The 144,179-nt window shown below is 44.9% G+C and overlaps 1 protein-coding gene across 4 annotated transcripts; it reads right to left on the bottom strand.

Moving 5' to 3' along the window:
• Positions 1 to 27,013: 27,013 nt before the first annotated feature.
• TSC22D2 (TSC22 domain family member 2) lies at positions 27,014 to 133,480 on the bottom strand. 4 transcript variants are annotated; one of them, XR_014225038.1, is made up of 5 exons: positions 131,248 to 133,480; positions 111,140 to 111,208; positions 109,081 to 109,236; positions 40,407 to 40,458; positions 28,284 to 28,353 (listed from the first exon to the last, which is right to left on the bottom strand). XR_014225038.1 is itself a non-coding variant. In XM_082251161.1 (4 exons), exons 1-4 carry the CDS (start codon positions 132,825 to 132,827, stop codon positions 28,093 to 28,095), a joined length of 1,962 nt encoding a protein of 653 aa, XP_082107287.1. In that variant the 5' UTR covers positions 132,828 to 133,476; the 3' UTR covers positions 27,014 to 28,092. The 4 variants fall into 4 exon arrangements, 2 of the variants coding, with proteins under 2 accessions (XP_082107287.1, XP_082107288.1); XM_082251161.1 differs by lacking the exon at positions 109,081 to 109,236 and having other exon boundaries at positions 27,014 to 28,353; positions 131,248 to 133,476; XR_014225039.1 differs by lacking the exon at positions 111,140 to 111,208 and having other exon boundaries at positions 131,248 to 133,479.
• Positions 133,481 to 144,179: the final 10,699 nt, after the last annotated feature.

The raw sequence follows: 144,179 nt of genomic DNA, 5'->3' as shown, positions 1-144,179 counted from the left end.
AAAGTGAAATATATAATGACTTACTGCTTTCATAAAATTCTAGGTTTTCTGTTCCAGCAATGTCATCCTGGGAGGATTTTCATTCTTGGTACACGGTACTTCCCTAGGGGTAAAGAGCACTACATATCCCAAAGTGCAAAGGTAAATGCAGCCAGGTAAATGCAGCTCTATCTTGAATATATGAAGTGAAGGGAGTGTGTGCAGGTGGAGCTCAACTAAGGGCCTCTATGTGGATGCCCACAATGTCCCATTGAACAATGTGGTGGCGGTTTCAGACCGGGCATCTGAGACGCCCAGGCATACCCACTGCTGCGAGCAGCGATTAAATTAAATCAGCGCTCGCTGAAAGAGAACTACAAGCAGGAATGTTACAAGACCAGTGGTCGAAGCAATAGATGGCATAACTGTCAACGGTCGCTCAAAATGGAAATTGAGGGGGAAATTAAAGCCTGTAATTTAAATAATGCACCTTCATAATCTTACAAAACAGACAGAGGAGAGAAATGAACTACATAGCTGCTTGAGGTATGAAAGCACCAGCAATAAAATAGAAAAGATGTTTCTGCTTTAAGGCTGCAGCTCTTGAACAGGACAAAGATAAGAGAAAAGGGTGGCAGGACAGGCAAGTATATACACCCTCCTGTTCTGCAGTTTTCTTCCATTTTTTTTTTAAGCACTTGACCTACGGAAGATTCAACTCTCCCCTTCATGACCAGGCTATTTTTGTGATTTGACACTGTTACTTTAACGGACAATTGAGCAGTTCTGTGGCCTAAATAAAATGTGTCCTTTTTTCCTCACAAATAGAGCTTTCTTTTGATCACCTCTGCGATTTTTATTTTTTGCGCTATAAACAAAAACAGACCGACAATTCGGGGAAAAAAAATAAAATAAATAATATATATTTTAAATTACTTTCTGCCATAAAACATCCAATAAGATGTTTTAAAAGAAAAAATGTTTTTTTCTAAATTTAGGCCAAAATGTATTCTGCTACATATTTTTGGTTAAAAAAAAAATTGCTAATAAGTGTATATTGAGGGGTTCTCGCAAAAGTTAGTGTCTACAATTTATGGGATATTTTTTATTAATTTTTGTTTTTACTAGTAATGGTGGCAATCAGCGACGATATTGCGGCAGACAATTTGGACACTGACACTTTTTTTTGGAGACCAATGACATTATTATATTGATCAGTGCTAAAATTATTTGTAAAAATAATTTGTAAAAAAAAAAAATTGCAGTCACTGTACTAATGACACTGGTTGGGAAGGGGTTATCAGGGAAAAACAAAGGGTTAAATGTGTGCCTGGCCTTTGTTTCTCTAAACTGTGGGAGGTATTCACACTCCGGGGAAGGCATGAATCCATGCCTGTCCTACTGACAGAACAGCGATCTGCCATGTTTACATAGGCAAACCGCCGTTCTGCTTCTCTGCTGAATCATCAGCTGGTGGCGGCACACAGAGTCTGTGGTACGGCAGTGTGCATGCGCGCACCCTACCCGGAAAAGCCGAATCACACATTATTTATTTATATATATATATATATATATATATATATATATATATATATATACACACATACACACGTGCCGCCCTGTAGCAGTAAAACTGCTATGGGGTCGACTTGAAGCGTTTTTTTATTAGTTTTCAATATACAGAACAATTAACCCAACAAATCATTTAAAAACGTACAATACATTATTCCCTCCCATTTCCTCTACCCCATCTAGACCCCCACCCCTTCCCTCCATTATTCTTCAGTTTCCTTTTAAGTTCCCTTTAATTCACTATATTTATTTGTGGTCTTAAACTCTAGCCAACATTTCCATAAATTTTAAAATGTTCCCATTTCATCTTTATCATACTGATATAGTTCTTCATTATAATACGTCTTTTCTACCTTTAATACCCAGTCTCTTACTGCTGGGCTTTTCGTAGTTAACCAGTGTTTAGGTATCACATATTTAACTGCATTTATGTTTATGTGTGGTATGGCCATCTTTTTGTATTGTTTAATAGTTAGATTGGTCTTATGAAACAAAAAAGCTTTGGGGGTTTTAGGTATCTCCACTCCAGTAATTCCCTGAATCTGTGGTCTAATCTCTTGCCAAAATCTTTGGATTTTTGGGCATTCCCACCATATGCATGCCATTGTTCCCATCAAGCCACATCCTCTCCAACAGAGCGGTGATTTATCTGATTTACATTTATGTGCCTTGATGGGAGTTATATACCACCTAGATAAGCATTTGTAATTCAACTCTATTGTATTTACATCTATTGCTGTCCCATCTGTCAAATTCAATATATCTTTATTCTTTCTTGCTCACTCCAGGTAGCACCCAGCTCCATCTCCCATTTCCCTAAATAGGGTGGAATCCCAGGCTCCGCCATCCGAGTGGGGATCCTGTACATCTGGGATATACAGTGTCTGGGCACCACCTGTAAAGTTTTTCAAATGGTAGCAAATTTTCTTTTGACCTTATCGGGTAAAGTAGTGTATTTATAAAGTGCTTTAATTGGTGATTGCTAATTTCATTAACAGGGTTTCTTTTTTGTCTCAACTCGTGTAATGTGCAAATCTCCCCCTCTTTCATTAGGTCTTTCAATTGTGCATCCCTATCTTTAATCCATCCCTCTAACAGTGCATTATTCCCAAGTAAGATGGGAAGAGGTATTAGTGGGGAATTTATTTCCCAACTCTTCTGTTTGTGGATTAAATCCTATAATTAAAAAATCTGTCATGTTAGTGATCTAATGTTTTTTGAAAAGTGACGGTATTGTTGTGGTACCCAAATCACCTTGTGTGAGTCTAAAGGCCCGTACACCTGATACGAAAATCGGAAGGGAAATTTCGTCCGACGAACGATCTGCCAATTTTCGGATTGTTAGTATAGTGCTTTCGACAGCCGATTACGGATTTTCGGACGACAAAAACTGGATGTGCAAGCTATGAAATTTTTATCGTACGTTAACACAATGTCCGATTTTTGTTTAATTAGTACAGTTTTCGTCCGAAAAAAATCGTAAGAGCAAGACTAGGCATGCTCAGAAACAAAAGAACACATACAAAACAATTCAACACATGACATCACTTCTGAAGTTGAATTCTGTCGTACAGAAAATTTCGTATGAAAATAACCTCTTCACTTTCAACATGAGACTAGCATGCAACAAAAAACAGATGACAGATCGTTCGATAATCTGATCGTGTGTAAGGGGCTTTAGACTATTTTCTATATTACCCCAACTTTTTTCATTCAAATTATATGTCCACTGTGACCCGTGCTAATAAAACTGCTCTGAACCATCTTTTAAAATCTGGCATTGCCAGTACCCCCTGTGTTTTCAAACAAAGATTCCTGCGAGCAACCTACCTATATCAGATTTTAAATGCCGCAAACACCTCACTTCCCATACAAGTGTAAAGAACAAAAATAATATAATAGTATAATAGATTAAAGCGGCCATTCCTCCTGTGAACCTGTTGCTTCCCAGGAACCATCCATCAGAGGCAGTCACACAGGCTGTTGGGTTGAGATGTGCTGACTTGATCTGTGATATTGGGATGGAACCACCCGGAAGTGTCATCCATAAGACCCCCTGCATTTGAGCCTAACTGAATCAGTTTTAAGGTGAGCACCCACTCACAAGGGGGTGCACGGATAAGATTGAGCTGTGACACGTTGGTCACTCACTTTGTCTGGGAAACACCAGCCACATCCAGCTGGCTTGAGCACCTATAGAAGATTTTTTACCACTTTGCACTGATCATCACGAAAGACTTTTTTGGATAATTTATCATCATTTTATTTTACAAATTGCATGGATTGATATATAATTTAATCACTGGGACTTGTTGCAATATTTATTAAGTTTTGCACTTTTTTTGTCTTTTAGCACTGTATTTTATTAATGTTATATTGTCATATATTTTTACACATCAATTTTATACTCGGTTGATATTTATATACACCTTTTTCCATATTTTACTTTATTTTTAATACATATTTTCACAGATTTTTATTTGCGCAACCCCCTGTGTTTTCGCTCTACTTATTACAACCAATTGAATTCTAGGTTTTTTATATTTCCATATAAATCTCGATGTTAATCTTCTTCAGTATATTAAAATAACTTTGTGGTATTTGAATTGGGAGCATCTGGAACTTATAGAGCACCTTTGGTAAAAACTGGATTTTTGTAAGAATTTACCTTAAAATCCTTTTCTCTGAAGTTCACCAGACGCAGCTCCTTATCTTCATGACTCAGAGTTATGCTCCTCCTTCTAGAAATAGGCACTAGGCAGAAAAAAAAAAAAAAAAAGCGGAATTTTTGTAAAATCTTACCGTGAAATTCCTTTCTCTGAGTCCTCCGACAGTCGCCGCCACCTCTAAGTCATCACTATTGGGGTATTGACTTCTGCTCTGCAGGAGAGGCTAGGCATAAGACTTAGTCAAAAGAACAAAGCATTTAGCATAGACACACCCAAGGGGGCTGTCCCACTGGTCAATACTCCCCTGCAGTGATCCCTCCCAACTCAGTTTGGTAGAATAGCAGTAGGTGTACAAGAAAAAACCCCAAAAGAGGGGCGGGGGCAGCGACTGTCGGAGGACTCAGAGAAAGGAATTTTACGGTAAGATTTTACAAAAATTCAGTTTTCTCTTACGTCCTCCGACAGTCGCCGCCACCTCTAAGTCATCACTATTGGGATGTCCCATAGCAGTGTAGACATGAGGGGTGGGAGACGCAATCGCAGAAAAGGCAACGCAGTACCCACATCTGAGAAAGGAATCTTACACGCACAGTAAGAGAACCTTCTGGACAATAGAAAAGGCTCAACAGGAGCAACAACCCAGGAAAAACAAATATCCAGGGAATAAACACCCCAACAGCCAGGGACCCACAAAACAACAAGGGTCCCCTATGGCACTGCTGCACTGAGAACTTTGCGGCCAGCTGATGCCAGAACATCCACCTTATAGAATTTGGAAAAGGTGTGCACCGACGACCAAGTCGCAGCCTTGCACACCTGGGCCACCGAGGCCTGATGCCGGTAGGCCCAGGACGTACTCCATGATCTGGTAGAGTGCGCCTTAACAGGGAAGGGTGGAACCCGTTCCTTCAAAGCATAGGCCTGTTCAATAGTCTGTCTGATCCATTTGGCAATGGTCGCCGCAGACGCGGCAATGCCCTTCCGAGGTCCCTCAGGAAGGACAAAGAGGGAATCCGATTTCCGAAAGGACTCAGTGGACAACAGGTATACCCTAATCGCCCTGACAACATCCAAGGAATCCATGTAAATGAAGAAGAAAGTGGCACTTCCAGACCCAGGAACTTGGAAACTTGAGTTTATTTCTTCAAATCATAGGTACAACATCAGACAAGACCACAAGACAAACTGGACAGCAGACGCGTTTCACACCTTGTGCTTATTCATTGCTGAATGAATATTCAGCAATGAATAAGCACAAGGTGTGAAACGCGTCTGCTGTCCAGTTTGTCTTGTGGTCTTGTCTGATGTTGTACCTATGATTTGAAGAAATAAACTCAAGTTTCCAAGTTCCTGGGTCTGGAAGTGCCACTTTCTTCTTCATTTACATGGATTCCTCAGGTCACGGACCTTGGTGAGCACCCATTCCTACAGGACTGCCACAGCTGCTCGGGATCTATCTGGCTCAGCTGATTGTTTTCAGAGCGGTGATTTGTTTCATTTTGGTTTCCTGAACATCCAAGGAATGCAATGCAACCTCCTTAGGATGCTTGGGCTTCGCACAGAGCGAAGGCAAAACAATGTCCTCATTAAGGTGAAAATCAGAGACCACCTTAGGAAGAAAAGACGAATGAGGTCGCAAGACCACCTTATCCTTGTGTACCACCAAATAAGGAGAGCGGCAAGACAACGCCGCCAATTCTGACACCCTGCGAGCCGAAGTGATCGCCACTAGAAAGGCAACCTTTTTAGACAGCAGAGGTAACGATATCTCCTGGATGTTTTCAAAGGGAGAACGCTGTAATACTACCAGAACCAAGTTCAAGTCCCATGGAGGCAAAGGCTCCCTCCGGGGAGGAGCCAAATGTCGCACACCTTGAATAAAGGTGCGAATTAAGGAATGAGACGCCACAGGGCTTTGAAAAAGAACAGCCAGTGCAGAAACCAGGCCCTTAATCGTGGCCAGCGCCAAGCGCTGGTCCACACCAGTCTGAAGGAAAGCCAACACTCTCGTCACTGAGTATGAGCGAGGGGAGAACCCCCTGGACTCACACCAGGCGAAATAAGCTTTCCAGGTACGGTAACAGATTCTACCAGATGAGGCTTTCCTAGCCTTGATAAGAGTAGGAATGACCTCTGAGGAGAGACCCCTGTCTCTCAGGACCTGGCTTTCAACAGCCAGGCCGTTAAAGCCAGCGACTAAAGCAGGATGGAAGATCGGTCCCTGAGACAGTAGATCTTCCTGCATTGGCAGCCGCCAAGGAGGCTCGACCGCCAGGTGAACAACGTCGGCATACCAGGACCGACGTGGCCAGTCAGGCGCCACTAGAATCACCAAGTTCGATTCCGAGGCTAACCTGCGAAGGAACCTGGACAACAACTGAATCGGAGGAAAGGCATTCATCAGACAATACTGATGCCAAGGGGCCACCAACGGATCCGAGGCGTCCGCCCACGGATCGCGCGTTCTTGCCATGAATCTTTTCACCTTGTGATTTAGCCGAGACGTGAAAAGATCCACGTCCGGGGATCCTCACTTCGCACGCAGCATTTGGAAGACCTACGGGTGTAGGGACCATTCCCCCTGGTCCAGGGTCTGGCGGCTCAGATAGTCGGCCTGCCAATTCTCCACACCTGGAATATGAACTGCTGAAATTGCCGGGACCTGAGTCTCGGCCCAAGACAGAATGTCAGTCACCTCCCGGGCCCTCCTGGTGCCCCCTTGGTGGTTGATGTAAGCCACAGCGGTAGCATTGTCCGTCTGTACCCGAACAGGACGGCCCCAAAGTCGATCCGACCACTGGAAGAGACAGAGTTTGATCGCTCTCAATTCCAATATATGTTGATCGGAAGGGAGGATTCCTCCCCCGACCAAGTGCCCTGGGCAAACAGGTTGCCCAGGACTCCACCCCAGCCCGACAGGCTGGCATCCGTGGTAATCACCGTCCACAGCAACGGACGGAAGGATTTTCCTTCTGACACAGCCGGGGACTGAAGCCACCACAGAAGATCCATTCTGGTCCGGCGACTCAATAAGACACTCAGATCCAAGGACTGAGGTAGTCTGTCCCACCTGGCCAGGATCTCCGCTTGAAGAGACCGCGTGTGAAACTGAGCAAAGGGTATCGCCTCGAAGGCCGATACCATCAACCCTAGGGACCGCATGCAGGTCCTGAGTGACGAGGATGGCTTGTCCCTGAGGGACCTGATCTCGTCCTGTAAGGTCCGGAACTTGTCCTCCCGCAAGAACACCTTTGCTTGAGCAGAGTCCAGAACTATTCCCAGATAGGGAAGACGAACAGAAGGAGACAAGGTTGACTAAAAATGGCGGACCATGCGGTTTTTACCCACTGCGGCCGCCGCACACGCAGTCTGCACCCCTAAAAACACCGAAGTGACACAGGAGAAGGGGACCCCCAAAAACACACAGCACTGCAGCGCATGTACAAGCGACCCCACAGGGATCGCATCAGGGAGCCCAACACAGGCACAGACATGGGGAACACACAGCAACACAGGACTGCCACCCCAGACAGAGGCCCCACACAGAAGTACTTACCCTGTACCAGATGGCGTGGGGTGCCTCTATGAATGGAAAGCCGCTGTCCTCATTGGACAGGGAATGCCGTTAGCCAAGAAAAGGACACTGCAGCACCGCAGATGTGTCCAGGGAGGTAGACACATCTGAGGTAGACACAGGCTGCATCCCTGCTGCGAGCAGGGATGGGTCCTTCATAATGCCAGGACAAACACATGGCCAAACGCTCGATGGCGGGCTGGGGATCCCTCTGACCCTCTGCCCTAGAGAGCCAGGGCGGCCAGTCCGATTCCCAGCTCCGCAGAATCCATCTTCATCCGAAGATCTGACTAAACTAAGCTGACAGAATAAACAGCTAGTAGAGCAAAGAAAAAACTGACATTTTAAAAATAAAAAGAAAAGATTAGAAGGCTGAGACTGAAAGCCCCAGCACAGGGAAGCCTGACTACTCCTGACGCTAGGCAGAGACAAACTGAGTTGGGAGGGATCACTGCAGGGGGACAGTCCCCATGGGTGTGTCTATGCTAAATGCTTTGTTCTTTTGACTAAGTCTTATGCCTAGCTACTCCTGATACCCCAAAAGTGATGACTTAGAGGTGGCGGCGACTGTCGGAGGACGTTAGAGAAAAACAACCACGCCTATGGGGGCTGTCCCTGCCGGCATAACCCCTCAGACTTTGCTATCAAACAGTTTAGTCGCAAGCAGTGTTTAGAAGACAAAAAACCCCATACCTCAGAAGTAGAGGGGCGGGTGCTGCGTCTGTCAAACTTCAAATAAAAGGATTTTACAGTAAGTTCTTCCAAAAAATCTAGTTTTCTATATCGTTCATTGACAGATGCAGCTTCTTATCTTCATGTCTCATAGGGATATCCCAAAGCGGTATAATCATGAGGGGTGCGAAACAACGCAGAAACCAACCACAAGTCCACAATGGCTAAACGTAGCCAACCAGGCAACATGGAGCTCAACCAGGAACTGGAGCTCATCCGGAAAAAATTGAATCCTCAAAGAGAAACTAAAGAGTTCTCTTTTAAACTGCAGCCTGCAAAACCTTGCGGCCAAAAGACGCATCCACGCAGGGCTGGTGCAAGGATTTTTGACACCCTAGGCAGAACCTCATTTGCCGCCCCCCTGGCTCCGCCCTTGACACCACCCCCTTTCTCCTGCCCATGTAACGCATATGTCCTACCTGACCATTACACTGACCTACCTAACCACTACACCGACCTATCTATCCCCCTACACTGACTTACCCGATTCCTACTTCCTGCCCTACTCACACTCCCTTCCTCCCCTCCCATCCTACTTCCTGCCCTACTCACACTCCCTTCCTCCCCTCCCATCCCCCACGCAGACAGCTTGATGTATATGGGATCCATCCTCCCCCTTACCTCTTCTTGGCTTTATCGTCCGTTTCATCAGGGCTCTCCTCTTCTCAGCAGTGGGCGGGCTGCGGGCAGTATTGTTTAGGAATCGGGAGTCCCTGCCAGCGCCATCCAGCCGCTTTTTGGTGTCCCCTGCTGGTCGGGAGGTCAGGTAACAGCCACTTTCCAAATGCTGCTGTGATCTCCACTGGCCCCATCTGCTGTACTCACAGACCGCACCAGAGGGACAGGCTGGAGCAAAGGAGTCCTGGGGTCAGCGCTGTCAGGTAGTACAGTGAGGAGAAGGGACAGCAGGGAGCTCAGCGGGATACATTGGATTGGCAGCGCCAGCACCTGCATCAGATGTGTTCCCGGGACAGCCGGCACTGAACGGGGCTCACAGTGTCCAGGAGAGGAGAGCCAAGCTCACCCTCGCCTGGGGGTTTCACCAGGACAGACTCCATAGCTGCGCCCTAGGCGGCTGCCTGTTTTGCCTATAGGTAGCGCCAGCCCTGCATCCACGGACACAAACACATCTACCTTGTAGAATTTTGTGAACGTATGCACAGACGACCAAGTTGCCGCCTTGCAAACTTGTAGCACTGATGACTGATGGCAAAAAGTCCAAGAGGCACTCAGCGCTCTCGTAGAATGAGCCTTCACTGGGAAAGGAGGAACCTGACCCCTCAGTAAATTGGCCTATACCACTATCTGCCTAATCCATGTGGTAATGGTCGCAGGAGACGCAGCCAATGCCTTACAAGGTCCATCAGCAAGGACAAAAAGAGCGTCTGATTTTCTAAAACTCAGTTGTCTCTTACATAGTAGTTGAGGTTGAATAAAGACATCAGTCCATCCAGTTCAACCTGTACAGGTGTGTGTGTGTGTGTGTGAGTGGCTTGATCATTTCCCATAACCCCGATTGTTGCGATCTGTGAGATGCACGTCCAAGAGTCTTTTAAAAGAAGCCATACTCCCCGCAGCTACCACCAATTGTGGAAGCGAGTTCCACATTCTCACCATCCTTACAGTGCAGAACCCCATAAGCAGCTTAAGGGTAAATCACCTCTCCTCTAATCTCATTGTGTGGCCACGTGTCCTCTTGCACTCCTTGAGACAAAATTGTTTTTTTACCTTTGCTGGGATCGCCATTGAGGTACAAACCCGATTCCAAAAAAGTTAGGACACTGTACAAATTTTGAGTAAAAAAGGAATGGACTTATTTACAAATCTCATAAGCTTATATTTTATTCACAATATAATATAGATAACATATCAAATGTTGAAAGTGAGACATTTTAAAATGTCATGCCAAATATTGGCTCATTTTGGATTTTGTGAGAGCTACACATTCCAAAAAAGTTGGGACAGGTAGCGATAGGAGGCTGGAAAAGTTAAATATACATATAAGGAACAGCTAGAGGACCAATTTGCAACTTATTAGGTCAATTAGCAACATGATTGGGTATAAAAAGAGCCTTTTAGAAGTCAAGATGGGCCGAGGATCACCAATTAATATAAATTGCAAAGAGTTTGAAGTTATCATCCCAAGATTCAGAGAATCTGGAACAATCTCTGTGCCTAAGGGTCAAGGCCGGAAAACCATACTGGAGGCCAGTGATCTTCAGGCCCTTGGACGGCACTGCATCACACACGGGAATGCTACTGTAATGGAAATCACAACATGGGCTGAGGAATACTTCCAGAAAACATTGTCGGTGAACACAATCCACCGTGCCATTCGCCATTGCCGGCTAAAATTCTATAGGCCAAAAAAGAAGCCATATCTAAACATGATCCAGAAGCGCAGGCGCTTTCTCTGCGCCAAGGCTCATTTAAAATGGACTGTGGCAAAGTGGAAAACTGTTCTGTGGTCATATGAATCAAAATTTAAAAGTTCTTTTTGGAAAACTGGGACACCATGCCATCCGGGCTAAAGAGGACAAGAACAACCCAAGTTGTTATCAGCGCTCAGTTTAGAAGCCTGCATCTCTGATGTTGCATGAGTGCGTATGGCATGGGCAGCTTACACATCTGGAAAAGCACCATCAATGCTGAAAGGTATATCCAAGTTCTAGAACAACATATGCTCCCATCCAGACGTAGTCTCTTTCAGGGAAGACCATGCATTTTCAAACATGGCAATGCCAGACCACATACTGCATCAATTACAACATCATGGCTGCATAGAAGAAGGATCCGGGTACTGAAAGCCTGCAGTCCAAATCTTTCACCCATAGAAAACATTTGGTGCATCATAAAGAGGAAGATGCGACAAAGAAGACCTAAGACAGTTGAGCAACTAGAAGCCTGTATTAGACAAGAATGGGACAACATTCCTATTCCTAAACTTGAGCAACTTGTCTCCTCAGTCCCCAGACATTTGCAGAATGTTATAAAAAGAAGAGGGGATGCCACACACAGTGGTAAACATGGCCTTGTCCCAACTTTTTTGAGATGTGCTGATGCCATGAAATTTAAATCAACTTATTTTTCCCTTAAAATTATACATTTTCTCAGTTTAAACATTTGATATGTCATCTGTGTTGTATTCTGAATAAAATATTGAACTTTGAAACTTCCACATCATTGCATTCTGTTTTTATTCACAATTTGTACAGTGTCCCAACTTTTTTGGAATCAGGTTTGTATTTTTAAATCGCTATCATGTCCCCTCAGGCGTATCCTCTCCAGGGAGATTAAATTAAGCGCTTGTAATCGCTTCTCGTAATTAAGGTCCTCCAATCCCCTAATTCGTTTAATTGCCCTTCTTTGGACTCTCTCCAGTTCCAGCACATCCCTTCTGAGGATTGGCGACCAGAACTGGACAGAATACTCCAGGTGTGGCCAGACCAAGGTTTTATAAAGTTGTGGGATTATAGCTTTGTCTCTGGAGTATATCCCCTTCCTTATGCATGCTAATATTCTGCCGGCTTTGACAGCTGCAGCTTGACATTGCATGCTATTACTTAGTCTATCTTCTACTAGAACCCCCAAATCCTTCTCCATCCTGGATTCCCCCAGAGGTTCCCCCCAGAGCATAATTTGCATTTATATTTTTTGCCCCCAAGTGCAATACAGTACCTTAACTTCTCTACATTAAATCTCATTTGCCACATAGTTGCCCACGGTTTTATTTTGTTCAGGTCATTCTGTAAGATTTCGATATCTTGATAAAAAGTTATTGCCCTGCATATCTTTGTGTCATACACAAAAACTGAGATTGAGCTACCGATTCTGTCCTCTAGGTTATTGATAAATAAATTGAACAAAATTGGTCCCAGGACTGAGCCCTGGGGGACCCCACTTACCACTCCTGACCAGTCAGAGTGGTTTTTATCACCACCCTTTGGACACGCCCATGTAACCAGTTTTCTATCCAAGAACAAAACTTGACGTCGATGCCTGCAGACCTTAGTTTGTAGATTAAGCACCTGTGGGGAACTGTGTCGAATGCCTTAGCAAAAGCAAGATACACCACATCCACAGGCCTCCCCCTAGCTAGCTCACCTCCTCATAAAAAAGTAAACAGATTGGTTTGGCAAGAACGTCCTTTTGTGAACCCATGCTGATTACTACTGATGATACTGTTGACCTTAACAAATTCTTGGATATAGTCCCTTATCAACCCTTCCAATAATTTACATACAATTGATGTCAGGCTAACCGGTCTAAAGTTTTCCAGAATATCCCTCCTCCCTTTTTTTGAATATTGGCATCACATTAGCTTTTCTCCAGTGGCCTGGTACAGTTCCTGTCTATATACTGTATGTGAAGATTAGGAACAACGGTCTAGAAATAACCCTACCGAGTTCCTTGAGTATTCTCAGGGTGCAAGCCATCCAGTCTCGGTGATTTATTAGTGTTAATGTTATCAAGTCTTTCCTTGATTTCTATTATGTGGCGATTTTTCCTTGATTTCGCCCTCTGATAGCCACTGCAGCAAGTCTTGTGATGTTGTGCTAACCAGACAGTCCTGGTCTGTATACCCTCTCCTTTTCGTGTGTAAATACTGAGGAGAAGAAAGTATTTAGCACAGTTGCCTTCTCGGTCTCCTCTATAACCATAATTGTCAATTATGTGTGCAACATGCTCTGACCTCGCTTTTTTGCCATTAATGCAACCACCTTAGGAAGGAACGACTGATTAGGTCGAAGTACCACCTTATCCCTGTGTACCACCAGATACGGTGAGCGGCAACACAACACCGCCAATTCAAACACCCTGTGGGCAGAAGTGATCACCACGAAGAAGGCAACCTTTTGAGACAAAGCAGCAAAATCTCCTGAATTTTTTCAAAAGGAGGCTTTGAAGAACAGATAACACCAGATTTATATCCCACAGAGATCGCCTCGCAGGAGTCATATGGCGCACTGCCTGGATAAAAGTCCAGATTAGGACATACGTGGCTAACGGACATTGAAAATACTGTATATAGTCAAAGCCGAAACTTGGCTCTTGATAGTACCCAAAGCCAACCGCTGTTCAACCCCTTTCTGCAAAAAGGCCAAAGCCCTAGCAATCAAAACAAGTTAGGGTGCACCTTCAGCGATTCACACCATGAAATGTACGATTTCCACGTATGATGGTAGATCTTCCTGGAAGTTGACTTCCTAGCTTTCAAGAGTGTAGGAATCACAGAGTCAGAAAGACCCTTCTCTCTCAACACCTGACTTTCAACAGCCATGCCGTTAAAGCCAGCGACTGTAAAGCAAGATAGAAGATCAGAAGTTGAGACAGCAGAGCTTCCTGAGGAAGTCTCCAAGGGGTATCGGCGACCAGCCTCATCAGGTCTGCGCACCAACACTGACGAGGCCAGTCTGGAGCCACCAGAATGGCTGGAATATTTTCCACCTCTATCCTGCACAGAAGCCTTGGCAGGAGTGTCAATGAAGGAAATGCATAAACCAGACAATACCAACCCCCAAGGAGCCACCAGTGCGTCTGTGGCTTCGGCCAAAGGATCTCGAGACCTGGCTACGAATCTCTGCACCTTCTTGCTCAGGCAAGAGGCAAACAGATAGACCTCGGGAGTCCCCCACCGAACACACAGGAGACAGAACACCTCCGGGTGTAGGGACCACTCTCCTTGATCCAAACCGCCTGCAAGTTTTCCACACCTGGAATGTGTACAGCAGAGAGGGACAGAACAAAGCTTCCCATCAAGGCCACCTCCTTGGCCTCCAAGACACTCTTTAGTACCCCCTGGTGATTGATATAAGCCACAGCCGTGGCGTTGTCTGATTGAATCCGAACCGGACAACCTTGCAGACGAGTCGTCCAATGACTCAAGACAAAGCTTTATCGCTCTGAGCTCCAAAACATTTATCAGAAGTTTTGACTCTTCCATCGTCCAGGTACCCTGGGCACAGAGCTGCGCCAGCACCCCACCCCAGCCCGACAGGCTGGCGTCTGTAGTTACCACCATCCAAAACAACGGAAGGAAGGACTTGCTCTGGCACAGTGCTGGAGACTGAATCAACCACAACAGAGCAGATTTTGTGTTCTGGCTCAACAGAATTCAAGGACTTTGGATCCTTGTTCCATTTTACAAGAATCTCCCTTTGCAAAAGCCTTGTATGGAACTGAGCAATTGGAACTGCTTCGAAGGTCGATACCATCAGACCCAAGGCTCGCATACAAACTCTTAGAGAGGGCAGATTGTTGTACAACAACTGAATCGCCCCCTGCGACTTTTAAAGCTTGTCCGGTGGGGGGGGGGGGGGGGGGGAAGAAAAACCCTCAAGGCTGAATCCAGAGTCAAGCCCAGATAATCCAGTCCGAGAACCGGAGTCAGTGCAGATTTCTTGAAATTGATGTTCCAACCAAACTCCTGCAGAGTTCTGAGCGTGATCGTCAGATCCCCCCAACAAGGCTGAATGAGAGTCCGCTCTCAACAGGAGATCGTCCAGGTACCCAAGTACTGCAATTCCCCACTGGCGCAGCAGTGCTAATACTGATGATAGTGCCTTGGTGAGCACTCTGGGTCTGGGAGTGGAGGCGAGACCAAAGGGTAACGCCACAAATTGATGATGCTCCTCTGCTACCACAAAGTGAAGAAACCGCTGGTGTCCATCGTAGATAGGGATGTGTAGATATGCGTTCTTGATATCTATGGAGGCTAAGAAATCTCCCTGATGAAGAGACGCTACTACTGTGCGGATGGACTCCATCCGAAAACCTCTGTACCCGCACAAAGCGGTTCAGAGCCTTGAGATCCAGGATGGGACACACCTTGCCTTCTTTTCTGGGCATGGTAAACAGGTTTGAAAAAACCCCACTGAAAACGTTTCTGAGCGGGAACCCGCGCAATCACTCGTCATGTACCATCCCTCAGAAGTCCCTTAACCGGAATGGGGATAATTGAAGATTGGACAGGAAGAACCTGTCTGACGGACGAGACTGGAATTCGATCTTGTATCCTAATCGCATCAGTTTGTGAACCTATTTGTCCTGAATTAAGGAGGTTCAGGGTTCCTGAAAGAATCAAAGATGCCCCCCCACCTCATACTCCGGTGAGGGTGCCCCTTCATGCAGCCGAGGACTTGTCTGCAGGTCCAGATTGGCTGGACTTGGATTTTTCCGACCATGGCTTCTTGGAACCCCCAGAAGGCCTTTCTTGCGACCCAGAGACACAAAAAAGACATTTGAGCAGTAAAGGAAGGCTCCGCCTAGTAAGCGGCACCTTGCCCTTGGAGGATTGGGGCAGATTAGTGCTCTTACCCCCTGTGATACCTTTGGATCCTCCCTGGATGAGTTGATCAAACAGACTCTCCCCTGTAAAAGGAAGATCAGTCACAGCCTTCTTAGAAGCCTGGTCAGCCGACCAGCATTTTAGCCATACCATGCGCCTAGTAGCAATCCCCACTGCTGACGTCCTGGCCACCAACAAAGCTGAGTCCAGGGATGTATCACAAACACCAGGGCTTGGGTCAACTGGTCTATTCGTTCCAGTACCGCAGGGAGAAGCTGTGCCGTTTCCAAGTTATTTTTCAGTAACTCCCACGCGGCGGGTCAGAATGCAAAAACACCGACCCCTCAAGGTGGTCTGCGTATTATGTCATATCTGTCTTAGAGTCTGAAGACCCTGCCAATGGCGGTGAGGGCGGAGGGCGTTTGCGGCTGGCAGCACCAGAAATTACAAAATCCACTTTTGACATCAGGCTTTGCAAAAAAACCCTGCAATTTCTGGCTGCGACTGTGAACTGGAGGGTCCCGCAGTCGCATTTCTATCCTAGGACTCTATTGTTCAAATAACTATTTTTTTGTGTAATGTCCCTTTAAGACCACGAAAACCGCGGCCCCACCGCTATTACTGCGGATTCACAATCCCTGATTATCTATATTAATAAAAGCCATGTGTCCCTGCGTCCATGGAAATGCGCTACTGCGCATGTGCCCCACGGAGCGCAGAAACTTCGGGCGGCCGGTGGCAAAGCATGATGGGAAGTGTAGTTTAGGGACTGCCGCCGAGAACTCCAACTCTTACTGTGGCCCCCAGTGTTTACACACCATGAGGGCGGTCAGGGGCTCGGAAGTGCGGAGCATGCCGGGAGTTGTAGTAGTGAGGAAGAGGAGGTGATGGTGTGAGCATGTCTTTCTAATGGAGTCCTGACTGAGGAGAGGTACCACGGCACTAAAACTGGGCCCCGGGGGAGCCAAAGAAACCCTGCCTGTCTCTTCCCATCACCTGAGGGACTACAACAGCTCGGAGTGTGTAGGCATGGGGGAGGGGAGTGGGGTTGTTACCTGTGGTAACCAATCCTCCTCAGCACCCCCCCTCTTCTCCTTATGTCTGTGTACAGTGCCAGGACATAGGCTGGTCCTAGAGGTGACCCCCACCCCCCCACAGCAGTGTGCCTCCTATCACAAGGCTCCTCCAATATGTATTATATCTCCATGTTATATGATGGGGGGGGGAGGGATCATGTATTATATCTCCATGTTATATGATGGGGGGGGGGGAATCATGTATTATATCTCCATGTTATATGATGGGGGGGGGGGGATCATGTATTTTAGCTCCATGTTATAATCCTCATATAACATGGAGATTTAATACATGATCCCCTCCTCATCATAGAACATGGAGATCACCATAGCCACGCTCTGTACAATCTAATTGTATGATCACCGTGGTCATTTTCTGTACAATCTGATTGTATGATCACCGTGGCCACGCTCTGTACATCGTGATCACCATGACCACACTCTGTACAATCTGATTGTATGATCACCATGGCCACACTATACAAATCTGATTGTATGATCACCGTGGCCACACTCTGTACAATCTGATTGTATGATCACCGTGGCCACACTCTGTACAAATCTGATTGTATGATCTGATTGTATGATCACCATGGCCACACTCTGTACAATCTGATTGTATGATCACCGTGGCCACACTCTGTACAGCGTGATCACCATGGCCACGCTCTGTACAATGGGATAACCGTGGCCACGCTCTGTAAAATCTCCTTCACATCTAATCTATAAAGTACAAGTGTCTCTGCATCCAGTCCCTGTGTCCGTGGGATTGCGCTACTGCGCATGTGCCCCACGGCCAGCCGTTGGGACTTGGAGCGCAGAGACTTTGGGCGGCCGAGCGAAACTTCAGCCCTGCCTACAAGCCAAACAGACTTCTCTATTCCGGCAGGGAGAAAATGTGTGCACCACAGATACCAAACAGCAGAATATGTGTGCATTGTATTGGATATCCTCTCCTCCACCTTATCATGTAGCATTGTTTGCGTAATCCGAGATATACTTTTGGTTATAGAGGGGGTGGGGGATTTCCATGCTTTGCTGATTGCTTGCTTAGCAGCTGTGAGAACATGAATCATTAACTTAAATTGCACCTTAACCCCTTAGAGCCGGCAACTGCATGCACTTTTAGGGGTTTAGGATGCTGGAAGGTGGGGCTTATGGTCATGTGACCGCCGTGAACAGAAAGTTCCTGATTGTAAGCAGCGATCGAGCGCTTTCTGACCACATATGTTCTAGCGCCCGTTAATTTAACGGGCTTAATGTCTAGTTATGTAATAATAGAGTAGAAGAGGAAAAAACCCAGAAACGTTACTAGACCACAGAGAAGCATCCAGTCTGATCAGTGTAAAAACAAAACCAACACTGTCTGCACAGGAAGAGGAAGAAGCTCTGCCTCTTATCATTACAAGCCATGCCGCATGCCTGTCCATCCCACAGACCTCAAGAAAATGGGCGCTCATACATTCTCAATGGGCAAGTATAGAAAATGGCTGCCCATGCAAACTAATGGGAACACAGAGATCATGAACCACAGCAAAATGGCGGCCGCTGTGGCACGCCATGTGGACTCCAGGACCCCCCAAAGGGGTCCCAGAACGATCGGCATTTAAAAGGTCCCTAGCCAGGGACCCACCCAGGACAGCCCACCCTCTTCAAGCGCCATAGCGGCTGCATTACCACCTCCCCCCCCCCCAAGGTAAAACCTGCTAGGGGTAGGGGAATGCCAAGGGATACACCAGATTAGTCCTCTGGGGTGCCAGGGAGCCCCTAAGGTCCGACCATTCCAGGGAGGGGCCCATGGGTGTTTGGGGGGACAATTTTACTCACCATACCACAGTACCAGGTGGGCGCCACTCCGAAACAGATCACCTCCCACCCAGGATGGAGGTGCCGTCAGCCAAGGGGAAGCTGCGACTCAGGGCATTCCAGGTCAATGCGTCCCAGCAAGACCTTCCACTCTCAGGCTCGTCCCCATCCATCTGGGCACTGTCTTGACAAGGCCTAGTTCTTGACTATAACCTGCTCACAGTCGCTGGCCAGGCTAGGAGACCTTAAAGATCTAGATTTTCCAGTGCAAAACTGCAGCTGGCTGTTGCTTGTAGTTCCTCTGGATCTTGGTCCTCAGGAACTAACTAGTTAGAAAAAAAAAAAAAAAAAAACTTTCCGTGTTACAGCTAAGATCGAAGTCCCAGCAGGGAGATAGGTCCTATTCCTAACACTAGGCAGAACAAACTGTTTGATGATAGAGTCTGAGGGGTTATGCCTGCAGGGACAGCACCCATAGGCGTGGTTAAGTTTTTTCCTGCCTTTTGCCTATTCCTAGGAGGAGGAGCATAAGCCTATGAGTCATGAAGATAAGGAGCTGCGTCTCGATGAATGATAGAGAAATACTCATTTTGATTAGATTGATACGCCTTATCCAAAAAAGGAGGTCCAATAACAAGTCTTCATTATTTCATTTAGCAATGGGATATAATTCAGATATAAATCTCCACAGGTAACCATCAAATTCACACCCAAATATTTCAAATTATCCTTCCATCTAAACAGAAATCTTTCTTGTAGAGATTGTTCCTCTTTTCTAACTAGATTTATATTCGAAAATGTCCGTTTGTCGGGTTTACTTTGAAATTTAACAGAACTCCGTAGGATTTCAGCACCTTCATTATATTTGGAAGGGATATTCTAGGCCTCGAAACATAAAATAGGTCATCTGCGTATGCAGCTACTTTGTGTTCTTGCTTCTCTATTTCCACTCCTCTTATATCAAAATTATTTCTAAATTGTTGCCAATATTGGTTCTAATGATAAAGCAAACAGTAGTGGCGACAAAGGACACCTGTCTCCTTCCATTTTCAAGTTCAAAAGTCCACGACAAGGTGCCATTTATTTTGATTGCTGCAGTCAGGTGGTTATATAGCATTCTAATCCACTGGATCATTCTTGTACCTATTCGCATTTCCTCCAGGGTCGCGAACATAAAACCCTAATCCACCCTCTCAAATGCTTTTTCATCATCCACTGACATGAGCAGAAATGGTGTTCCAACTTTCGTGACCTTTTGGAGGAGTAACAATGTTCTTAGTCCATTGTCCCTCCCAGGAATAAATCCTACCTGGTCTAGAGGTACCCATTTTGGTATTAGTTCTTTTAATCCATTTGCTAATATTTTTGTGTATAGTTTTATGTCTACATTTAGCAATGAGGTGGGTCTATAGCTAGCACATTGTGTTCTATCTTTATCTTCTTTTGGCATTACTGTGATATATGCTAACAGCGATTCTCCTCCTATTTCCCTTCCCTCCCCCAGGGAGTTCCAGTATAGACACATATTAGGTACCAACAAGTCCTTGAACTTTTAATAAAATTGCAGAGAATCCATCTGGCCCTGGGCTTTTTACCAATGCAGTCTCACTTTATGCCTTAAAGATTTCTTCCCGCATTATAGGTCTCTCCAATGCTAATACTTCGTTATCGATTTTCAGCAGGTTGGATTATTTTAAAATAGATTTTTATCCTCTCCTTCCTCTCTAGTTCTTTTAAAGGGCCTTCTAATGTTCTTACTGTATATAGAGATTTATAATAGAAGTTTGAAATACTTGCAATTTGTGTTGTTGCATTTACAAGTCCCCGTGTTAATTCTTTCAATAAAGCCTATTGATTTCTTCTTCCAAAGAATATTGACAAGATTTTTTTCCCGGCTTATTTTCCCACTGACATCTCCCTCTATTAAATATCCTCCTAGTTTCCGTTTCTCTTACTGTGTTTAATTCATCTTGTTTTAGTATCAATTGATGATGTATCTCTTTCTCTATCTCCCTATGTCTTTGTTCTAGATCATACAGTTTTTAAAATTTGATCCATCTTTTCCAGTCTCTTTCTTCTTCCGGGTGCCTATTGAGATCAATATACCCCTAATATATGCCTTATGAGCTTACCACACCATAATGTCCGCCACCTCCGGGGTCCTATTTAATAGGAAGTATTGTTCTCTCTCCTTATTTTCCCTTCCACTTCTTGAATTAATGTCTCGTTTAATCTCCAGTTATTGGTCCTATTTTGTACCTTTTGTCATCTTAAGCTCTATTGTGACTGGTACATGAACAGAAGTTATCGCTTCAATTGATGCTTTACCTACATTGTCTAATAGTCTATGTTCTACAAATATGTGATCCAGCCTTGAATAGGAGCCATGCACGGAGGAGAAAAACGTGTAATCTCTCAGCTTCGGATGTTGTATCCTTCAAATATCTACCAGTTGATATTGGTATAGCAATCTCTTCAATGCTTTGAGTTGATACACCCTACTCCTCCTAGCATGGCCCGATACATCCAGCACCTGATTCATCACAAAATTAAAAGCTCCCGCTATAATAAGCCGACCCTCTTTAAATTTCATAAGTTCCCTTAACAGCTGTTTTAAATACATTATTGGCTTCTTATTTGGACGGTACACATTTGCCAGCGTATATTCCTTTCCTTCTAGTTCACCCTTCAGAGACATGCTTTTACCATCTGGGTCTATCCTATCTTTTTCCTTAAACTTCACATTTTTGAGAATGCCATTGCTACTCCCTTTGCTTTCTTATTGTCTGAGTCTCTATAATACCACACTGGGTAGTTCTTTGAATACAATTTTATTCTTGATTCATGGGAAAAGAAGGTCTCCTGTAGAAAGACAATATCTGCTGAATAAAAATAGAATTTTGTGTCTTTTTACAGGAGTATTTAAGCCTCTAACATAGGTCAGTCAATAACTCCATTTAATTTCTAGTCATTTTAAAGTTTTATTTCTCTTCATATCCCCATGTCCACTGACACAGGCCAGCCCCCCCTCCCTCCCTCCCTCCCTTCCCCACCGATGGTCACAATATGACCCCAGAATAGGCAGGAAGTCCAAATCTTTCCTTCCGCCATATTTGGGGTATTACTTTGCCCACGCACGCCAGGCCCCCTCCCTATATGGGAGGGGTCCGGGGTTACTTCCAGAACGCCTGATAACCTGCCAGAATTTTATATTTCCATTTGGTTTAGGGTTAGCCTTCGGCAGTTTCCATCTTTCCCCCTCCCTCCTAACCAGAGACAATTGAGGGGAAAAAAAAAAAAAAAAAAGAAAAAAGACAAAATCCCAAGGGAGGAGAAAAAAAAAAAAAGAAAAAAGAATTCCAATAACTCCCTCAGATTCTACTCTTCATCCCCCCCCCCCCATATCGCCTTATCTATAATTCGATTTTTTTCTTATTTGAGGTTTTAGCCACTGCCCCTCCCCTCTGTCCCCAACCTTTACTGAAGTCCTGCAGTTCGTCTGGGAAAGGTAATCTCGCTGTTTTTCCATTTTTGTATCCTACTAAACATGCCGGAAATCCCCAACTGTATCTTCTAATTTTTCCCACATCTGTTCCAACAGTGGCTTCAGTGACCTTCCTCAACATTTTAGGTGCTAGGTCTGCAAAAATTTGTAGCTTCGATCCTTCATATTCCACTGTTGGCAGTCCCTACAATTTCTCTCCAATCAACATTTTACCTTCATAAAATTGGAATCTAATAGTTATATCTCTGGGTGAGTCCATCGATATGCTTTGCGGCTTCCGAATCCTGTGAATTCTTTCTATTGGTCTATTTAGAAGTTGATTAAACATTTTGTATATTTTTTTTCCTCAGATCCTTTCTTCTGGGAGGCCCCAGATCCTCGGGTTCTGTCTCTTTTTCCGGTTCTCTTGATCTTCAATCTTATTGTTCAGTCTTTTCTGTTCCAAGTGCGGGTTCTTTACTTGTTCTCTCAGGTTGATTACTTCTACAGAATGTCATTCTATCTGGTCTTCAGTCTCTTTTCTTTTAATCATATGGCCCATTTCTTCTCATAAAGTTATTTCCTCTTTAATAGTAATCTCCAGGTTTTTAAACCCCCTCTATTTTTGTTGGTAGTTGAGGGCTTCTGCTCTGTTCCTCCCACCTACTCTTTTCCACATCGCTCTCTGCTCCCATTTCTAGTGTTTGATTTAAAGACTCACCAGAGGCTTGACTATATACGGTTCCTTCATTAATACGTGATGTTCTTTTATGTTTAGTCCTGTTTCTCAATATTTGGGCTCTTTAAAATTTCCTTCTTGGGTCAGAAATTTATTTATTTCACCTGTATTCACATTTGTTTTACAGGTTTTAGCACGCATCTTGACTGAGGTTGGGGAGAGAAGGGGGGAAAAAAAAAAAAAAAAGTATAATTATAGAGTCTCCGCTCAATCAAGTATCAATCCACCAGTATATAGTACTGATAGGGTGGATGGAAGTGGACCCAGGGAGGCTAGATAAAAAAAATGTGTGTATTTGTCCTGTTTGCAGATTTGTAAAAGAGCATCCAAGCACAAGTCCAATACAACAAGTTCCCCCAAACTTCCTTCACAATAGATATTTAAGGCAGGCTAGAAAATTGGATTTTTGTAAGATCTTACCGTAAAATCCTTTTCTCTTAAGCTCATTGACAGACGTAGTCTTCTTGATTCTCAAGAGCTGGGTTATGTTGTCTCCGCAGGAGTAGGACTAGGCAGAAAGACAAAACGTTCTGGCTCCACCTTAGGGGCAGTCCCTGAGGGTATATCCTCCCTCTCTCTGCTACAGGGAATCAGTTCTGTTCTAAAGCAGTAACAGAGAATTTAACCCAACCCAACTCAATGATAGAGGGGCGGGTACTACGTCTGTCAATGAGCTTAAGAAAAAAGGATTTTACGGTAAGATCTTACAAAAATTTGATTTTCTCTATCGCTCATTGACAGACGTAGTCTTCTTGATTCTCAAGAGCTGGGACATCCAGAAGCAGTGCCACAAATGAGGGGTGGGATTGACAAAAATCAAAATCCAATCTAGAAGGCCCAACCGGTGCCAAACTAGAAGTTTTAAAGGCTCATTATAAACAAAGAATGAGACTCAAAAGAAAAATTTCCAACGGAAAAAAACCCTCGAGGCAGATCACTGGTCTCCTCAAATGGCGGCCTGCAAAACCTTGCGGCCAAACACGGCATCAGATGATGCCATTACATCAACTTTATAATGTTTTGTAAAGGTATGCACCGACGACCAGGTAGCCGCCTTGCACACCTGGACCACTGACGCCTGATGGCGAAAGGCCCATGACGCACTAAGCGCCATACCGAACCGACAGGCACCCTCTCTTCACAATACCCTCTCCACCGGGGTGGGGGGTTGTGGACCACTCCGGACGCCTTGACTCTCTGGTTCCTGGCGTCCAAGCGAGACTTTTAACTCGCAAGGTCAGTCCCTCCACTGGGACTCCGTCGCGGCCGACCCAGCGCGGAGCTCTGGTCTGCACGCGCTTTTAGGCAGAAACCGGGGTGACCACTGGATCTCAACACCCAGCACGTCGCCCGGCCCCGCATACTTACTTGAATGTGTCGCGGCCGACCAAGCGCAATGCAATGGTCTGCGCGCGCTCGTAGGCCGGCTGGGGTGACCACTAGTGTCGCCCAGTCCGGCGTATTTGCTTGAAGATCTCACAGGAAAAAAACACTGGAGAAAAACTGCCTAAAAAAAATTTTTTTTTTTTTTTTTAAAGAAAAAATCTTGCCAGGACCAAAAAGATCCCAGCAAGGAACTTAGGTCCTTACTCCTGACTAGACAGAAAAAAACTGATTCCCTGTAGCAGAGAGAGGGAGGATATACCCTCAGGGACTGCCCCTAAGGTGGAGCCAGATCGTTTTGTCTTTCTGCCTAGTCCTACTCCTGCGGAGACAACATAACCCAGCTCTTGAGAATCAAGAAGACTACGTCTGTCAATGAGCGATAGAGAAATCAGTCTTTATATCAGTCTTCTCATGAATCTCTTGCTTTTTTTTTTTTTTTTTACTCGCCCCACTTCTTTGGTTTGCTCCTTTCCGCCTTCTCGGGAAACACTCCATATGGTGGGGTGCTCTCCGCTCTTCACACACAGGGTACTTTCAGTGAGTCCTAAGGGTTCCCTGGAGCGAGACTGCCAGTACCTGGCCTCAGCATCACTCTCCGGTCCCCAGTCTCCTCTCTCCCAGTCATCCCCCGTCTCTGCTGCCCTGGTCACAATCTGTCGCTCCCTAGCGGCTCTGTGTGACAGCAACCCCGTCTCTCCTTCTCCACTCATCAGTTTGGAGGGAGTCAAAGCTCCTGCTTCCTGGCTTGTGCTGTGTCCCACTTCACTGCATCCTCCCGTTCACCCCACACCCGTTTCCTCTGCCCATCCACCGCAGTTAGCCTTCGATAGACATCACTGGGGGGCCTCCTTGCGGCATCTAGTCCTCTCTCTCTCCATTCAGATGCCATGAGCAAGCTCCCCCCCCCCCCGTTTAAATCCCATGACAGAGTAAATTTACATTTGGCTATATTGCATAGGCCATGCCAGTGCAGTTTTTATATATAAAATTTAAATGACTGAAGCAGAGGTTCTGCAATTACCAAGTGCCTGTGTGTTGATGCCAGAATGGCAAATAATACTGCACCTGACACATTACAAAATATTTTGTATGACCTTTAGCTGCTTTATTAATGCATCACAAAACTGGAGCTCTGCATTTTTTTTTGCAGATACCTTACGATGCATTAGCTTTAAATCCAGTTGCTTTCTAACTTGCTCCACTTTGCATAATGGTCTCCTCCTCCTAAATCTGAAGTGACTGCTGTATCCAGACTACAGGGATGCAGTAGACTAGAAGATATTCTTGAGTCACTTATTTCAGCAAAACTACAATTTAATCATTTCAGAAAAAATGTGAAAATATATATATTCTTTTTACAATAATTTGACAGACTTCTTGTTGCTACACACAAAAAAAAGCTCCCGCAAATGTATTTTTGAAATGTACAATTCAGTTTCAAATGTAAATACTCCTTTTACACTGCAAGTAATCTGCATGTTGAATTTATTCAATACATTAAAATCTGCAATGTAACAAAACTTGGTTTTCTGCATATGAAATTTATAACACCATTTTTAAAATGAACAAAAGATGGCTCACTTCATGTCACTGTTTCCATATGACAACTAGTGTGCATAACACTAGTTTATCTCAACTGACATTAGGGGTTTGCTCTGTTTATTGGACGCGCTTCACAGATTACATAGTACATAAAGAGTGCTGGACAAAACAAAAATAAACTTGAGGTACGAAAGTGGTTCAGAAATTACAGGTCATGCAGATCATGCTAAACAGCAAGGTGGGTGGGTGGTGGGGAGGGGAGGAGAAATAAAAATGTGATGAGAGAACACTGAATAAAAATACAGAAAATGTGCATAACAAAAAAAAAAAAAAAATACACCTTTGCTTCTTTGGTTACAAAGTAGGTTGAACAATTTCACAGTTTTTTTTAAATCCCACCCTAAAAAAATTATAATTCACAGAAATTGTCTAAAAAGCATAGGAATCATGGCAATTTTCCTCTGTCACAAACGATAGAAATGAACAAAAAAAAAAAAAATTTCTTCATCAAAATAGCTAATCTATCATTTATTTTTTGTATCACAACTGTTGCTCTCCTGTACAGGCGCATTATGGATCCATACTTACACTCTTTACAAAATGTACATTCAAATTGGATCTTTGCTCTACTGTAAAATAAATACCAGAAAAGTAGATTGCCGTTAGTGTTAGATATATATTTATATACGCCAGGATACGTATGCTCAGTTATTGCCAAAATGCTTCCCTACTAAATGCAATCCCTCCCCTTCTACAATTTATGATAGATTTACATTTATTCTCTAGATAAGGAAATAAAATAAAATAGAGTGTCTGTGACATTGTTCATACACATTATGAAAATAGCAGCCCTGTAATAAATAAAAACAAACTTAAATGAACTAATAAAAAGGCAAAACAAAATATTACTATATATTTAAAGAATGGTGGCTCTTACTAGGAACGCAATGATTAGATTTGCTTACAAAGAACTGACAAAACATGGCTCAGAGTATGATCTAAAGGAAACGCTCCCTGGGAGAGCCACTAAAGCTCCATAAGACCCCTTGCTGAATATCAGAGATTAACTGTTGTTTGTAGCAGCATTTTATGTTATAGAAAACCCATTTTAAAACCCTTACTCTGCATCATTAGCTATTCGCTAGATCAAATATAGCTGCTGTTGCTTGTTTTATTTTTCCTTTTTTTCCACATATGTCTGTTTATAAGGTGCAAACAACAGTCTCAATACAAACAAGCATTTCAGCATAGTAAATAGGCACCTTTAACACATGCAGATGTACACAGTAATTGTGTTTAACAATCTAATATACACTTAATAATGTACTTTTCTAAACAAACCACAAAGCGTTGTAAAAAGCCTACATGAAGTAGATCCTTTGTAAAATGTCATGCTCACTGTATGGGTATACATTTACTGTAGACAGACTAGCAAGCATAGACACTGTATCTGCATGCAGTGAAATTAGCTGCATTGTTCTATCTACATTTACATTCTGTTCAAGGAATACCATTAAGGAAAGTTCTTCCTCAGTGTGCACCAGTGATGACTAAAATGAGCACAAAGGGCATAAAAATGCATCTAGAGATCAGCCTTCTAAAAGTACTTATTTTTCAGTACATTATGAGCAAAGAGGCAATGTTGTACATGAAGAACTAGATTACTTTATCTGACACTCAAAATGCTACCTTGCATGCATTTTCAGGTGACTTTCGGGACACTATATGGTCTGGTCTCTTTACAAGTTAAATTCTACATGCAAGTTTGTTCCCTTGTTCTCTAGAGGGTTTTCTTTGACATAAAATGCTGCGTTTGTCCCTTCCACTTAAAGAAGGGTTACACATGTTAACATTTATTGCCAGCATTCATGGATTTACTGTCCTTAAAGCAAGGATTCATGCGTTTGAGATAATGCATCTGTGCATATAATGTGTGTATGGCTATAAAAGCATATACATACACTAGGAGCACAATCAACTGTGTGTGCACGTATATACATACGCACACCTTTCTAGCACTGTTAATACCCGATACACAATGCAAAAGGTATCACACCTCTCTCACAATGAGAGATCAGGGAGTACGATTGTCTAATACTGAAAAGGCCAAACACACAAAATGAAGCATGGCTACTTGCTCTTTTTTCATTTTTCTCATTTTTGAAGTGGAAAGATCAGCAGTGGCACACAAGGACAGATTGCTTTCAGTTAGCTGAACAAGGCGAGAAAGCAGTTTTTGTACAGTTTATGCAGAAGAGACATTCGGTTGTTGTGGAGGGTGTGTGGTCTGCGGAGCAGTCAGAGGAGCTGTAGTCACTGGAGGCTGTTGTTGGCTGAGGCCAGCCTGGGCCGACAGTTGTGACAGCTGATCGCTGTTTGAAAGGGATTTTAACAGTGCATTCTCACGTTCAAGTGTCGAGTTTTTCTCTATTAATTCCTTTATTTGTTCCTTCAGGACTTCCACCTCTTCTCTTACAGCGTACATCAGATGGCTTTTGACCAGGTCCTAGCAAATAGAATAAAAACAAGGTTATAAATATATACTAAGGTTTCAAATTTGGTCTTTTTAAAAGGGAATCCTGTAACTAATAGCCTTATGAATGAAAACATACTGGACCAGATGCAATTCGGTTTAGTTGTAACCTTCTGCTAAACTGAGCTCTCCCTAACATAAGTACATTTAAAAAGGGTCTTTTGTGGTGAAGTCCTAGGCTGCCATAGGGCAAGCTACTATCTTAGACTTGTATGGAATGGTTGGTGCCAATGGTGCTGGTCTTTAATTCCAGGCGATATTCAAAGTTCTACCAATCTACTAGAAAGTTGTCAAGGCAGCTACAAGGAAGGCTCTGCTCTGTCATTTAATTCATATAAGGCTACGTTAGAAGTTGGTCAACTTTTGTTGTTGGAACAGCAATTCATACACTCGTGGCTGTGGTTAACTGTCAGAATAAAATCTGCTGTTTTTGCGTAATAGAGGACAACTTGCAGTTTGTGGAAAGGTTAATTGTAAAAAATATTAAAAGCAAATATGGACATTTGTTCTTTTGCCTAAAGTAGAACTAGAGACATTTTTTTTCTCCCCATTTTGCCTAGCCCGAGGGAGAAAGTTATAACCCCTCTCATATTTTATAACCCCTGTCCCAGGGCCACAGACAGCAGTAAAAACTTACTATACTTTAAAGTTACAGTAGACACTTATTTGGAGTGGGGAGGGATTAGAACCTCTGTCAGGTTTCTTTTGCTGCCTGTGCCTCCATTAAGAGAAATTAACTCTTTATTTGCCCTGCTAACCTTCATCAGCAAGAGTGAAAGTGAAATAAAATCCCTCACTTTGGAAGCATTGCATCACTTCCTGTTCTGGAAGCATTGCCTCTCACTTCCTGTTCTGAAAGCATTGCCTCTCACTTCCTGTTCTGGCTATGGGACAGCAAACAAAGGAATTCATCCCAAAACTGACAGGGGATAAAATCCCTCTTGCTCTGTCCAAAATGAAACCTTCTAATATGTCAACATTTGTACACTTCAAATCAATAGTTAGCAATTCAGACTGCTGCAGGTGTGAGTGTGCCACAATTTAGGTAGGTACATTTTAGGTAGGGTGCTTACTTTGGTAGATATGGGAATATCTTAATGACTATCTGTCCTCAGAGAAAAGAAAAAAGAATGAAGTGGTTACAAAAGGAGAGTTCTCACTGGAGGGATTTGTCCTATGATTCTGTAGACGCAGATAAATAAAAAAGCTGACAGTTACTAACTAGTATTATATTTAAATTAGGACACCCATAAGGCTACAATATCCATCATCTGCCACTGCCTTTATCTACAGTAAAAAATAAGGAATCTCTACCGCTCTCATTATTTATATATATATATATATATATATATATATATATATATATATATATATATATATATATATGTATTTTATTTTTTTTCTGTCTGACTCGTAATAGACCAGCGGGAGGACATTACTAAGTTAATTCTAAACAATGGGCATGTGAACTAATGTGGGAATGCTTTGACAAAGGGCATGACTATGACATAATCAAGTGATGCTTGGAGATTACATACTATAATCAGCGATACGCAAGCTTTAAATTCAGACAGCTGCACGTCTAGTTCATACTTTGACACTTCCCTTTCTCAGTCAGCTCTTGTGGTGAGAACAACATCCTGTCCTTTTGACATGATAGAACAAGCAATTAATTTTTAACAATAGATAACCATGATGTGCTACAATATACCTGAAATAAAACTGCTCTGAACGCACAAAAAAGCAGAAGTAATCTGACAAATTACCCTAAAAAAAAAAAAAAAAGTTATGCATATCTATGGCCCAACAGAAAATTATACTTTTATAGATAAGTATTCCGTGATGGTTTTATCTTGTTAGATGTGACCAGTGTCACACAATTGTCATTGACAGGATTTACATTACTGCACCTTAAAGTGGTTGTAAAGGCTGAACGTTTACCTTCATGCATTCTATGCATGAAGGTAAAAACCTGTGTGCAGCAGTCCCTCCAAATACTTATCTGAGCCCCATCTTGAACCAGCACATGCATGAGAGACACGGCTGTCCCGGGGCATCCTCTGCTCATTGACCGAGAGCATTGGGAGCCATTGGCCAGTAAGCCAATGAGGAGAAAGCGGGGACAAGGCTGTACTACGGCTCTGTGTGTCTTATGGGCGCATAGAGCAGGGCTCGGGAGCAAGCACGCAAGCGGCTTGCTATTGGCGGCACTGGTCAAGGTGGAGGAGCCAGGAGCATCAGCTGGGGAACCCGAAAGAGGATTGGGGCTTTTTTTTTTTTTTTAAAGCTGAACCTTTAACACCACTTTAAAGCAGAGCTTCACCCAAAAGGAAGCAAAGAATGGTGGCAGAACCTGAGAGCCGATTGGAAAATGTGCCGTCATCGCGGAATCTCTGGACAGGTATGTGTCCTAATATTAAAAGTCAGTATTCTACAGTATTTGTAGCTGCTGACTTACCTATTTGCTAGAGGGGCGGAAAGCCTCTTAAAGGCTGCTTTTATACTGCTCCTTTGCAAAAACACGGTAAAAAAGCATATGCCATGTTTGATTTCCAAAGCGTTTTCCAAGGTGGCAATGGAGACCACACCGGAGGAGCCAAGGGTCGAACCCCCTGGATAAAAGTATGCACTGAGGAAAGTGTGGCCAATAGTCATTGAAAGACGACCGCCAAGGCAGAGACCTGGCCCTTGATGGTACTCAAGGCCAGGCGCCGCTTAACCCCACCGTTGGAGAAAGGTCAAGATCCGAGTCACCGAAAAGGAGTGAGGATGAACCCCAAGAGACTCACACCATGCAATGTACGACTTCGATGTACAATGGTAGAGCTTCCTAGCGGTAGATTTTCCAGCTTTTAACAGCATAGAAATTACTGAATCAGATCTATCTTTCAGCACCTGGCTTTCAACAGCCAAGCCATTAAAAGCCAGCGACTGTAAAGCAGGATGGAAGATTGGCCCTTGGGACAGCAGATCTTCCCTGAAAAGAAGACTCCAAGGAACATCGATGACCAGCCGTACCAGAGACCAGCGAGGCCAATCTGGAGTCACTAGAATGACTGGAATCCGTTCTGTCTGGATTCTGCGCAGAAGTCTTGGCAGAAGCTTGAGGGGGGGGGGCGGGGAGGGATAAAATCAGCCGATACTGTCCCCACGGGGCCACCAGCGCATCTGTAGTGTCCGCCAGAGAGTCCCGAGACCGTGCCACAAAACTCTGCACCTTCCTGTTGAGACAAGAGGCCAACAGGTCCACCTCAGGAGTACTCCACCGGAGGCACAACTAATTAAACAACTCCGGTTAAAGGGACTATTCCCCCCGGTCCAACACCTGTCGACTGAGGTAATCCGCATGCCAATTTTCCACCCCCGGAATGTGTACAGCAGAGAGAGCTGGAACTTCACTTTCTGCCCACCTTAGAAAGTCGGCCACTTCCCGAACCGCCAGGACACTTCTTGTGCCCCCTTGGTGATTGACATAGGCCACAGCCGTGGCATTGTCTGATTAAATTCGCACAGGACACCCCTGAAGACGATCCATCCAATGATCCAGACAAGGTCTGATCACTCTTCCAGTGTCCAAACCCCCTGAGCACAATCTTTTCAGAGGACGCCTCCCCACCGGATAGGCTGGCATCCATGGTGATCACCGTCCAGTACAGGGGTAGAAAAGATTTGCCCTGGCGAAGTGCCAGGAACTAATCCACCAGATCAGGGACCCTCTCGTACCTTGGCTCAGCCAGATCAGATTGTCTATAGACTGGATTCTTGTCCCATTTGACTAGAATCTCCTTGCAGAGATCTCGTGTGGAACTGTGCAAATGGAACCGCCTCCAAGGCAGACACCTTCAGGCCCAGCACCCACATGCAAGTCTGAAGGGATGACAGAATTTGAATTGGTATTGGTTTCTGGAGTTTTTCCAGAGGAAGGAACACTCTGGCTAAGGCAGAGTCCAGAGTCAGACCTATATATTCCAGATTTGTGAACGGAACCAGAGCAGACTTCTGAAGATTCAAAATCCAACCGAAATCTTACAGAGTTCGCAGAGTAATCTCCAAGTTGTCCACCAGAGCAGTCGGCGACTCCGCTCGCAGCAGAAGATCGTCCAGGTACCCCAGTACCGTCATCCCTCGCTGACGCATAAATGCCAGCACTGTGGCCAACACTTTGTAAAGACCTGAGGAGCGGAGGCGAGACCAAAGGGTAACGCCACAAACTGAGAACGCTCCTCTCCCACGGCAAAGCGAAGGAAGCACTGGCGACCAACACATATTGGAATGTGAAGGTAAGCGTCCTTGATGTCAATAGAAGCAAGAAGATCCCCCTGTTGCAGGGATGCCACTACCGTGCAAATGGACTTCACTCTGAACTTTTGCTCTCGCACAAAGCAGTTAAGCGCCCTGGAGGTCCAGAATTTGACGCACATTGCCCTCCTTCCTGGGGACTGTAAACAAGTTTGAATAAAACCCCTGAACATGTTCGGAAGTCGGAACCAGGACAATCACCCCTTGGCTAAGCAAGTCTTGCACTACCCCAAAGGGACCTCCTAAGCGACCTGGGGAAAGGCACAAGTTGGGAGGGAAAAAACCTTTATGGAGGGTAAGAACGAAACTCGATCTTGTAGCCGGACTATATGACTTTGTGGACTCACTTGTCCTTTACCAGGGAGGTCCAGGGGCCCAGAAACCTACAAAGACGTTCCCCCCCCCCCCCACATACAAGTGAGGGCGCCCCTTCATGCTGAGGGAGCCTTGTCCGCAGGTCTGGGGAAGCCCGCTCTCAGCTTGCCAGACCAGGTTAGTTTGGATCCTCTGGAGGAGGCCCTGAAGGGTTTTGATCCCTTGTCTTAAAACCCTGAGGGACGAAAAAAACACAAAAAAAAAAAAAAAAAAAAAAAAAAAAAAAAAAAAAAAAAAAAACTTATGAGCCAAGAAGGATGGACCACATCTGTGAGACCCTTAATGAGGTCATCTAGGGAAGCTCCAAACAGGCGATCCCCTAGCAAGGGGAGATCATATAAGGCCTTCTTAGAAGTCTGGTCCGCAGACCAGCATTTAAGCCAAATAAGCCTAGGGACCACTGCTGAGACAGAGCCTCCAAATCAGAGGAGCAGCATCCAAAGAGGCATCACAGACAAATTGAAGCCCCTGGACCAACTGGTCCGCCAGCTCAGCTAAGGCAAGGGGGAAGCTGCTCCCCCTCCAGGTCCCAGCGTAAAAGCTTGGTCCACTCGGTCAAAGCTTGCGACACCAAGGCAATAGTAAAAACCGGCCTAAGTGCCGAACCAGGCACAGTGTACTTATGGCAGGTCACAGCCTCTGCTTTTCGGTCAGCCGGGTCCTTAAAAGCTGGGACGCCTCAACCCGAATCATGGTTGCTTTGTTTAACCTAGAAACCAGAAAGTCCACCACAGGTGGGACAGTCCACTTTTTAAACAGGGAGTCCTCATAAGGGGGGCGTTTTGGACAACCCCACTGCGACAATTTTTTTCAAAAGAGGGAAAGGGTAACACCCTTGCCGCTCTGGAGGGCTTGTGGGTGCCAAAAGGAACCGACGCCTCCGATGCGGCATTAGCCACAGCTTCAATTTTAAAAAAGTCTCACGTTCAGATGCAATCAGTGCATCCACCAGTGCCTTTTCATGTGCGGCTATAGGAGCAGAAGAATCATCCTCACTATCTAAAGATAAAAATCAGGATGTGGTGACTCACAGACGAATCAGATTCAGAATCTGAGGAGACAGATGAGGCAGGTGAAGGCTTTTTGCTAGCCCGTTTCCCCAGGACCAAATCCACCTTGGACACCAAAGACTCCAGGACCGCCATTCAGTGCAGTAAGGAATTGTTGGGACCCGGAGGGCCCAGCAGCCTCAGAGGTGATCAGGTGGGGAAATGTGCTCCAGGGACTCCATGAGTGAAAAAGGGGGAAACTTAAAAAAAAAAAAAAACACTACTAGGGACACCCACACCGCGCTGGCAAACCACAGGTTGCCAGGCACAGAGCACCAGCCGATCCTATAGCAGAGAGGAAGAGGACCCCACCAGACTCACCACCCACCGATCAGGCACCGCAGCACCAGGCTATCTGCACACACACGTGGCGATCAGGAAGAGAAAGATCCAGGAGTCAGCACCAGGGAATAAAGAGGGGCTCCCGCCGCAGAAATCACTGCCCCAGTCATGCCTGCCGCTATTAGCAATGAGAAACCACTAGAAAATGGCCGCCACAGCTACACAAACATGGTTGCCAAATCTACAGCACAGGCTACAAAAAAATGGCGGCACCACGCAGCTCCCGGGGGCCCAGGAGGGGTCCCAAGAGGCCTGAAAAGGACAATCGGCAGGAGCCCCCTCCCCTAAAAGCTGATCGTCCGGTTGGTGGCGGACCTCCCCCCCCCCCCCCACAATAGCCAGCTCAGCACCCCACACCAACCTAAAAAGGTGGTATGGCCACCCCATGGGGAAGGGGGGTAAGCTGATGAGGGGCGCAGTGTCTGCAGTAACCGAGGGCAGGGGAGGGTGGGAATGCTGCATGGGAAGGAGGAGAACCCAAGACCATGTCCACCCAAAAACTCTCTAGGGGGAGCGGATGGACAGCTACTTACCAAACCAGAAACAGGATGGGCACCAATCCAGACAGAACTTCCTCTCCATCAAATGGGGGGGCTGTCGAGGAACACTGCAACTCAGGCTGAGGCCAGGACGTATGCGACCTCGTAAGACGTTTAACTTGCAGGCCAGCCCATGTCTAGTGGGGCTATGTCGCTGCCGACCTATCACAGAGCTGAGGCTTGCACGTGCTCGCTGGCCAGACTGGGGTGACCACTGGATTTTAAAAAAATATCCAGCCCGTCACCCAGTCCAGCAGTTGATTGTAGATTAGCACAGGAAAAATAGAAAAATCTATTAAAAAAGGAAAAAATTGCAAGGACCAAATTTCCCAGCAAGGAACAAGGTCCTTACTCCTGACTAAGCAGAAAAAGTGCCTATAGCTGAGAGAGGGAGTATACCCCCTGGGACTGCCCATATGCATAGTCAAGCTTTTTTTTCTGCCTAGTGTCCTACTCCTGTAGGGTGCAGTATAACTCAATGGTTAAGAAGATCAGGAGCGGTGTCCGTCAATGAACGATAAATACTTTTTTTTGACTGGCTGTTAAACTGAGTTATAAAGGAGATACGCAGGATAGGAAAGACTCCTGATCTACCTTCCTGTTTCAATGATCCTGACATAAGATTAACTTAAACCTGAACTCTAGATATGGTTTTATTGCATAGTTACCCTGGTCCAGGTTGTATCAATGCAAGTATACATATTCTCTACTTGTGGGACCCATTGTGAAAGTAGAAAATCACTCTAGTACTTGCTGCTATCAAAGCAATCGCTACCATTTTCTGGGTCTAGTGCTGAGTGGCTGCCCTTCTGCATAGTGAACACAGAAGTAATTTGCTTGGCATAGCAGCCATTCACAGAACACATTGAATTTTATTCTCAATGAAAAAAGTAAATGAAAAGACACTCAAATTGGAAAACGTTGAGGGGCAGCAATTTAAAATCTTTACCTCACCCTGTTAGAAAACACCTTGTATATATATAAAAAAAAAAAATATACAAAGCGTTTTGTCAAAAGCAGCTGTGTCAAGTGAGCAATGGGGTTTATGCAAAAGGACAGCTTCTCAGCAAAGGAAGCACTATAATAGCCACAACTACTATGGTAATCCTCCGCTTCCAAAGCAGTGGCGGAGCCAGAGGGTTAGCTGGGGTGGCAATTGCCACCCCAGAAGAAGTCCTTGCCACCCCTGTTGCCACCCCGATCCTGGGGGGTGCATGGCAGCGGAGGAACCACAGGGGATCGTCGTACGGGGGCTGCGGAGGGAGAGCTGGTAGGCAGAGGGAGGGAGGAGGAGCGGAGTAATCACAGGGGAGCGGCGAGCGCCGATCCATCCCACACTAAGACAGGAAGACCGGACAATCGTCCTGTCATGAGCAGTGCGCGCCACCCACTGATGATGTCATGCTGCACGGGTGCCGGCCTAAAAAATTTAAAATGCCAGGAGGCGCCAAGCCGCGGCGGGCGGATGGGAAGAGACTTGACTTGTGGTGTGAACAGTGCAGGGGGGAGCCGAAGGACTGTGGCAGCACCAGCAAGAAAGACAGACAGCGCAGACCCGACCACCCCGAATGGATTGGACATACAAAGCCCTGACCAGTGCCACTAGCCGACACTGAGCACACACTGCCCTGGCTGCAGCCCCCTGGTAAGTGAGTGAGTGGCGTCAGGACTCTGAGTGTAAGCGTGCATGCCAGTTTTAACCTAGAATGAGTCCCACCACCTGGCCTGCAACATGCATCCATTGCTTGGCTGGCTGCTATTGATGTGATGTCCACTGGCAGCCACAGGCAGCAGTTATCATACAAGAATGGCAGTGGTGAGATTGTACAGAATCACAGATGTTCACAATCTTTGTCTTGCTATCTCCTGTAACCTGTCCGCATCCTCTGATCACCACCTGTATCCTGTCTGTATCCTCTGACCACCACCACCTGTATCCTGTCCGCATGCTCAGTCTGCCACCTGTATCCTGTCCGCATGCTCTGTCCACCACCTGTATCCTGTCCGCATGCTCTGACCGCCACCTGTACCCTGTCTGCATGCTCTGACCGCCACCTGTACCCTGTCTGCATGCTCTGTCCACCACCTGTATCCTGCATGCTCTGACCGCCACCTGTATCCTGTCCGCATGCTCGACCGCCACCTGTATCCTGTCCGCATGCTCTGACCGCCACCTGTACCCTGTCTGCATGCTCTGTCCGCCACCTGTACCCTGTCCGCATGCTCTGACCGCCACCTGTACCCTGTCCGCATGCTCTGACCGCCACCTGTACCCTGTCCGCATGCTCTGTCCGCCACCTGTATCCTGTCCGCATGCTCTGACCGCCACCTGTATCCTGTCTGCATGCTCTGACCGCCACCTGTACCCTGTCCGCATGCTCTGTCCGCCACCTGTATCCTGTCCGCATGCTCTGACCGCCACCTGTATCCTGTCCGCATGCTCTGACCGCCACCTGTACTCTGTCCGCATGCTCTGACCGCCACCTGTATTCTGTCCTCATGCTCTGACCGCCACCTGTAAGGCTAATATGTATTCTGCCACATATTTTTTGTAAAAAATCCTAAGTGTATTTTGATTGGTTTGCAAAAAAGTTATTACATCTACAAACTATGGAACTTATTTTTTAATTGTTTTTACTAGTAATGGCAGCAATCAGCGATTATTAGAGGGATTGCGACATTGCAGTGGACACATCTGACACTAAATGACACTTTGTATATTGACCCCCCAAAATAATACCTTGCCACCCGTTTTAAAAGTCTAGATCCGCCACTGTTCCAAAGTGGGCCCACAGGTATAGAATATGGGGACTTCTGTGGAAGCATGTTCACAATGCTGGAGGACAGGCAGTCAGCACAGGACCCAGATGACTGAGGCGATCAATATAGTAGCGGTGACTAATACAGTGATATCACAAGAGTTATCTACTTCCACAGTGGTCCCAAGCTGGACCCATTTAACTCTTCAAAAACTATACCTGGAATTTAGCTTTAAAAAGGGATTGTAGATTTTTTTTTTTTTTTTTAAACAAACATGTTATACTTCCCTACCCTGTGCAGTTGCTATTGCACAGAGCAGCCCTGATCCTCCTCTTCTCTGGTCCCTCGTTGCTGCTCCTGGCCCCTCCCTCCTGTAGAGTGCCCCCACAGCAAGCAGCTTTCAATGGGGGCACCCGAGCCGAGCTGCAGCTCTGTGTCCATTCAGACACGGAACCACGATTTGGCCCCAACCCCTCTCTCCTGATTGGCTGACTTCAATTGACAGCCGCGGGAGACAATAGCGCTGCGGCTGTGTCTCAGCCAATCAGGAGGGAGAGTCCTGGACGGCCGAGGGACTCCTGGACATCACTGGAACGAGGGGGGCTCAGGTAAGGTATAAGGGGGGCTGAGGGAGGCTGCTACACACAGAAGGCTTTTTTTCTTAATGCATAAAATGCATTAAATTAAAAAAAAAACCTTCTGACTTTACAACTACTTTAAGTCTGCAATTATAGCAGCTTTTAAAATAATGTTAAAAAATGTAATACTGCCCCATTTTCTAAACTACAGACAAGTCATTAAAACCTCAGTTGTGGAATGCTAAGCAGGGATGCTATACAAAGCATTGGACATGCACACAGAGCAAATTTCTAATCTTGTATGTATCCCATCAGTGTCTCAGTCATCTTAAAGAGAACTTCACTCACCTAATGCCAGTATTCATGATTAAAAGAAAACCTTAAAATGAACAAGTGTGTAAGCTACAGACATTCAAGCGGTAAATGGCGTAGAAAATTCCTCATTGACCTCTGTTTACAGCAGAAACAATTCAGAGAATCTGCCAGCTTTTTAATCAATAGCGTGAATTTAAATTAATATGAATTTATTGTTGGCCATTATCGGCACCTTTTGAAGCAGTAAAAAATCATGCTTGCTGCATTTTTGGTGCATATTTGGCAAACCGCACCCCCTGATTGAAATGCATCAAAAATGCACCTGTATTGTGTTTTTTAAAATATATGTTTTAGTCACATGACCTTTAAAAAAAAAAAAAAAAAACACACCATGAGCAAGGCAAAATCGCAGACATTTTCGTCAGCCATTATCTGCTCTTTTTCGGCCGATAATTTTCAGCATCTGAAATTTCGATACATCACTAATAAGGGGCAAAGAGCGGACAGCTGCTAGCTCAATACCTCTCCCAGCAGCTGTCTGTTCCCAACTGCAGTACGGGGCTGTGCGGTGTGCGATTCAGTACATCAGTGAGCTCCCTTTTTTTGGGTTTTTCTACAAACCTTATTTGAAGTATACAAAAGTACACTTCATTCATGGCGCTGTACAGCAGCGCTATTCGCTGTGCTGCTGTACAGTGCCATGCAGTTGGCACACTGTGTGAAAGACACACAATGCACTAAAACGCCTGACACAGCGCTATGTGTGAATTTGCCCTTAAGTTTTGATTGACCCAATGCAGATCAAACCGGTAAGAGGCCACTAAATACTGGTAGTACGTGTGGAAATGGCACATTTAGCTGGATGTTTCAATTGTCACTTGAGAATATGCTTTTGATGTCCAATAACCATTTATGGCTCCAAATGTTTCATATGTCTTTTTGAAAGCGGTTATTAAAAAGACCGCTCTTAGAGGTCCATGAAAGGGAATAAACAGCTTTATGTCTATTCGCACCATTGTGCTATGGAAAAGCATGATCATTCATCTAGAACAGCATACCATGGCGCCTTTACATTGCACCTGTGGTGTAGCACACACAGGGTGCACTACATTGTGCTTGCAAAAATGCTGTAGTTAACATTTTTGGTCCGTTGTGATGCTTCAAGTGGCCAATTCAATTATTGGTGTCAATGTAACATGCATTTAAGCTCACTGCAATAGATTGCAATAGATTGCCCTAATGTCAATGGGCCCTTAAGGATTTGTTCCACACATTCCCCTCCCTTAACTCTACTATTGCAAATGCTGGTTTAGAAAGCTCATAAAACCTCATGTTAAAATCTGAGCACAGATAAATGAAATAGAGGAGTGAATAACACCTAATAAGACGTCTGGAGTTTTAAATCGGTTAAAGTCATCTCAAGGCAGGCAGGAAAATGGTGAGGGGAGGTGTCAGTAAATCTGCACTCATCCAAAATGATGAACTAAAGACACCCTGCTCACTGAAAACAAGGAAAAACAGCCCATGCAATTACTCTAAACACTTCCAACAGTTTTTCAGGATTAGGAGGCCTTGATGACCTAAAATATCATCTGAAATGTGTATTGAATAATCCAACAACCCTAGACTCAGAAGAAAACTGATTAAAGGCAGCCCTGGAACTCTAAATCCATCTGTTCTATACAAAATAGAGCAATTAGTGACATCACTTAAGTCAAAGAAATTATGCTAGAAAAACATGCTGGCTAGATTTAGAAGTCATGACTTACCATCGCCTGTTCAATCTTGTTGTCGATGGCAACCACATTTGCACTTGATGAACTGTAAAAAAAACAGGAAAAACCAAATGAGAAGATGGAACATAAGAATAATTTTCATGACATATCATTACTGACAGCACACACAAAAAAAACAGACGAATGAAGGATTTCACTAAACACTAGATAGTCTGCAGGTTTAGGGCTTATTCATACTACAATATAAAGAAAACTTATCCCGACAAACACAGAGGCTGCCATTCCTGAGCTTAAATAATTCTACTAAGAACAATCTGATCTGAGTATAGTGTTCTCCATCAAAGAAATAGAGGCCACTGGATCAACCTCAGCCAAGCAACTTCTTTTTAAAAAGGCAAGGTTTCTTTAAAAGAATATTTAGGCTCCATTCACACCTGAACGATCTGAATCGCAGGCGGAATTGCTGCAATTCGAAATCATGGCAAATCGTGGGACGCATGTGCGATGCAATCACTCCCTAGTGGCACGCCAATCACTGTGGGATTTTAGCGTAATAAATCGTAGGAAAAACGCAATGCGCGATGCTTTCCTTTAAAAGAAACCCCTGCTCCTTTTTGAGCGCGGTGCAATTTGCTGCGATTGAAGCTTTGCGGCAAAATCACGCTGCGATTGGAGTGCCATTAAGTAGTAATGGTGAAAATATCCACAGACACTTTACTATTTTCAGGGATATCAGGTAGTACAGGTGTATCCTCATCCTGTGCATTAACTTTATTCAGCCTGGACTGGTGTACTCTGACAAGGATACCACCATGTCTGACAAACACTACAGAGCCATCTTGACCGATAACTACAGCAGGACCTTTCCACTCTGTACTGTCTGCTCGTTTGTAGTACACTCTCTCTCCTGTCTCATACCTTTCATCTGTAGGCCTGAGCTGCTTTCGTAAAGCTCTTTTTATTCTTTCTGAGCATTCCACCTCTGTGAATGCTCTTCTGGAAGCATGCAATGCTGCTAGATGCTGTCCTACTCTAGTACTCCTAGAAGTACCTTCTAGAGCAGGCAGTTTATTAACCAAAACGGAGGGAAGATTAGGACTGTGACCAAACACCAGCTGGTGTGAACTATAACCATGCACATTGATCATACTGTTTTTGGCCATTAGAGCCCAGTCTAGAGCAATCTGCCAGCCACACCCGTTTTCCCTTTTCACCTTCAGGAGGATCTCAGAGTCATGTTGTGTAGCTCTCCAGCAGCCCGTTGCTCCAAGGACTGTATGCCACTGTAGTCTTCATCTCAATGTTGAATTTTTCTGCCATCTCTCTTATCTCCTCATTGTTGAACTCGCCACCGTTGTCAGTGTATATCCGTTTTGGGGCACCATGAACACTTATCCACGAGTGAATGAAAGAGTTGACAATCTCAGAGGCTTTCTTTGTTCTCACAATGTTTCCAGCGCTGAAGCGTGTGAAATGGTCGATGATGTGGAGGTACCATATGCCAGGTTCCAGCTCATGTAAATCCATTGCCACCGTCTCATTGTACTCTAAGGCTAAAGGCAAACCAACAGCAGGCCTGGGCTTGGTCCTGCTATATCTTTGACATACCTCACAGTCACGGATGATCTCTTGCAGAATAACTGGACAGTCTGTCAGTATTTCCAGAACTGAGGATAAGCCTCTGCAGCCGGTCTGCAGAGGCATGGCCAAACTGTTTGTGAAGCTTCAGGAGAACTTTACGGTTCTCTTTTGTAGACATCTCTGCTGTGATGACAAGGACTTCACTTTCATTGGTGTCCACTTCAGTATTACCATTTCTAATGTCGACACAGTAGTGTCCCGAACTAGTGAGCTCAAGAGGCACTGGTTGCTTGAACATGACAACTTTGTCATTCTCTATGTCTAAAACAGTTCCTGCTCTCTTAGAGCCATTTTGCTCAGCAGTAAAGGAATATCAACAGGAACAACTTCCGTTTCAATGTGACATTTTGTTGGTCCGATCTTAGCGGGAAGCTTTACCTTTCTGTTGGAGTGTACCACCTGACCATCACCAAATCTGAAAGGTCTGCAGCTTGAAGATTCCGTTTATTTGGCTTTGGCTCAGGTCTTTCATGTAACTATCCAGCCACTTTTCACCACAAACAGTACGTGTGCATGCTGTGTCAATGATAGCTGATCCCAGTGATTCAGTTAGGAAGATCTCAGAGTCCGTCATAACTTTTGTAAACAGTGTAATGTTACACTCTTCGTCATTTTCATCTTCTGCTAGCTTTACTTAATTTCTCCGATGAGGACAGTCTTTGGCCCAATGGTACGTGCTCTGACAAATTACGCATTTTGTTCGCATACCATATTTGTCGAGTGGGTTTGTACCTTGCTGTGGCTGCCACTGTCTGCTCTGTGACTGGCTGTTGTTCCGTCTGAATTTACCCGGTGGCCTCTGCTCCGTGAAAAACGCCGCATCTTGAGTCTCGCTGCCTCCGCTTGCTCCAATGGTTTTTCCTCCGAAAATCCGTTTTAACGCTGACTTCATGGATGCGAATGTTAAATCCGTGCACGCTGTAAGTGCTAGCTGCCTACTCTTCTCTTCAAGACAAGCCGTGTCCAATAATTTAAAACGCTAACACAGCGTCAGGCAGGGTCATGTTGTACTTCTTCATGCGGTTGTATCTCTGCTCAAATTCTATGATGTAGTCTGCCATGGACACCGCGCTGTCTTTGGAAATCGAGTCGAAATGAGAGTACGCTTCATAAGCGTGGTCTTTTTCTTCTCTCAAGAATACAGAGTCCAGCTTCGCTAGCAAGGTTTCCATACCGTTGTCTTCGTTCAGATCGCTCGCGGGTATTTCCAAAGCGGTCTCTCTGGCTCGCCCCTCGAGCCCCAACACCACCGCGAGTGCCTGCTTCTTCTTTTCCAAATCCGTAACAAGTTTCCAAATACTAATTTCATTTTTCCAGCACTCGTATGGTCTGGTTTCGTCAAGCTTAGGCGGTACTCTATAGTTGGAAACCATCCTCTGCTACCATTGAAAATATCCACAGACACGACGTGGTTCTGCACTCGCTTATTTTTATTTCCTCCCTTCCTCCCCAAACCCCGCCCAAAACCAACCACACGAAAAACAGTCTTTTCTTCCGGTCACGTAGACTCTCGCGATAATACATTCCCTCGCACATGAAGTTAACAATGGCATCGGCCAAGCGCCACGCAATTTCAAATCTTGGGCAGAACCCCGAAGATTCGGATTGCTCAAGTGTGAATGAAACCTAAAGTTTCCAGCGTCCAGTAAAATCTAAAATGTAAACAAATTTGACTAGCTTGCAGTTGGCAGCACACTTCTGGAAAAAAAAAATAAAAATACAGGTGCTGCGTACTATAGATCACTACGCTGGTAAGTTTAAACACAAGAAATCGTATGAATTTGTTTCTCTCAATAGCACTTCAAATGTACAGGCATTTCAATACATATGTCTCACAATGACAAAAGAAAAACCCAAAAAACAGTTACAAAAAAACTCAGAAATTGGTTGCATTTTCTTACATATACCCAGTGAAGTGACTGGTCTCAGGAGATACACAGCGATGAAACAAATCCTTCTACACAAATCCTCCTACACAAGTTGTACTTGTTTATCTGCAGTCTTCTCTACATCTGTTCAAAGTGCAGAATTTATAAAGCTTGTCTGAACTGTCTGAGGTTTACAACCACTTTGAATTATGCATTGAAGCTAGAGGTTACAAGTCACAAGTTACACATGCCTATCCTATTCAAATGGAAGGCAATGGCTTTGCTACACACAATGTCACTTGGTTTGTTAATCCTTGTCAGCTTCAATAAAAAGCAGAAGTGAAAAATAAAGTTTTGCCGTTGAGCAGGTAATGAGAGATTGGATTTCTCAGGATATTTCAAAGCCAAAAAACTTTGCATTTCATAAATGTACATAAAAATAAACAGGTTAATACTTACCTGCTCTGTGTATGGATTTTGCAGAGTGGCCTGGATCCTCCTCTTCTCGGGTCCCACACTGGTGCTCCTGGCTCCTCCCTCCTCCCTCCTGTCGGGTGCCCTCACAGCCAGCAGCTTGCTATGGAGGCACCCGAGCCAAGCCGCTGCTCTGTGTGTCCATTTACAAATGGCAATGGCTCACGCTGCTGCCAACAGCCAATCAGGAGTGTGAGTCTCCGGAGAGGCAGAGCTCTTGTGGACATCGCTGGATCAAGAGGTGGCTGCTGCACACAGGTTTTTTTTTACCGTCATGCATAGAATACATGAAGGTAAAAAACATTGTGCCTTTACAGCCACTTAAACAGTCAAATTCAATTAGTGAAGCCAATATTGCATTACATAATTCAGATTCAAATGTTTTTATTGGTTATAAAGCAACAGCATCCACCGTTACAACCACAATCTTACGTTCATTATTCACTAAATGTGTCATTTTTACCTATGCCAAATTAGGCACTTTTTCTTTTTATCCAATCTATTTCCAGAATAAGGTCATGAATACTAATGTCTTCAGAACACCAAACTCTTTCTTCATTGAGGACACCCTGAGGTGATGTGTCAATGATCAGGTTTAGGGAACAATGGCCTAGATACAAGTAACTTATCTGTAACATGCCATTTCACGTAACTATATACAGGACAAGAATTGAATGCTGTACTTTTCCTTTTGCCTGTAAGGTGTGGCAAGGCAATTTCTCAGCACTAGGAGTTCTAGCGTTTCCTAACCACCTCCTTCCCAAGCCTATTCTGACACTTCTCTTACATGTTAAAAAAAAAAAAAAAAAAAGGGAATTTTGTCTTGATGTTCATTGATCAACACAGCGCCTGATCTTTTTACCATTGGGTTATACTGCCGCCTACAGGAGTAGGACACTAGGCAGAAAAAACAGGATTTTTGTAATATCTTACCGTGAAATTCCTTTCTCTGAGTCCTCAGTTTTCTCTTACGTCCTCTGACAGTCGCCGCCCACTCATAGTCTTCCCCAATGGGATGTCCCAAAGCAGTGTAGACATGAGGGGTGGGAAGCGCAACCGTCACAAAGGCAACGCAGCACCCAGGCCAGAGAATCTGAACAGAAAGGTAAACCCTCTGGGTAACAAAAAAGCTCAACTGGAGCAATAACCCAGGAAAGCAAATAAACAAGGGGAAAACAACCCCAACAGTCAGGGACCGGCAAAGCCAGGGCCCCCTCAAGGCACTGCTGCACACAGAACTTTGCGGCCAAAGGAGGCATCTGCCGATGCCAGAACATCAAGTTTGAAAAAATTTGGAGAAGGTGTGCACGGACGACCAAGTCGCAGCCTTGCACGCCTGGGCTACCGAAGCCTGATGCCGGAAAGCCCATAACGCACTCACCGCTAGAGTGCGCCTTGACAGGGAAGGGCGGTACCTGTTCCTTAATCAAATAGGCCTGTACAATCGTCTGTCTGATCCATCTTGAAATGGTTGCCGCAGACGCAGCGGTACTCTTCCGAGGTCCCTCAGTAAGGACAAAAAGAGAATCAGACTTCCTAAAGGATTCAGTAGACGACAGGTAAACCCTGATCGCCCGGACAACATCCAAGGAATGTAAGGCAAACTCCTTAGGATGCTTAGGATTCGCACACAGTGAAGGCAAAACAATATCCTCATTAAGGTGAAAATCAGAAACCACCTTAGGAAGGAAAGATTGGTTAGGTCGCAAGACCACCTTATCCCTATGAACCACCAGGTAAGAGGAGCGGCAAGACAGGGCCGCCAACTCCGACACTCTACAGGCAGAAGTGATCGCCACCAGAAAGGCAACCTTTCGTGACAGCAGAGGCAAAGAAATTTCCCTGATGTTTTCAAAGGGAGGACGTTGCAAAACGGACAGAACCAAGTTCAAGTCCCAAGGAGGTAGAGGCGCCCTACGAGGAGGAGCCAAATGACGCACTCCTTGAATAAAGGTGCGTATCAAAGAAATAGACTCCAAGGGGTGCTGGAAAAGGATAGCCAGTGCAGATAACTGGCCCTTAAATCGTGGTCAACGCGAGGCGCTGGTCCACACCAGTTTGCAGGAAGGCCAACACCCTCGCCACCGAAAAGGAGCGAGGAGGGATGCCCCTTGATTCACACCAGGCAAAATAAGCCTTCCAGGTACATTAATATATCTTACCGGACGAGGCCTTCCTAGCCTTGAGCAGGGTAGGAATGACCTCCGATGAGTGACCCCTGTCTCTCAGGACCTGGCTTTCAACAGCCATGCCGTTAAAGCCAGCGACTGTAAAGCAGGATGGAAGATCGGCCCCTGAGACAGCAGATCTTCCCGTAATGGGAGCCGCCATGGAGGCTCGACGACCAGTTGTATGATGTCCACGTACCAAGACCGGCGCGGGCAGTCCGAGACCAACCTGCGAAGGAACCTGGACAACAACTGAATCGGGGGAAAGGCATAAATCAGGTGATACTGATGCCTAGGCACCACCAGCGCATCCAAAGGCGTCTGCCAGAGGATTGCGCGTTCTTGCCACGAACTTTCCCACCTTGTTGTTTAGCCAAGATGCGAACAGATCCACATCTGGGGTTCCCCATCTCGCACACAGCATCTGAAAACACCTCGGGGTGTAGGGACCATTCTCCCTGGTCCGCTCGATCTTAACAGGAGATCATCCAGATATCCAAAGATCGCAATCCCCTGCGCCCGCAACAGGGCCAAAACAAGAGCCAGCACGTTGGTAAACACCCTTGGAGCCGAAGCGAGACCGAAAGGCAACGCCAAAAACTGATAGTAATCCTCAGCGATTGCAAATCGGAGGAACCTCTGATGACCCTCGAATATGGGGATGTGCAAATACGCATCCTTGAGGTCGATGGAAGCCAGGAAATCTCCCAGACATAAAGAGGCCACCACCGAACGGAGGGATTCCATGCAGAACTTCTGAACCCGCACGAAGTGGTTCGGAGCTTTCAAGTCCAGAATTGGACGTACCTTGCCCTCCTTCCTGGGCACAGTGAACAGATTCGAGTAAAACCCCCGAAACCTGTCCCGATGAGGCACCGGGACAACGAGATCCTGAACCGCCCGATGAAGATCGTGCAAACGATCTGGAGTCAAATGAAGATTTGAGGGAAAGAATCTGTCCGCTGGCCGCGAAAGGAATTCGATCTTGTATCCTGATCGAATGATTTCCTGAACCCACCTGTCCGGAACCCGGAGCAGCCAAGGTTCTAGGAAACCGCGCAGACGTCCCCCTACCCCTTTAACGGGTGAGGGCGTCCCTTCAGGTGGAGGCGGAAGGACCCCCCGGGCCGGCGTGGTTGGATTTTTGCTTGCCCGCCCAGGGCTTCCTCTGACCACCCTGGCCTTTAAAGGGTTTCCCCTTGTCCTGTGTCTTAAAGGCACGAAAAGACCCCTGATTTGGTTTAAAGGAAGACCCCCGCTTACCGCGGAAAAACTTCCCCTTGGGCTGCTGGGGCAGCAGAGTGCTCTTACCCCCAGTGACCCCTTTAACCAACTCGTCCCCAAAAAGACGATTCCCCGCATAAGGGATGTCAGATACCGTCTTCCTGGAAGACTGGTCAGCCGACCAGCTCTTCAGCCACATCAAATGACGGAGCAGCACCGTGACACCAGACAGCCGTGCTGCTAGAGGAGCCTCATCCAAGGCCGCGTCACACAGGTACAAAACTGCCAGACGCATCTGCTCTACCATTTCCACAGTAGCTGGAGGGGCAGAATCTGGACCCAGGTGCTCAAATGCACTCTGGAGGCAATCAGCCACAGCCTGAGAGACCATAACAGAGGCGAAGATGGGCTTCAGTAAGGGACCCCCACAGACCCCCCCCCCCACGGCAATAGATGCGCTAAGAGGCCCCCGCAGGGACCGGGAGGAATGCGAGCCCCGTACACAGACATCAGCAGACTGTCATCCCCAAACAGAGGCCCCACACAGAAGTTACTTACCGCTCCATATGGCGTGGGCGCCTCAATATCGCGGGAACCCCCCCCCCCCACCACCGGAAGGCGGGAGGGGCCAGCAGCCGAAATAGGATGCATCGCACGATCAAGAAACCGCATGTTGAGGCATATCGGCGAGGTAGCCACCTCGCAGGCTGGCGCCGCTGAGGACAGGGGCAGGTCGTTTGCTAGGCCAGGGTGCACGCATAGCCCACTAAACGCTCGATAGCGGGCTGGGATTCCATAAGATCCTCTGTCCTGGAGTACCAGGACGACCAGTCCGATTCCCAGCTCTGCAAAGGCTGTAGTCTTCAGAAGAGCCGACTAACTAAGCGCTGATAAATAAAAAGCTAGTAGTGCAAAGAAAACACTTTTGCAGAAAATAAAAACAATAAAACAGAAGAAAGGCTGAGACATGTAGCCCCAGCACAGGGAAGCCTATCTTACTCCTAACTAGGCAGAAGACAAACTGAGTTGGGAAGGCTGATAGAAGGGGGGTCCGTGAGCACAAACAGTGAGTCCAAGTTGCTAAAAGACTCAGTAGCTGCCAGGTACACCCAAATTGCCCGAACCACATCCAGGGAATGCAAGGTAATTTCCTTAGGATGTTTTTGTCTGGGACACAGGAAAGGCAACACAATGTCTTCATTCAAATGGAAATCAGAGACGACCTTTGGAAGGAAGGGCGGACAAGGGTGAAGAACCACCTCATCTCTATGAATCACCAAGTAGGGCGGACAAGACAACGCCGCCAGGTCCGAAACCCTGCGCGCAGAAGTAATTGCCAGCCAAAAAGGGCCCCCTTCTGGGACAACGTAAGCAGGGATACCCCCCCTAAGACATTTTATAAGGAGGTTCTTCAGGACAGAGTACCAAAATGAGGTCCCAAGGCGACAATGGAGACTGCACCGGAGGAGCCAAGTGTCGAACTCCCTGGATAAAAAGGTACGCACCAAGGAAGGGGTGGCCAATGATCATTGAAAAGTCCGCCAAGGCTGAAACCTGTTCCTTGATGGTACTCAAGGCCAGGCGCTGCTCAACCCCCCGTTAGAGGAAGGTCAAGAGCCAAGTCACCGAAAAGGAGCGAGGATGAGCCCCAAGAGACTCTCACCACACAATGTACAACTTCCATGTACGATGGTAGATCTTCCTAGGAGGTAGATTTTCTAGTTTTTAGCAGCGTAGAATTACTGAATCAGACAAACCTCTAGCTTTCAGCATCTGGCTTTCAACAGCCAAGCCACTTAAGCCAACGACTGTAAAGCAGGATGGAAGATTGGCACTTGCGCATCTGTGGCATCCGCCAGAGGGTCCCAAGACCGTGCCACAAACCTCCGCACCTTCCTGTTGACACGAGAGGCCAACAGGTCCACCTTGGTAGTACTCCACAGGAGGCACAACTGGTAATCTGCCTGCAAAATTTTCCACCCCTGGAAAGTGTACAGCAGAGATGGCTGGAATGAAACTTTCTGCCCACCCTGAAATGCCAGCCACTTCCCGAACCGCTAGGACACTTCTTGTGCCCCCTTGGTGATTGACAGGGTCGAACTCCCTGGATAAAAAGGTACGCACCAAGGAATGGGTGGCCAATGATCGTTTAATGAAGACCGCCAAGGCTGAAACCTGTCCCTTGATGGTACTCAAGGCCAGGCGCTGCTCAACTCCCCCCTTCCCCGTTGGAGGAAGATCAAAGTCTGAGCCACTGAAAAAGAACAAGGATGAACCCCAAGAGACACCATGCAATGCAAGTCTTCCTCGTACGATGGTAGATCTTCTTAGAAGTAGATTTCCTAGCCCTTAACAGCATTGGAATCACTGATTCAGACAGACAATCTCCTATCCTACAGCACCTAGTGTTCAAAATAGCCAAGCCATCAAAGCCAGGGACTGTAAGACAGGATGGAAGACTGGCCCTTGGAAGCTTCCTCTCAGGCAGGTTCTGCTGTCCCAAGGAACGTCGGCGACCAGCCGCACCAGATCAGCATACCAGGCCCGGCGAGGCCAGTCCGGGCACACCAAGCTGACCAAAATCCCTTCTGCCTCGATCCTGTGTAGAAGTCTTGGCAGAAGCTTGAGAGGATGGAAGGCCTAAATCAGACGATACTGACCCCACGGGCCCACCAGCACGTCTGTGGGGTTTGCCAGAGGATCCCGTGATCGTGTCACGAACCTCTGCACCTTCCTGTTGAGCCAATAGGCCAACAGTTCCACCTCGGGCCAAGGGCATCGCCACGACTGGTAATACTCTGCTCCCTCAGCAAAACGGGGGAAGCGCTAGAGTCAGGCACACATCGGAACTTCCCAGAAGTCTTTTCTGCAGACCAACATTTAAGCCCACTGCCAAAACAGGCAGCTTAGAAAGCAGGGGAGCCGCAGCCAAAGAGGCATCGCAGACAACCTGCCGCCCTTTGACCAACTGGTCTGCTAACTCAGCCAAGGCAGGGGAACCAGCTTACCTTCTAGGTCATGGCCCAAAAGCCTAACCCACTCAGTATTTGAGACACCAGGGCAATGACCAGTACTTGCCTGAGTGCCGAGCCAGCAGTCAAGAAGATATTGCGACCAAAGCCTCCGCCTTCCTGTCAGCTGGATCCTTAAGGTCGGAGATTCCTCTACCGAAATCATGGTTGACTTGTCCAATCTGGGGACAGAGGGTCCACCACTCGTGAACAGTCCACTTCAGGAGTAGCGACTCCACAAGGGATACCTCACAGAAAAGAGTTTCTTAACTACAAGGGGCGTTTTGGATGCTCCCATACAATCTAGACAACTGTATCAAAATAGGAGGGATAAGGAAACACTGTTGCAGTGCGAGACGGCTAGTGAGTGCCAAAAGGAGGGAACGGCAACCTATGCAGCCACTTTAGCTGCACCCTCCATCTGTAACGTCTACCGCACGGATGTAATCAGTGCGTCAACCACCACCTTGAACGTAGCTGCAGCTGTGGATGAAACATTCTCATCTGATGAGGTAGGGGAGGGTAGGAGGGCGCTACCAGGAACACAAAGACCCCAGAGGGGGCTGCCGACTTAGGCCCCACACAGAAAAGCACCGACCGAAGAAGGGGCCAGGTAGGCCGTAAGCCGCGGCCTACATTTTCGGACGCCCGGCCACAGTGCACGGATCCGAAAGAACAAAGGGACCGCCTGAGGTAGCGGAGGGGAGGGTGGATGCCTGCACTGAAAGTGGTGGCTTCAGCCGCCCGCACTAGAAACGCCCCATGGAGCGTCCAGCTAGTAGGCCGCAAGATGCCGAGACCGACCGAGGCAGCGGAGGGGTGCCTGAGCCGCAGCCTAAATTACAGGCGGGTTCGACCACGTGGAGGGCAGACCCACGGAAGCCCAATCACCCACTCCCTAGCCCAAGGGAGACCCCTCCCCCCGTACAACCAACCTCGAGTGGAGGGGGAAGGCCAGGGGGACACAGGGCATGTACAATGCCGGGGGGGGGGTTGGAGGTGAACCCCGACTACCTCAGGGAGTACCCACGCCCCACTCACTGTCCGGAAAAGAGGGAAAGAGACATCTACTTGCCAGTCCAGTGTGCGTGCGGGTAACACTCCCAAGACAGACCTCTTCGCCACTGAAGGGGGGGGTCTGTCAGCCAGAGTAACACTGACGCGGACTATCTGAGCTCGGTCATGTGTCCCCGCAAGACGTTTAACTCACTGGCTACCTGGTCCAGGGTGGGGTCCGTCGCGGTAGACCCAGCGCGGAGCTTTGGTCTGCGTGACCACTGGATTTTTTTTTTTAAATATCCAGCCCGTCGCCCAGTCTAGCAGTCAATTGTAGATTTTCACAGGTAAGAGAAAAAAATATAACTAGAAAAGGAAAAAATATTGCCAGGACCAAAAATCCTAGCAAGGAACTAGGTCCTTACTCCTGACTAGGCAGAAAAAAAAAAAAAAAACTGAGTACCTATAACAGAGTGGAAGTATACCCCCCTGGACAGCCCATAGGCGTAGTCAAGCTTCTTCTGCCTAGTGTCCTACTCCTGTAGGGGGGCAGTATAACCCAATGGTTAAGAAGATCAGGAGCCGTGTCCGTCATTGAAGAAAATTTATTTTTGCTAAAAAATTACTTAAACCCCCCCCCCCCCCCCAAAACACACACCTATACACTTTTTTTAGCAGACACCCTATGGAATAAAACGGTGTGTTGCAATTTTTTTTATGCCACATGGTATTTGCGCAGTGGTTTTTCAAATAATTGTTTTTGGAACAAAAAAAAAAATTAAAAAAAAAAAAAAAAACAAACAGTTGAGTTAGCCCAATCCCAGTTTATATATGCGTGCGGGAGTAATGTATGCGTTCGCATTTGCGCGCATACACGATGGAAGGGTCTCTCTATATAGACACACACATACAGTATACATACATATTTGTCTTTATAGCAGCACCAGCTTTAGAAATGCATGTTTTGGGTGTGCCCCCCCCACCCTTTGTGTGTCACTGCCTTGAAAAGTATTCACCCCCCCTGACTTACCTATTTTGTCACATTACAGCCTTAAGTTCAAGGTTTTGTTAATCTGAATTTTATGTGATGGATCAGAATACAATAGTCTAAGTTGGTGAAGTGAAATGAGAAAAATATATACATAAAACTATTTTTTAGAAATCGAAAAAACAGAAAATTAGTTAGCATGTGCGTATGTATTCCCCCTTTGTTATGAAGCCCATAAAAAGCTCTGGTGCAACCAATTACCTTCAGAAGTCACCAGTGAAATTATGTCCACCTGTAGGCAATCTAAGTGTCACATGATTTGTCATTACATATACACACATTTTTTGAAGATCAGTGCTTTTGCCCCCAGTGACCCCTTTAACCAATTCATCCAGGGTTTCCCCGAACAGGCGAGACCCCGCACAGGGGATGTCAGCCACCGTTTTTCTCGAAGTCTGGTCAGCCGACCAGCTTTTTAACCATATCAGGCGACTGTTAATCACCGCGACACTGGACAGGCACGCAGCTAATGGGGCCTCATTCAACTCCTTGATGGATCTGGTGCACCATCGCCACGGTAGTAGTAGTAGGAGCGGAATCAGCCACGAGGGTGCGCCTAAGCACCTTGGTCCAGTCCGCCACAGCCTGAGCGCCGCCATGACAGAAGCGAAAATGGGCTTTAGCAGGGAACCCGCCATGTAGGTATGGCGAGCAAGGGATTCCATTCTCCTATCCATAGGATCCCTAAACACCGGTGGGTACTAGAGTGGCTTTGTTCAATCTGTCCCAGTGTGATCCACCTGAGGGGCCACACACCAGCGCGAATCCGTAGGAGACGCAAAGGGATAAAGAAGTTGAAACCTTTTTGGCACCACAAAGGTGCGTTTTAAATGACGCCATTGATCATTCACAGTAGCGTGAAACTCAGCGGGGCAAGGGAACACCTGCGCCGCCTTGCGGGTCCTGTGTGTGCCAAAAGAGGACACAATGCCCGGAGGATTGGGCTCATCCTCTAAATGTAGTGTTTCTTTAATGGCAAGAATCAGCGCATCCATAGCTGCGCGGTCCTCGCACTGCAGCAGACAAAGTAGACAGAGCAGAGGATTCAGAGGAACCTGAATCCCCCACCAGGGCTGTGGGAAATTTGCTGTCCTGAGAATCCATGTTAAAAACAAAATCCTCTCTTTTTTTTTTTAAGGTACTGGCCCTTTAAGCGCACCTCAGACCCCTGCAGCACACCGCTACAAAGACTGAACACACAGACCCTCAATCAGGATAACTGATAGCCAGAAGGATTGCACAAGGAAAAAGACAGCAGACAGACCCCCACAAGTGTTACCACCGCAGCCAAACTCTCCAGAGTAAAAGGAGGAAGTGATGTCACCGCAGGAGGCTGAACTGAGGCTGCAGGCTAAGGAAAAATGGTTGCCAATAGAAAGTAATGGGAGGCTTCGGTAAAATGGCCGCCGACATGTGCTCGGAACGAACGTTTTGCCACACACAAGATGGCGCCGCAAGGCGCTAAAAAAAAACACCACATACAATGCTGTACAAGCGCCCATAGTGAAGCCAGACATGCTGCTCACACCTAAAATGGCGGACCAGCGTTTTTTAACCCCGCAGCAGTCGCCACACGTGTCTGTACCTCCAGAAAGCACCCTAAAGTGACACAGGAGAGGGACCCCCACAAACCCACACAGCGCACAGGCTGTGAGAGAAAACCCCCGCATGGACCGGGATCAGGGAGCCCAAAAACGCACAGACATGAGGGGATAACACAGACACACAGGACTGCCAGCCCCAGACAGAGGCCCCACACAGAATGTACTTACCTGTACCCAATGGCGTGGGGTGCCTCTCATCGATGGGGAAACTGCCCACCCTCAGATGGCAGGGGTGCCGTCAGCCAAAGAACACAGGACGCTAACAGTGCACGGAGAACCGTGGATGAGACGTCCAGGCGAGGTAGCCACCTCGCAGGCTGCATCCCTGAGGACAGGGATGGGTCGTTTGCGAGGCCAGGGCGAACACATAGCCTGCTAAACGCTCGATGGCGGGCTGGGATTCCATCAGGCCCTCTGTCCTGGAAAACCAGGACGACCAGTCCGACTCCCAGCTCCGCAAACGCCGTCTTCATCCAAAGATCCGACTAACGCTGACAAAATAAACAGCTAGTAGTGCAAAGAAAAAAAACACATTTGCAGTAAATAAATCATAAAATAGAAGAAGGCTGAGACTGAAGCCCCAGCACAGGGAAGCCTATCTTACTCCTTAACTAGGCAGAAGACAAACTGAGTTGGGATGGCTGATTGCAGGGGGGTTTTGGATCAGTGGGACAGCCCCCATGGGTGTGTCTATGTAAATGCTTTGTTTTTTAACAAGTCTTATGCCTAGTTACTCCTGTGGAGATGAATACCCCATTGGTGAAGACTGTATGAGTGGGCGGCGACTGTCGGAGGACATAAGAGAAAATAAGTTTTATTACAATGTGTTCTATATTCCTGCACATTTAGGGGTATACAAATATGGGCTTTAAAACCGGACTATGTAATGTGGTTTTTATAAAGAGATTTTACATTTTGTACAATAAAAATGGAATTGTTTTTTTAACACTTAGTTGTGGTTCTGGCTGCAAGAAAGTCCCATGGGAGAATTTTTTTTTTTTTGGAATTGCCTGGCTGTACTGAGTTCAAGGATCCAACAAGTGAAGTTGGAACTTCTGATGTGCATTCCTCTTTCAGGTCTAAAATAACCAATGGATCAAAATGCCAGCCAGCATTTACAAAAGGTGGTCAGCAATAGCAGTATCCCAGGTTTCTTCAACAGATGTAAAAATACATTCATTAGTAGTAACATACAGTACTACAATCAGCAGTATAAGAGCTGGTATCTACAGTTGTTCACATCAGAAAACTGCCTCTCTCCCTACTAGCATAAAAGAATACAAAACCAGCTTGAAGTACAGTGCATCCAGAAAGTATTCACAGCATTTCACTTTTTCCACATTTTATGTTACAGCCTTATTACAAAATTGAATAAATTCATTATTTTCCTCAAAATTCTACAAACAATACCCCAAAATGACAACTTGAAAGTTTAAAATATTTGCAAATTTATTAAAAATAAAAAAATTTACAGAAGTATTCAGTCTTTCAGGTGCATACCGTTTCCACTGATCATCCGGTCTATACTATACATAACAGTGCATGTCAGAGCACAAACCAAACAGTTAAGTCCAAGGAATTGTCTGTAGACCTTCAAGACAGGATTGTATCGAGCCAAAGATCTGGGGAAGGGTACAGAAAATTTTCTGCAGCAATGAAGGTGCCAATGAGCACCATCATCCATAAACGGAAGTAGTTTGGAACCACCAGGACTCCTAGAGCGCCAATCCAAACTGAGCAGTCAGGGGAGAAGGCCCTTAGTTAGGGAGGTAACCAAGAACCAATGGCTTCAGCGTTTCCCTGTAGAGAGAGGAGAACCTTACAAAAGAACCACCATTTCTACAACACTCCACCAATCAGGCCTGTATGGTAGAGTGGCCACCAGAGGAAGCTACTCCTCAGTAAAAAGGCAATAACAGCCAACCTGGAGTTTTGCCAAAAGGCACCTGGAGGACTCGCAGACCATGAGAAACAAAATTCTTTGGTTTCATGAATCATAGTTTGGACTCTTTGGCCTGAATGGCAAGCATCATGACTGGAGGAAACCAGGCACCACTCATCACCTGGACACTACCCTCCCGTGAAGCATGGTGGTGGCAGCATCATGCTGTGGGGATGTTTTTCAGTGGCAGGAACTGGGAGACTAGTCAGGATCTAGAAAAAAAAGGAACGCAGCAATACAGAGACATCCTTGATGAAAACCTGCTCCAGAGCGCTCTGGAACTCAGACTGGGGCAAAGGTTCATCTTCCAACAGGACAATGACCCTAAGCACAAAGCCAAGAAAACAAAGGACTGGCTATGGGACAACTCTGTAAATGTCCTTGAGTGGCCCAGCCAGTGCCCAGACTTGAACCCGATTTAACATCTCTGGAGAGATCTAAAAAAATGACTGTGCACTGATGCTCCCCATCCAACCTCATAGACCTTTAGAGGTCCTGCAAAGAAGAATGGGAGAAACTGCCTAAAAATAGGTGTGCCAAGCTTGTAGCATCATACTCAAGAAGAGTTGAGGCTGTAATTGGTGCCAAAGGCGCTTCAACAAAGTACTGAGCAAAGGCTGTGAATACTTATGTACATGGGATTTCTATCGTTTTTATTTTTAATAAATTTGCAAAGATTTCAAAACAAACTTCTTTCACGTTGTCATTATACGGTATTGTTTGTAGAATTTTGAGGAAAAACTTGATTTTTGACTTACCGTAAAATCCTTTTCTTTGAGGTTCATTGACTGACACAGCTCCGGATTCTTCTTAACCATTGGGTTATACTTCCCCCTACAGGAGTAGGACACTAGACAGGAAAACTCTTGACTACGCCTATGGGCAGTCCCAGGGGGTATATACCCACTCTCAGCTATAGGCACCCAGTTTTGTTACAAGCAGTGTCAGAAGAAAACCAACTCCAGAGGGGTGGGTGCTGTTCCCATTTTCTCTTTTGTTCATTGACGGACACAATGCCTGATTCTTAACCATTGTGTCCCAAAGCAGTGTTAAACATGAGGGGTGGGAAAAAGCAGAAAAAAAATTCCCATAGCCAACCAGGTAACATGGAGCTTAACCATAAACTGGAGCTCACCTGAAAAAATAATACACCCCCAAAGAGGACCAGGTCCTCTTAACAGCAGCCAGCATAACCTTGCGGCCAAAGGAAGCATCCGCAAATGCCAATCCATCCACTGTACAAGTCAAACGGTTCCTTTATTGAAAAACAATGGATTGAAATCATAATACAGACATTTAGTGTCCATTCACACTGGTACGACTTGTCAGGCGAATTGGTCAGCGTGACAAGTCGTGCACCGTCGCTCCCATAGTGTAGTACAGGAGCCGTTCTAATAGGAGCGACACAAATCACTCCGACTTAGAAAAAGGGTCCTGTACTACTTCGGGGCGACCTGGAGGCGACTTGCATAGACATTCATGTTATGAAGTCCGTGCAAGTCGCGCTGCACGCGACTTCACAGGTCGCCCCTGAAGTCGGAGCGACCTAGTGTGAACGGGGGCTTACACATATGTAGGCTGGAACAACCACCAAAGTACAGCACACATGCAAAGATCAGGTACATAGGTCAACCCAACAATCCTGCAGCCCCTCACTATCGGTCGTCCCTTGAGTTTAGTGTGGGCAGGACAGCCAAGTCTAGCCAGAAGGGGCCGTCCAAGGCTGCCACACCCTTTCAAACTTTTTGGGGCAGTTCTGCATCATGTATGTTAACTTATATAAAAAAGGTAGGACTGCATTAGGGCTGCAACGACGCGTCGACTACGAAAAATCGTCGACGTGCGTGAAAGGCATCGAGGCGTCAACACGTGATGTCACACGCCCCCTGGCCGGCCGCAGCGCCGCTTTAAGCATTGCCGGCCGGGTGAAATCCCCCCTCCCCGGGCTCCGTCCACACCGATGTCAGAGACAAGAGGACCATTAATACCTGAGGAATCTGTTCAGGGTGAGCGATGACCGTCTCCAGCACCCCCGTACTCCGCCACAGCTTCTGCCGCAACACCTTTGCCATCCTCCCCGATCACCCAGGTACTCAGATGTCACATGTGCGGCGCTACACCGGATGTGTCCCTTCCAAACCCTTCTGGCCAGAAACTCAAACCCCCACAATTGAGTTCCGCATAGCAATGGTTGCTTCCACTTTCTGGTATTCACATTTTCCATTCCCTGCTATAAAATGGTCAGCCTCATTTGTTTTAAAAACCAAGTGAAAAAAAGTTTACATTTTTTTTTTAAGGTTTGCTTTTGTGCGTAATAAAGTTGTGGTTGAAGTTTGAAACCAAGATGGCAGCTTGTACTGTACTGTGGCGGCTTGTAATGGTCAGTACTAGGTGGGAGGGCTTACTGAGGGGTCTGTACTGGGAGGGGGCTTACTGAGGGGTCTGTACTGAGAGGGGGGCTTACTGAGGGGTCTATATTAATTCCAGGATTAATTAGCTAATCAAAAAACACTCAATTAAGCAAAAAAAAAAATAATAATCGTTAGATTAGTCGACTAATCGTAGACTAAGCTACAAATAATCAATAGATTAGTCAACAGACAAATTAATCGTTAGTTGCAGCCCTAGACTGCATTAATGGAATTTTCCCAGGAGACAAGCAAGGGGGGGGGTAGAAAAGGGGCATTCCATTTTAAAATAATTTCCCTCTTGGCATAATATAAAAGATAAGTAATCAACAGCTTAGTGGGTCTGGGCCTGTGCTAATCATCCATAATGCCCAGCAGTGCCATCACAGGGGAGACAGAGAGAGCCAGATACAACCGATAGTTAATAATTTCAAATGGCTCCAACCAAAATTGAGCCACCTTGGAGCAACTCCAGAACATATGAAAATAAGACCCTTGTTCCATCAAGCAGCAAGGGCACTCCAGAGACCTCTGGGGGGAAGATCCTATGCAATCTGAGTATAACATATTCTATGCAGGAATTTAGCCTGAATCAGGCAATCCCTAGCGGAGATTATCAACCTGGCGCTATCCTCAAAACAGTCCTCTCAGTCTTCACAGTCGAGGTCGGGCATGTCCCCCTTCCACAGTTCCCAAAATGTATCCATTTTTGGAGAATACAAACTCAACAAGTCGAGATAAAGGGAGGAAAGGAGTTTAGACAGCGATTCCTGGGCCAACAGCTCTTCCACCGGGTCCATTGTTAGGGATAAGCCAGCCGGGAATTGGGCCCATACCACATGCCTCAGTTGAAGATAGGGAAAGTACATCCACCCGGGCAGACCATGCTTACGCTTGAGGACAGTGAAGAAGCATAAAGAGCCCCCCAGGACACATGTGTCGGAGAGTGGTTATACCACAACGGGCCCAAACTTGTGGGTCCTGAAACTGGGTCAAATGTGGTAGATTGGGGTTCCCCAAATGGGGCAGACTGGCGACCAGCGATTGGGCTGCGCGAACCTCCACTGTGCAACCTCCTAGACCTGCAACATTGTTCCAGTAGGGTGCGGAAGGCCGGGACATGCACAAGCACCTCTATATACCAAATTACTGAGTTCTTGTGGAGAGAGCCCACCAAAGCCGCCTCAAGGCAGACCGCCACGTTGCTCTGCGACAGAGTACCACCAGCGCACGGTGACCAGCACCGCCGCCCAGTAGTAGGTCTTATAGTCGGGCATTGCCAGCCCTCCACAATGGAAGACACAACGCAGTCCTGTCCAATTGAGGGCGCCTCCCATCCCAGATAAACAAACCCACACATCGATCAATTGCTTTAAAGAATGAAGTGGGCAACCAGACAGGACAATTCCAAAAGTACAGAAATTCTGGCAGAAATATCTTAATTAAATTAATCCTCCCCATCAGATTCAACGGTAAAGAAGCCCATAAAGTACATCTGTCTTTCAGTTGGCTCACAAGGGGATCTAGATTAAGAGAGCGAAAGGTGGAGTGAACCCCCAAGTACCAAAACTGTTCCGCCCATTTCAACGGGTCGTGGCCGCGCTAGTCATAGCCCCTGGGTCCAGGGGAAACTTGGACCAATTGATTCGGATTCCGAGAACCGTCCAAACCCAAAGATCTCAAGGGCAGCCCTCAGGGAGGTGTTCGCATCTTATAAATACAGTAGAATATCATCCACATAAAACAAAATGTTTTCCTCCTCTTGCCCCCCTTTGATCTCCCGGGTGTTCTGGCAGGCATCCTCTTCAGAAGTGGAGGATTAAGGGTGGTTGGTGAGCCCAGGACAGGATGAAAGCCGATTTTCCAGCAGAGCTCAGAAGAAGAGGTCTGCTCACTCTGCCATCTTAACCACGCCCCCAACCCATCCACTTTACAAAAAACTGTGGAAAAGTGTGCACCGACAACCAGGCGGCCGCCTTGCAAACCTGCGTCACTGACACTGGATGAATGACAGAAAGCCCAGGAGACACTAAGCACCCTAGTGCAGTGCGCCTTGACACGGAAAGGAGGAACTTGACCCTTGATGCAATAGGACTTTATATGGTCTATCAATTATTGTACCTTGTTTGATGATCGCTTGTCAATTCAGCACAAATTAGCGCAACTTAGCCCCTTCACATTCTTTCTTTGTTTGTCACATATTAAGTTGCTGCTGTTATCCATCAGTTAGCGCAGTTATAACCTCTTTCTTTATACCTTGATGAAATAGGCCTAAACCACAGTCTGATCCATCTGGCAATGATCGCAAAAGAAGCAGACAACCCTTTGTAAGGTCTGTCCGTGAGCACAGAGTCTGACTTCCCAAAAGCTGTCAGGTACACCCTAATTGCCCGAACCACATCCAAGGTATGCAAGGCTATTTCCTTCGGATGTTTAGGCCTGGGACACAGGGGAGGCCACACAATGTCTTCATTCAAATGACAGTCAGAGGCCACCTTAGGAAGGAATGACGGACAGCGGCAAAGCACCACCTTATCCTTGGGAATTACCATAAGGTGAACGACAGGATAATGCCGCCAGTTCCCACAGCCTGCACGCAGAGGCGATAGCCACCAAAAGACCACCACCTTCTGGTGCAGAGAAGCAGGAAAACCTCCCGATTATTAAGGGAGACTTCTGTAGAGCTGAAAGCATCACATTAAGATTCCAGGGCGGCAACGGAGCCCGCACTGAAAGAACCAAATGTCGGACACCCTGAAGAAGAAGAAAAAAAAAAAAAAAAGGTACGCACCAGGGAGTGTGGCCAAAGGTTGATGGAAAAAGCCCGCAAAAAACGATATCTGGCCCTTAATGGTACTAAAGGCCAATTACAATCGGGGGGGGGGGGGGGGGCGGACCTGCGCTAAATAATGAAAGAAATTGATAACTGGGTAATGTTTAGCAGCTTAGCAGCTGAAACACTGGACCTATAGGAATCCAAACAGTAATGTATATCAAAATAGTGCAGCGCAAGAAATAACTAAATATATAAATAAATATGTCACATTAGTCATAGGTGCAGTGAAGTAAAACAAGACCAACAAAAAGGAAGTCCATAAGAGTCATGAATCCCAAACATGGATCTTAGATGGAAAGAGAGAATCCAAAAGGAGGTTAAGTCCCAAGGTTTGGTGAGCAGGAGGAAGACACCCGTGGTAGGTAAGTAAAAAATGGCTGCTTACCAGAGGGAATGGGCCCCCAACTTAATGGGCAGGCCACAAAGACTATGGAAAAAGAACCACTCAGGATAAACTCTTTCCTCCACACACATATGGATATGGACTGCTTGCAACCACTCTTGACATTCCAAGGTACAACACACTGCCGTAGTAAAGCTCATATACAGCTCCGGTAAAAAGTGTTAACCGTATGGGAAGGAAGATAGAGGGAGACCATAGCGTAATCCAGCATTTATAAATCAGACAAGTTTATTAAAGGTTCCACTTACATCTTAGTAGACAAGTACAAGCAAACAGCATAAAATCGCGGCGTCCCACAGAAGTAAGATGAGCCGGCGTCGAGAGGGGCTTGACGAACGTGGAAACCGCAAGCAAAAAGCGCTTAGGAACCACTGAGTTTTGGACAACCCCACTGTTTTGTGGCAATGTGTTCAAAGTGAGCAGAAAAGGGACCACCCTCGCCACTTTGGAAGGCCTGTGTGTGCCAAAAAGGGACCGGCGCCTCCGAAGCAGCATCAGCGGCAACCTCAAATTTCAAAATGTCATGCACTGACACAAACAGTGCATCCACCAGCGCCTTTTAATGCGCGGCTAGAGGAGCAGAGGAATCGTCCTCACTATCTGAGCACTTAGGGTGTGCGTACGCAGACCCAGTAGGGTCGCTATATACCAAGCTCACCCCGAAAAAAATCAGGGGAGGCTAGCACTGCGATCCTTTAAAAGGGCACGCCGACCAAGGGCCCACGAATAGCCCACCTACTGGACCCCGCAAATAAAAAAAAAAAAAAAAAAAAAAAAAAAAAAAAGGGGGGGGGGTAGTCCTCTGAGAGGGCATAATAGGTAAACCAGGACCAGAGATTCCAGCAAGGAACTTGCTCAATACTCCTGACTAGGCAGGAAACAAAACAGTGCCTATAGCCGAGTGTGGGTGTATACCCCCTGGGACTGGCCCATAGGCATAGTCCAGCTTTTTCCTGCCTAGTGTCCTACTCCTGTAGGGGGCAGTATAACCCAATGGTTAAGAAGAATCAAGGGCTGTGTCCGTCAGTGAACAGAAGAGAAATAATGAATGTAATCCATTTTGGAATAAGGCTGTAACATAAACATGTGGAAAAAAGTGAAGCACTGAATACTTTCTGGATACACTGTAGGTCAAATGCAGGTCAGATGCACCTGCAGAAAATTCAGAGTGGTCTGAGAAGCGGCTCAAACTAATGTTAAAAGGACCCAACATTTGCAGCCCAAAGCCTTTTGATACCTAGCCCTAAAGCATAGATATGCCTAGAAGAGACTCCTTTATTCAATACTCCTAAAGTGGTTGTAATGGCTGAAGGTTTATTACATTTATATATTCAATGCATGAAGGTAAAAACCTGTGTGCTGCACCCAAATACGCAGCTGAGCCCCCTCTCGATCAAGCGGTGTGCACGAGAGCCTCGGCTGTCCCGGGACTCCCTCTCATTGGCTGAGACAATGAGAGTCAATCGCAGCCAGTGAGCCAATGAAGAGCAGGGGGTGGGAGCAAGCATGCACTTGTGCCCCCAAAAGCAAGTGGTTTGCTATTGGGGGCACTGGTCAAGTGGGAGGAACCAGGAGCACCAGCAGGGGAGCCAAGAAGGGGAGGATCGGGCTGCTCTGTGCAAAGCCACTGGACAGAGCAGGTAAATATAACATGTTTATTTAAAGCGGAGTTCTGGCCACAGATTCTTTTTTTTTTTTTAATTACCTCCCAAACAGTGATCCACCGCCCTTCATACATGTAAAGAATAGATTGACAATACTAAAATCTTACTTTATAAAATGTTTGCAGAACGCCGCTATCTTTTCCATGGTCACCCGAAGCCGCAGTGTGCACATATATGCCCTGCTTCCTGGTTGTAGATGGAGGGGGGCGATCAATGCAGCGCGAAATCTCGTGCATGCCCAGTACTATGCTGTGGCTGTGACTCCACTCTCTCTCCAACAAACAAAGGAAAGTACTGGCAATGTTTACACTTTAAATATGGTGCCGTCCGCACTGTGCTCCGCCTCTCATCGCGTCATTTTCTGTTTTGAAATAACGCGATGAGAGGAGCAGCCGGCCGCCTACGTCACTACCCATTGCCTCCTGGGAGTGATCAGTAAGAGCTCCCAGGACGCATTGCGGGACAGGAATTGACGGCGCGGGCCGCGGCTGCACAGGGAGGAAGTGGAAGTAAAGGTGAGTATATTTTCTGCTGAAACAAGGTAAGTAAAAAAAGAAAATTCGGGAATATCCAATTCTTTTTCAGGGTACAATAAGGAAGTGGATGCCACAAAATCTAAGATAACGATTTTGCGGCCGGAACTCCACTTTAAATGTTTTAAAAGCAGAACCTTTAATAGTACTTTAAAAATCTACACTGAGGGCTTGGCTAGACCTATTTTGCTAAATATTTTATATATTGCTAGATTAAAGAGCAAGGGCTTGAACTTTTCACATCCAATAAAACCTAATCTAAAAGAAGACTAGTACTGATCCTTATCTGTACCTGCCTCTTTATATAGCTGGTGTGTTAAATTAGCCATAAAAGAAAAATGTACATAGCTCAACCCACACTTCTAATGTTCCTGCAACAATTACAGATTTAATTTAGGTCTTGTGAAAGGTTAGAGGCTTACTGTATGTAATGCAGTGGTAAAATGGAATTATACAGAATTTACCACTGGACAAAAGAATCTTTTGTTACCCCTTATGTAACAATCCAGCTACATTAAGGATGTATGATCTAAAGACGCACTCACACAATTACAGCAACTTAGGCTAAATTATAGTAAAATTGTTATAATAAAATTGTTCCAAAACATACAAATATTAGTGTGATGCTTTGATTTCTGGACCAAGAGAACACACAGTAAGAAATGGGAGTTTTAATTTATAGGCAGTGTTCACTCTCACCCGTCACCACACAAAGGAATAACTGCCCCTAAAAACTGGCCATAGACAGGTATAGACTAACAGATTCCTCGACCCACACAACTCTGGTGGGTGGCACATTCTCTCTTCGCTGGGAAATTGTATTCTGACAGCTGCACTGGCCGCCATCAGAATACACTGATCAGTATGATGATGATGATGAATTACACTGGTGTAGGAAAGCAGAAACTACTTACCGTAAGCGGAGTTCCGGCCTCAAAAACAACTTTGGGCCATCCGCTTGCTTTAGATCCCCTAAAAAACAATTGGATACTCTCGATTTATTTTTTTTTTCTTTACTTACCTTGTTTTTGAAGAAAGTATACTTACCTTCCTTCTACTTCCTCCCTCTGCAGCCACGCCGTCACTTCCTGCTTGCGTTGACTCCTGGGAGGCGAACGTCATCGCTCCCAGGAGTCAATGCGCCTGCATCGGCCCCGCTCGTCAATTCCGGTGCACGCGCGTCATTCCCTGCTAAACAGCTTCTGGGCATGGGCACTATGGGACGAAGAAGACACAGAAGGACACGGAAGAGGACACCCTGGCTTCAGTGACCCACACCTGAGATGGAAGCGCTGGACGAGAAGTTTTCAAGGTAAGTATTTCTTCTAAAAAGGTAAGTGCGACCTGGGACAGTTCAGAGGCTATCCATTATGAAATGTACAAGCCCTGACTGTCCTGGGGGTATTTTTATTGAAAAAAAACGTTTCCGAGGCCAGAACTCCGCTTTAACGTGGTTGTTAATTAAGGGCCAAGGCTTTTTTTTACCTTCATGCATGAAGGTTAAAAAAAAAAAATAAACAAAAAATCTTATGTGCAGCAGCCTTGACTGTGTGAATGGATACGCAGAGCCACAGCTTGGGTGCCCCTATTGCAAGCTGCTTGCTCTGGGGGCACTCGTTAGGAGGGAGGGGCCAGGAGCGCCGGCGCACACACTATGCATTCAGTGTTCAAAACATCTGCAAATCCCTTACAAAAAGGAATCAGCTGTTGGATTGAAGTAATCCAGTATAACGGAATTTTTGTAAAATCTTACCTGTAAAATTCCTTTCTCTGAGTCCGACAGTCGCCGCCTCTTCATATTCGTCACATATGGGGTATTAGACTTTGCTCCGAAGGAGTAGCTAGGCAACAGAATATGTTAACATTAAAGCTTTTAACATATCCCACCCTCAGAGGGTGGTCCCCTCAGTCAATACCCTCCTACTTCCTGCAACCATATCTCAGTTTCAGTGGAATAGCAGTAGAGTATACAACCAAACCCCAAAAGAGGGGCGGGGGCGGCGACTGTCGGAGGACTCAGAGAAAGGAATTTTACAGGTAAGATTTTACAAAAATTCAGTTTTCTCTTACGTCCTCCGACAGTCGCCGCCTCTTCATATTCGTCACATATGGGGACGTCCCAAAGCAGTGCAAACATGAGGGGTGGGAAACGCATCCGCGCCGAAAGGCAACGCAGTCTCCGCATCAAAGAAAGGAACCTTACCAAAGGAAGGAAACCAGCTGGGCTACAGGAAAAACAAGTGCTCAACAGGAGCAACAACCCAGGAAAAGACAAATAACCAGGGGATAAAAAACTTATCCCAACAGCCAGAGGACCCCAACAAGGGACCCTAGGGAATTGCCGCACTAAGAACCTTGAGGCCAAAGGAAGCATCCGCCGATGCCTGAACATCTACTTTGTAGAATTTTGTGAAAGTATGCACGGTCGACCAGGTCGCCGCCTTACACACCTGGGCTACAGAAGCCCCATGACGACAGGCCCAAGACGTACTCAGAGATCTAGTAGAGTGCGCCTTCACAGGCACAGGGGGAACCTTCCCCTGCAAAACATAGGCCTGTTCAATGGTCTGCCTGATCCATTTGGCGATGGTAGAGGCCGACGCCGCCATGCCCTTCCGAGGACCCTCTGGAAGAACAAACAAGGAGTCCGTCTTTCGAAAAGACTCAGTCGATTTAAGGTAAACCCTTATCGCCCAAACAACATCCAAAGAATGCAATCTCACCTCCTTTGGATGTTTAGGCTTCGCGCACAGCGAAGGCAAGACAATATCCTCATTAAGATGGAATTCCGAAACTCGCTTCGGAAGAAAAGAAGGATTAGGTTGCAAGACCACCTTATCCAAATGAACAACCAGATACGGAGACTTGCAGGACAAAGCCGCCAGCTCCGACACTCTGCGAGCCGAAGTGATCGCAACCAAAAAGGCGACCTTTTTGGACAACATAGACAACGAGATCTCCCTGATCTGTTCAAAAGGAGCACGTTGTAACACAGATAGAACGAGATTCAAGTCCCAAGGGGGCAGAGGATCCCTCCTAGGAGGAACCAGATGCCGCACTCCCTGAACAAAAGTGCCAACCAAGGAGTTGGAAGCCACGGGACGTTGAAACAGAACGGCCAGCGCAGACACCTGACCCTTTATCGTAGCCAGCGCCAAACGCTGATCGACACCCGTTTGAAGGAAGGACAGCACTCGGGAAACCGAGTACGTGCGGGGTGAAAACCCCCTGGACTCACACCAGGCAAAATAGGCCTTCCAAGTACGGTAATAAACCTTCCCCGAGGAAGACTTCCTCGCGTTGATCAAGGTATGAACGACCTCTGGGGAGAGACCCTTCTCCTTCAGGACCTCGGTCTCAACAGCCAGGCCGTCAAAGCCAGCGACTGTAAAGCAGGATGGTATATCGGTCCTTGAGACAGGAGATCGTCTCGAAGAGGCAGACGCCACGGGGCGTCGACCGCCAGATTCACGAGGTCTGCGTACCAGGACCGGCGAGGCCAGTCCGGTGCCACAAGAATCACCGTGCTGCGTTCCGAGTGTAACCTGCGAAGGAACCTGGACAGCAACTGAATCGGTGGAAACGCGTACATCAGCCTGTACTGATGCCACGGGGCCACTAACGCATCCGACGCGTCTGCCCGAGGGTCGCGCGTCCTTGCCACGAACCTTCTCACCTTGTTGAGACGAGACGCGAACAGGTCCACATCTGGAAGACCCCACTTCGCGCACAACATCTGGAAGACAGCCGGGTGGAGAGACCATTCCCCCTGATCCAGGGTCTGGCGACTCAGATAGTCCGCCTGCCAGTTCTCCACCCCCGGAATGTGAACCGCCGTTATCGCCGGGACATGAGTCTCGGCCCAAGACAGAATGTCGGCCACTTCTCGAGCCGCTCAGGCACTCCTGGTGCCCCCTTGGTGGTTGATGTAGGCCACCGCCGTGGCATTGTCCGTCTGCACCCGAACCGGGCAGCCCTGCAGCCGGCCCGTCCAGCGATGAAGACAGATTTATCGCACGCAATTCCAGAATGTTGATCGGAAGGGAGGACTCCCCCTCCGACCAAGTCCCCTGGGCGGACAGAACGCCCAGAACACCACCCCAGCCCGACAGGCTGGCATCCGTGGAGATTACCGTCCACGAGATAGGACGAAACGACTTGCCCCCGGACACCATCGGGGACTGGAGCCACCACAGAAGGTCTCTTCTGGTGCGATGACTCAACGAGATTTGAAGATCCAGAGATTGAGGTCGCCCGTCCCACATGGACAGGATCTCCGCTTGGAGACCCTGCGTGTGAAACTGGGCGAAGGGAATCGCCTCGAAGGCCGAGACCATCAATCCCAGACATCTCATGCACGTCCGCAGAGACGAGAGCGGAACGTCCCTGAGGGACCTGACTTCCTCCTGAAGAGTCCTGAGTTTGTCTTCCGGCAGGAAGACCTTCGCCTGCACCGAGTCCAGAATCATTCCCAGGTAGGGAAGACGAACCGACGGACTCAGCGTCGACTTTGGAAAATTTATCGTCCAACCAAACTCCTGCAGAGTTTGCATACAGGTCCTTCTCCAGACCCTGGCTGGTCGCAGACCGAACCAGAATGTCGTCCAGATACCCCAGGACAGAAATGCCCTGGGCTCTCAATAATGCCAGAACCGGTGCAAGCACCTTGGTGAAAACCCGCGGAGCCGAGGCGAGACCAAAAGGCAACGCCACGAACTGGTAGTGATCCTCCGCAATGGCAAATCGAAGGTACCTCTGGTGACCCTCGAAAATGGGGATGTGAAGATACGCATCCTTCAAATCGATGGAGGCCATGAATTCCCCCGGAACCAGGGCAGCCACCACTGACCGCAGGGATTCCATGCGGAACTTGCGAACCCGCACAGAGCGGTTCAGAGCCTTCAAGTCCAGAATTGGATGAACCTTGCCCTCCTTTCTGGGCATGGTGAACATATTGGAATAAAACCCCCGAAATCTGTAACGATGAGGCACCGGAACTACCACTCCCTGAGCCCTCAGGTCCCGCACCGCCAGGTGCAGGTCCCGTAAACGCTCTGGAGACAGTTGAAGATTTGAGGGAAAAAATCTGCTCTCCGGCCGAGAGAGAAACTCGATCTTGTAACCAGATCGAACGATCTCCTGAACCCATCTGTCCCGCACGCGGGCCAACCAGGGCTGAAGAATACCGAGCAAGCGTCCCCCCACCCCAAAACTGGGTGAGGGCGCCCCTTCAGGCCGCACTGTTATGGGCTGCGGATCCGGATTGACCGGACTTCTGTTTTCCAGACCAGGGCTTCTTCTGAGAGCCTTGACCTTTGAACGGTTTGCCCTTGTAGTGCGACCGAAAGGACCCCTGAGGGGGCCGAAAATTAGCATGCTTCTTCCCAGAAGCCCCCTTAGCCTTGGGGAAATGGGGAAAGAGAGTGCTCTTACCTCCGGTGATCCCCTTAAACAACACATCCAAGGAGTCCCCAAAAAGGCGAGACCCATCATAAGGCAGATTGGCTAAGGTCTTACGTGAAGACTGGTCCACCGACCAACATTTCAACCAAACCAGGCGGCGAGACAACACCGCCACGCTGTGCACACGTGCAGCCAACGGGACTAGGTCCAAGTCCGCATCACACAGATACATGACACCCTGGTGGATTTGATCCACCATATCCAGGGTCGCCGGCGAGGCCGAATCGGCCACTAGGACGCGCCTAAGCATCTGCGTCCAACTTGCGACCGCCTGGGCCGCCATGAGAGAGGCAAACAGAGCCTTAAGCATAGAACCCGTAACAGAATAAGTATGACGGGCAAGAGACTCCAATCTCCTATCCGTGGCATCACGGAACACAGGGGAATCCTCTGCAGGAATCGCAGTGGATTTGTTTAAAACCGCAATTGCGTGATCCACTGGGGGTGGCACACACCACCTTTCATCAGTGGAAGGCGAGAAAGGATAACGCAGCTTGAACCTACTTGGTACAGCAAAAGGTTTGCGCAGATTGCGCCATTGTTCCTTAACAGCGCGCTGAAAATCATCATTGCAGGGAAAAACCTGCGGCGTCCTGCGTTTTCTCTGCGTCCCATAAGCCGACAAGGCAGCGGGGGGACACACTTCATCCTGCAAACGCAGCGTTTGTTTTATGGAAGCAATCAATTCATCCATGATTGCAAGCTCTTCAGGCGAGCCAGGGGGAGAATTATCAACCCCTTCAACTTCAGCCTCCACCTCGGACCCCACTAGATCCAGGGAGGAGCGGGACCCCGATAAGGAGGCCCCCGCCATAACAGCCCCATCACCTTCACCCTCAGAATCAGAGGAAAGAGAAACTCTGGGTCTTTTAGTAGATTGAGCAGCCACCAGCATCTGCACCTGAGAAGCAAGGCCAGCCACAATAGTGGCTAAATCCCCCCCTGGGGGGGAAACAGCGGTCCCCTGGCTTTCCACCAAGGCGGTAGGAAATTTGCCCTCCTGAGAATCCATTGCCCCTATTACAAATGCCGCATAATAAAGGGTTAACTGCCCCTTTAACAAGCGCGGCGAGCGCAGCCCACCGCACCACACACAAGCACAATGAGACCCCCACAGGGACAATAAAACTGACACAGGCAATGGATAAGAAGGATATAACCTGAGGAGACCCTCGCCGCTGCTGCTGCCTCGATCGGTGTTCCTGGAGAAGAGGAAGTGATGCTGCCAGGGCGCTCTATGAAAGCCTATGGGAGGCTACAAGAAAATGGCCGCCATGCATGTAGAACATGCAGCCGGAGCGAGCGTAGGCAAAATGGCGCCGTTTGGCGCCGAAACCGCCGCTCCACAGCACAGTAATGCGCACATGTCATCCATGTATAAAAAACATGTCAGATCGCCGCAGCGATCGCTGTATAGTGCCCAAACATGCCCAAAACATGCCCCACAGCACACAGCTTCTCACACTGACAAGGCTGACACACACAGTGTCACACAGCTCCCCCCCCCCCTTGCAGCCCACAGCATGCAGCCGAGTGATAAGGAGACAAACAGTGTGAACAGAGGCAGGTTACACAGTCCCAGACTGACACCCCCCCAGACAGACAGGTCCCCACATAGATACACTTACCTCACAATGGCGTGGGGGACCCGCACAGGCGAACAAGCCGCTGCACATGAGGCAGGGAGTCGCATACAAGACGCACAGAATGAGGGTTAAGAAACCGCACAGCGTCCAGTGAGGTAGCCACCTCACCAATCATCCCTGCACCGAACAGGGATGGGTCGTTCACTGTGCCAGGAGCGTTACCTGGCTGAACGCTCGATAGCAGGCTGGGAAGCCACTGACCCATGACCTGCGACTAGGCTTGTGACGGTATCAGATTTTCATGCTGCGATTAATTGATTAAGGTTTTGCCACGGTATACGGTATTATCACGGTATTCTATTATTAAATTTCCACCTCACTTCAATTTCATTGCTGAATTTAGGGGCTTTGGTTCACTTATGCACATTATTATATAGTCAGTCAGTACAGACTCTGTGAACCAGGCCTAAAATAGGTCATCAAGCAGGGTCTGGCCTAACTGGTGATAACTGGTCCTGGCGCTCGGCTCCGATCCGATGGCCTGGTCATTAAGAGGGCAAATCCTTGTGGTCAAGAAGTGGTTAAACCTGAAGGAGGTGTTGTTTATAAATTACTTTACTATTGCTTTAGGCCTGGTTCACATGTATGCGGGTTGGTGGTTCACATGTATGCGGGTTGGCGGTTCACATGTATGCGGGTTGGTGGTTCACATGTATGCGGGTTGGCGGCCCACATTTGCACAGGCATAGCAATCCATTGATTTGAACGGGCTGCTATGCCCTCATTTTCCGCAGAAAAAAGGTGCATGCAGCATTTTTTTAAAATTCAGTGGCCTTGAAATCCATCCTACTTTTGCACCATGCGACTAACCTGCAGTTACTGCTCTGGCAAGCTTTCTGCATTTTTTGTATACGTGGGCACGGCATTTAAAAACAGTTTGCGTGTGCAGCAACGGCAGGTAAGTCGCATGGTGCAAAAGAAGGATGGATTTCATGGCCACTGCATTTTTTTAAATTCTGCATGCACCTTTTTTCAGCTGAAAACGCAGGCATAGCAGCTCAAGCCCATTCACATCAATGGGCTGCTATGCCTGTGCAAATGTGGGCCGCCAACCCGCATACATGTGAACCGCCAACCCGGATACATGTGAACCAGGCCTAAAGCAATAGTAAAGTCATTAATAGATAAAAACACCGGTCCTCCTGCAGGTTTAACCACTTCTGGATCGCAAGGATTTGCCCCTTTAAAGACCAGGCCATCGGATCAGAGCGCCAGGACCAGTCATCACCAGGTAGGCCAGACACTGCTTGATGGCTATATAATAATGTAATGTGGGCTGCTATGCGTGTGTGTATATATATATATATATATGTATATATAATATATTAGAGCTGCACGGTTCTGGCCAAAATGAGAATCACGATTTTTTTAGCTTGGAATAAAGATCCTCTGTGTAACAAAAAAAAAAAATTGGGATAACTTTACTGTTACGTTTTTTTTTTTTTTTTATTCATTCATTAAAGTCTATTAATTGCGTTTGAAAGACTGCTGCGCAAATACAGTGTGACATAAAATATTACAACAATCGCCATTTTATTCTGTAGGGTCTCTGCTAAAAAAATATATAAAATGTTTGGGGGTTCTAAGTACTTTTCTAGCAAAAAAAAATGATTTTAACTTGCAAGCAACAAATGTCAGAAAAAGATCCAGTCTTTAAGAGGTTAAACTTCCTTTCTCCCTGGCAGAGGGAAGGAAAAGATACAAATGTAATCATTTTTGTTTATAGTTACTGGGAGACTTAATGCTGATAGGCATTAGCTGTGTGAGTGAATGAGTCATGCAGCTCACTGAAATGTATCAATTCACAAGTCAGACCCAGGGCAGAGAAACTCGGTATTTTAAAAATGCCACAATAACAATACCGTGGCTATGCAATACCGCAATATATCGAATTACCGAAAACCGGCATATGTCTACCTGCGACCAGGGGGATCAGCCCGAGACCCAGCCCGCATGATCCTCTTCATCCGAAGAACTAACTAACGCTGACAAAAAGAACAGCTAAGTAAAGGTAGAGAGAAAACTCAAACAAAAAATCAAAAAAGAAGAAAGAGTCTGGGGCACAAAGCCCCAGCACAGAGAGAGCCAGCCACTCCTGACAAGCTAGACATTGAAACTGAGATATGGTTGCAGGAAGTAGGAGGGTATTGACTGAGGGGACCACACCCTGAGGGTGGGATATGTTAAAAGCTTTAATGTTAACATATTCTGTTGCCTAGCTACTCCTTCGGAGCAAAGTCTAATACCCCATATGTGACGAATATGAAGAGGCGGCGACTGTCGGAGGACGTAAGAGAAAATACAATTATTCAATTAGCAGTAAAAGCCATATAAAATATTTCTTCTTGTATGCAGTAACGCGGACCGTCAAGCTACACAAAACCTTTTTGCAGTAAAAAGCAATGCCAATTGTTTTATACAGCCCAGGGATATTCTATAGAGATGGAGGTGTCAGAAGTGTAGATTAAAGTGAAACTCTAGATAACATTTTTTAGTTTTAGATAAAGTGGGGAATGATAAGCCAGTAGTTTACTGCTATTTGCACTGGTAACCATTGTCAGAGAAAAAGTGAGGAGAAAGGTATCTCCCAATGGTGACAATTGGGGCTCTTTCACACTAGTGGACCGATGGGGTCAGTCTGTCAGTTTTTCAAGTGGGCCCCCATCGGACCCTCCAGTTTCCTCCTTGGGTCTGCAGGTGTCAACGGACATGTGAACGTTGACACCCATCGACATCCCACCCTGTCCACTAAAAACAGACAGACAAATGGGGACCCGTTCTCTTATGTATCTGGGAGATCGGATGGCAGTCAGATGTAAACAGACAGGCAGTCTGTTTACACCTGACCGCCCCATAGAGAGCGGGCTGTGTCTACTATACATAAGTGGAACACGGACCAGCCATCCTCCTGTTCAGCAGGGATCAGCAGAGATTCCCGACTGAAAAGACAGACTCCAACAAAGTCTGCCCCGTGTGGTAGGGGCCCAAAAAGGGGAACGCCTTCCACTTAGGGAGACATTTCAACTGTTGTGACTCTTGGACAAGAAATTAAGAAAAGAAGTAGGTTTTCCCAATGGTACAAAGATATAAAAAAAAAAAAAACAAAAAAAAAAAAAAAAACACTTGATGACTCCGCACCCCCCCCCCCCTTTTTTTTACCAATATATACACACAGGGATCTGTTTGCACTTGACATTGAAAGACACTAGTTTGAGGTTTTCTATATCCTTCCTCTTGGCAAGAGAAGTATATAGTGAGCAGTTTCGATACAAGTAACTATTCACCTCTGCAACAAGACATGAGCAGCAGTAATTTGCCAAATCAGCAAAATTGTCAGAAGCCCTTACCAATCCAGCAAGTCCAATAAACATTAGTTTTGCTATAGTAAGTCTATACTACCTTATATTGTAATGTGGTAATCATCAACAGGCAACTAAGGTCCCCATATAAGTTGTTAAAAAGGTCAAAATATCCAGTATTCTGGAGGGTATACACAGAATGTAGAGTGGAGGGGAAAAAAAGACAGGATTTATAGTAAGGTAAAACACTCACCAGCATGATCTTAAACGAGGAGGAGTGTGTGAAAACGAAGAGCTGATGTATGAACGCCTGCATGCCATTTTGACTCCAACATGAAAATTCCCTTCACTTTTTAGGCAAGAAAATAATTGCAGAGAAATGCAAAAACCTTTCCTGTGCACGTATAAAGTTAGCATGGACTTGAGCAAGGGATCGATGTGTCACCAGAGGACTTGCAGCAGAGCTTTAAAGCTTTATCAACAATGGGTGTGTAAATACTTGTCATCCCATTAGATAAATTATCCAGCACTAGGGGAGGGAGCACCAGATTACGTCAACCATAAGTTGATTTTTTCTTTATTCTAAAGTAATCTAGTCATTCTGAATTGATCACATTAAGTTAACTGAGAATAATTTACCAGACACACAACTCAGCTGAAACATCTTCTACACAAATATCTTACTTAGGAAAAAAAAAATGCATCCCATCTTGATAGATAGTGTGGAAATTATTTGATTCCCTGAAGAATTTGTAAGTTTGCCCACTTAGAAAGAAATGAAGGGTCTAATATTGATCATACGTGCATTTTAAATAACAGATTTACCTGCCTCAATGTCACAGTCCCGCAAAAGAGGGAAAAAAAAAAATAAATAAATATATATATATATATATATATATATATATATATATATATATATATATACACACACACACACACATATATATATATATATATATATATATATATATATATATATATATATATACATATATATATATACACACACATACATACACACTAGAGCTGCACGATTCTGGCCAAAATGAGAATCACGATTTTTTAGCTTGGAATAAAGATCACGATTCTCTGTGTAACAAAAAAAAATTGGGATAACTTTACTGTTACGTTTTTTTTTTTTTTATTCATTAAAGTCTATTAATTGCGTTTGAAAGACTGCTGCGCAAATACAGTGTGACATAAAATATTACAACAATCGCCATTTTATTCTGTAGGGTCTCTGCTAAAAAAATATATAAAATGTTGGGGGGTTCTAAGTACTTTTCTAGCAAAAAAAAAATGATTTTAACTTGCAAGCAACAAGTGTCAGAAAAAGTTCTAGTCTTTAAGAGGTTAAACTTCCTTTCTCCCTGGCAGAGGGAAGGAAAAGATACAATGTAATCATTTTGTTTATAGTTACTGGGAGACTTAAATGCTGATAGGAGTTTGCAGGAGGAACGATACAATGTAATCATTTTGTTTATAGTTACTGGGAGTTTTCCACAGCTGTTTTCTCTGCTCCCTCAGCTATGCAAAGAATCGAGCATATGTCAGGTTTAGATCGTCAGGGGGGGTGAATCGAGATCGCGATTTTCATACGATTAATCGTGCAGCTCTAATACACACACACACACACACACACACACATATATATTACACACACACATATATCTATATATACATATATCTATATCTGATCGCCACCAATACTAGTATATAAAAAAAAAAAAAAAAATACCGTAAATCTATCCCATAGTTTGTAGATGCTGTAATTTTTGAACAAAATCAATATACACTTATTGGGATTTTTTTTTTTTTTACTGAAAACATGTAGCAGAGTACATATTGGCCCAAATTAAGAAAGAAATTAGATTTACATTTTTTATTGGATAGGTTTTATAGCAGAAAGTAAAAAAAAATTTTCAAATTTGGTCGGCCATTTTTTGTTTATAGCACAAAAAAATAAAACCGCAGAGGTGATCAAATACCACCACAATCGCTCTATTTGTGGGGGGGGGGGGGGGGGGGAGACATCAATTTTATTTGGGTACAGTGTCGCACGACCACGCAGCTGTCGGGTAAAGTAATGCAGTGTCATATTGCAAAAAAAATGGCCTGGTCATTAAGCAGATAAAACCTTCCAGAGCTGAAATGGTTAAGCTCCAGTTTCTAAAATTTGCCTTATGTTCTACTATTGGGAGAATAGAAACTAATATTCCTTTACAACACTATGAGCTGTTTTGAAACAGCCTTTTTTTTTCCAATTTTGATGGAAATTTCACATGTACACTTTCCAAACGTAACCAGCTCTCAAAAAAATAAATAAAAATAAACCCCAGACAAACCATCAAATTTAGTACAGATTAGCTAGAATCCACTGGTCCTTTTTTGGTCCCAAATAAGAACTGCACAGCCCATCCCCTACCAAACAGCTCCAAACTAGCTAAGTCATGCGGTTTATTTAATCTGCTCTTTTGACAAACGAAGAAAGGGCAAACCAAAAGGCTCTATTCAGACTTGTGTTTTACCAAAATGCATGAGGCTTTTTATACCTTCCATTCTAAATATTATCCCAACTCACCTTACCAATAGACCATAGCACACATGCCCTCAATATGCAGATGTGAACCATCTGTGCATTCTAGTGTGTAGTGTGCTGCAGGTCTGTTAGCACCTGCATTGTGGTGTACTGGCCACCCATTTAAAATGTATATTCTATGAGAATAGAACAGTGCTGCAAAAAGAAACACTGGTTTTAAAGAGTACTTATCAATTATACAAACGTGAGGCAGCAGACATTCTAGGGCAGGACCAATTGATCAGTGAATGCTGATGTACAGTGCACATATGAACTAGATACGTCATATTGACACTGAAAAAAAAAAAAAGACTTGACCAATATTTAAAGAAAATCTGTCAAGGGGAGAACACGGCTGCAATTGCTAATCAACTGCTGAAAATGCTAGGAGTACAGCATACATTTTTTCTAAGTCAGTAAATGGGGTATGTTTAGCGATTAGCAGGTCAAAAATGAAAGCCTATGACAGGGGTAGGAAACCTTGGCACTCCTACTGTTGTAGAGCTGCAAGTCTGACAGTCACAGGCATGTCTCCCCAAGGCAGAGGCATGATGGGATTTGTAGTTTCAGCTTCGCTGGAGTGCCAAGGTTGCCTTCCTCTGGCCTATGACATACATATTTCACAGGTTTGACATACACTGGGTATCAAGTCTGATCTAGATGTCCTAGGTGATCCAATCACAGCAGCTTTCAATATTTGAGCAAGCATATCTGAAGGCTTTAAAAGTCACAGTCACATTGCAATCGGAATCAAGAAAATAGGTAAAAGAACAATTTGCATAATAACTGAGTCAATACAAAAGTGCTTGGTTCACACTACTGTGATACGCTTTTGATGCGACTTTCAGCCTGGTTATGTAGTGCGACTTAGGGTGTGGCTAGCATTCTACGGAGCTAAATCACACTGAAATCTCACCAAACCAGCACAGGAACCTTTTCCAGACATGAACGGGAATAAAAATTTATCTTGTCATGTTCGGTGGAATTCAAGCCGCATTAGAAAATCACACCAGTGTGAATCAACGCTAAACCAGACTTGACAGTAGCAAGCAATACGGTTTCCCAAAACTATACTGAACGTGATCATTCTTATTTTACACAGGAAATGTGATCTTTAACCACTTAAGGTCCTCCCTTATAGCCGTTTTATTGACAGGGCAGCACCTCTGTCCTGGATCACACATACTATATTATATAAAAATAAATATATACCACAGACTCCATGTCCGCCGGCACCCAGCAATCACCAAGCAGAGGTGCAGAATGGCGGTCTGCCTATGGAAACAAGGCAGATCATTGTTCGGATAGGAGGGAAAGCATGGCTCCTGTGTCTCTGCAAAGCAGGGGCTAGGATCCATGTCTTCCCCTAGTAAAAAAAACAAAAAAAACCTCCCACAATACATATAACCACTGGACCGGAAGATTTTCCTGCTTAATGACCATGTGCGATTCGGCACTGCGTGACTTTAACGGACAATTGCACGGTTGTGCGACACTGTACCCAAATAAAATGGACGTCCTTTTTTCCCCCACAAATAGCGCTTTCTTTTGGCGGTATTTGATCACCTGTGCGATTTTTTTTTGTGCTATAAACAAAAAAAGCGACAATTTTGATAAAAAAAATATATAAATAAAATTTTTCCACATTATGTAATAGGACATTCTCCCCCCCCCCCCCCCCCAAAAAAAATAAAAATCAACATTCTTTTTAACATTTTAAGCCAATTTGTTTTCTGCTACATATTTTTTGGAAAAAAAAAAATGCAATAAGCGTATTTTGATTGGTTTGCGCAAGAGTTATTGAGTCTACTAACTACAGGAAAGATTTAGGTCATTTTTATTTTATTTTTTTTTTTACTCGTAATGGCGGTGATCTGCGATTTTTTGCGGGACTGCGACATTGCGGCAGACAGATCTGACCGACATTCTTGACACTTTTGGGGGTACCAGTGACATTCCTACAGTAATGAGTGCTATAAATATGCACTGTTACTGTAATAATGACACTGGCAGGAAAGGGGTTAACAGTATAGGTGATCAAGGGGTTAAATGTAAGCCTAGGGGAGTGATTCTAACTGTGGGGGGGTTTGGACATGTGAAGGGACCATAGAGACATGCGATTCTACATAGCAGGATCACATGGGCTCTGTGATCACTTCAGGGAGGACGGACGGCTGTGTTTACATCAGCAGACCGTTCGTTGTCCTCTGTCAGCAGGGAGAGATCGCCTGTGTCAGATGGCAATCGGAGCCGTCTGACACACGCACAGGCTTCCCTGCTGACGAGCGCTCGCCCCCTAGCCTCCTGAAAGAGCTACATAGATTTGCCCAGGAGTGGCTGGCTGCCTGCCTCAGTAAATCTGCAGCGGGCTGTCTTCTAGTAGATAAACAATGGTCAGGCACAGTGTTAACCCTTTGATCGCCCATGAGGTGTTAACCCCTTCCCAGCCATTAGTACAGTGACAGCACATTTTATTTATTTTTGCACTGACCACTGTATTAGTGTCACTGGTCCCCAAAAAGTGTCAAATGTGTCAGTATGTCCACCGCAATATCGAAGTCCTGCTATAAGCCACTGATCGCTGCCATTGCCAGTAAAATAAAAATAAATATAGTTTGTAGACGCTATAACTTTTGCGCAAACCAATCAAAACATGCTTATTGGGATTTTGTTTGCTATAAATATGTAGCAGAATAAAATAAATAATGGTCTAAATTTATGAAGTTTGATTTTTAAAAATAATTTTATTGGATAGGTTTAAAGTCAGTAAGAAATATTTGTTTTTCAAAAAAAGTATTTTTTGTTTATAGCGCAAACAAAATTAATTCAGGAGTGATCAAATACCACCAAAAGAAAGCTCTTTGTGGGAATAAAAGGACAACATTTATTTGGCTACAGAGCCGCATGAACGCGCAATTGTCAGTTAAGGTAACGCAGTGCCGTATTGCAAAAAAATGGCCTGGTGATGAAGGGGGGTAAATCTTCCAAAGGTCAATCTCCTATCTAAAGTGCAACAATCCACAAAGTCCCTCTAGTGGAAGGAATGAGCAGGGAACTGTGAACCGAATTTGTTTTTGTGAAGCCAGCAATCAGTCAATATTGAAAGACAGCAGTAAAAGTAAAAAATCAGATACCTTGGGTCTCTTCAATACCTAATCACAGATATGCAAAAACAAAGGGCCTTCGCTACAAATTCTTTTTACTGAAAACCAGACAATCAAACTACTCTAAAGTTGGCCATACACTGATTGAATCTCGGCTTGTTCAGCAGGGTCTGGACAAATCTGATGCAGATATATGGCCACTGCTGTTGAAGGCAAGTCGATCTACCTCTGTACAAACACCCAGTCAGATTTTAGCCGTTTGATCAGCGATGCAGGCAATAGACTGCAGCGTTGATCAGATGATGGCAGGGAAGACCCCTGTACCTGAGTCACTGAGCTGGATCTTAGAATTTGCACCTTCAAACACTATTCAGCAATGTCAGCTTCAATCTTCTTAAAATTGTCAGGCAACCCTTTCTCTGCCAGAGCCATGTTAAAATGCATTTTCTAGGCCTAAGAACTACTAAAACTCCCAAAGCAGGATATATTTTCAGAAAGCAGACCAGTGGGTGCCAAATGCACATGGTTGGTAAGTGCAAAAGCACCTGTCATAACAGTGTCTAAAAGTGTGCATCAGAGTAACAAGAGTGCAAAAGGATGTGTCACTGCAGTGTTGGTAAGTGCACACCGGTTTTAACGAGTGTGAGTGCACATCGTAGTTCTGGCGAGTGAAGAAAAATGCATGGTTGCTATTTTGGCAAGTGAAAAAGTTTGTGTAGCTGCTTGTCAGCTAGTGTAGAAATGTGTGGAGGTGCAGTATTGGCAAATACTAAAGGGCACACCATTGCACTGTTGACAATTGCAAAAGCGGGCTTTCCTGGGTTAACACTTATAACACACTGCAATAAGTTGACAAGAGTCACAATATCTGCCGTGCAATCTATTGTCCAGAAGGAGAAAAGACAGGATGAAAAGTGTCACCTACAACAAGGTGCAAGCAATAAAGTTGTACTAAACCCACAACTGTAAAATCCGTCTGTATATGCAGTAACACATGCCTGTTATAGTCACTGTGAAACCTAAGGGGTTAATCCTCTGCATTGTGTAAAAAGGCTGCTTGATCTTGTTTTCTCTGATCCTCCCCTTCTTCCATTGTCCCCAAACCATCTTCTAAAAGAAAAGAGCCTTGGGGGTAAGCTTCATATGCTCTGTGTGTATTGCTAGTTTTTTTTTTTTTCTTCACGGGAAGGTGCATGTGATCAGCACAAGGCCAATCAGCACTGTCCAGTGGGCCAGGGGCCCTGCAGCCAAATAGGACAATTAGGGGAGAACACACTCTTCTCACAAGCTTTAACCAGACACTGATCTAAGTCACAAGACTACTATATACAGTTCTGAGAGAAAATAAAAATAAAAAAGTAATTAGTTTATGCAGGTGCATCACAAAAAATTAGAATATCAAAAGGTAATTTCAGTAATTCAATTCAAAAAAGTGAAACTCATATTATATAGGATATCACACAGAGTGATATATTTTAAGAATTTCTCTTTCATTTTGAGGATAACAGCTAGTGAAAACCCCAAATTCGGTGTGTCAGAACATTTGAATATTGTGAAAACGTTCAATATTGTAGGCTCATGGTGTCACTCTTTAACCACTTCAGCTTCAGAAGGTTTACCCCCCCCCCCCCTTCATTGCCAGGACAATTTTTGAGATACCGCACTACGACGCTGTACACAAATAAAATTGGGTGTCCTTTTTTCCCCACAAATAGAGCTTTCTTTTGGTGGTATTTGATCATCTCTGCGTTTTTTTTTTGCGCTATAAACAAGAAAATACCAACAATCTTAAAAAAAATCATCAGTTTAGGCCAGTATGTATTCAGCTACATATTTTTGCTAAAAGGAAATCCAATAAGTGTATTGATTGGTTTGTGCAAAAGTTATAGCGTCTACAAAGTATGGGATATTTTATGGAATTTTTATTTTCTCTAATAATAGTGGCGATCACCGATTTTTAGTGGGACTGCGGCGGACAACTAAGTGACACTTTTTGGGGGATCAGTGCCACCATTACAGTGATCAGTGCTAATTAAAAAAAAAAAAAAAAAAACGCACAGTACTAATGACACTGGCAGGGAAGGAGTTATCAGGGGCAATTAAAGGGTTAAATGTGCTCATAGGGAGTGCTTTCTAACTGTGGGGGTGCTTTGGCTGTGAGAAGAGCAGAAACACAGGATCTCTGTCTCACTTACTAGCAGAATGGCGATCTACCTTGTTTACATAGGCAGACCACCGTTCTGCCTCTCAGGAACGATCACTGGTGGTAGACGCAGAAGCATGAAATGACGCACAGGGATGGGATTTTGTGAAGAGATGCTGCCCCACAGGAGATGTATGTGGGGCGGTCAGCAAGTGGTTAATGAGCTAACTAAAAAAAACACCTGTAAAAGCTTTCCTGAGCCTATATATGGTCTTAGTCTGTTTCAGTAGGTAACACAATCATGGGGAAGACTGCTGACTTGACAGTTGTCCAGAAGACCATTGCTAAAGAAGCTGGCTGTTCACAGAGTGCTGTATCCAAGCATGTTAATGGAAAGTTGAGTGGAAGGGGGGGGGGGGGGGGGGGAGAGAAGTGTGGTAGAAAAAGGTGCAAGCAACAGGGATAACCGCAGCCTGGAGAGGATTGTGAAGTAAAGGCCATTCAAGAACTTGGGAAAGATTCACAAGACTTAGACTACGGCTGGTGTCAGTGCTTCAAGAGCCACCACACACAGATGTATCCAGGACATGGGCTACAACTGTCGCATTCCTTATGTCAAGCCACTCCTGAACCAGAGACAACATCAGACTTGTCTTACCTGGGCTAACGAGAAAAAGTACTGGAATATTGCTCAATAGTCCAAAGTCCTCTTTTTGGATGAAAGTAAATTTTGCATTTCATTTGGAAATCAAGGTCCCAGAGTTTAGAAGAAGAGTGGAGAGACACAGAATCCAAGTTGCATGAGGTTCAATGTGAAGTTTCCACAGTCAGTAATAATTTGGGGAGCCATGCCATTCTGCTGGTGTTGCTCGACTGCGTTTTATCAAGTCCAAAGTCAGTGCAGCCCACTACCAGGACAGGTAATTCTAGAGCACTTCATGCTTCCGCTGCTGGCCAGCTTTATGGAGATGCAATTTCTTTTTCCAGCAGGACTTGGCACCTGCCCACACTGCCAAAACGTAACAATACCTGGTTTAAAGCGGAGTTCCACCCAAAAGTGGAACTTCCGCTCTTTTGTTTCATCCCCCCTCCAGTGCCACATTTGGCACCTTTCAGGGGGGGGGGGGGGGGGGGGACAGGTACCAGTTTTTGACAGGTACCCTTCCCCACTTCCGGGATACGGCACCATCCTTCGGAAGTTTGGCCCACTCCTCCGCCGCCTAATAGGATTGCGCAGTGCGCATGCGCAGTAGGGACCTGCCTGTGAAGCCGCAAGGCTTCACTGCCGGGTTCCGTTACCAGCAATGGTGGCGCAGCACCCGACAGCCGATGGATACATCAGCTGCGGTGCCGACATCGTTGGACTCCAGGAGAGGTAAGAGTCCTAATATTAAAAGTCAGCAGCTACAGTATGTGTAGCTGCTTACTTTTAATTTTTGGAGGGGGAGGCGGAACTCCGCTTTAATGATCATCACTGTGCTTGACTGGCCAGCCAACTTCCCTGACCTAAACACCATAGAGAATCTGTGAGGTATTGTCAAGAGGAAGATGAGACACCAGACCCAACATCACAGATGAGCTGAAGGCCGTCATCAAAACAACCTGGGCTTCCATAACACCTCAGCAGTGCCACAAGCTGACCGCTTCCATGCCACGCTGCATTGATGCTGTAATTTATGCAAAAGGAGCCCTGACCAAGTACTGAGTGCATACTATAGGACATACTTTTCAGTGCGCCAATATTTCTGTATCAACTTTTTTTTCTTTTGGTCTTATGCCATATTTCCTGAGACACTAAATTTGGGGTTTTTAATAGCTGTAAGCCATAATCATCAAAATTAAAAGAAAGAAATGCTTGAAATATATTACTCTGTGTATTGAATCTATACAATATAGGAGTTTCACTTTTTGAATTGAATTATTGAAAAAATAAAAAAAAAAAATAGTTGATATCAAATTTTTTGAGATGCACCTGTATTGACAAACTATTGCTATTCCATGTTCTGTGTACTGTGGGAGACCAGATACTAAACCCAGGACCCTACATTCACTGTAACACTTTAACCAGTTCTGGTCCGCCCACCACATATATACTGCGGCAGGGTGGCCCAGCTGTGCAAAAATCGGGTACATGTGCACGTTATTAAGCCCCGCGTGCATGCTGCCGGAGCGCCGCTCCCACTGTATTCCGCACCGCTCACTGCATATATATTGCGGCAGGGCTGCCTGGCTGCGCAAAATCATGTACATGTACGTGATTTCATGCACGCGATGTAGGGGGCATGTGCGCGCTCCTGCTGTGACTGGAGGAAAGGCAGAACGGCGGTAAGCTGAAACAGATCTCTTTTCCTCTAGTGCATCTCCCCCCCCCAGTTAGAAAGCACTCCCTAGGAGCACACTTAACCTCCAATCGCCCCTGGTGGTAACCCCTTCCCTGCCAGTGTCATTTATATATTAACTACACTTTTTTTTTTTACCACTGATCACTGTATTGGTGTCACGGGTCCCCAAAGAGTGTCACTTAAGTCAGATTTGTCTGCCGCAATCCCTCTAAAAAAGTCCATAACTCTATCCCATAGTTTGTAGACGCTATAACTTTTGCGCAAACCAATCAATCTACACTTATGATTTTTTTTTAACCAAAAATATGTAGCAGAATACATACTGGCCTAAACTGATGAAAAAATTTGATTGGGTAGGTTTTATAGCAGAAAGTAAAATATATTGTTTTTTCAAAACTGTGGTTCCATTTTTGGTTTATAGCTCAAAAAATAAAAACCACAGAGGTGATCAAAAACCACCAAAAGAAAGCTCTATTTGTGGAGGAAATAAATAAAATAAAAGACATTTGGGTAGAGCATCACATGACTGCGCAATTGTCAGTTAATGCAACGCAGTGCCGTATTGCAAAAAAAAAAAATGTCCTGGTCAGCAAGAGGGTAAAACCTGCAGGAGCTGAAGTGGTTAAAGGCTGACAAAACCAAAAAGCAGTATATTCCGACGATGGATCTTCCCACTTCCAGAATACAGTTCCATAGATTGGGTAAAAAGAAGAAAAAAAAAAAAAGGCAAGTCCACCTAGTTCAACCAAATAGAGAAGATATCCATCCATCTATTTATCACATACACATATAACCGTTCAAAAGTTTGGGGGTCACCCAGACAATTTCATGTTTTCCATGAAAACTCACTTTTTTCCATCAAATTAATTGTAAAATGAATAGAAAATATAGTCAAGACATTGACGAGGTTAGAAATAATGATTTTTATTTGAAAGAATACATTTTTTTTGTCCTTCAAACTTTGCTTTCATCAAAGAATTCTCCATTTGAAGCAATTAAAGCCTTGCAGACCTTTGGCATTCTAGCTGTCAATTTGTGGAGATAATCTGAAGAAATTTCACCTCACGCTTTCTGAAGCGCCTCCCACAAATTGGATTGGTTTGATGGGCACTTCTTACATACCATATGGTGAAGCTAATCCCACAATAGCTCAATAGGGTTGAGATCTGGTGACTGCGCTGGCCACTCCATTACAGACAGAATACCAGCTGACTGCTTCTTCCCTAATAGTTCTTGTATAGTTTGGAGCTGTGCTTTGGGTCATTCGTCCTGTTGTAGAAGGAAATTGGCTCAAATCAAGCACTGTCCATAGGGCATGGAATGGCGTTGCAAAACGGAGTGATAGCCTTCCCTATTCAAAATCCCTTTTACCTTGTACAAATCTCCCACTTTACCAGAACCAAAGCAGCCCCAGACCATCACATTACCTCCACCATGCTTAACAGATGGCATCAGGCACTCCTCCAGCATCTGTTCACTTGTTCTGCGTCTCACAAATGTTGTTCTGTGTGATCCAAACATCCCAAACAGAGATTAGTCTGTCCATAACACTTTTTTTTCCAATCTTCCCCTGTCCAATGTCTGTGTTTTTGCCAATCTTAATATATTACTTTTTTTGGGCAGTGTCACATATGGCTTTTTCTTTGCCACTCTCCCTAGAAGGCCAGCATCTCGGAGTAGCCTCTTCACTGTGGACGTTAAGACTGGCGTTTTGCGGGTACAATTTAATGAAGCTGCCAGTTAAGGACCTGTAAAGGCATCTATTCTGAAACTAAAGACTAATGTACTTGTCCTCTTGCTTCGTTGTGCACTGGGGCCTACCACTTCTCTTTCTATTCTGGTTAGAGCATGTTTGTGTTGTTCTCTGAAGGGAGTAGTACACACCGTTCTAGGAAATCTTCAGTGTCTCTCGCATGGAATAGCCTTCATTTTTTAGAACAAGAACATACTGCCATTTTGAGAGTATTATCAAACCCACAAAATGCTAATGCTCCAGATACTCAACTCAAAAGGAAGATCAGTTTTATAACTTCTCTAATCAGCACAACAGTTTTCAGCTGTGCTAACAATTGCACAAGGGTTTATTTAATTATAAATTTGCCTTTTAAAACACGATTAGCAAACACAAATGTACCATTAGAACACAGGAGTGATGGTTGCTGGAAATAGACCTCTGTACAGCTTTGTAGATATTCCATTAAAAATCAGCTATCTCCAGCTAGAATAGTCATTTACCACATTAACATTGTCTAGACCAGGGGTGGGTAACCTTTTTTCTGCCAAGGGCTATTTGGATATTTATAAAAATCATTGGGGGGCCGTACAAAATTATCAACTAAAAATGTGCCTGTTATATTTGGACAATCATTTAATTAACTCACACCTAATGCGATTGGCTGCAACTGCTCCTTTGGTGAGGCGTGTGAGGTTAGCTGGTATTGATGTTGCTACTCGCAACTGATTTTCCAGGTTTGCGTCAGTCAGTCTGGAGCGCAGTCCACTCTTTGTGGTGGAAAGTTTTGAAAATAACTGCTGTGGGTACTGCTGGTTGGTTTTAGTATCCAAGCATTTGCACGAGTTCAAATGCATAGTATCGGTACATACACATTATATATATATATATATATATATATATATATATATATATATATATATATATATATATATATATATATATATATATATATATATATATATATATATTATATATATCTTCTGCCTGCTATTAGCGTACATTAGATATTTTGTTCCCTCACCATATAAGCTACAAATTCTGGATGGACACTCTGCACACTGCTACACTCTTTCCAGCAAACTATGCAATAGAAACCAGGGATATTTAGTTCACATATAGTCACACCAGAATTTGTATTGTTAATTTATGGTCAACACCTGATAGTTTTAATACATGTACAAGCTATTGGGATTTGAGCACAGGTATATCTTCTCTCATCATATAGCTGGTTATTTGTATTTACCACTGCATAGAGAACTGGATTTTGACTTACCGTAAAATCCTTTTCTCTTAGGTTCATTGACAGACGCAGTCCTCTGATGCACATCAGTAGGGTAATACTGCCCCCTACAGGAGTAGGACACTAGGCAGAAAGAATTTCTGGCTACGCCTATGGGCAGTCCCTGGGGGTATATACCCTCTCTTCCTGCATAGGATGTCAGTTTTGTATCAAAGCAGTATCAGAGAATAGTACACCAACCCACTCAAAAAATTAGAGGGGCTGGTACTGCATCCGTCAATGAACCTAAGAGAAAAGGATTTTACGGTAAGTCAAAAATCCAGTTCTCTCTATGGTTCATTGACAGACGCAGTCCTCTGATGCATATCAGTAGGGACGTCCCAAAGCAGTACCCAAATAAGGGGTGGGAGCAGCAGAACAAAGAAAACAGTCCCCAAGGCCAACATGGCCAACCAGGCAACACAGGACTCATCAGAACAACCACATGAGGTCCACTTGAAAACAAACAGAAAAACACCCTCAAGGAAGCAAAGGGGCCCCCTAAACCTCAGCCTGCAAAACCTTGTGGTCAAAGGAGGCATCCGCAGATGCCATCACATCCACCTTCTAAAATTTGGTAGAGGTGTGAACGGACAACCAGGTCGCCGCCTTGCATACCTGAAGCACAGACGCCTGATGGCGAAAAGCCCAGGAAGCCCTAAGCGCCCGGGTAGAGTGCGCCTTAACAGGGAAAGGTGGAACCTGACCCTTAATGGAATAAGCCTGCACTACTGTCTGATCCATCTGGAAATAGTCGCAGCAGACGCATACAGCCCTTTCTTCGGCCATCCGTGAGCACAAAGAGCGAGTCAGACTTGCGAAAAGACTCGATAGACGCCAAATACACCCTAATCGCCCAAACAACATCCAGGGTATGCAGAGCAAATTCCTTAGGATGGTTCGGCTTTGAGCACAAGGAAGGTAACATGATGTCCTCATTCAAGTGAAAACTGGAAACCACCTTCGGCAGGAAAAAACAGATCCGGCCAAAGTACCACCTTGTCCTTGTGAACCACCAGATAGGGAGGAGGACAGGACAGCGCCGCCCCCCCAACACCCAGCAGGCAGAAGTGATAGCCACCAAGAAAGCCACCTTCTGAGACAAGGTAAGCAGGGAAACCTCCCGAATATTCTCAAAGGGAGGCCTCTTGAGCACCGACAGCACCAAACTAAGGTCCCATGGTGGTTGCGGAGGTCGCACCGGAGGTACCAAGTGTTGCACCCCCTGGATGAAGCTATGCACCAGGGAATGGGTGGCTAATGGCCTCTGAAAGAAAAGAGCCAGAGCCGAGACCTGACCCTTGATAGTACTCAAGGCCAACTTTTGATCAACTCCCCGTTGAAGGAAAGCCAAGTACCGAGCCAATGAATAGGAGCGAGAGTGGGTCTTCCACTTGAGAAGAATTTCCCTTTGAAGAACCCGTGTGTGGAACTGAGCGAATGGGACCGCCTCGAAGTAGGACACCATCAGTCTCAGTACTCTCAAACAGGTCCGAATAGGCGGCCAGTCGTTGGACATCAACAAATTAACAGCTGACTGGAGCTTCTGGAGTTTTTCCGGAGGAAGAAACACCCTGGCAGAGGACAAGTCCAAAGTCAGGCCCAGATAGACCAGTCTAATGGAAGGGTTTAGAGACGGCTTTTGAAGGTTCACGATCCAACCAAACACCTCCAGAATGCTCGTGGTGACCCCCAAATTTTCCGTCAGCAACTCTGGGGACACCGCATGGAGAATCAGATCGTCCAGGTAACCCAGGACCGAAAACCCCTGCTGTCGTAACAGCGCCAGGACAGGGTCCAACACCTTTGTGAAGACCGGAGAACAAAGGGCAACGCCACAAACTGATGGTGATCCTCTCCCACGGCAAAACAGAGAAACTGTTGGTGAGCAGCACAGATTGGAATGTGAAGGTAGGCAGATTAAAACGGACATCCTATGCAGGAAGAGAGGGTATACCCCCAGGGACTGCCCATTCTGCCTAGTGTCCTACTCTTGTAGGGGGCGGTATTACCCTACTGATATGCATCAGAGGACTGCGTCCGTCAATGAACGATAGAGAAATTTAGGTATAAAATTGTCTTTTTTTAAACTTTACATAATTAAATTACATGTCATACTTTGGCTTTTTTATTTTATCCGATTGAAACAATATTCGGCCAACTAATCAATTATGAAAATAATCATTGGATGCAGTCTTATTCTACTCTAACTGTCCTATGAGACTGCAGGACCCCTGACCCTCCATCTCGACATTGTTGACTGGCCTGTGCTTATCACATGCACCCTCCCAAGAGGGGAAAAAAAAAAAAAAGAAGAGGGGGAAAAAAAAAAAAAAAAAAAAGAAGAAGAGGGGGAAAAAAAGAAGAGGGGGAAAAAAAGAAGAGGGGTAAAAAAGAAGAGGGGTAAAAAAAGAAGAGGGGTAAAAAAAGAAGAGGGGTAAAAAAAGAAGAGGGGTAAAAAAAGAAGAGGGGTAAAAAAAGAAGAGGGGTAAAAAAAGAAGAGGGGGAAAAAAAGAAGAGGGGGAAAAAAAGAAGAGGGGGAAAAAAAGAAGAGGGGGAAAAAAAGAAGAGGGGGAAAAAAGAAGAGGGGAAAAAAAAAAAAAACTCTATAGCAATACACACCAAATTAAGCATGTGCAGAGTGAATCCAAAAACTTTTTTATCAGGAGAAGGATTGGGGACAGTAGAAGGGGAGGAGCAAAGAAAGGATCAGTCTTTACACAACGCTGGGGATTAACAACAAGCATGCTTTATTGCATATATAGACTGGCTTATAGATGGATCGAATCTTGGCCAGGTTAGCAGGGATCAGCTGAGATTGGATCCATCTATGGCAAGCTGGTTATGGTTATGCCCAGGTCCAATCCATCGATAGACTTGGGTAAAATCAGTGTGTTGGCTTTTTTTACATGAGATTACTGCCAGCGGCTATAGCCACTAGCAGTGATCATTGTGTTCTGCCAGTTGGGTAACCCCCCTTCTCCCACCCCAGCAGAAAACAATAGAACTGCAGAAGTTCTGCAGACAGTATTGATGGGGGAATCAAGCAATTTTCTTTCCTTCCACCACGAAAAGTCACAATCTATATGGGTTGTTTTAGAATCTTATTCTCTCAAAAGGTGAAGTCATAATCTAATTATAAAGCAATGTTTACCTGGGTAAGTGTGACACAAGATTTGAAAACAATTGCATTAGTCACCGATTTTACTTCCTTGACAATAGAGCTGACCTAGAAAGATTGGCTATGTAAACCTAGAGGCTTGTCAGCATACGTTTTATGTTGACTCAGCCGGACTTAACTTAATCTTGCCCATGCTCTAACAAATGACCCCCAACCAGCTTAAAGTAATAATGCTGGCCATACACTAGCAGAAAAATTGGTAGAAAATCTATAATGACCATCGCTTGCCCGAAATTCTTATAGTTAGTGGATGACGAATGGTAATCTTTCAACTTTTCGGCCTTAAAAAATAGTTTGAGAAATTGGAAATATTTTTGCTGATCTAACGACATTCTTGTGTTTTGTGGCTGCCTCGCCCGAGAACAATCGTGCGACTTTTCTTGCGCATGTGCCAAAACCTTTAACCCGGAAGGTAAACATATTACAGAATGAACATAATAGAAATGTACGATCCACAAAAAACGTTTTATGTGAAGTGCATTTCATTTTCACGAATGTTCATTGCTTAACTCAAACAAGGGAACACTGCTAGCTTTTGCAAATATAGAGTATATAATAACCAACCACTTATTGCAAATAAAGCACAGCATGTCACAAACAATATAAACATTATAAAACCTGTTCTGGTCCCAAAAATACAATAATCGTTATGTAGGTTATAATGTTCTACATTTATTTTGTTTATCTTTCGAAATTTGATGGTTCCATGATGGTAGTATCTTTTGCCATTCCGATAAATCGTTCAATTTTATAAAAACGCGCACGGCCGATTTTTCTGCTAGTGTATGGCCAGCATAAGCCTGTCACAAACCTGGACATTTGATTCGATTTTCTTTACTGCAATTTAACTGCTTGATTACCCCATGCAGAGTCAGCTCAACCTTCCGCAGCGCTTTTGCCTTGAACGGGCAAGGACGGGGGCATTGCTTGCCTGCAGAATACAATGATCACTTCTAGTGGCTAGCTGCTGGCATTAATTACATGCTAAAAAATCTGACAGGCTGATTGTGATGGATTGACTTCAGTACAATCAGCCTACCCATACATGGATCAAATCTCAGCCAGTCCCTGCTGAACAGGCCTAGATACGATTCATCCATGACTGGCTTAAAAAGGTCAAGCATGGTTCCATCCCTTTTCACACCCAAATTTGGCAAATAAGTCCACCACATTAAAAAGGACTTTGACTTGGAGGACTAGTGTATCCCTTTTTCTTCATCACTAAAACCCTCATGATATAAATGACTTGAATAAAAAAAAGTTAGGTCACCCCTGGCATTACCCTCAGAAGGAGAAGAATAAAGGATAAGTTCACCTTTAGGAGCATATTACACCCATATTTAGGGTGTAACATGCTCTTATACAAAATGTGACTGTGCGGGGCTCCATCCACACAGCCGCGTCATTCAGTCACATCAAAGTTCTGACCAGATCCCCCATCGTGACTGTGGGCCATCGGGGAGAAGAGTGCTTGTAGTTCTCAATGAACCCTGGTGAGCCCTGTCGTAGTTCATGGATTCTTCCTGCAGTTCAGAAACATGTCCCATGATGAATCGTAAAATGTTGACATTAGATGGGAATTGTAGTTCCTGAACAACTGGAGGGCCATAGTTTGGAGACCGCTCCCTATGAGAAATATCCAAAGCCTTTTTTTCAGTTTTGGTTGGGAATGGCTTAAAACTCCAAGACTAGAGAGAGGAAAACTCTCCAAAGTGAGGGGAAATACCGTATATACTTGAGTATAAGCCGACCCACCTAATTTTACCACAAAAAAAATGGGATATCTTATTGACTCTAGTATAAGCCTAGGGTGGGAAATGCAGCAACTACTGGACCCGGCTGGACAACCACGAGACCCAAAACTTGAGTATATGCGGTACATGTCCAGAGAGTAGTGGTCAATGGCTCATTCTCCAAATGGACTAAAATGGTTATCGTTGTGCCCCAGGGCTCCGTCTTTGGTCCAATACGGTTCAGCCAATAGGCAGAACAATAAATAAAATTAACAGACTCCTTCATTCACACAAGTGAACAGGAGTTCGACCCAGATATGGCCAGCTTAACTTGTTGATTTAAGGAGTTCAATTCCAGTGTTTACTGACGATACCAATCTATTCAAAGGAGTAGATTCCACACAAGATGTAGCATTGTTACAGAAAGATCACGAAAGGATCAATTTGGGACAGCCAACTACATGGCAGATGAGGTTCAATATTGAAAAATGTAAAGTTCAGTTTTGGTCACCAATTCCAAATTGTTCTTAAACTAGAAAAAGTTCAGGGTTCAGAAACAAAACTAAGATTGGAGCACCTCCGTTATGAAAACAATGACAAAGATTACATTTGTTTGCTGTAAGACGACATTAGGATCACAATACACAAACACATCAAAGGCAATTCAAAAAATAAAATAAAATAACCTGTTTACTCCATGAAAAAGACATGTGGCCACAATTTAGGATGTGACGAAAGGTGGTTTAATCTTAACTGCAAAAGGGATTTTTTACCGTTAGAGAAGTGAAGGGTATTTCCACCTTTTCACCTAAAAATTAAAGATTAATTACCAACACACTCCTGCTGCATTTATCTGTGTTGGGAATCAAGAAGAGACTCATTGGTCAGTGTTGTCATGTGACCGCAGTAACAGTAAAAAAAATCTCAGAGGATCAAACAGCCTAAGTGTCAAACTAACACAAGAAGGTACATGGGTCTGTTTTGTGATTTTTTGATTTGCACGCCTTCATCAATTTTTGCATGAAACTACTACTACCTATACTACTGCATGAATAATTGAGAACCTTCGCAGAAATAAATTTTTTTGTTCTGCCCTATAGTCCAAAAAGGAAAAAAAAAAAAAGGACACAGAAAACTTCCTTCAGGAGGCTGGTGTATACCAGTAGGATTTGACGAGTATGTGATTAAAGTGTCATTCAGTATATCAAAACCTGTGGAGTACTACAGCAGCATGGTGGTGCCCCCAGATCCACTCTTGCAGTGGATGGGGAAACTCCTAACAGCGTTAATGCTGCAAGAACCCAACTGCATGTGGTTGGGGGAAACTTACATTTTAAAGCAGTTGCGACAGTTTTTCTTACAAGCAATTCCAAAACTGCTTACGCGGCCAATGCTTTTGTTTAAGGCGTAGCAAAATGGTGTAAAAAAAAAAAAAAAAAAGAAAATAATAATTATATTATATATATATATATATATATATATATATATATATATATATATATATATATATATATATATATATATATATACACACACACACACATACACACACACGATTGAAATGGCTTTTAATTCAATTTAATATTGCCTTTTATGGCAGTACAAAGCTGATCTATTAAACCCAGAGTATCCTATAATGTTAAACTTACAGGTAACTATTACTACTGCTATTTCCTGCCTGCACCAAAAGCGAAGGAAAAAATAATTATTTTTTTTGAGGCCATACTCCATTTTGACCACCAGGTGGCACTCAGGAATGAAAAAACTTACCCCTAAAGGTTCAAAAGAAAAAAAAAATATCAAGATTTACAAGCATAAATATAGGACTGAAAATTTTCAAATACTTGTTTTTAAAATGAAGTACATAAATATGTGCAAGATCACTGTACAGTTAGGGAATGATTCTAAAGAAAGAAAGAAAAGAAAAAAAAAAAACACACCTTAGCAACTTTCACATTGCAAGAGTTGAACCAGTTTCTATGAAAGCACACTTGTATTTACCTTCCCTCATTGCCTCAAACTATGCAAAAGAACTACTCCATAAAAGGCTAGAAAAATTAAAGAAAGCAGACAAAAAAAAAAGTAAATATTAAAATGCAAAGCCTTCTCTTGTTTAGTAGTGAACTGCTCAAAAGGTTTGTTTGCCTCAAATGTAAAATTCCTGCTTTCAGGACATATGTCCTTGAGCGCACAGGGCCTTAAACTCAAATGCTGCATGGAACATTGGCCATAGTTCAGCCAATAGGCAGCGGGCTGTATGCCATCACCTGTACCTCCCTTGTGCACCAACACTGAATTTTTTCGCTATATGTGACAAACCGTACGTGCGTAAACCCCAAGTCAACTCGCAATGAGTTCCATGTGTGGCTGATACCTTATCCTAAAGGCCAACTTCTCTTTTCCCTAAAATACATTGGGGACACCAGTTTTAAACATTGTGCAGTTTTTTAAATAGCGTCCTTTGTTTTTATGCCTTAGTAGTAGGCCATAACCAACATCCCAAAAGCCTGCCAAAAAAAAAAAAAAACTCCTACTGAAGTGATCAGCAGCATCCTGCTCAAGTTTCTGACAGGCTCCAACGATCAAGCCACCGATTCCTAGGACATTTCTACAGGAGTTTTGTACAAGTGATTTTTTGAGCTGTTTTGGGCACTTGCACAATATAGCAGATCACCTTTCATTGGGCCCTCCAACAGCAATGTGAGGTCTGTGCTTTCCTTAGTGACTCCTTCACCAACATCTTCCCCCAGGTATAAGGAATAAAGAGGGGTAATATACCCCACGTTTTCTGCGCTTGCAACTAAATATGTGAATGTGGAGTTGTAATTGTGTATGACGTCCTCAGATCTCCCCAAGGTCTGAGGACGTCATACGTTGATGACTAAATGCATCATTTTGGAACACATGTAGGACATGTGACCAGTAGTGTGGAAGGACCGTTTTGGAACGCACGCGGAAGCCGGCGTTCCCAGTCCCTCTACCCTAGTGCACACCGTTAGGGTGTACTACCCGTGTTCGGTCCTTTATTTTTCATTTACTTGTTTTTTATTGAGTTTTACCTGGTCTGTCTCATATGCATGAAAGCTTTTTTATGACTGACCCATATATATTTTTAATAAATTATTTTTATAGACTTCACTATGAGGCTTCCTATTTTTTGACATTCGATACCCACAGAGTCTATATACAGGGATACACAGGAGAAGTCACCAGCAGGAATTGCAGGAAGGACCGGCAGCACTGTGCAATCACTGGGAGGAGGCACAAGCTTCCCCTGAGCCTGAATGATCCCCCTGCCGTAAGGTAGGAGGGGATCCAACTTTTCTGGTGAGTTTTCTGACACACAGCCCCCGAACAGCGGTGGTCCCTCGCCTTGTCCATTTCAAGCACTACTCTATCTGGATTTGCCTTTGGGATTCACATTCCTGCATGGTGTATTATCACACACAGCATAGACGCACACAGGACTGATTTCTATGGACACCATTGTTATCTCTAATGAGGACTATTAATATTATTATCCCTTGCAGAGCCTGTTTGTTTCTTTATTTGCCCTTTTATTGTACTAGTGTCCATGGTAGGTGTGGGCTTTGCATATTTTTATGTTATTGCTAAACATTTTTTATATCATGCTTTGTTATTTCTGAACCTTTAATTACAACTCCACATTTACATATTTAGTTGCAAGCGCAGAAAACGTTGGGTATTTATTACCCCCCTTTATTCCTTATTCTATCTTTCTCCGTGGCAGGAGGAGTTTTTTGCAGCTACATATCTACTTCACATTTATATTTATTATTTTCTATAGCACAATTAGAAATTTGTGGTGCACATATTTATATAAAATGTATTAGTTTTAAGGTGATCCATAGGCGCAGGTGCACAAACCCCCTTTTTTTATCTTTCCCCAGGTGCAAATTCTTTTTTCATTTGCTGGCCACAGGTGATGCAACTCCACATACGCTAAGCTGCGAAAGTGCAGCAGTCAATGACAAAAATTTAAAAATGGCAGAGAAAGAGTTTATGGCAAAAGGCATGCACCATTTTCATGAATTTGTTCCCAGCCACTGCAATCAATGCTTAAATGAAAAAACAAAACGAACAGCTTCCCCAGCAGAAACAGCAATAAAAGGCTAGGAATGGTTAAGAGTCGGTTTACACTGGGGCGACACGACTTGGGGAGGCGACTTGTCGGGGACTTCACATAATGGAAGTCTATGCAAGTCGCTCCGAGGTCGCCCCAAAGTAGTACAGGACCCTTTTTCCAAGTCGGAGCGACTTGTGTAGCTCCTATTAGAATGAGTCCTGTACTGCTCAATGGACCGCGACTGAGCGCGACTTGTCAGGCTGACAAGTCGCGCTAGTCTGAATGGGATCTAAACCCTGCCTATCTCTAAGCAAAATGAAAAAATGGCCTGAGACAATGACTCCAAACAGCTTGATTCACAGTTGAAATTTATGTGAACTGTCTTACCTGAAAGATATTTGAAACGGTGTTCCACCAGTTTTGTAGCAAGACATCTCAGGCAGGATGCACAGCCAGGCAGTTGACAACTATAGTTCCTGTTCAGCTCTGCTGCTTCTAGTGTTCTGCTTCCAGTCTGACTAGTGGACTGTGACAGCACCATCCCCTTGCCCTACACTCCAAAAGGTATTGTAGGAAACTAGAACATGGAACCAGGAAATAAAAACTTCATCTGCCTGGTTGTAGGCTTGTGACGGTATCAGATTTTCATGCTGCGATTAATTGATTAAGGTTTTGCCACGGTATACGGTATTATCACGGTATTCTATTATTAAATTTAAATTATTAAATTTCCACCTCACTTCAATTTCATTGCTGAATTTAGGGGCTTTGGTTCACTTATGCACATTATTATATAGTCAGTCAGTACAGACTCTGTGAACCAGGCCTAAAATAGGTCATCAAGCAGTGTCTGGCCTAACTGGTGATAACTGGTCCTGGCGCTCGGCTCCGATCCGATGGCCTGGTCATTAAGAGGGCAAATCCTTGTGGTCAAGAAGTGGTTAAACCTGAAGGAGGTGTTGTTTATAAATGACTTTACTATTGCTTTAGGCCTGGTTCACATGTATGCGGGTTGGTGGTTCACATGTATGCGGGTTGGCGGCCCACATTTGCACAGGCATAGCAGCCCATTGATTTGAACGGGCTGCTATGCCCTCATTTTCCGCAGAAAAAAGGTGCATGCAGCATTTTTTTTAAATTCAGTGGCCTTGAAATCCATTCTGCTTTTGCACCATGCGACTAACCTGCAGTTCCTGCTCTGGCAAGCTTTCTGCATTTTTTGTATACGTGGGCACGGCATTTAAAAACAGTTTGCGTGTGCAGCAACGGCAGGTAAGTCGCATGGTGCAAAAGAAGGATGGATTTCATGGCCACTGCATTTTTTTAAAATTCTGCATGCATCTTTTTTCAGCCGAAAACGCAGGCATAGCAGCTCAAGCCCATTCACATCAATGGGCTGCTATGCCTGTGCAAATGTGGGCCCCCAACCCGCATACATGTGAACCAGGCCTAAAGCAATAGTAAAGTCATTAATTGGTTAAACCTGCAGGAGGACCGGTGTTTTTATCTATTAATGACTTTACTATTGCTTTAGGCCTGGTTCACATGTATGCGGGTTGGCGGTTCACATGTATGCGGTTAGTCGCATGGTGCAAAAGCAGGATGGATTTCAAGGCCACTGAATTTTAAAAAAATGCTGCATGCACCTTTTTTCTGCGGAAAATGAGGGCATAGCAGCCCGTTCAAATCAATGGGCTGCTATGCCTGTGCAAATGTGAACCGCCAACCCGCATACATGTGAACCACCAACCCGCATACATGTGAACCACCAACCCGCATACATGTGAACCAGGCCTAAAGCAATAGTAAAGTCATTAATAGATAAAAACACTGCTCCTCCTGCAGGTTTAACCACTTCTGGATCGCAAGGATTTGCCCCTTTAAAGACCAGGCCATCGGATCGGATCAGAGCGCCAGGACCAGTCATCACCAGGTAGGCCAGACACTGCTTGATGGCTATATAATAATGTAATGTGGGCTGCTATGCATGTGTGTGTATATATATATATATTAGACCTGCACGATTCTGGCCAAAATGAGAATCACGATTTTTTAGCTTGGAATAAAGATCACGATTCTCTGTGTAACAAAAAAAAAATTGGGATAACTTTACTGTTACGTTTTTTTTTTTTTTTTTTTTTTTATTCATTAAAGTCTAATCATTGCGTTTGAAAGACTGCTGCGCAAATACAGTGTGACATAAAATATTACAACAATCGCCATTTTATCCTGTAGGGTCTCTGCTAAATAAATATATAAAATGTTTGGGGGTTCTGAGTACTTTTCTAGCAAACAAAAACTGATTTTAACTTGCAAGCAACAAATGTCAGAAAAAGATCCAGTCTTTAAGAGGTTAAACTTCCTTTCTCCCTGGCAGAGGGAAGGAAAAGATACAAATGTAATCATTTTTGTTTATAGTTAGGAGACTTAATGCTGAAAGGGGTTAGCTGTGTGAGTGAATGAGTCATCCAGCTCACTGAAATGTATCAATTCACAAGTCAGGCAGACTTGACAGAGAAACTCGGTATTTTAAAAATGCCACAATAACAATACCGTGGCTATGCAATACCGCGATATATCGAATTACCGAAAACCGGCATATGTGTACCTGGTTGTGCAGTGTGGCATTATAGCTACATCACAAGACTATCTGAACAGAATTACAAACTCTTTGGCAGGTAAAACAGCTCACAATTGTATTTAAACCATTTCAGCAGTTTGCAACATTGTTTTAGTCCACAGACAATGAAGCATATATACCAACCATAAGAGCCGGTTCACACTGAGGCGATCCGACTTCGGGGGGCGACCTGTGAAGTCGCGTGCACCACGACTTTGGCGCGACTTGCAGAGACTTCACATAATGGAAGCCTATGCAAGTCGCTCCGAGGTCGCCCCAAAGTAGTACAGGACCCTTTTTCTAAGTCAGAGCGACTTGTGTCGCTCCTATTAGAACAGGTCCTGTAGCGGTCAATGGACCGCGACATACCGCGACTTGTCAGGCTGACAAGTCGCGCTAGTGTGAATGGGCTCTAAGTCGCTGCACATGCCTTTTTTTTTTTTTTTTTACACAGGCATGGACATCGATTTTGATGAACAAGAAGGGAGAAGTTATGAAGATAAGTCATAAACGGATAAAAGTAAAACAAAAATGGTTGCACACACAAATAAAATGTGTGCCCACTCAAACTCTGCAGTTTTGTAGCACATACACACACACACACACACACGCTCCCACAGACTGGCTTCAGTATGTACTCAAATGGTACACAGATTAGTCCTGTCAATTTAAAAAGGTGCTCCTTACGACAACTTATGTGTATAAAAGACACCTGTCCACAGAATCTCTTTCTTCAATTCAAACCCACCCATCATGGGCAAGACTAAAGAGCTCTCAAAGGACATCAGGGACAAGATTTTAGACCTGTACAAGGCTGGAATGGGCTACAAGACCATCAGCAAAAAGCTTGGTGAGAAGGAGACAACTGTTGGAGCCATTATTTGCCTATTGAAGAAATGCAAAATAACCATCAATCCCCTCGTTCTGGAGCTCCATGCAAGATTTCGCCTCATAGGGCAAGGATGATCATGAGAAAAGTGAGGGATCAGCCCAGAATTACAGGGGAGGAGCTTGTGAATGATCTCAAGGCAGATGGGATCACAGTCACCAAACTACTGGTAACAATACGCCACCATGGATTGCAATCCTGCAGCGGCCGCAAGGTCCCCCTTTTTAAGAAGGCACATGTACAGGGCTGTCTGAAATTCGCTAATGAACATCTAAATGTTTCAAAGAAAGAGTGAGAGAAAGTGCCGTTATCAGAGGAGACCACAAAATTGAGCTCTTTGGCATTAACGCGACTCATCCTGGAGGAGGAAGAAAAATGCTAACCCTATTAACGCCATCCCTACAGTCAAGCACGGAGGTGGAAACATGCTTTGGAGCCGTTTCTCTGCTAAAGTTACAGGCCGACTTTGCTGCATTGAGGGGCCAATGGATAGGGCCATGTATTGTATAATCTTGAATAAGAACCTTCTTCCCTCAACCAGAACACTAAGATGTGTTGTGGATGGGCCTTCCGGCATTACAATTACCGAAAACATACTGCAACAAAGGAGTGGCTCAAGAAGAAGCACATTAGGGTCATGTGACCAGGGCTTAATGCTATAGAACAATTATAAAAAAGGGAGCTGAAACTTAAAATTGCCAAGAAGTCTTAAAAGATTTGGAGAAAATCTGTAAAGTAGAGTGGACCAAAATCCCACCTGAGATTTTTTGCAAACCTAGTCACCAACTGCAAGAAACGTCTTACCTCTGGTGCTTGCCAACAAAGGTTTCTCCAAGTACTAAAGTCATGTTTTACTTGGGGATCACATACCCATTTTACTTACTGAACTGCAACTAAATTTATAACAAATGTATCATGTGTTTTTCTGGATTGTTGGTTAATATTCTGTATCTATCACTTAAAATACACCCATGTTAAAAATTATGGATCCTTAATTTCTTAAGTGGGCAAACTTACAAAATCTGCAGGGGGATCAATTAATTAATTTTCCCCACTGTGTCAGTGTGTATACTGCATATATATTTACACTATCACATTGAGGTGTATCTAGAAGAAGAAGAAAAAAACAAACAAACAGACTACACAATCAGCCAACATACCTGGTATCTTAGGTTATACCTGAAGCATACACAAATACCGCAATCATGAATTCCCCTCTTCCCCATCCTTAGCCTGGCCATTGTCCAATTAAAATAAATAGTTTTAGGGCTACTTCACACTAGCGTTGCTCTCTGAAGAGCGATCCACGTTCAGATCACTTCAGAGGGCATTTGACAGGTAGTGAGGAGACTTACTGCCTGTTTAATTCCTTAAACCTCTCCCCAGCATTGCAGATGCTTGCGGGATAATTTTTGCTGCACCCGAATGCCTAAAGCAGATATACTCACCCCTCTGCTGCCTCAGCATAAAGAGTGGCTGGGGGCAGTAAAAACACCCTCCAATACCACCATCCTCCCCCAACACAAGCTTAAAGGAGGTGTTAGGAAAATGCTGCAATTACCTCTGCAACTGAAAATACTGCGAAGGGCCATCTTTACCTACATTGCAAGCACAAGTGTTCTGCGCATCCACATGTAGGTGGTCCCATTCACATTTACTGGGATGCAGTGGCTGCATGGACACAGCCACTGGTCCTAATTGGAGTCATGCAGGTGCAAGTCCTCAAATTCAGACAGCGTGTGTTTGAGGACATCCACCCACACGGCTGTCAAACTGGGGCCAACATCCCAAAAGACACGAATGTGCATACCACGCAGGCAAAGACAGCCCTTCGCAAGGCTGTGCAGATATGTATGCTGGTGTGAATGAGGCCTTAGAAGAATGACAAAATGAAAAAAGGTACTGTACGTGAAAACCATAGAACACCTTAACTACAGTTAGCCAGAAGACATGTAGTAGACTCTGAAGTCAACTGAAGAAAGACCCTATGGTCTCGGGAGACCAAAATTAAGCTTTTTAGGATCAGATGAAATGCCAGGTTTGGCATAAGCAAAACACTGCACATCATAGAACACCATCTCTATTGTAAATCAGAGCGGTGGCAGTAGGATGTAGGAAAAGGAATTGGCAGCACTCCAGGTTGAGTCAAAAATCAAAATTTATTGACTGGACATCCAAATATTACAATCGTGACAAGGTAGACGCGTTTCACACACTGTGTGCTTAATCATTAGAGGTAATGATTAAGCACAGTCAGTGTGTGAAACGCGTCTACCTTGTCACTATTGTCCTATTTGGATGTCCAGTCAATAAATCTGGATTTGGACTCCACCTGGAGGGCTGCCAATTCCTTTTCCTTTATCAAGTTTTCATGGAGGCGAGCCGGGGCATGCACCAGTGTGAGTCATCAGGCAATTACACCACCTTGAGCAGTGAGTTCTTGTCTCTTCAATAGCAGTAGGATGTGAAGAGGTTTTTTATAAATGGAAATCTTGGAGGAAACAAAAAAATATATTGTGCAAAAAAAAAAAAAACCTGAGCCTTGGGAGAGCTGTCTTCAGCCCACAGAATCGGCCAAAATATCACCATTCCCAGCCATCTTCTGAAAACTACTACAAAATCCCCCTCTATGTAATAATGGACATTTGGGTTTTGTTCAAATCAGAAGAGCAGCCTAGGGTGACAAAGATATTCCCTCCACCAGATAAAATGTGGTAGGTGAGCGTTGTCACTCGGACTGGAGATGGTTTTAAGCAGGATCACCAGGTAATAAAATAAAAATTACCAGCCTCAAAAAAGGGAAATAAATGTAGCCACCCATCTAGGGCTAGTATGCTGAAATGTTTTTGTTCTGGATTTAGATACACAAAGCATGTGTTTTAGCCGTTTCAGGGCATGCACATTATTCACTTACAGTATCTCAAAAAAGTGATTACACCCCTCATTTTGTAAATATTTTATTGTATATTTTCATGTGACAACACTGAAGAAATTACACTTTGCTACAATGTAAAGTAGTGAGTATACAGCTTGTATAACAGTGTCACTTTGCTGTCCCTTCAAAATAACTCAACACAGCCATTAATGTCTAAACCGCTGGCAACAAAAGTGAGTACACCCTAAGTGAAAATGTCCAAATTGGGCCCAAAGTGTCAATATTTTGTGTGGCCACCCTAATTTTCCAGCACTGCCTTAACCCTTCTGGGCATGGAGTTCACCAGAGCTTCATAGGTTGCCACTGGAGTTCTCTTCCACTCCTCCATGACAACATCACGGAGCTGCTGGATGTTAGAGACCTTGCGCTCCTCCACCTTCCATTTTAGGATGCTGCACAGATGCTCAATAGGGTTTAGGTCTGGAGACATGCTTGGCCAGTCCATCACCTTTACCCTCAGTTTCTTTAGCAAGGCAGAGGTCATCTTGGAGGGGTGTTTGGGGTCATTATGTTGGTATACTGCCCTGTGGTCCAGCCTCCGAAGGGAGGGGATCATGCTTTGCTTCAATAGGTCACAGTACATGTTGGCATTCATGGTTCCCTCAATGGACTGTAGCTCCCCAGTGCCAGCAGCACTCATGCAGCCCCAGACCATGACACTCCCACTACAGTGTTTAAATGTAGGCAAGACACACTTGTCTTTATACTCCTCACCTGGTTGCCGCCACACACACTTGACACCATCTGAACCAAATAAGTTTATCTTGGTCTCAGACCACAGAACATGGTTCTAGTAATCCATGTCCTTAGTCTGCTTGTCTTCAGCAAACTTGTTTGCAGGCTTCCTAGTGCATCATCTTTAGAAGAGGCTTCCTTCTGGGACGACAGCCATGTAGACCAATTTGATGCAGTGTGGGGCATATGGTCGTAGCACTGACAGGCTGAACCCCCCCCCCCCCCCCCAACCCCTTCAACCTCAGCAGCAATGCTGACAGCACTAATATGACTATTTCCCAAAGACAACCTCCAGATATGATGCTGAGCACGTGCACTCAATTTCTTTGGCCGACCATGGCGAGGGCTGTTCTGAGTGGAACCTGTCCTGTTAAACCGCTGTATGGTCTTGGCCACCATGCTGCAGCTCAGTTTCAGGGTCTTGGCAATCTTCCTATAGCCTAGTCCATTTTAATGTAGAGCAATAATTTTTTTTTTCCATATCCTCAGAAAGTTCTTTTCCATGAGGTGCCATGTTGAACTTCCTGTGACCAGTAAGAGTGAGAGCGATAACACCAAATTTAACACACCTGCTCCCCATTCACACCTGAAACCTTGTAACACTAAGGATTTACATGACACTGGGGAGGAAAAATTGTTAACTGGGCCCAATTTTGACATTTTCACCTAGGAGTGTACTCACTTTTGTTGCCAGCGGTTTGGACATTAATGGTTGTGTGTTGAGTTATTTTGAGGGGACAGCAAATTTACACTGTTCTACAAGCTGTACACTCACTACTTTACATTGTAGCAAAGTGTAATTTCTTCAGTGTTGTCACATGAAAAAAATAATAAAATATATGTGAGGGGTGTACTCACTTGTGAGATACTGTACATACCAAAATTTTGAATTTACAATAAAAGATTCAGTACAGGCAGGGCATATTTTCTGTTATTATATTCTAATGCACACCCCCTAATTTTTACATTAATAAAAAATGTTAAGGAGCTAGTATCTCAAGCCGTAATCTTCACATTACCAAAGTTCCAATACTTACCTAGGCATGGGCAAAGTGGTACAGAATTCAGGAACCAGCAGAGAGAACAGATGCTGACATCAAAAAATTCAATGAATTAAATCAAGGGCTTGAAAAATGTAATGAAAGGCTGGGGAGTCTGCTCCAAAAGCAGGAAGGAACTTGGGAAATGAGAATGCAGAAAACTGGGCAGTTTGTAGGTAAAAGCGTGCCCAACAGAAGTTATAATTGGCATGTATGGTCACTAGGGATGCACCGAAATGAAAATTTTGGGCCGAAAATGCAGGATGCCCTTGGCCGAAAACCGAAAATTACTTTTTCCCCCAAATAATTTTAAAATAGGTAGAACAGGGGCATACACCAAAAACAGGCAGCGACGTACACCTGTCGCTGCCACCCTGTCACAGTATATGTACTGTGACGGGTTGGCAATAGGTTAATTTAATTACCAATGGTATTCGTATTATGCAGCATGAGGGGGTTAATGTATTGCCACTGCTGGTCACTGCTGCATTAGTGACCAATCAGTGGCAGCTAATTAACCCCTTTGTCCTGCATTAGTGCAACCAGTATCAGTGCAACCAGTGTTAATTAACACTGATACTGGTTGCACTAATGCAGCACAAAGGGGTTAATTAACTGCCACTGGCTGGTCACTAATGCAGCAGTGACCAGCAGTGACAATACATTAACCCCCTCATGCTGCATAAATACTAATACCAATGGTAAGCTGCCTCAGCTATCACCCCCCCCCCCCGCATCAGCGTCCCTCTCCTACTCACTCAGCTTCCTCTGGTCACGGTGTCCATTATTCAAAAGTCCCGCCTCTGGCCGGCCGCCCGCCTCCCGGTGATGTCACTACTCCTACGATCTGTACATGAATGAAGTGACACACCGGGCGGGAGGGCGGGCGAGCGGCCGCTAATAACCGTCACTATGTGAGCCTTTCACTTCTCTTCAATTCCCTGTCAGCGGCACGATTTACATGAACTGACTGACACTCCGGGCGGGGGGGGGGGGGGTGGGGGCGAGCGGGCGCTAATAGATATAACTATGTGCTCGCCCCGCCCTCCCGCCTGGTAGGTCACTTCATTAATGCACAGATCGTAGTAGGGACGTCATTGAGAGGCGGGCGACCGGACAGAGGCGGGACTTTTAAAACCTGCCCTGCGCTGCGCCCTCCTCCTTCCTCACGGCGGCCATATTAAATTTCGGCAATGTTAACCCATTATCGGCCGAAATGGGATAGGCTCATTTTCGGCCGATAATTTCGGTGGCCGAAATTTCGGTGCATCCCTAATGGTCACACAAGTAAACTATGCCATACTGTCATGGGCATGCATTTTTTTACATTACGAACTAGGAAGGAAAAACATATCCTACCACACTAAAAAAAAAATTCTCATTCTGTTAAACCGCATAGTAGTTGGTTGCTACAACAGTTTAATGACTTTAGGTTTACGCTGCTGCAATGTTTTTGATCTGAGTTTCAGTACGATTATGTAGTGCTACTTGGAAACAACTTTGTATATTCAATGGGGCCAAAAAAAAAAATTGCACCAAAGTAGTGTAGGACCCTTTCCCAAAATTGCTCCATGCTTTGTTGAATTGATGTGAATTGACGCCATTTAACCACTTCTGGACTGGAAGGTTTTACCCACTTAATGACCATGCCATTTTTTGCGATTAGCCACTGTGTTACTTTAACTGACAATTGTGTGGTCGTGTGACACTGTACCCAAATAAAATTGATGTCCTTTTTTGCCCACAAATAGAGCTTTCTTTTGGTGACACTTGATCCCCTCTGCGGTTTTTATTTTTTGCGCAAAAAAAAAAAAAAAATGTAAAAAAAAGAGCGACAATTCTGGAAAAGAAAAATATATATTTTTTACTTTCTGCTATATATTCCCAATAAAAAAAATCTATTTTTTTTTTCATCATTTCGGCCCAATACGTATTCTCCGCTACATATTCTTGTTAAAAAAAAAGTGTATATTGATTGGTTTGACTTTGCGCAAAAGTTATCGCGTCTACAAAACTAGGGGAAAGATTTGTCATTTTTATTTTAATTTTTTTTTAAAAGTAATGGCGGCGATCAGTGATTTTTAGCGGGACTGCGACATTGCGGCAGACAGACCAGATACCTAAATTGGCATTTTTGACACTTTTGGGGGGGGGGGGGACCAGTGTCACAACTACAGTATTCAGTGCTAAACATATGCACTGTTATTGTACTAATGACACTAGCAGGGAAGGGGTTAACACCAAGAGCGAAAAAAGGGTTAAATGTGTCCCTAGGGGGTGCTTTCTAACCGTGGGGGGGGGGCTTGCTGAATGAACACAGAGACCTATGTTCCTAAACAAAAGGAACACAGGATCCCCGTTTTCATTACTGACAGAACAGCGGTCTGCCCTATTTACAAGGGCACACTGCCATTCTTTATCCACAGGGAGCCATCGCGGGAGCCTGGCAGACATCGTTGCCCCCGGACCTGCTGATTGGCTCCCCCTGTAGCCAATCAGCACGTGTGTGCTCGCCCCTACTAGCGGTCCAGCAAAACGATGTACAGTTACGTCGTTTGTTGAGACAGAGCCAACCTGCTGTGGTATATGTACTGTTGGTGGTCGGCAAGTGGTTAAAACAAAGTGATTTCCCTTGGCATGCAATTCTGACTGTGCAACTCAAGTTGCATTTGAATTCTAGTGCGTACCGAGTCTTATACTCCCAATTTTACATACTGTGAGCTTACCACCTTCAGCAGGCCTTTAATCACCTATTACCCCCAGAGATCCTCCTTATACAATGTACACATCCGGTATTTACAGTGTGGGGAGGGGAGTCTATTAACGGTTAACACATAGTTATGGGATTTCTCTGGGACACAAAAAAAGTAGTCTGTGTGGAACAGAATTTGATCACATGGAATCAATTTGTCATTTTTTCCCTCTGCAGTTATTACTCTACTACAAAATGCTTACAGTGCAAGTACCCTGTTAAGGAAACGTCAATACTGGAGATCTCCTGCTAAGTATTTCAGGTAAACTGATGCTACTTCCATCAGGATACATCTGGGCACTCCCAAACCCAACACATTAATACCCTTGCTAAATAGGGCCCTACTTGTTCACCCCTGATGATAGTCTGGTCTTTCAAACTCCAGGGATAAGTCACATAGCAACCTTGATGGCAAGGCTTAAAATAAAATCCTTCCCGAAGGAAAAAATACTCATCTATGCGGTTAGAATTTATAATGCATTATAAAAACTTCAATCTCATGCAGGGTACAAACCATGTGTGTCACTTAATACACATCCATATTATAAATATATATATATATATTTTTTTTTTTTTTTTTCCTTAAAAAAAAAAAAAAAACCCCAACAAAACAGTTTTATCAATAAGAGAAAATGGCAGCATAATTGCAGTATACAAAATTCATACATGCAAGATTTAAAAAAAATAAAACAAAAATCAAACAGGCCAAATTATGCCACGCAATAGCCCATCATTCCAAAGGAGGACAGCCCACCTGTGTTGTGCACCACAAGATTAGTAAGGCAGGATATTCAGATAATAAATATATTGAGATGATTCATTAAGACTTGCTTCAAAGGAGGGGGGAATACAAAGTGATTAGATGAAGGTACCCCATTTTGCTTTCAATTAAATAAATCAAGAAAAAAAAATCATATCTTTAGAGCAGATCTTTTAGAGCACATGTAAACATGAAGAGTTTCTTAATCACACTCACAAGTGAAGCACATAATGAGTTGACATACGCTTGAATAGGGAAGAGGTGGAGGGGAATAGATCCTCACTAAAGGATTGAGTTCTACACTTAGCTCTCTGCTTACTGTGCAGTGGTATGGTAACTACACAGGCATTATTCCTAGAATTGGAAGTGGACAGCGATGAATTGCATCATTTATGTTGCACTCACTGACGTCAGTGGTACATGTAGGCTCGGGGAGGAGCAGCTACATTCTCCTGGCATTCTGAGTAAAGGAACAGCGTTCCACTGTGCAACACACGACTAAACAGATGGCTTGGTTTCATGGAGCTTCATAGAGGACCTATTTCAGCAAGGGAAATTCTTCTTACCTTTCACTTTTTCTGTTTGGGACATAGAATAAGGTGCTAAATCAGGCGGTGTTCACAACCTTATTTTTCCTTTACGGTATCCCCTGCTCCCTTGACTGCTATAATCCAGTTCCAGGGTCTTCCAAAGCAAAATAGAAATATTGTAGATCTAAAAGACTAAAGAAAAAAGTTGTACACAATTAGATTTAAAAATCTCCCTCAGCATGCATCAAGGATTTAGGAATTAGGAACTGATGTTTCTGGAGAGGAGACCAACCACTGCTTGGATGCGCCCAAAAGGAGGTACATTCTCACCTCTGAAAAATGATGGTGAAAATGATTACCAGGCCTAACATGCCAACAATAATCGGTGTGGGGCCAGTATTATTCAAATAATATCCTAACTTCTTGTAGAAGAAATATATGAATAAAACTATAGCACGGAATGCCCACACCCTAAGGTCCTAGCATAAAACAAACATTCAGTTAAGGTGAATGTGTGCATTTATGTCAAAGGGGAGGGGAGGAGAATGTCATCTTATCACAGGGAAGGGGACAACAGTAATTGGGACACTTTTCAAGCCACCCAATTGTTCAAACTGCCATGTCCTGGCCACTATGGCTATTGGCCTAATTCTAAACATTAAAACCTAGTCAACCCCCAGAACAGGCAACTGTTACTCAGGTCTACCAGCACACCAGGCTAACATTATGTTTAGGTTATGGTGTCTGAAGCTGCTCAGGTGTGCACTGCTTTCAGGAATCAGACAATGGCAGCTTCCAGTGCTTGATACAAATCAGAGCAACAATTAAAATCAGCTGCCAGCCCCCGAATTACGTATTTTATCCAACCATGCTGTAAGGGATATACATCTAAATGGTACTGAAAATTGGTAACCTGGTCAAAGAATATCCTCAGTTTTTACTGGCATCACATTGGACTCTGCTGCCTCCCAGTCAAATCAGTTGAGGAACTGAACGTCTGCTCATACCTGGGTCAGGTAAAAGGGAATAATCTTTTAGTGTATTATTGCCTTTAACACAGCTATGTTCAGAAAGTTGATGGGTGGGCAATAAAGTATGTGAAATTACTTTCAGAACTCGCCTAATAAACCTTTTTCAGCAATCCTAAATGGCCATAAAATATGCAGAAGAACATAACTGGCCTTAGATTGGTATTGCATAACTGGCCTTCGATTTGGCTACTCTGAAATGTTGCGTTGCCATCCCATTGGAATGACCAAAAATTCAGACATGCAACATTCCTCCCCCCCCCCCCCCCCAAACACATTTCAAGAACTTTCCAAACTTCAGCACCTTAATTAGTTGCAGTCACTGAAAGTGGGGATGTGGATAATAGGGAAAGCCCCTTTCGTCTAGATTTCTTGGTGCATGGGTCGCTCTTAAACAGCTTCTTAGTTCTTCTTCGAGGCAACACTTTTAATGCACATATAATAATCTTCCTTAGCAAAATATAGTTCTACGCTGTAATAAAACAAAAAAGTTCTATTTTGGGAACCTTTGTATCTATTGGTCTGAAATCAGTCAACCAAGAACTTTGAAAAGTGAAAGAAAGGCATTTTAATTTCTTGCTAGAAGGATGGAAGGACTCCCTTTGGAAACCCAATCAAAAGGAATTTTTATTCTGAAAATCCATTTTAAAGCCACTGGCTTTGGGCATATACAAGATTTACATGTACAGATAATGAGCCTAACTAAAAATGTGAAATTTTTATCTTTCGGAAAAGGGACCAAAAAAAAAAAAAAAAAAATCCTTTGAATTGTAAAGAAAAAATGCAGATACATCCTAAAAAAATACATACAGTAGGTGCACGTATTTGGAAGACTAGAACTGGATTTGAGCATTGAAGGGAGCAAGAAAACCCTAAGGAATAAAAATGATTACTTGATTCTATATCCAAATTTACATCACAAGCTGCCCACACACCCAAATGAACACAGTGGCCTGCAAAAGCTGTTATCATTTAGAGAGCACCATTCCCAATTGGTTAATGCAAGAATCAAGCTCACTGCAAGCTGTCCATGCAAACGTCTGCATGTGGTCATTTTATAGTCATACCTATCACCCAGTTTCTTTGAACCCTGGAACTTCACTTGAAATGCTTCATAGAAAGCGGAGGAAGGATTCCTGTGAGACCCAAGAACCAAATGAAAAACATTTTAAAACATTTATGCTGTATACAACATGGAGGTAAAATATATCAAAGCAAAACAGATAGCCCTATAAAAACAAAGGCAATGAGCAAATCTTTAAAAAAAGATGCATTTGTACTCAAAAACCTGAATCCTTGGGTTTACCAGCATTTTTAGTGCCGGTTCACACTGTTCCGACTTGTCAGACGACTTGGTTGCCTGACAAGTAGCGGACAGTGCTGTGCAATTGGAACCGTTCTAATAGGAGCGACTCAAGTCGCTCCGACTTAGAAAAAGGCTCCTGCACCTTTTTTTTGCAAAGTCGGAGCGACTTGCATTGACTTCCATTATGTGAAGTCGTTGTGCACGGGCGGCGGCATTAGTCACCCGAAGTCGTGTTGCCCCAGTGTGAACCGACACTTAGTCCATTGTTTGTCAACAAAAATTACAGCAAAGAGTAATTTTTTTTGGATTTAAAAAAGGACGTATCAAGGAATTTAGGCCTCATTTTCAAGGGCTCTTTGGCCTGTATAACATGAATGGGCCAATCTGTGTGTGGCTGGAGCCACCTAGAGCTGCCTTTAAGTAGCCTATATTATCCTACGTGGACACTGAGGCAGTATGGAGACGTCCGTTTGTCCTATTTTGACATACATGCAGGTAGGTAGGTAGATGAAAGTCTGCTTTAACGTTTGAGAATGGCACATGCTCCATGCATTTTGTGTGCATCTATATATGGAACATTTCAAAAGACCTTATGTTGCAAAGCCCTAGAAAATTAGAAATCGGTCTATTCTGGATGATTATGTATAAAAGTGATTGTAAAGGTATTTTAATAGTAGACCCCCCCCCCCCCCCCACCAATACTCCCGTGAGTCGGATTTCCATCCAGCACTGTGCAAGTCCGCAGCAGCTCTTCTCTCTCCCCCCTATCACAAGCTTGGCTGAATACAGCAGGAACCATTGGCTCCTGCTGCTGTCAGTTAAAAGCTCATCCCATATTTTCAGTTGATATGTAGGTACACAGATATAACTGGCAAAGCCTGTAATTCCCCGTTCCCACTGGGGCAACCTGGTCGCCTCACAGGTCGCCTTCCATAGGGAAGCTGCGGACCCATTCTAATAGGAGCGACACAAGTCGCTCCGACTTAGAAAAAGGGTCCGGAGCTTCTTTGGGGCGACCCGGAGCGACTGTCATAGACTTCAATGTTATGAAGTCCGTGCCGGCCGCTCCGAGGTCGCGGCGCGCTGCTCGCACCGCGACCTCGGAGGTCGCCCCCCCCAAGTCGGATCGCCCCAGTGTGAACGGGGCCTAAGTCTCTAAACATTCACATTCTCACCAGTGCCCTGAATGGTTTAGATTGGAGTTGTTTTTGTAAGATCCAAGTGTTTGGGAGAAAATTAACAAAACTTTGTCAACTAAACCAGAGGCTCCTCCACACTTTCCCTAAAAAAGTAGACAGCACAGCACTTTGTAAAGTCAATCTGCTTAACATTTCTCTGACTAAAATTAGTATTTTGATGCCCATATGTGAGAATGGTACAATTTATCATTAATTAACAGTGCACAAACAGGTCTTTAAGCAAATGAAGTAACAGGCACCTAAAGTTGAGGGGCTTACAGTTAGGTTTTCAGCTGGTTAACTGCTGTAGCCGACAGTTCACAATCATATCCATTCATTAGTTACTGGAATGCAGCCTGTGCAGTTCATACTGGTCAGCTATCTATGGAAAATGAGCTGTACTCTGTTCTTATTCCAACACGGTCATATTCTACCTTGGTGCCAAACGTAGAGGACTTTTCAAGGAATTTTATCCCATACGTGCTACCACGAAGTTCAAATACACTTTTACAAAGATATTTCTCTTTCTTCTGATCGGAAGCAATAGAGACTCTACAAAACACTGTGGCCAAAGAACAAACCCTTAGACCCTGTTCACACCGGAGTGTTTTTCAGCTCGTAAACCGCACATGATGTCTGAAGTCTTAAAACGCCCAACAAGCAAAATCCCATTCGTTTCAATGGCCCCTGTTCACATATGAGCATTGTCGCCTGAAGCAAAACGCCTGAAGCCCAAAAAAGTACATGAGCTTATTTTTTTTGGCAGGTTCCAAGCGTTTGTTCGATGTCAATGCCTGCCTCCAAACACCTGCAAAAAATGCCTGAAAAGGATACACTCAGGTGTAAATGGAGTCTAAAGGCCCGTGTGTACGTGTATCGTCAGCATACAAACGTCGGCGGACGAAAGATCTGCCGATTGTACGCTTGTTAGTATGGTGCCTCCGACAGCTGTCTGCGCACATTCTGCGGACAAGAGTCTTTCTTGCAAACATTAAAATTTTTGTATGCCGACACCAGAACGGACGATTGTTCGCCAGTCAGTACAGAATTCTGCTGACAGACCGCAGATTTGCAAGACTGGGCATGCTCAGAAAAGAAAAAACACAGCCTAAGTTAACCATTACATGACATCACTTCTACAGTCGGCTGTAGTCGGCGGACAAAATTCTTGGGCAGTCTTTGCACTTTTCAACAGACACAGACATCCCGGGGAGAAAAGACGAACGTTTGTATGCCGACGATCGGTACGTGTGTACGGGGCTTTAGGCTCCATTCACATTTAAGCATCTCGGATCGCGGGGAGAATCGCCGCGATCCAGAATCTTTGCAAACTTGCGTGACGCCCCCATGCGATGCCCGTGACTTGCAATGTTACCCCAAACGCGCCACAGTTTTGCCCAATGAATCGCGGTAAAATTGTGCAAACAGAATCGCAGGACACCTATTGCCCAAAAGTCCCCCAATTCTGTTTGCGCAATTTTACCACAATTCATCAGGTGACAACATCACACCGTGTTTGGGGTGCCATTGCAAGTCCCAGGAATCGCATGTGCGTCCCGCGATTTGCAATGATTTAGGATCATGGGCAGAATCGCGGCGATTCTGCCTGCGATCCGAGATGCCTATATGCGAATGAAGCCTTAGGCTTCATTCGCACCTGAACGTATCGTTTTCAGGCATTTTTTTGGGGCGTTTTTTTTGCAAGGGTTTGGAGGCAGACATTGACATCTAATAAAAACGCCTGTAATCTGCCAAAAAAAAGCTCATGTACTTTTTTGAGCTTCAGGTGACAAAATGCTCATATGTGAACAGAGGCCATTGACATGAATAGGATTTTGCTTTTTGGGCGAGGTCAGCAAAAGAAAGGGCTGCAGTCAAGTGAGTCCAACAAGTAAAAGACTTACCCAGCAAGCAGAGTACATACCTTGCATGGACTCCACCCATTCATGCATTTTGCCCATGATGGGCTTAATCATAAACGAGCGCATTAACTCATGATGAGTGTGCATGATGTGCACAACTCTTGCGGAATAAATCATTGACATAATGGATTTCCTGGAGTATAGCCATTTAAGAATAAAAAATAAATCTAATAGTGTAAGGCCAGCCTTGGGGAGGGGGGGGAGGAGAGAGAGAAGGGCTAGTCTGCAAAGGCAATAACGTCTACAGACTGCAATAAAACTATGCTTTTGCAGGGTTTTACTAAGTTTCGGTACAACTACAACCTGCCCTGGTTCACACCTATGCAGGTTGTAGTTGAAGCATTTTCCCAGTGCGTTTTTTTATTTTATTTTTTTACATTTTAGGCCTTTAGGTTTTGGTCTTTTGTCATGTGAGAGAAATCAGCCAAAAATGCAGCATTTCCACTGAAGTCTATAGAACCAAAAATGCAACCTGCTGCAGGAAAAAAGTCTGACCCTTTTCAAAAAACACAGATGTGAACATGATCCACAAGGAAACCATGCTAAATGGACTACAGTGCGTTTATGCAAAACTGAAAACGCACTGAAAAATGCATAGGTGTGATCCAGGCCTAAATAAATACAAAAAAATAAAAATATTAAAGTTTTCAATTGAGACAACAGGTGAAAAAAAAAAAAAAAAAGTTACTCACTGGTAACGTCTTTTCCAGTAGTCTTTCAGAACAGGCACCTTTGAGAGAACCTGGCTCTTTCCTTCTCAGGAAACACCGCCCCAATCATTAAGATTTAAGCCTCCTGCCAGCTGGCTGCCTCAGTTCTTCAAGAGCACCTCCAGCCAGCTAGAGAGATACAAAGATAAATCATACCAGCATCCATCCTCTGATCGTCTAGGGTTCATGCCTTCTTCGGGTGGGTAACGGAGCTGTCCCGAAAGACAACTGGAAAAGACGTTACCGGCAAGTAACTTTATTTTTCCTTTATTGTCTTTCAGGACAGGCACCTTTGAGAGGATAAGCGAGGGTGGGACTATCACTTAAGGACCTTACAACCAAAAGGTCCAGTCTGTAGTGCTTGGTAAGGCCCCTTTCACACGGGCTTTCCGATCCGGTCCGCCTGTCAGTTTTTCAGAAGGACCTGATCGGATGCTCCATGCACCCCTATGGAGCAGCGGATGTCAGCGGAGACATCTTCGCTGACACCCGCTGCTATCCGATCCTGTCTGTGAAATAGAGCGGAGACCTAGCTGTCATATGCCTGCTCAGCGGGGATTGGCAGATCAAACCCCGCTGAGCAGAAACTGAGTCAGTCGGGCGCACCGCCCGTGTGAAAGGGGCCTAAAGGCGGCAGCACCGGACCAGGTTGCTACCCGACAGATCTGCTTGGGGGTAGCACCAGCTCTCTGCCTTAGAAGTCGCCATAGCTCTAGTGAAATGTGCCTCGATATCTATAGTGGCCTCTCCCGGAAGAAGTATAGGCCTGGCTAATGGCTAACCTAAGCCATCTGGCTAAGGAACGTCTAGATGCTTTAGCACCTCTACTAGCGCCAGCAAACAAAACGGGAATCAGATTTCCTGAATTCCTTTGTACACGCTATGTATTGATCAGTTACAGGTTCCTGGACGGTGTCTCCCCACTGGGCAAAGCAATAGAACTGAGGCAGCCAGCTGGCAGGAGGCTTAAATCCTAATGATTGGGGCAGTAATTCCTGAGAAGGGAGAAGCCAGGTTCTCTCAAAGGTGCCTGTCCTGAAAGAGAATAAAAGTAAATTAGGTTATCAGCATAGGGGTACAAATCATTGCCATAACTATCATAAGCGAACAGTCAGATCACTTATCACAACTAGCATACACATTTACTGAAGACAAATCTTGACATCAGGTATACATTTTGAAACAGAAAAAAAAAAAAAAGGGGGGGGGGGAATTACCTTTCAAATCTTTTAGGCTCCATGTACACGGGACGTTAGAAAAAAACATCCTGCAAAGCTATTTCTGACGCCGGGAAAAAGCAGCTGTTAAACGTGCTTTCAGTAGCTTTTTCCATTTGCGTTATTGCACGTTTGGCCACATTGCTTTTAGCAGCGTTTTTCTGCCTCCATTCAAAATCAATGGTTCCCTATGGGAGCCTATTGATTTGAATGGAAGTCGCACCGCAAGTCGGATCCGACATGCGGCGCGACCTGCACTTTGAGAATCTTGAGGGGGAACTCCACGCCAAAAATGGGAAAAAAACTGCGTGGGGGTCCCCCCCAGGTTCCAAACCAGGCCCTTCGGGTCCGGTATGGAATTTGAGGGTAGCCCCACCCCACGCCGAAAAAAACGGCGTGGGGTCCCCCCCAAAATCCATACCAAACCCTTATCCGAGCATGCAGCCCGGGAGGCCAGGAAAGGGGAGGGGACGAGCGAGCGGCCCCACCCCCCCCTGGACCACACCAGGCCACATGCCCTCAACATGGGGGGGGGGGGTTGGTGCTTTGGGGCAGGGGGAGCTCTGCACCCCCCACCTCAAAGCACCTTGCCCCCATGTTGATGAGGACAAGGGCCTCATCCCCACAACCCTGGCCGGTGGTTGTGGGGGGGTCTACGGGCAGGGGGCTCATCGGAATCTGGAAGCCCCCTTTAACAAGGGGGCCCCCCAGATCCCGGACCCCCTCCCTATGTGAATGGGTATGGGGTACACTGTACCCCTACTTATTCACCACATAAAAAGGCAGTGTATGGAAATGACAGGAGACGTTTTGGAAAGTTTATTAAAAATCTTCATCCGGCTCTCCTTGTCTTCTCCTCTCTGGTCTTCTGCTCTTTTGCTGTCAGCTCTTCTTCCTCCGGTCCTCCTCAGACGACGTCTCCGGTGATTATGCCGGTCTCAGGTCTCTGCAGCTTATTATATAGCCATTAGGGGCGTGACACTCGATGACGTCATCGGGAGGCTCCGCCCCCTCATGTCACTGATGATGTCATCTGTGACATGAGGGGACGGGGCCTCCCGATGAAGTCATCGGGGCCACGCCCCCTAATGGCTATATAATAAGCTGCAGAGACCTGCATAATCACCGGAGACGTCGTCGGAGGAGGACCGGAGGAAGAAGAAGAGCCGACAGCAAAAGAGCAGAAGACCGGAGGAGAAGAAGAAAAGGAGCTGACAGCAAAAGAGCAGAAGACCGGAGAGAAGACAAGAAGAGCCGGATGAAGATTTTTAATAAACTTTCCAAAACGTCTCCTGTCGTTATTTCCATACACTGCCTTTTATGTGGTGAATGAGTAGGGGTACAGTGTACCTCATACCCATTCACATAGGGAGGGGGTCCGGGATCTGGGGGGCCCCCTTGTTAAAGGGGGCTTCCAGATTCCGATGAGCCCCCTGCCTGCAGACCCCCACAACCACTGGCCAGGGTTGTGGGGATGAGGCCCTTGTCCTCATCAACATGGGGGCAAGGTGCTTTGAGGTGGGGGGTGCAGAGCTCCCCCTGCCCCAAAGCACCAACACCCCCCCATGTTGAGGGCATGTGGCCTGGTGTGGTCCAGGGGGGGTGGGGCCGCTCGCTCGTCCCCTCCCCTTTCCTGGCCTGCCGGGCTGCATGCTCGGATCACAGTGCAGGTCCGCCGCAAGTCGGATCCGACTTGCGGTGTGACTTCCATTCAAATCAATAGGCTCCCATAGGGAACCATTGATTTTGAATGTAAGAAAAAAAAACGTATAACGTGGCTGAACGTAGGTTCATCACGTTTAGTCACGTTCGGCCGCGTTTCCGCGTTTGAAACGCCGGGAAACACACGTTCGAACGCAAATAATTGGGTTCTAAAAAAAAGTCCCTGAACGCAACTGCCTGCAAATGACTGTAAACGACCATGTGTACATGGACAGATAAGATAACATGGAGCTGCGTTCAGGGGCTTCTGAAAAAAACGCCCAACTGCTCCTAAACGGCCATTTACAACGTCCCGTGTACATGGAGCCTTATGCAGCAGAGAAGCTGTTAAGAGACCTTTAGTTGCATTTACGAAATAGAACCCATTCTCATTTCTTTTTCACTGGGTCAGAAAGGTAAACCAAAGCACAAGAACAGATTATCAACATGTATTCCACCTGTAAGGTTAAGAGGTGACCAAACGCAGGATTGCTACATTACTGTGCTGGATCTAAGCAATGATTCTTTTACCACCCAATCTAAAATGACAGCATTGTCTCAAAATCAACCAATAGAGACAAATTAGGCACCAGAGAGGATGTACAACTTGCAGAGGAAATGAAACAAATGCTCTCTCATGTATCACTTGCCAGTATCGCTGATAATCCTTTGTGCTTTACTGTGTAAGCAAACTTTTTGCTCTGTTAATCTTTTTCTATGGATTCCATCTCATTGTTCACAGTGTAATGTTTACCATTACTGCATTCTTTTGATAATCAGCAACAGCAAAATAAGTTAGGTTTAGAAATGCACGTTAGAACAAATATTGATAACCAGTGTTAATGTTCAGTAACTGAAATCTTTACGTAGCTAAAACGTGCCTGAAATAAGCAAACTTTACAACACCAAAGATACAACTATGGACAAAAATAAATGAATGGTTCTGTAACTCAAAGAATTATAGCTTGTATAGAAACAAAGAAGAATGTAAATAGGGGCAGAAGCTGGACACAAAATGAACGGTCCTCGGTCTAGTGCAGACAAGGGATGTTCTCTAATGCAGTGTTTCTCAACCTTTTTTCAGTCAATGCTCCCTTTAAAATTGTGCACAAGCTCGAGGCACCCCATTCTAAAAACGTACAAACCTAAACCAATAGTATTACATAGTGCAGCAACATTCATTCAAGTAGCACACCCATCAATAGAGACAATTTCTTACAAAGCAAACACACCATTGCACACTGGTACCAACTGGTATTCCAGCGTTTCACTTCTGCCTCAGTTCCTATCCCTTAGCTTGGGTGTTCGAACTGCTGTGCGACTTTGAATCCGACATCTCTGCCTGACTTCATCGTGGCTTGCATACAACTACTTTAACAGAAGTCAATGCAAGTCATATCGAACTTGCACCAAAAATAGTGCAAGAACCTTTTCCTAAGCCAGAGCGACTTGAGTCGCACCAATTAGAACAGTTCTATTGCAGTTAATGGGGCGCAACTTGTCATGCGACTTTTAACTCTCAAGTCGCATTACAAGTCACGGCAGTGTGAATGCGGGTTCAATTAGCTAATGCAAGCCAATGCTGATGGAGAGGGGTCAAGAAGGGACAAACAAGGTTTCAGGCACAGACGTGCTCCTTATTAACCAATGACATTATCAGTTGTTGGGATACCAGTGGCTGTCCCAGACAGCCCCCAAGGTTGTAATGCTGCAGAACAAAACCTGTGGCTTTGTATAACAAAAATACAGGTTTGCTCTACCTGCTGGCATGTTTGAGCAATTTTTAGGCATCCATTAAGAAACCAGAAGGCACACCAAGGTGCCACTGAACCCTGGCTGAAAAAGGCTGCTCTAATGTGATATTCTCTAGTAGTTAAAGTGAAGTTTCACCCATTTTAGTCACTTTAGATTTATGTAATCCCCTTTAAAATGACTTTTACCAATGGAAATTTTTTTTTTTTTTTTTGCTAGTAAATACCTTATTTTCTGCTTTATTTATCCTCTTCTCACTTCCGGGTCCGGTCGGCGATTACGTCATTCAGCGATTCGCAGTGTGTGCTGGGCATGAAAATCTCAGGGCATGAAATCTCGCATTATTACACAGGAGATGAGCTGTACTGCGTGTTCTGCCCCGCCTCCTCTCAGTGAGCTGTATGTATGTAGTGTATTGAGGCCGTGCTCCGCCCCGCTTCCTCTCAGTGAGCGAGGGCTGAAAGCATTATATCCTCACTGAGCTCACTGAGAGGAGGCGGGGCGGAGCGGAGCACAGCCTCAATACACTACATACAGCTCACTGAGAGGAGGCGGGGCGGAGGCGGGGCAGAGCACGCAGTGCAGCTCATCTCCTGTGTAATAATGCAAGATTTCATGCCATCCCAGCACACACAGCGAATCGCCGAATGACGTAATCGCCGACCGGACCCAGAAGTGAGAAGAGGATAAATAAAGCAGAAAATAAGGTATTTACTAGCAAAAAAAAAAAAAAAAAATTTCCATTGGTAAAAGTCGTTTTAAAGGGGATTACATACATCTATGTAATCCAATTTATTAAAAATGGGTGGAACTCCACTTTAATCAATGCACACTGCCAGCGAGAAAGTAGAAGATGCACAAAATCTAAAAATAAAATTACTGTTAAAGCGCAACTAAACCCTCCCTATCCTTTTCAGCCAAAAAGGCTGTCATCTTAGCCTGTGTTTGATCTGCAACTGCCATGGTGCTGCACGTGACCAGATAGGACACCACCCATTTAATGGTTTGACACTTTGATTTGAAAGTACAACCAATGTGACAGTCAACATTCACAGAAAGCCGGGAATATAACTTTTTTAAACTGTTAAATCAGCGGGTTCAGTTCCTCTCTAAAAACATGCAAAGGCAACACTTTAAGGCTAAACTCCAGTCGCAAAATATAACATTTCTAAGTAGCCATTAAGGATATAAAATGTAAATTTTGAGTCCCAAATGCCTTTATAACCCTTGATGCCATTACCTCATAGTAGTAATGTCATCACTGCGCTTTACATAGCCTGTAAGCAAAGCTGTAGGAAGGGCTTGGCAGATCCACCCACTACAGGAGGCGGCGGATACAAGGCCGACTGACTGGTCTTTATTATAAGCAGCTCCTGCACTGAGGCAAAGTTTTAACGTTGGATTACTGCACAGATCAGTTAGAAACGCACAGATCTGGAAGAAACACACAAATCACACAAAAGTATCAAGGAAAAAATAAAAATACATATGCCTCTTGTATTTAAACCACATTTGCACATCTGAGACCCCTTTCAACCTAGCTTTTTTCAGCTGGAAGCTCAGAAAAAAAAATGCCCAACAAGCACAATTCCATTCATTTAAAAAGTCCCTGTCAGGATGGATAATATTTATTTTTTAATTTAAAATCAGATTTGTAATAAATGTATTTTAATAAAATGCTTTTGGAGTAAAAATCTATAGTTTTCTACTTAAGATACAATCATTTCATGTATTCAGCAGGAAATGGAGCTTAGTTATGTAGCATGAGGCTGTATATTCTGAATTATTTACATTTTTAATAAACTCAATGAATCCAAGCTCTGCAAGCTGTGATAACATGCAATGCATTGATGCATTAACACAATGTCACACTAACTACCAGCAAGAATGAGACCTTATATTTAAAGAGAACCTGTCATTTCAGATCCATCATGGCAGCGCCTGTTATCGGGCATCCACTCACCTGCTGCCACCAAGTGTCCCTCACCTTGTGTCACTGCCACATCACCAGCTGTCCCAGTAAAGTGTATGTCAGTAAGTCAACAGCGGGTCAGAGGAAGAGGAGCCGCTGCAGGAGAGAGATGACAGTTGGGGCTCTTTCACACGGGCGATCCGATCAGATCCGCCTGTCAGTTTTTTTAGGCGGATCTGATCGGATCCTCCATGCAGCTCTATGGGGCAGCGGGTGTCAGCGGAGACACCTCCGCTGACATCCGCATCCGATCCTGTGCGTGAAATCTGGACGGATGGAAACCCTATTTTTCCATCCATTCAGTAATCGGAGCGGAGCGGATCTGATGAGAGCGGACAAGCGGTCCGCTCTCATCCGATCCCCCATAGAGGGCAGCGGGGGCTGAGACACCTCCCTCTCCGCTCTGCAAGCGGAGACGGAGCTGTCATCCGCCCGGCTCAGCGGGGATTGCGGATCGATCCCTGCTGAGCAACACGGATCCGCCTACGGAGCGGACCGTGTGAAAGAGCCCTTGCTCTTTAAAAATTAGGATTTAAATAAGAGTTGATTTAAATCAAACCTTTTAACTAGCAATTTAAATCAAATACACCCTGGTCCCTGTTCACATTGGAGTGTTTCGTCACTTGTAGCAAAACGTCTGTCGCTCAAAAAAAAAAAAAATACACAATGTGACCATTTTTGTTCCCATAGACTTCAATTGAAAATGCCTGAACAGCAAGAAATTTGTCTTTTTTGTTTTTTCAAGCATTTTCAGCTCAAACAGCAGCTCCCATCCCCTTTTCTAGCATCACTCCACACCTTACACAGGTTTCCATTGGCCACAGCAAAAATGCCTACATGAAAAACGCCTCTGTGTACGTGTGAAAGTAGCCCTTTAGAGTTCAGCGTAAAGTTTCAGATGGAGCAGGGGAAGAATTGAGTCCTCTGCTGAGTGTTTAATGGTGCCAGAGTCCCCAATGGGAGATTCACCTCTTCAAATTGTCCAGCTAACCACTGTCACGAAGACAAAAAGTGGGGGGAAAAAAAAAAAAAAAACCTTTTAGGTGTGGTCATTAGAGAAAGGGGAGGGAAAAATTTTAAGATAGGAATTCAGAAAGAGTTTGAAAGTAGCAGTATATTTCTACCATTCTCTACTTTTTTTTTTTTTTTTTACAAACGTTTCAGGCTATACTTTTCAATTTAAGATAAAAAAAAAAAAAAAAAAAAGGTAAAAAAAGGCTAAAATTGGAGCACATTTTACACACATTCAAAGTTTTAAAAAATATTTTAAGTGGTTCTAAAGGCTTAAAGCGGTATTCAACAAAACCAGGAATATTGCAGCTTACCAATACTTAGAAAAAAAAAATCTAAAGAAAAGGAAGGCAGCCACCACATCTATGTGGACAGCAGCATTGTCAGTCGTAGAGGAGGGGAGCGTTAGATGTACCAACAGATTTAGAGACACTAACACACTGAGGCCAAACTCCAACTCACACAGCAGTTAGTTACATTTTAAGGTTTTACAAGAACAGCTGATCATTGTAAGCACCTCTGTCAGTGCTAAACAGGTTGGGTAAGCACTAACCAAATGCAGTCTGAAATTTCACGGGCGGACATGGAAGGAGTGACCACACAGACATGAAACTTGATCACTGCACCAAGCCAGCCTTCTAGATGTTCAGCACTGAAAATGGAACATCCGTGCTATAAGGATTTCATCCGCTCTTTGCAAACTTTTGGAGGGGGGCATAGTCAAGCTGAAAATGGAGAAAGAAGAATTAGGCTCAAGGTCTTGCAGGCAAAGTGGTGGCAACAGTCTTCTGCACACCCTCAGAATCCTAGGACATTGTTGCTATTACTTTGCCTGCTGATGGAACACTTCAAATCTTCTTCCACTTTCTCCATTTTCAACCCGACTACCGGGATGCCAACTTTTGCAAACAATGCATGAAACACATAACTGGCATGCACCATTTTCAGAGCTGAACATCTGGAATTCATTGTTGCAGTGATGACGTTTCATGTCTGTATGGTCACTCCTATGTCCAGCCATGAACTTTTCAGACTACCCTCATAACTGATACATTTGGAGAAGAGATTGTTCTGTTAAACAGTCTTACTGACTGGAAATTCAGATGAAAAAAAATGGAAACAAAGCTTAGAAAAGAAAACAAATGCCGACCCCGCACCTAAGAATTGGTAAGCTGCAGTATAACAAATGTTTTCTTTTGTGTTTAATATCACTAAGGTTTTTACCCTAATGCACTGTATGCATTAAGGTAAGAGAAAAAAAAAAAAAAAAAAACACCTAGTATCAGCTCCCCCATACTTATCTGGCTCCTCTTCCGAGCCTGCATCACTGCTCTCTCTCTCTCCCCATACAGGCACAGAGGCAGCCATTGGCTCCTGCTGCTGTCAATCAAATCCTGTGAAGAGGGAGCAGGGTCTAGCTATGCTGTGCATGTCTATGGACAGAGAGGAAGGCTCAGCAATGAGCACGCACTTCTACTCCCATAGCAAGCACTTGCTAATAGGTCAGACAGAAGAGGAGGAGCCAAGATTGCCATCAGGGGAGGTTCAGGCCCTCTCTGTGCAAGGATATTGCACAGAGCAGGTAAGTATAACATGTTTATTATTTTAATCTAAAAAAAATAAAAATAAAATTTGCCTTTAACAATGCTTTAAGACTAAGTGCCGGTTCACATTATAGCGTGTGCGGCGATCGCATGCAATATCAAAGCGCACTGCTCCTTCATTACATGCGATCGGATGTGCAGTGCGAATTCAGCCACTTTGTATGGCTAAATTCGCACTGCACCCGCACAAAAGTCGCACATGAAGCATTTTTTAAGCCGCATCAGGATCAGATCGCACACGATCCTGTACGAACTGTCAGATCGCACTGCGATATGCAATCAAACTGGGGGTGTCGTTAACTTTTAATTGACACCCCCTGCGTATCGCATATGGCAGTGTGAACTTCCAGATGTGCGTTTGCGATGCGGGAACAGGCTGCGAATTCACAGCCTTCCCGCATCGCACAAGTGTGACCCGGCACTAAGTGCTTATTCAAACCACAGCACACATAATGCATGTCAACATCACCTGCATTAATACAGAGAGCGTATTCTTCGTGATTTTCTCCCCCTGGCGTTTTACAGGCATTTTTGCACATGTATCAAGCTTTGTGAGTTTGTTTTCTGAGCTGGGCAAGGAGGAGTATATCAGTTCTATAGGTGAAGAGGAATTCTTCAGGATATAAAAATGCATGTAGTACGTATTTTCAGGCGTTCCCATTGAAGTCTATGTAGCAATAAACACCTGACAATGCTTGAAAATGTAAAAAAAGCGTGCCATTTTGAGCATAGGGTGTACAGTGACTGAGCGTATAAGTGTGAACAGGGTCAATTGGAAAGCATGAGATTTTGCATAAGTGGGCACAGGGAAAAAATAAGCAGAAAACTGCTCAGATGTGAATGAAGGCTTATACACTGTATGTGTGCATTGCCATTTATTCTTAACTGCACCTCCCTGAACAAATGCACTACAATGCACAGAAGTAAATGCTTTGTAGGTTGCCAGTAGCACACGTGCAGGTTTTTGAGACACTACCACATAAAAAACACAATGTCTCAAAAAGCAGTTTACTGCAAAGAAAAGAGATATTATAAGGCTCCGTTCACATGTAGGCGTTTTTGGGGAGTTTTTCTGCTCTAGGATCAGCTCTCAAAACGCCCAACAAGACAAATCCTATTCATTTCAATGGCCCCTGTTCACATCTGAGCGATACACACACTATATATATATATATATATATATATATATATATATATATATATATATATATATATATATATATATATATATATACACACACATACATACATATATACATACACACACACACACAGTATGTGCTGCAGTGCACTGCCATTAATTAAATGTGATCCCAACACATATACAGTGCAAAAAATTTAAATTATTTATACACACACTACCACTATATAACTCCACAACACACAATATTTTGTATTGCAGGCATTAAAAGACCTTTTAGAAAAAGATTAGGTTCCCATAGCACAATGTGCTTCTATACATGGAGAGGCAAGAATTACATATAAAAAGGTATGTATTGGGCCCAAAGACATAATGGCAGTTAAAAATAGGTAACATTTTTGTTTTCACTACTTTCAGGCTTATATTGGGTAGTAAAATATGTATAATACAAGCAAGATGAGACCTGTGTCATAGTCAAAGGCACTGGAAGAGTCAGAAATGTGTACCTGCATTCTTGTGTCACGTCATAAGCTTGAAGTATTTAAAGAGACACAGTTGTCAGATCATTCACTTCTATAAAAAGATTCCAATAAAGTTTCTGTGTGCATATTTAACAATACTTTTGCATGTTATTTGGCCATGGGCTATAATCCATACTTTTTAAGTAGACATCCAAAAAGCTCTGGGACTGCTGCCAGGCACCATTTTGGATGTAAAATTAGAACCATAGCAGTCACTCAAGAGACACCATAATCTGTCCCTATGCTCTTCCCCCAGAAGCTACATATAAAACGATGTATAAAAGGTGAAGGGAGGAGCGGTAGAGCTGGGCCAGCACAGGAATAAGTAGATGTTGCAATAAGGAGGGCGCTATAACATGGAAGGAGTGAAGGGGGGATGCGCTATAAAACTGGCTAGCAAAATGTAAAGTTTTCAAATAGTGGCAAGGAAAAGCACCACAAGTTAGAATTTAAAATACTTGCCTTTTTCTATTTTGGAGGTGAATAAATTAAATTAAAATAATTCTTACCCATATTGGACATACCAGTGGCGCGAGTGATTTATCAACTTATACTCTTTTTCTATTTTACCTGCAATTTTAAATAAGTTGGTTTGGACAGGGTCTCTTCAACCACAAAGTTCAGCTTGACAACCTGGTAAATGGCATTTTACAAAAGCAGGGGTTAGATATGGCTGCCTCTTTTCCTATGAGGGGTTTCCTTTCAAGACAGCAATGAGGACCATTTCTCACCCCTCTAGCATTTAACCAGCATCCATTTGTCATTCAAGCAAAGGATAAATACAAACTAGGGTGCCAAAAATCTATTCGTATAGGCTAAACACAACTAATGCCTCGTACACGCATCGATAATTGGCCAGGAATTTTCGGCCAACGTCCGATCGGCCGATTTTCGGCTTGTTAGTATGATGCTTTCGACAACCGACTCCGACTTTTCGGCCGAACAAAATCTGGTGTGCAGGCTATAAAATTTTTGTTGGCTGTCAACAGAACGGCTGATTTTCCGTCAGTCAGTACAGATTTCGGCAGACAAAAATCAGATGAGCAAAACTGGGCATGCTCAGAGAAGAAAAAACACACGGAAAGTAAACCAGCACATGACATCACTTCTGAAGTTGGTTTTTGTTGGCCGAGAAAATTCGTGTGCAGTCTTGAGCACATTTCAACCAACACAACAACACTGAACAAAAGACGGCCGATCGGTCGGCCGATAATCGTTGCGTGTGTACGAGGCATAAGTATGGACAGCTCATCCATCCATTCCTGGGAATTGAGCTGTAAAGCAGCACTTTTTAATAAGTTCTAAACATGCAAAGATGGGTTATTAAAGTGACAATTGTAATTGACAGCAATTAAAGTTCAACCTGTTTACATGTTTGTGTCCAATTATATAAGCCAGGATATTCTAAATACTCGGTTTCCTTCCTTGACTAATGAAGGAATACTGCCTAGAAGCGAACCATCCTGATTCCAGACCTCAGATTGTGGTCCAACCAGTTCCATATACTTGCGAAAACTTCACAAGAACTCACAAGTACATTACAGTACTCACTCACAGAATAGAAGTTCTGATAAGGCATACAATTGTTAGTGATAAGAAGTATTCAACTTATAGTGGCCAACCAGGAAAAAAAAAAAATGAGCATTACCTACCAGAACCAATCAGCTCTTAATACCTCATTAGGTATTGAGGTCAACACCCAAGTAGAAGGCAATACCAACCGTTTCCTTCTATCCAAAATAAATTTCCTATGCAGCGAAGGCCATACACTGACAGAATGAAATGGATTTCTGCACCTAGGAGTCACAGGTGTTGAAGTTGTACACAGCTGAGTGGTTACATACAGTACATACAAGGAGGAATGAGCGGCCTTTGACACACACAGGGAGATTTACTAAAAGTGTTGCACACAAAATCTGCTAAAGCTGTGCATAGTAATCAGTTAGCTTCTAGGTTATATTATCAAAGCTTAGTTGAAGTTAGAAGCTGATTAGTTACTAAGCACAGCTACACCAGATTCTGTGTGCACCACTTTTAGTAAATCTCTCCCACACAGTCCAGAGTCCAGGGCTGCTCATCCCTCCCTGTACGCATGTAACCGCTTATATGTGCATACAGCTGCGGCATCTACCAGCCCATCATTGATTTGTGCAGGCTGCACACCTTTGACTTCCAGGTGTAGAAATGCATTGAATTCTGCCGACGTATGACCCTCTGTGCCTGTGTACATGAGCCAGAACTTTGGAAGTCAAGTGACTGCATAGTAAAACAAGTTATATACATTGTTATGTATGCAGGGCAATGGGGAGGCAACGTTTTAAAGTAGGTTTCTTGTTCAGCCTTTTCATCTAATTGAGTGAAATATAAAAACAAACATTTATGGTTTTGAATTACTTTCTAATGGCTTACACCAAAGTAAATGTAAAATGAAATGTGTTACATATAGTATGTAACTGTAGAGAAACATGAACTTTACATTACATGTCCAGAGTCCACGGCAAACAGCAGAGATAAACAGACTCTGTACAGGCAACAGGAACCCATGCAAGGGATGCGATTTAGCATCAATTGCAGTTAACCAGCATGGGGGGGGGGGGGGGGGGGTACATGTTCAAAAGTAATCTTTCCACACAACAGTGTGTGTGAGATCTCAAAAATTCTAGTTACAATGGCAAACTTTTTTAATCAATCATATTAGTGAAAGCCTAAAGTCTTCCTGAAAGTCTTCTTGAGCAATATATGTTGCACATGTAGAACACTGCTTAGTGGCATTACTAGAAATGCGGTTTGTACTTTTTTTTTATTAATATCCTGCCAGCTAGCAGCATCTGCTATAAGTTTAGTCACTAAGTTATGTCTGTATTACGCACACCTTCTTTATTGATGAGCACTACTGTCATGTGAGACCAGCTGCTCTGCAACAGTCCTACAGATAAACAGTATGACAAGAACAGACACAAAAATGGCATGTGGCATTTTCTTCAAACTGACTAGATCACAAAATAAACAGCACCATTTCACTGTGACATTTGTCTTCTGAATTAATGTAGAAGGAATTGTCATTCCTGGTGGTGGAGAGTTTGCTTGCTTACACAGCATGGGGTGTTATTGTCTGTTAAGGAAAACTTGTCAATTCTATTCACTAAAGCCAGCTATACATTCAGCAGGGCCTGGCAGATAAATGCTGCTTGATCAGTGTCACTGGCTATAGCTGGGCAGCACTGATCAGTGTGCTCTGACAGTGGGGAATAAATGCTGCTTGATCAGTGCCACTGGCTATAGCTGGGCAGCACTGATCAGTGTGCTCTGGCAGTGGGGAATAAATGCTGCTTGATCAGTGCCACTGACTATAGCTGGGCAGCACTGATCAGTGTGCTCTGACAGTGGGGAATAAATGCTGCTTGATCAGTGCCACTGGCTATAGCTGGGCAGCACTGATCAGTGTGTTCTGACAGTGAGGAATAAATGCTGCTTGATCAGTGTCACTGGCTATAGCTGGGCAGCACTGATCAGTGTGTTCTGACAGTGAGGAATAAATGCTGCTTGATCAGTGTCACTGGCTATAGCTGGGCAGCACTGATCAGTGTGTTCTGACAGTGGGGAATAAATGCTGCTTGATCAGGGTCACTGGCTATAGCTGGGCAGCACTGATCAGTGTGTTCTGACAGTGAGGAATAAATGCTGCTTGATCAGTGTCACTGGCTATAGCTGGGCAGCACTGATCAGTGTGTTCTGACAGTGAGGAATAAATGCTGCTTGATTTGTGTCACTGGCTATAGCTGGGCAGCAACTGGCTATAGCTGGGCAGCACTGATCAGTGTGCTCTGACAGTGGGGAATAAATGCTGCTTGATCAGTGCCACTGGCTATAGCTGGGCAGCACTGATCAGTGTGCTCTGACAGTGGGGAATAAATGCTGCTTGATCAGTGCCACTGGCTATAGCTGGGCAGCACTGATCAGTGTGTTCTGACAGTGGGGAATAAATGCTGCTTGATCAGTGCCACTGACTATAGCTGGGCAGCATTGATCAGTGTTCTGACAGTGGGGAATAAATGCTGCTTGATCAGTGTCACTGGCTATAGCTGGGCAGCACTGATCAGTGTGTTCTGACAGTGGGGAATAAATGCTGCTTGATCAGTGCCACTGGCTATAGCTGGGCAGCACTGATCAGTGTTATGACAGTGGGGAATAAATGCTGCTTGATCAGTGCCACTGACTATAGCTGGGCAGCACTGATCAGTGTGCTCTGTCAGTGGGGAATAAATGCTGCTTGATCAGTGCCACTGGCTATAGCTGGGCAGCACTGATCAGTGTGCTCTGTCAGTGGGGAATAAATGCCGCTTGATCAGTGCCACTGGCTATAGCTGGGCAGCACTGATCAGTGTGCTCTGTCAGTGGGGAATAAATGCTGCTTGATCAGTGCCACTGGCTATAGCTGGGCAGCACTGATCAGTGTGCTCTGACAGTGGGGAATAAATGCTGCTTGATCAGTGCCACTGGCTATAGCTGGGCAGCACTGATCAGTGTGCTCTGACAGTGGGGAAGTCTCCATACCATCAGAACACAATTGCTCAGTGGGAGCGATTTCCCCATCTACCTCAAAATGTGTAGACAGGGGAATCAGGTCATTTTTTTTTTTTTTTTCAACCAAAAAGTGAATCACCTATGGGCTGCCAAGTTCAACTTGACTTTTTTATTTACACCAGAGGAACACTTAATTTACAGGCCTATGAGAACCCTTGCTAAAAACAATTCCCTGGGGAGTTAATTAGGAAAATGTCACTTACGTTGGGGTCAGTGAAGAATGTTACACTTACAGACTGCTAAAAAGATCAACGGTGTCACACCACTGGCCCCAGATCTATGTTGGCACCGTCAATATGGGAAGTCAAACAAAGCTTAAGAAATCTCCAACAACCTCTAAGAACCTTGCTTGAGAATGGCTGCACTAGTTATGCCATTGTTTCAGGTCTCTACATCTGACCTGGATAAGGTAGAAATCCTATTGCAGAAATTAAGATTTCAACACTTTAAAAACCTGTCATTCAAGTATGTCATTCCCTGGTATATAAACAACCTTGCCAAGTTCCTGGAAACAAATGCATTTACAGCGTTAAGACAAATATGAAACACTTCATACCTGTCATCCTCACCATCAACAGGAATAGGTAAACCAAAAACAGGTAAATGAAGAGGGTTTGTTAGAGTGTCCGTGATAGGAACCTTCACAAAAGACTTCTCAGAAATCAGGGGCATTGACGGCTGAGGTAGAGGTTCCGATTTTCTTCGGTCATCAATCTGACCGGCCAACGGCTGAGTCTGAAACTGACTAATGTTTGATTGTGGCAGACTCGTATTTACATTTGCTGTACCTTGCACTGGTGGAAGCCCAACTGTTGGTATTAGGCTGTTACTCCTACTGACAGAAGTATGGCTACCCAAGGAGGACTGTACAAAAGTAGCAGGAGCTATTGGCATAGTAACAGGAATAGCGGACACACTAGGCACACTACTTGATAGTCCAGAAACCCCAGTACTAGGCACGGCCCCTGGGACATTCTGCACTCCGGAGGTCATGGCATGGTGGCTACCTAATATGCTACTCCCACTCGCTTGCTGCTGACTTATAGATTTCTGTGGCACCGCAGCGACCGAGGACACGGTTGCCTGCGCCCCGCCTCCTCCTTGTTGCATATGAACCGGATGGGTCCCAAGGCCTGATCCTTGACCGGTGGAGTCTGAATGAAGGCCCAGAAGCGGCGCTGGCAAGTGTTGGCCCGGAAGACTGGATGGAGCCCCAGTACCTGCAATCAGGGAGGTTGCAGCTTTTTGGGTTGTTCCTTGCGACTGTAGAACTGTTCGATGTTGGCTGTACTCGGCTTGGCCGGAGGCCTGGGGGGCCATCACGAGGCCCGGCTGGGAGTAAGGAAACTGCTGGGCCTGGCTGACGGACGCGTTAGTCTGCTGAGCGCCAGGCTGAGCTAGGGAGACATTCTGGGGGCCCAGGTTTGGTAGGTAAGTCTGTCCTGGTGGTGGCACCATCATAGGCTGGGAGCTGACTGCAGCAGGATGCATGGGCTGAGCAGTTCCCTGTATGGGCTGCTGCCAGGGTTGGTTGACTTTGTCCGGTAACTGGGACATAGCAGTAAGCGAGGTGTCCGTTCCAGAGTCATGGTGCACAGAGGATACCACCACAGCTGAGCCTCCAAGGCCGCTGTCCCTGTCCGGAGCCGTGTGCTCATAGCTGCCCCCCGTGTGCCGGGAGATTAAAGTGCTGCCATCCGAGTCCTTATCGTAGTACTCCGTGCAGGTCCAGCGCCCCCTCCGGTACGGCTCCCCGGAGCTGTGGTCAAGTTTGATGACCCGGAAGCGGGAGCTGCAAGCCTGAGATGTAACCGGAGCGGGCTGACTAGGAGGAGGGGGGCCGCTCCGGATGAGGGGTGACTCATGTGGTACGTTAGGGGACATAGTCCCGGGGGTGTCGGCCTCTCCCCCCACGTTGTTAAGGGTCTCCTCAGAAGAGCTCCTCTCCACCACCTCCTCAGGCCCGTAGTCGGTGGCCCGGGACACGTCGAAGATCTCTGAGGAGACGTCCTCGGTGCGGGACTCGTCAGGGTCGTCCAAGCTCTCGGTGTCCTCGGTGATGCTGCTGGCGGCCTGGGCCGTGGTGACGCTGGTGATCTGGAAGCAGCTCTTCTTCTTAGCCGGCATCTTGGACATGGTGAGGAGAAGAGAAGGGGGGCCGGGCCCACACACGTTCCCCCTCCCCGGGGAGGACACACGGACCGCCGCTGCTTCTTCTCCCGATACCTCTAGCGCAGGCCTGACATCCCGGCTCTGTCTGGGGAGGGATTCGTGCTCCGCTGCAAGGCCTCCGAGGCCCCGGACTCCTCCTGTCAACACAGTCCGGGGATACTGAGCACAACAGGCCGCTGTCACCCAGATGGCGCCGCCGGCTCCAGCCTCAGTAGAGGAGGAGGGGGGGGGGAGGAGGACAGGCCGCAGCTCCCCCGGCTCTCCCCTACCTAGACTCCACAGAGGCTGACATGTCAGGAGTAGGATGTGGCCGGGCACTCTGCTCTCAGAGGAAGTGAGAGACGCTGAGCAGGCTGGAAACTACAAGGAAGAGAACGTCTGTTACTGACGGAACACCGGCTCCTCCCCCCTCCTCCGACACTCAAATTCAAAACCTCCCCTCCTCAAAATGGCCGCCAGGGGCACTGTAAGGAAAGACTTAGCGGAGGGGCGGGGCCGCCGTGATGGACGGGCCGTCCTCTGTTGAATGACGTCAAGCAGTGAGGCGTGTTCTGCAATGGTGTGAAGGAGCCAATCCCTCTGGGACGTTGTGGAGGGGCGTGGTGCTTTTTGGTACATCACGGGGCGCCGTGCGGCCGCGGCTGTGTCATGGTGGGGTTAACCTCCTCAGTGCCAGTAGACAGAAGCGCTGGACATGGAGCGTCACATTTACTGACAAGTGTGAATCACAGCTCCACTGAGCGGTCATTGCTGAGCTCTCCGGAAAAGTACTAGCTGTCTGGCTGTAGTACTTTGTGTCACCAGTGCACAACTCCATGAATGATTGTTCGGGAACAGAAGCAGCAATGTCATCCCTATACAGATTGTCAATGGAAATCTGTCTTCTCCTCTCTAATGTCAGGTAGCTGTGTGTTTACACTTTGCTGCCTTATAGTACATGTTAACCACTTGCTTACTGGGAACTTCCCCCCCCCCCCCCCATTACTGCCCCAGTCATTTTTTCCTTCATTGATGAGGCTGCACTGATAGGCACTAATAGGGAGCACTGATCAGGAGGAAATGGTAGGCACTGATGAGGCTGCACTGATAGGCACTAATAGGGAGCACTGATCTGGAGGAAATGGTAGGCACTGATGAGGCTGCACTGATGGGCTCTAATAGGAAGCACTGATCAGGAGGAAATGGTATGCATGATGAGGCTGCACTGAGAGGTGGCACTGATGGGGACGAATAGAGGGCACTGATCCAGAGGAAATGGTAGGCACTGATGAGGCTGCACTGATAGACTGCAGTGATAGGCACTAATAGCAAACACTGATGGGCACTGATTAGAAGGAAATGGTAGGTACTGATGAGGCTGCACTGATAGGCACTAATAGGAAGAACAGATGGGCACTGATCAGGAGGAAATGGTAGGCATGATGAGACTGCACTGATAGGTGGCACTGATGGGGACTGATAGAGGGCACTGATGATGAGGCACTGATTGGCTACACCGATGGGCACTGATCAGGAGGAAATGGTAGGCACTGATGAGGCTGCACTGATAGGCACTAATAGCAAGCACTGATGGTCACTGATTAGGAGGAAATGGTAGGTACTGATGAGGCTGCACTGGTAGGCACTAATAGGAAGCACAGATGGGCACTGATCAGGAGGAAATGGTAGGCATGATGAGGCTGCACTGGTAGGTGGCACTGATGGGGACTGATAGAGGGCACTAAAGATGAGGCACTAATTGGTTACACTGATGGGCACTGGTTAGCAGTACTAATGGGCACTGGTTAGGACCACTGGCGATCCCTGTGTGGGACCAATGTCCCTTTTACAGAAGCTGGTAATTGGAATACCTTTTTATGACAGCATGAGGGAAAAAAGCAGATTACAGGCTTCTGGTTACATGATGTGATCAGCTGTCATTGGCTGACAGCTGATCACGTGTTAAAGGGCTGAGTCATAAGGAGGGGGGCACACAGGCAGCACGAGCAAGAGAGGATGTCCATTGTCCTCCTGGCAATCTTTCAGCTATAGCGCTGGCACCAAGTGGTTAAAGCAGAAATCCGGAAAAACATTTTGTGTTCCATGTAGTTGTGCAGTGGATTAAAGTAGTTGTAAACCACATACATGACATATGTGTGTACATGTCCCAATCCAGAGCACTGTGTCATTTCTGTCTGCTGCCCCCTTCCTCTGCTATTAGCATGAGTCATTTCTGACAAGTTTTCCTGACGCTAAAAGAGAAAAATGTGACAGGGGAGGGATCTCCAGCTGATTGCCAGCCTCAGCTCCGTTCCTGTGTGCTGTGTGGAGGGGGTGTGTCCCTTCTCTCCAATGAGCTCTCAGAGCTCTCCTCACTGAGCTATGGAGAGTGTAACTTCATCTCTCCGTCCCCTGTTTTCTAAACTCTAAGATACATGTTATAATTCAGCATTTTGAACAGATGTAGAGGAGAGAAGGCTGCAGATAAAGAGGTACAACGTACATTCACCAGCCACTTTATTAGGTACTACCATTAGGTAGTATCGGGTTGGACCCCCTTTTTGCCTTCAGAACTACCTTAAAGAGATTGTAAAGGCTGAAGGTTTTTTTTTTATCTTAATGCATTCTATGCACTAAGATAAAAAAAACCTTCTGTATGCAGCAGCCTCCTTCAGCCTCTCTAATACTTACCTGAGCCCATCTTTATCTAGTGATGTTGCAGGAGTTTCTCAGCTCTCATTGGCTGAGACAGCAGCGCGGCATGGTTGGCTCCATGCTGTCAAAGTCAGTCAGCAAATCAGGAGAGAGAGGGGGCGGAACCAGGTCATGGCTCTGTGTCTGAATGAACACAGGGAGCTGGCTTGGGTGCCCACAAAGAAAGCGGCTTGCTGTTGGGGCACTCAGCAGAAGGGAGGGGCCAGGAGTGCTGAAGAGGGACCCGAGAAGAGGAGGATCCATGCTGCTTTGTGCAAAACCAACTGCACAGAGCAGGTAAGTAAAACATTTTTGTTTTTAAAAAAAAAAATTAGACTTTACAATCACTTTCATTCTTCGTGGCATAGATTCAACAAGGTGTTGAAAACATTCCTCCGAGATTTTAGTCCATATTGATGTAGCACTCTCTAGCTAGTGTATATACAGTGCCTTGCGAAAGTATTCGGCCCCATTGAACTTTGCGACCTTTTGCCACATTTCAGGCTTCAAACATAAAGATATAAAACTGTATTTTTTTTTGTGAAGAATCAACAACAAGTGGGACACAATCATGAAGTGGAACTAAATTTATTGGATATTTCAAACTTTTTTAACAAATAAAAAACTGAAAAATTGGGCGTGCAAAATTATTCAGCCCCTTAAGTTAATACTTTGTAGCGCCACCTTTTGCTGCGATTACAGCTGTAAGTCGCTTGGGGTATGTCTCTATCAGTTTTGCACATCGCGAGACTGAAATTTTCGCCCATTCCTCCTTGCAAAACAGCTCGAGCTCAGTGAGGTTGGATGGAGAGCGTTTGTGAACAGCAGTTTTCAGTTCTTTCCACAGATTCTCGATTGGATTCAGGTCTGGACTTTGACTTGGCCATTCTAACACCTGGATATGTTTATTTGTGAACCATTCCATTGTAGATTTTGCTTTATGTTTTGGATCATTGTCTTGTTGGAAGACAAATCTCCGTCCCAGTCTCAGGTCTTTTGCAGACTCCATCAGGTTTTCTTCCAGAATGGTCCTGTATTTGGCTCCATCCATCTTCCCATCAATTTTAACCATCTTCTCTGTCCCTGCTGAAGAAAAGCAGGCCCAAACCATGATGCTGCCACCTCCAAGTTTGACAGTGGGGATGGTGTGTTCAGGGTGATGAGCTGTGTTGCTTTTACGCAAAACATAACGTTTTGCATTGTTGCCAAAAAGTTTGATTTTGGTTTCATCTGACCAGAGCACCTTCTTCCACATGTTTGGTGTGTCTCCCAGGTGGCTTGTGGCAAACTTTAAACAACACTTTTTATGGATATCTTTAAGAAATGGCTTTCTTCTTGCCACTCTTCCATAAAGGCCAGATTTGTGCAGTATACGACTGATTGTTGTCCTATGGACAGAGTCTCCCACCTCAGCTGTAGATCTCTGCAGTTCATCCAGAGTGATCATGGGCCTCTTGGCTGCATCTCTGATCAGTCTTCTCCTTGTATGAGCTGAAAGTTTAGAGGGACGGCCAGGTCTTCGTAGATTTGCAGTGGTCTGATACTCCTTCCATTTCAATATTATCGCTTGCACAGTGCTCCTTGGGATGTTTAAAGCTTTGGAAATCTTTTTGTATCCAAATCCGGCTTTAAACTTCTCCACAACAGTATCTTTGACCTGCCAGGTGTGTTCCTTGTTCTTCATGATGCTCTCTGCGCTTTAAACGGACCTCTGAGACTATCACAGTGCAGGTGCATTTATACGGAGACTTGATTACACACAGGTGGATTCTATTTATCATCATTAGTCATTTAGGTCAACATTGGAACATTCAGAGATCCTCACTGAACTTCTGGAGAGAGTTTGCTGCACTGAAAGCAAAGGGGCTGAATAATCTTGCACGCCCAATTTTTCAGTTTTTTATTTGTTAACAAAGTTTGAAATATCCAATAAATTTTGTTCCACTTCATGATTGTGTCCCACTTGTTGTTGATTCTTCACAAACAATTACAGTTTTATATCTTTATATTTGAAGCCTGAAATGTGGCAAAAGGTCGCAAAGTTCAAGGGGGCCGAATACTTTCGCAAGGCACTGTAGTAAGGTAGTGTAGGTAAATTGGTTTGGCTGAGAGCTAGGCCTGGGTTGAATCTAGGTCAGGGTTTAGTAATTCAGGGAGGCTGGATTAATTTTTCAGACAGCTCTTCTGGTGCCTCCCCCTTTTTTCTGGAACCTTGGAGAACCTTCCAGATGTAGTGGGTGAAGACTAGGAGGAGCTGTTTGAAATATTTATGAGTGCCACAGCCAATCCCCAGCAGATGGGCTGACAGGGGGCAGGCCACTTCTCAAATCGCTATGAGTCATGCCAGCAGGCAGGTGGAAGATGGAGTGCTGAGGAGGTTGTTAGTGGCCCTTGAGAGTGCCCCCTAGTCTGGGGGGTGACTTCAGGTCTAGGGCTTGTGTGTTGGAGGGACCCTCTACAACACACAGGAGGAGGCTTTCCTGGAGGCACAGGAGCAAGTGAGAGTACGGCAAGAGCAGACCAGCACATCCAGGGGATTTTTCCTGAGAAGTCAGCTGAGTGGGTTGGTGAGTGTGCAGTCTGTGAGGACTGTGGAGAAGTTAGCCAGGAGGGCTAGTGAAAGGGGCAGCTGCTCCCAGACAGGCTGGCCGTGCCTGAAGAGGTGGTGCTTGTGACGGACGCGGGTATCAGATCCCTGAACTCCTCACTAACTCGTGACAAAGGACAGGTCAATCTCACACAATGCTGTCACTTACGTAACAATGCCAATCTCAGCTGCACCCTGCACAAAGATTTTCCAGCTTGCGGGACCACAATCTAGGTGCCAGCAGGCTGAGAGCGATTGTCACTGGTGGTTATGAATAAGCGAGTGCAACAGTGGTGAATAAACTTCACATGTTCACTTACATCGTTGTGCGGGCATCACTTTGTGTTTGAAGATACTGCTGGAGACTATGGATCTGACCTGCACCTGATTATAGATCCTCACCTGAGCGGCTCATCTGCATTTGTCTCACTCTGCTGCACCCTGCACAAAAATTTTCCAGCTCGCGGGACCACAATCTAGGTGCCAGCTGGCTGAGAGCGATTGTCCCTGGGCTAATTAAGCAATTAACCCTTTACATGCCACCACTTCAGCTTAAATCAAGTCGATTTAAATCAGCTCGATTTAAATCATAATTTTTAAAGAGCAACTGTCATCTCTGTCCTACAGCGGCTCCTCCTCTGACCCGCTGTTATCTTACCAACAGTCCTATTCACTTTAATAGAATGGCTGGTGATGCGGCAGTGACACAACAAGGTGAGGAACGTGGCGGCAGCAGGTGATTGGATGCCCGCTAACAGGCGCTGCCATGATAGACCTGAAATGACAGGGGCTCTTTAAATGTAAGGACTCATTCTTGCTGGTAGTTAGTGTAAAATTGTGTGAATACATCAATGCAGTGCGTGCTATCTCAGCTTGCAGAGCTTTAATTCATTGAATGAGTTTACCAAAAATTTTAATATTGCAGAAAATACAGCCTCATGCTACATAACTAAGCTCCATTTTATGCTAAATAAACTAAATTATTATTGTATCCTAAATAGAAAACTATCTTTAGATATATTTTTACTCCAAAAGCATTTAATTAAAATAAATTTGATAAAAATAAAAAAAATCTGATTTAAATAATAATAAAAAAAAATCCAATATATATTAATATATATAAAAATCCACATATAGGCTGTTGCTAGGATGTTGGGATTCACCCAGATGCCTGATTGGCAGCTGGCTCAGCCTCTCTGCTCGTGGCTGAGAGCCTGAGCCAGCCGCTCCCACCCCTTCCACAGCCCAGCTCTCTAGTAAACTCTAGAGGGGCAGATCAGAGACTGACAGTCTCTGCTCTAGGAAGACTGAGAACCGAGCAATAAGCAATCATGTAATTTCTCAGTTCTCAGGCTAAAGGGCCATACACACTATAAGATTTTCTGAAGACTTTTTCCTTTAGACTTACCAAAACCATATAATATGAGGTCAAACCTAAACACTTTCAATTTGTATGCAATCTGGCAGGCCCTTGCACTACATAGAAAAGGTAAATCTGAAGGAAATCTAACCATAAAAGTTGGATAGTGTGTATCCAGCTTTAGAGCTGACAAGGGACAGCTGTAGCATTGGACTAATGCTGCAGCAGGGAGGTGAGTATACTGTAGATGCTTGGTTTTTTTAGTGCACACAAGCACAGTATAATACCCAATATTTTGGTAAAATATAAAGGATGGTTTTACGTAGAGTAAATAGATAATAAACATGTCAAGATTTAAAATTGCACACGCCCGTGAAATGGAGACAAACTATAATAGTGAGTGACAGACAACAGAGGGTTGTAGTCAATGGAGAACATTCAGAACAAGGTCATGTTACCAGTGGGGTACCTCAGGGATCTGTACTGGGACCAATTTTGTTTAATATCTTCATAAGTGATATTGCAAAAGGCCTCGATGGTAAGGTTTGTCTTTTTGCTGATGACACAAAGATATGTAACAGGGTTGATGTTCCTGGAGGGAAATGCCAAATGGAAAAAGATTTAGGAAAACTAGAAGAATGGTCAGAACTCTGGCAACTGAAATTTAATGTGGATAAGTGCAAGATAATGCACCTGGGGCGTAAAAACCCAAGGGCAGAATATAGAATATTTGACACAGTCCTGACCTCAGTATCTGAGGAACGGGATTTGGGAGTAATTATTTCAGAAGACTTAAAGCTACTGGGAAGACAATGTAATAGAGCAGCACGAAATGCCAGCTGAATGCTTGGATGTATAGGGAGAGGTATAAGCAGTAGAAAGAGAGAAGTGCTTATGCCGCTGTACAGAACACTGGTGAGACCTCACTTGGAGTATTGTGCGCAGTACTGGAGGCCATATCTCCAGAAGGATATAGATACTCTAGAGAGAGTTCAGAGAAGAGCTACTAAACTAGTACATGGATTGCAGGAAAAAACTTACCAGGAAAGGTTAAAGGACCTTAACATGTATAGCTTGGAAGAAAGAAGAGACAGAGGGGATATGATAGAAACTTTTAAATACATAAAGGGAATCAACTCGGTAAAGGAGGAGAGCATATTTAAAAGAAGAAAAACTACCACAAGAGGACACAGTTTTAAATTAGAGGGGCAAAGGTTTAAAAGTAATATGAGGAAGTATTACTTTACTGAGAGAGTAGTGGATGCATGGAATAACCTTCCTGCAGAAGTGGTAGCTGCAAATACAGTGAAGGAGTTTAAGCATGCATGGGATAGGCATAAGGCTATCCTTCATATAAGATAGGGCCAGGGACTATTCATAGGATTCAGATATATTGGGCAGACTAGATGGGCCAAATGGTTCTTATCTGCCGACACATTCTATGTTTCTAATACCTAAAATTGTCCTAAGATGATGCTGTAGGTTTCTTTAGGGGAAGCCTGTATAGGTTATCAGTTTAAAGTTAAAAGAGAAGTATGGAGTTTCATTTTTTTCCAGAATCATACTTACCTAGGTGGATGCAACATCGGTCCGATACTGCATCTGTCCCCTGCCGGCTCTAACACCGAGAACCGAGCAATCAAACATTGCATATTGCTCAGTTCTAAGGGCTCCCTGAGCAGAGAGCTGCTGACTATCAGTCAGCAGCTCTCTGCTCTGCTCAGAGCTCACTGGAGCGCTGGGCTGTGGAGGGGACAAAGCTGGCTCAGGGTCTCAGTGGCTCGCTGAGGGCCTGAGGCGGGTGCTAGTCCAGGCATGTGGGCGGATTCCAACTTCATTGTCACGATCTTTCTCGAGCCTGAAATGGCTCTGTGACGTCAGCTGACTTCGGCTTCATCCTGCTTTCTGCTGAATACAGGTCACAGGAGTGCAGAATGAACTGCAGTCCTGTGATCCACAGGAGAAGTACAGCCAAACAAGAAAACATTTTTAAAAAATAACAAGAATCATACCCACTCTGTGCAATAGTGTTGCACAGAGCAGGCCAGATCCTCCTTTTCTGGGGTCCCCCAGCTGTGCTCCTGGACTCTCCCCCCCCCCTGCCCAGTGCCCCCATAGCAAGCTGATTGCTATAGGGGGAATAGTGCATGCTTGCTCCTGAACTAGTTCTGTGTGTCTATTGACAAACAGAGCACGACTAAGCCCCAGCCCCCCACTGCCTCCTCCCAAGAGAGCTTTCATGCACAATGCTGGATGGAGATCGGGCTCAGGTAAGTATAGTGGGGGGAGCTGCATGCAGAAGGTTTTCTACCTAAGCAGAAAATATGGGAATATTTCACAGCAGTATAAACATTTAGGCCTCCTGCACACAGGGGGTATGTATAGCCCCTTTGAATGACAGAACTCCTGGTTGGAGAAAAGCTGCTTAAAAAAACGAGGTAAAAGAAGTGTCTTGTACACGTGTTTTTAGGCAGATTTAAGATCTTCAAGCATCTAAGCATTAATTGATTCCATTGGCCAGTATATTCATTTATTCTGGCCATTAGATTGCATTATTGTTCAAACGCTAGTCGCATCTAGCATTTAGGCGCATTTAGATGTGTTTACACATGTTTAGGCGCATTTTCTCCTGAATACACCTTTGGTGTTTTTTTTTTCAGCCTGTAAACGCTCATCTCATAATATGCATGTAAACACCTATGTGTGCATCGACACAGGCTAACATAGAGGTCAATCTTCAGGCTGAAAAACAAAGCCAAATATCTTTAATGTGGTGTTTTTAAGCCCAGTGTGCATGAGGGCTTAGAAGCCGCATTATCATTAAATGCCATTAGTGTTGTAGTTATCACTCTTTCTAATGTTTTATTGATTTGTTTTATTACTAAAACAAACCTAAAGCTAGCAAACATTAGTATCCTATACACACAACGGCAGATCTAGGTAAATGTGGCAAAGATAAAATTAGCATGCCTATTGCACACTTCCGACAGTACTTTCAACAATAGGTATAGTTGAAAATCAATCAAAGTTATAATTCATGTAAGACTTATCGCCAATGCACATTTGAATAAGTGAAGTAAAATTAGTGCAAGGATATAGATCCAAAATGTTCATATAAGCTGTATAAAGTGTATAAAGTGCAATAATCAAAAGAAGGAGGAAAAGGACTTTGTGAACACACACACTTTATGCACACATGGAAGAGTCATAGCTGTTGAAAGCTACTGGACTGAATCTGGTGTAAACCTCCTCTTAGAGTGTGAAGCCCCGTACACACGTACCGATTGTCGGCCGTAAATATTCGGCCGACGACAGATCGGCCGATTGTAGGCTTGTTAGTATGATGCTTCCGACAGCCGACAGCGCACTTTCGGGCGAAAAGAATCTGTCGTGCAAGCATTAAAATTTTTGTTGGCCAACACCAGAACGGCCGATTGTTCGCCAGTCAGTACAGAATTCGTCCGACAATCAGCAGATTTGCAAGACTGGGCATGCTCAGAGAAGAAAAAACACAGGGAAAGTTAACCATCACATGACATCACTTCTGCAGTCGGCGGACAAAATTCTTGTGCAGTCTTTTGCACTTTTCAGCGGACAGGACAGCCCTGGACAAAAGACGGCCGATCGGTCGGCCGACGATCGGTACGTGTGTACGAGGCAATGGTGAATGCAGGGTCCTGGGTGTAGTAACGCTTTGAGGCAGACTTGTGATTTAAGCCCAGTACACACGTACCGATCGTCGGCCGAACGATCGGCCGTCTTTTGTCCAGGGCTGTCGTGTCTGTTGAAAACTGCAAAAGACTGCACACGAATTTTGTCGGCCAACAACAGCCGACTGCAGAAGTGATGTCATGTGATGGTTAACTTTCCGTGTGTTTTTTCTTTTCTGAGCATGCCCAGTCTTGCAAATCTGCTGTCTGTCAGCCGAAATCTGTACTGACTGGCGAACAATCGGCCGTTCTGGTGTTGGCCAACAAAAATTTTAATGCTTGCACGACAGATTCTGTTCGGCCGAAAATGTGCTGTCGGCTGTCAGAAGCATCATACTAACAAGCCTACAATCGGCCGATCGGTCGTCGGCCGAATATTTACGGCCGACAATCGGTACGTGTGTACGGGGTATTACACAGAACTGCTGCTGCTTCCTCCTACACTTTTAATGAACACTGAATCCAGCGTACAATTTACCTGTCTTTTACAGTACATTCAGAAAGTATTCACAGTGCTTCACTTTTCCACATTTTGTTATGTTACAGCCTTATTTCAAAATGGATTAAATTTATTATTTTCTTAAAAATTCTACAAACAATACCCCATAATGACAACGTGAAAGAAGTTTGTTTGAAATCTTTGCAAATTTATTAAAAATAAAAAAATAAAAATAAAAAAACATGTACAAAAGTATTCACAGCCTTTGCTCAATACTTTGTCGAAGCGCCTTTTGCATCAATTACAGCCTCAAGTATTTTTGAGTATGATGCTACAAGCTTGGCACATCTATTTCTGGGCAGTTTCTCTCATTCTTCTTTGCAGGACCTCTCAAGGTTCATCAGGTTGGATGGGGAGCGTTGGTGCACAGCCATTTTCTGATTTCTCCAGAGATGTTCAATCAGGTTCAAGTCTGGGCACTGACTGGGCCACTCATGGACATTCACAGAGTTGTCCTGTAGCCACTCCTTTGTTATTTTGGCTGTGT

Source organism: Pelophylax lessonae, assembly GCF_965119305.1.
Source record: "Pelophylax lessonae genome assembly, chromosome: 3".
NCBI classification, from domain to species: domain Eukaryota; kingdom Metazoa; phylum Chordata; class Amphibia; order Anura; family Ranidae; genus Pelophylax; species Pelophylax lessonae.
This window is presented reverse-complemented; position numbering and strand designations above follow the sequence as displayed.

What these genes read in the sequence shown, in the direction of transcription:
- TSC22D2 (XM_082251161.1), bottom strand. Translation starts at nt 132,827, where the DNA reads ATGTCCAAGATGCCGGCTAAGAAGAAGAGCTGCTTCCAGATCACCAGC. An exon ending in GTTGATGGTGAGGATGACAG is followed by an intron (nt 111,209 to 131,247) that starts GTATGAAGTGTT and finishes TGGGTCTCACAG; the next exon opens with GAATCCTTCCTCCGCTTTCT. An exon ending in TCAAAGAAACTGGGTGATAG is followed by an intron (nt 40,459 to 111,139) that starts GTATGACTATAA and finishes TTTTTTTTACAG; the next exon opens with TTCATCAAGTGCAAATGTGG.